This window comes from Coturnix japonica, chromosome Z (genome assembly GCF_054131305.1).
Source record: "Coturnix japonica strain WE chromosome Z, WE-NBRP24, whole genome shotgun sequence".
NCBI classification, from domain to species: domain Eukaryota; kingdom Metazoa; phylum Chordata; class Aves; order Galliformes; family Phasianidae; genus Coturnix; species Coturnix japonica.
Window position 1 is genome coordinate 36,758,038 of NC_140702.1, and position 144,179 is coordinate 36,902,216.

At 39.4% G+C, this 144,179-nt stretch overlaps 1 protein-coding gene across 11 annotated transcripts; it reads left to right on the top strand.

The window, feature by feature from the left end:
* Positions 1-3,280: 3,280 nt before the first annotated feature.
* On the top strand, positions 3,281-73,585 carry TLE1 (TLE family member 1, transcriptional corepressor). 11 transcript variants are annotated; one of them, XM_085530404.1, is made up of 21 exons: positions 3,281-3,912; positions 4,137-4,237; positions 5,500-5,563; positions 5,656-5,700; positions 17,769-17,875; positions 25,260-25,322; positions 26,257-26,331; positions 43,234-43,438; positions 44,183-44,199; positions 52,021-52,137; positions 54,593-54,646; positions 56,194-56,346; positions 57,108-57,252; positions 57,962-58,152; positions 59,504-59,580; positions 66,913-67,162; positions 69,077-69,324; positions 71,253-71,400; positions 71,835-71,985; positions 72,416-72,492; positions 72,659-73,585. In XM_085530404.1, the coding sequence occupies exons 7-21, from the start codon at positions 26,305-26,307 to the stop codon at positions 72,764-72,766; spliced, it is 1,968 nt and encodes a 655-aa protein (XP_085386530.1). In that variant the 5' UTR covers positions 3,281-3,912; positions 4,137-4,237; positions 5,500-5,563; positions 5,656-5,700; positions 17,769-17,875; positions 25,260-25,322; positions 26,257-26,304; the 3' UTR covers positions 72,767-73,585. The 11 variants fall into 11 exon arrangements, with proteins under 11 accessions (XP_085386530.1, XP_085386531.1, XP_015704682.2 ...); XM_085530405.1 differs by having other exon boundaries at positions 43,237-43,438; XM_015849196.3 differs by lacking the exon at positions 17,769-17,875 and having other exon boundaries at positions 26,257-26,361.
* Positions 73,586-144,179: the final 70,594 nt, after the last annotated feature.

Sequence of the window (144,179 nt, forward strand, 5' to 3'; positions counted from 1 at the left end):
TAATCAATGCAGAAAAACCAACAGAATGCCTATTAAACATCTGGATGTAATTTTCTAGTTAGACTTAGAACAAAATGAAAACATATGCAGGTTTCTTTGATCTATGCTTCAACAAAGAAATTGTCAATAAAAAAAACACACTGGCCAGTCAATGTGTCATTTTCATAAAGCCTGGTCATTTCTCTTCAAATGTTCCCAGTTTAATTTTGTTGGTTTCCTGCAATCTCTAATTTTACCATACTGTGCGAAACCACAAGAGATTCTTTGGATTGGATTTTATTTGAGGTTTTACTGCTGCATGATCTGCTACTTTTTTTTTTTTTTTTTTAAGTTCAGCTCAGGAAATTTTCAAGGGTGAAAGAATGGGAGGAGGGAGGGAATACAGACACAATGGTAAAATGACCTTCTGCAACTTTTTGAACATTCTTGCCTACAAGGAAAACTACTAATTAAAAAGAAATCAAATTACAAAGAGAGTATGTAATGGCTATTAGCCAAAAGATAGTGAATAATTAGAAACACAATTGCTTTACCCTGCTTATATCATTTGCACTCCATAAATAAAGAAATATTTTAGAAGTGATACTGTTTTGCATGCCCTCATAACAATAATTATTCTTCCAGCTGTACAGGTTGCTCATTACTCTATCCTGTACACTGTGTGACTCAGATGCTATTTTATTCCACCTGTGCTGTTCTGACACTGAAAAGGGCAAAAATAGTACAGCCCTCTCCCCACTGTGCACATATATATCATTTTAAAAGGCATTCTCTGGTTTTCTTTTGGTTGAAAGCCCAATGCTCTCTCAATATCAAACCTGCAAACATAAAATCTGTGGAATTTTGTAATTGCTTCTTACATTGATATGCTCTGACTACATATGTAGAACAATAAGATAAATCACAAATTTACTAAATTGTTCCCCAGCCCTATGCTACAAACTCTTGATGATTAAGACCATCAACATTTTTATTACGTGTGCCAGTTTGGGGGATTTTGAAAAATATTGCTTGTAAATGGTATTATTAACAGTGAAGAAAAACAAACAAACAAACAAAACACAACAGTATGATGAATTGAAAGTCAGACAATAAATCATTTCCCTCAGGAGCAGATGCTACATCTCAACCTTTTCCAGTATACTCAACTAGATTTTGGATCTGATATTGCTCTTTTTTAGCCAAACCTCCAACTGCTTTCAGTGTGAATTTTGAGTACATGGTCAATTCAGGATTCAGTGCCTTCTGATACAGGAAGTAAGAACATGATCAAATCCCCACAGTGAAAAAGAATAGGTTCAAAGAGCAGAGCAGAACTGATGGTTAATCAGAAGAGTTGGGAGGGGATGATCTTTCTGCTGTACATTAAAACAACAACAACAACAACAAAACCCACAACAAAATTTAAGAACAATTGTGTAATTCTGTTTGAAAACTGCATAGGGTAATTACAGTACCATGGCAAAATACTGCCTTGAATCAAACACAGCTCTTTAGAACATGCTTGGTCTAATTTTGGCCTATCTTTCTCTGGCATTGTGTACTGCCATGAGTAAGGATGTTAGGTTTTCTGGAAATATTCCAGATTTACACTTATCTAACAAAAATTATTATTTTTTGTGCTTCCATCAGCTAATGATGCCAAAGTACAAATTAGTTAATTATCAGATAGTGTTGATTATTGTTGACAGTTGCCCACACTTGGAAGAAAAGGAAATAGTACCATTGGTACCAAACTCTTGCAGCTTTTTTGTCTTGTTTATGATGGAGAAGATTCAAAATGCTCCTAAATGACTGATTCTAGGATCGAAGGTGGTAAAACGCACTTGTTAAAAGAAATCAGGAAAATTGAGCTTTTCTTCTCTGTTATAACATGCCTTGGACATTTTAATGATGACAAATAAAGACTACAAGACATTTCAACTTCCATGGAGGTGGGCAATTATAAAGCAAAACAAAACAAAAACCCTTTTGTTTATGTTCCAAAGCACAGTGTTGTTTTAATATCATATCTGTTAATATCTCATTAACAACTTGTGCCAGCAAGTGAAGCACAGTACAACCAAAGTTAGGCAAGTGCTATGTTATTACAGACTCCAAAGCTGCTAGATACGCAAAGTATATAATAATGGCCTGCATATTTATGGTAGCTTTCATCTTAGGATCTGAGTACTTCATAAGTATTAATTAATTAAGCTTTCCAATGCCATGAGCAGAGTGGTGAACTGGCTTGTCCAAGGCAACAGGGGAAGAGCTGAGAAAAGAACTCAGGAGGAGGAGCTCCAATTATGCACGCGGAGCACCAAACAGGTTTATATTCCCACCTTCGGAAATACCACCTCACAGTAAAGGCATTTTCATTCTTTTCTGAAAAACAGTGAAGAACAGTCCTCGTGTACCTGTACGTATTTATGTATTCACAAATGTGCGTGCTTATGCACATAATCTAAACACACCCATGCACACACACTGGTGTCCACAGGCCCACGAGGCCAGCAGAACACGGGCAGGTGATGCAGAGCCCTGCTCCCAGAGCCCAGCAGCTTCAGTGGGTGTGCGGGTATTCAGTCTGAGGGCTCTGAGCAGTTCCACGTCCTTTTCCTTTGGCCATTCTGATACAGAACTGTGCACAGCGCAGCACTGCACGAGTTCCTACCCCGGTACCGCCTCAAGTCAGGTTTCCTAACTCCAAACTTCGTGTTCCTTACACAGCCCTAAGTACCAATGAGGGGCAACGCCACAGCGCGTACCCCAGCCACCCCGTATAGCGCTGGGAGACACCCTCCAGCCGCGCGACGCCTCACCAAACCCCTACTCCAGACCTCCGCACCGCCCCCTGCCCCTGGCGGACAGCAGGCCCGCTACGCCCTGCCTTCCTGCCCCCCGGCACCACCGACCCCATGCGCGCAGGCGCCGCGTGCTGGGCGAGAAGCAACCCCACCTCCCCGCCCGACCGGCCGGTAGCACCACGTTACTTTGAATGACAGCTCAGCCTCCCCGCTCCCCTTCCCACAGACCTTACTCTCCTCCCTGCACTCCACGCCCTCCCATTGGCTGGCAAGAAGGGCTCCCGCCGCTCCGCCAGAAACGCTTTCCAGCGAAAGGCTGACAGGCAGACGGAGCCGCGCTCGTTCCATTGGCCCTCGGCGCCGGACGCGTCACGCACCCACGTTGTTGCGGAGGCAGGCGACTGGCTACTACCGCCATCTCTCCCCCCTCGCTGAGGGCTGTGGGAGGGGTTGGGTGGCTGGTTAGCTGGAGGAGTGTGAAACCGCGTGTTAATGCATACGGTGCGGCGAGCACGGCGCGTCCCGCCCGGCCCGGCTGTTCCCGTCCCGCCGAGCGCATCCCGCGGGTCTGCAGCGCTCCGTTCCCCCGCGCGGAGCAGGGCACGGCACGGCCGCGCTCCTCGACAGGTCGGAACTTCACCTCGGTGGGGCAGCGCCAGGCAGTGGAGAGTGACGGCGAGGAGAAGGACGAGAATGGGGAGGAGATCGCGATGCACCGCGTGCTGCTGAGGCGCGGAGCCGCTCGGTGCCGGAGGCTGTCGCCCGCCTGACCCCGCGCGGAACGGGCGCTCTCCGCCCTTTGTTGTGGTGTCTCCGTCGCCGCGGGGCCGCCTCGCGCCCGCCCCCCGCGGAGCTCCGCTCCGGCTGCCCCATGCGCCGCCGGCGGTCGGGAGCAGCGAGGCCGCCCCCGGAGGCTTCCCGCCCGCCCCCCTCGCTGTGACGGCCGCGCCCGGAGCCCCCTAGAGAGCCGCTCGCCCTCACGACTTGCGTCGCCTGTCCCGTGTCACGGAGTTGCAGCGACAGAGCGGCCACAGCCGGAGGATGTCCCCGCGGCGGAAGCACTGAGCGCCGCGGGGCGGTGTGAGGCACGTTCGGAGCCATGTTCCCGCAGAGCCGGCACCCCGTGAGTACGGCGACGGGCAGAACCAGCCCTGCGTGCGGCGGTCACTTTCCGCCTCGATGCGCGGGGAGCGGCGGGGAAGAGCGTGGCCGCCCCGCGACGGGAGGAAAAGCGCTGGGGCCGGGATCGCGGCAGGGACGGGGAGGGCGGCGGGATGGACCCTCGCTGCGTCCCGCCCCGTCCGCGCGGTCTGACCGTGCTTCTCTTTCCCGGTCCGTTCGTCGCAGGCGCCTCACCAGGCTGCGGGGCAGCCCTTCAAATTCACCATCCCGGAGTCGCTGGACCGCATCAAGGAGGAGTTCCAGTTCCTCCAGGCTCAGTACCACAGGTGAGCGGCGGTGGGGTCGCACCGGGGGCGCTCGGATCCGCTCTTCCCGCCTGGGGCTGCAGCGAGAGGCCGCGTCCAGGCGGTGGCGTGCGGGGCCAGGGCAGTGTGGGGCCCTCGGGCGGGAGCGCGGCTGGAGGCGGCCGGGCCGGGGTGTGGGGTGTGGGTGTTGCGGGAGGAGAATGTCGTGGCACGGAAGGCTGAGGAAGAGCCCTCCTCCGTTACGTGAGGTGTTCGTGCTAAGGTGAATCCGACGCCGGTGCGCAGTGCTAAAAGAGTCGAGAGGATGGCAGCTTTGTAGCGTAATGTTAGCGTCCATCTGCTGAAGCCGTGAAGGGCGCTCCGTTGCGCTGCGCTGCGTGGTGCTTTGGTGCTGGGAGTCCCGTACGGAACGGATTCCTGCGTGCAGAGGATGTTCGGCAATAAGAGGCACTTGTCTCTCGATTCTGTACTCCCTTGCACCTGAGCTGTCAGGATAGGAATAAAAGCTCTGTTAATTTCTGTACAGAAATTCATCCGACTGTGGCTGAGGCTCCTTTTTCTCACCACACCACTGTCTGATTCTCACTTGAGATTGCTGACTTGCCCGAGCCATTGGTTACTTAGAAATGCAGTATAAGCTGTGATCATTCAGTATTGCAGCTGTAAGTGAAAAAGGCTGCTTTCCACAGCATCTGTTCCATCGGATGCTTTCTGGTGGCCCTAAAGAAAACAAAGGGAATGTTGCTGCTTTTCTTTGCTCAGTCAGAGTCGTTAAAGTGATGCTGCTGCTTGTGATGAGACAGACAACTTTTCTGAAAACAGACTTGCTAGCAAATGGCGGTCAGAGTTACCGCTGTCCAGCTGCAGGCAAGATAACCCAAGCTGGAGGCGCCTTGAGGTTAGTAGGTAGGCCCAAGATGTAATTCTAACCACAAATGATGCTGTTTGGCTGTGACTCGGAATGTCACATGTGAAGAAATACTTCTGGCTGCTCAGAGGAACTCTGGGGGATGTCTGATCCTGTTGCAGCCCAACAGCCAATGTCCTTTGCCCTGTTTGTGTGGCTCTGGTGGCAGCTGCAGCTCTCAGTCAGCACCACAAAATACCTTCTGAATTTCCTTCTCAACTCTTGTGTTTGAAGTATGAATTAGACCTTTTTCTCTCTGTTTGCGTGTGAGTTATGAGGTTTTATAATTACTTGTTTTTGTCAAAATACAAATAAAGTGGGTAGATGTCAAAACAAATGACATAGTAGTTACACTGAAGTGTGATCTATTTTGTAGCCTTAAATTGGAATGTGAGAAACTGGCAAGTGAGAAGACAGAAATGCAGAGGCACTATGTGATGGTAAGTTTGCTTCTTTTTCTTTATTTCAGTTAGTAGTTTATAATACAATGCAAGCCAATATAAAAAAAAATAATGTGTTCCTTTATTTGCAGTATTATGAAATGTCATATGGATTAAACATTGAAATGCACAAGCAGGTAAGGCATTTTGTTTTCTAAATCACAGAAGTCTGCAGTCAGTCTGCGTTTAAATGTAGCTGATGTGTTTGTACTCAGATGACTGCACTGCATGTCTGAATAAACTGATTGTAGCTGTGATTAGCAGACCAATGCCAAAGCTGTGATTAGCAGACCAATGAATGACATGGCTGTCTTGCTGTTGGTCCTGAAAGGTGGTGTCAGAGGTAGGAAAGGCCTTGTCTCTGTTTTTAAAAGTATAATTCAGTGCTTTATATGGTTCTGTTTTGTTGCTGGTAGGAAGGAGCCTTTGATGATGACTTTGTAGCATATGTAGTGACAGTTGCTCCAATACTTACCATTTAAAGGTATGAAAAGGTTAGTGACTTGGAAAGCTCAAGTTATGACTGTGAATTTTCAAGTTCCCATAAAATTCATACTTACAGCCACTATAATGGTGAATAAAAAGAGTGCTGAAATAGAACAAGACACTAAAGACCTCATAAGAGAAGAAAAGCTAAATGATTGCTCAGCCCAGAGGACCCTCAACTAAGTAGCCATTGTCTGCCAAATAAAGCATTAATGGCAGGGTGTAAGTATTCTGTAGATATGCTGACATTCACTTTTTCATCAAGATGCTGGTACAATAAGTCTTTCAGAAATCGATGGCCTCTTAAAAAAAATTATCATTAGATGAAGTTGCACAGTTGGACACATTTCAAAGTGCAACAATACAACTCTTTCTTGAAGTGTATGTGCTATTTCATCTAAAATTCTTGTTTCATTAAATTAAAGAGCATGGATGACCGCTTAGGGCATAGTGAGTAAATTGATTAGTTCAGGCTTCGGATCTTCTGTATATTCAAAGACTTTCATTAAGTAAGTGAACTGCAGAGTAGAATTCTTCTTTTGTAACACTGAACTCTTTGATTTTTATTTTGTTTTCACTTAGAAATATTGTATTTGGTGAGGTGGTATGGTGGTTCCCTGATAACTTTGTTTACAAAGAGAAGCTAGTGTTCCACAGTGTTTTTTGGAGTTACACCTGTTTGAATCCAAAATGCTGGTAAAAGTGGGGATGTTAGACAGCCTAGTTGTTTTGAAGTGGTTGATACACTAAATAGGCAGGTAGAACAGTAGGAATGGTGGCTAACTTGGTAATGTGCTGTGGTGTATTTTGTCCAGTATGTGTTAGAAGAATGATACTTTCTCAGTGAGTTAACTTTTTATCCTCTTTATCCTTTTGATCCTGATTTTTGGGTTTCTATTTATCCTGCTGTAAAGCTCAGAATAAATAACTTCTGAGGAAGCCAGTATCTATACAGTGGGTTGATTTGGTGCAAAATGGATGTTAGCTTCATAAGATCTTGACAAAGGCAGGTTACTTCAGTAAATGTACAAGGAATTAACTTTAAGTAAAATCAATTAAGCCCATGAACTTAAAGAGCCTCAGAACTGAGGTTTCCACTTTGACCTTAACACCTGTGCATTGCAAAGGTTTAATGCTCTGTATGTATGGCAACTATAATCATCTGCCCAGTATGCAGTGATATTTGGGAAGCTTTTAAGATTTATGGCAGAGCATTATATCTGCATTGATTCCAGTGGAGGAGAACAGGGCATGCTTACTACCTGCATACTGTTAAGAAAAAACATTTGAAGGGATAAATACTTTTCCTTGGCTGTGAGTTTTAGATACTATGCTTTTACATGATAAGCAATTCTGAAAAAAGTAGCATCTTCATATTAAAGATTTAGATGTCTGCAGTGGGAATGCATAGTGCTGTTAGAATTCAGCATGTAGGTGGCCTCAGAGGAAGGAGACAAATAAGCAAAGAAAAAAAAAATGCCACCGATGATATTCTTCTAAATTTCTACTGCTAACGATAAGTTCTGAGGAGGCTTTTGTCAGATAGTAATCATAATTCTTATTAAAACTGGTGACGTGTAGCCAGGCTCAAATTGATGCTTTTTGCTGGCTGATCACCAGCATGGCCTAAGTGCTCATTATGTTGTAGAGAGGGCCTTTGGAGCTCTCATTACGTTTGACAGGAATTCTCTCTAGGGGGAAACTGGGCATTAGCTAGTCTTCTGACAGGCTGAAATTATTCCTGCTTTATGACTTATAACCAAATGCTAGCAAGGCATCATCAGGGGACATGAAAAATTGTCATTCCTGACAACATCTTTGTTGCTAAAAAATGCAGTGATGGGGAAACTTTCCACTGAACAAGCTTTAATGTTCTTAAGGCCTACCTTCTATGTGGGATGCCTTACTCACCCTGTGTGCAGCCCTTTAGAGTGACTAGGCTGCTGATTTGAAAATAAAAAATCATACTGCAGTGGTGTCAGCTTGTGTAGTGTACTGTCCGCATCACTGTGAAAGATGGGGTCACATCTGCCTGTTGATAAAAAGGTTCATTGCTTGTGCTGATGCAGTTGCATCAGTCACTAAACTCTTCATTTAATTCTGTAATCTATTACGATTATAATGTGGTGAAAACAGAGTTAGGACATGGATGTTGCTATATGCAGATTCAGCTGAGGCAAACTCACCAAACAAAAGCAGCTGTACTGCCGAATTTTCATCTTGAACACTCTGCATTTGTGTCAATGAATGCTGTAGGAGGGCTTTCTTCACAGCTTTAGCTTTGGCTCTTTGTAGTGTTTAACTCTGTGACAATTTGCTTAAACCCAGGTACTGCGACTGCATTTCAGCTTGCTGGCTGAACACATATCAGGAAGTAATTGTTGGCATACTTGTGGCTGGTTTGTGTTTTTTTGGTTTGTTTCTGTTCTTATAAGAATCTCAAAGGTTAATTCTTAAGAGGATGTTGTGCCTGGGTTTTTTGTACTGTTTTCAAAGATGATAATTATCTTAAGGCATATATAGTTACTGATAAACACTATTGTCTCTGAGACAGAAACAAGTTTGAGGGTTTACTGAGGATAGGTGGGATTGATTCAGGTATCGTTTTCATGTGTGTCATGGACTGAATTAACAGAGGAGGGAAACTGAGGACCATAAAAGTCAGATTTTCCCACTGTGACATCCATGGGTGGCAAAGCAGATATGTCAACTGCTAGTGCCAAGAGTCTTTTGGGTGTTAAAAATCCCACTGTACTTGAAGGGTTGCTGCCCTTGGCTATTAGAGAGAGGTGCTGAAAATAAAGAGGTGCTGCCCTGTCATCTTCTGTCATAAGTTGAGAGATAAGACTTCCTGTGTGTTTAATGCCTAGATTGTTCAGGTGCAAGATTAGCTCTTGTTCAGTGGCAGGCAGCCAAAGAAAGAAAAAATCATCACTGCTGAACTAACTGACAGACTGTATAAACTACTACAGTATTTGGGTGTCTGCAATCCTAGAAGTGACAACTGGTTTTCCTTCTCTTTGGGCCGGCTATTGTGATCTTTGTGACCTGCCTTGAGGCAGGCATGTCATTCCGTACTTTGCCTCTTGTAGACAAGTACACAAACTCCTAAACTGCATTATTCTAACTAGTTGTGCAGTAATTAAATGTCTGCTCTAGTCCAGAATGTTTTTTCTAATTTTCTAATTAGAAATTTCTAACACTCTTTCTAATGCTCTTTGTTCAAGGACTGATTCTTCTGATATCTCATTAGAACATCAGACTTCAGGAGTGGGTTAAATAGAAGGGAATTAAGAAGCTTAGTTAGCTCTCTACAGCTCCTGAGTAGGATGTCTGTGCTGTTGAAAGGGATTTAAAGATAAATTAATTTTTTTTTTTTCCCCCTACTTGCATTTTAATTACTGTAATGAAAAACGTCATGAATCCTGAAGGTTTTGGTGATGTGCCATGAGTGTTTCAAGAGGATTTTACAGTTGGATCTGCAACATAAGACATGCGGAACCTGCATTTATTTTAAAGGAGAAAATAAGATTGATTTTTCTCTCAACAGTAGTATTTATTCTACAAATACTGGATTCTTAAATGTTTACAGTTGCACCACCAGTACAGCCATTTAGGCCACAACTACAGTTTCTCAATAAGGAAAGCCTAGAGTAACAGTCTCAACTTTCTTAACTTTGAAACCACATTTGAGCTGAAGACTGACATTAAGGAGTTATCTGACAGGTTCAGGACACTGTGTGAAATATGTCTCTGTGGCTTTTAGATAACCGTATTGTTAGATACTATCTATTATATCAACTTATTATACAACTTCATCAGACAGTATGTCACAGTATAAACACTCTACATATGTTAAATACTGTCAGATCATCTTGCATTTTGGAATGTATCTGCCAGATTTCAGGTTCATCACAGGATCATTCAGGGAAAGGAGAAGCTCTTTCTATTGGTGATGCTGTCAAACTTCCTTTGTATTTCTGTAACTTAATTACTTGCTGAATTTCTGTTATTGTACTTATGGATTGGCCGAAGCAGGTTTGTTTTTTATTTTTTTGAAAGCTGGTATTTTTGGGAGCAGGGAGTGAAAAAGGAAGGAAGGGTTCTTCTTTCACAGCTTGTTCTGGGGTGAAAGGTAAATGCCTTTTTCTGGTATTTGCAATGCAAACCAAACAGACAGGCTGAGTATTTGAATTGTCTTTCAGCAGTTTTAGTTTTGTAGCAAAGGTATAAAGTTGCATTTCATTTTCAGTGCAAAATGGAAGATAGTGTCTTCTGGATTTGTGGTTAGGTCACTACTGGTGTACTCTGAAAGCATCTAAAAACAACTTTATGTTAAGTTGCACTTGTCAGAAGACTGCACAATATTTGTTAATTTAAAAATGATAACAGCATAGAGTAGAGCTAATGATGTCGTCATTCCACTGAATATAAGGGTTGAGAATATATAGTGACAGGTCTGATTACACTGTAACTCTATACTCAGCTCCCTCTTCTCACTGGCGTCAGTTACTTGCTCCTTGCTCCAGCTAGTCATCTTTATTAACAAACACTGGGAAGGAACAATAAGGGGAAGAATTGATTTTTCTTGATCAGCAGATTTTATATTAACCATTTCATTATTGTCATCAACAAGGGTGTGAGTCTGTTGCGAGTTCAACTTGTCTTCTAATGTAAAACTTCTTTGTAGTGTTTTTTTTGCCAGTGTGTGGGGAGGAAGCTGTTGTGGGTGCAAGATAAGCAAGGCAATTGTGTTTATTTTTTGGGGGAGGAGTTTAGGGACTGGGGATAAAGAAACTTCATTTGTGATGTTATCTTTGTTTGACCCTTAGTTCTCAGCAGATGCACGTAATTGATGTCTAGTTGCCTTTTCCATGCCATCAGAATTTTAGACCTTCGTGTGTATTGTTTGTGGCTCACTTTCACACTGGGTAGTCCCAGCCTACTCAGTTTATAGAAGTACAAGTTGTTCCATAGCTGTGATCATCTGATTTGCCTTTGCTTTATTTATTTATTTATTTAAATTTATTTTTTTTCCCCATTTTCAGTCTACTGAAATGAAGGCACAAGAACTAAATGCTATTGTCAGGATACAAGCAAACCAGAGATTTATATAAATGGCATAATTGGTTATATATTAAAAAAAAAAAAATAAATATATATATATATATATATTTTTCCTTTGGAAAAGTTCTCAATATTTGATTTCTCTCCTTGGCTACCAAGAAATTATGAACTGTTGTTATCGCCTCTCAGATTTGCTCACATCTGAGTTCTTGCTCAGGAACAATGATGGCTCCATCAATTTATACTGAGGCTAGGGGTGGCTGCTCCTGATGTGCCCATGAGTGTGTTTAAGTTGTGTAAGTGCACTGTTTAACTGCCCTCTTTGGCTTGTAAGGCTGCTTTCCAGTTCTTCTGTCTGTCATTGTTTCTACTTTGAATTCTCTTGTGGAACTAATGTTCTTAGTCGCTGTGTACTGTCTTCTTCAGACTGTTGTTGAGCACACTCCATAAAGTAGATTGCAGTAGAAGTCCCTGAGATACTATTGCTGGCATTCCTCTTTTTCGAGATCTGATGGCTCTCCCTTGCCCTGTTTCCTATTTTTTGACAATTATTTATCTGTTTCTGGCATGGTGCCAGAGGCAATTGAAGGGTAGGTTAAAACTTTCTAAAACATTGCCTGTTTGATCTCTGCTTCAAATCTGACTAAGTTTTAAAAAGTAGTTATTTCCTGAAGTGACTTATTATAAAGGAGGGCATAGTGATGAAACTTCCAACTTTTCTCTTTCCTCTGTATTTGGTACAGCAATTAATGTTTGGTTTATTTATTTATTTATTTATTTTTTAAAATGAACAAATGGAAATGGCATTGAATTCTCTTAGAAACGTATTTACAGTATGCTTAAATATAAATGGAATGGAAAAAGGATTATGGATTTATTTCATAAAGTTCTGGAGAGGATTATTTTAGTTGCTAGCAAGCCTAATGTTACCTACTGTACTTCCAGTGTGTGGAGAAAACTGTTCGAGAAATTAATCAGTTTGGTAGGTTTCTTTGAAGTTTTTATAATGATAATAGTGTTTTGTGGCTAGTGATAAATTGAACAGCATTTAAGAAGCCTGTAATCTCTAATTGGGGATTGACTGAGTCGCTTTCACCTTTTCTTTATGTTCTTCAGAAGCGTGAACAAATTAGCACAGATGATTAAATTACAAATTAAAGTTCTTTGAGAGGTATCTGGTGGGTTATCTGTCAGAGTTGTTTATCTGGAAATATCATGTACTGCTTAAGTGATCAGAAGACCTAGCTAGCCTTTCAGGCTGTGTGGTCGTGTAACAGAAAACAGATTTATTTGTATTTGGTGCTGCTCTTTTGTTGCTGGTGTCGTGATGGTGCCTCCACCTTCTCTCACACAGTATGGATTTTTCTTCCTTTTTGTGTTTTTTTTGTTTTTTTTTTTTCTTAATCTTGAAGATTTTTTGATGTTTTTGTAAACAGCCAGTCACAGTAACTTACTTGTAAGGTGACCAGTCAGTGTATTGACAAGAGCAGACACAATAGAAAAGTGCATTAGGAGTCAAGCCATTGGGATTTGCAGTAAATATATTACAGAACACGAGTGAATTGCTGATACTGCTTGTTTAGCAGTTTGCAAGGGCAATGGTAGTATAGATTTTTGAATTAGAAGGGAAGGACTGTTCTTTCTCTGTGCTGGAACATCTAGTTGATGGCTGAGGAAAAAATTGATTTAGAGAACAAAATGCTGCCACCTCTTTTTTTATCTATATATCTATTTATTTATTTATTTTTCCATTTTGGAGGCTTCTTTGTGGATTAGTAATCAAAAACAAAAAGATAGCTTTCAGTTTTGGAAAAAGGAGCAGCAAAAATGTGTATGCTTGTTTGACTGCACCTTGATTAGTTACTAATTCTAAGAAAATATGCTTTTGTCAGGTCAAGAAAACCAAAGGACTTCATAAAAAACTACCTGCTTTCAGATTTTTGGCAATCTGCTTAGTTATGAAGTTATTTTTTAAATATGCCCAAACCCCTGAGTTGCCATGGTCTTTGTGTCATTATATAATGATCTCAACCTCACTCTTTAAATGCAGAAGTTTGAATTAAATCTCAGGGAGGACAGGGAGTAAACCCAGATTTTCTTGGGAAAAATAACAAGCATGTCATTCTTTTGTGGCTTTGCCATAACTGATTATAAGGTTGCCAGCCATTACTTTGCAGATATCTTGCTGTCTCAAATAAGGGACATAAATTGCAAGCTAAGTAAAGAAAAAGAAAAAAAAACTTTTTTAAGAAGACCTAGGGGGGAAGCCTTTAAACTTTTTTCATTACACTGAAATAGATGCTGTCAGGTGGCAGTTCTAGAGAGAACTTGGTCCCTCCCTCTGGCCTAGTAGAATCAGTTGTGGCAGTGCCATTTCTGACAGGGTACCTGTCTGATCTGGTGCTGCTGAAGATAAGAAATAGCAACCACTCTCAGGCTGTCTGGGTAACAGTACCTTTCTGTAACAATAGTGTGTTTTAAGTTACAGTAACATTTTTTCATTTTCTTTTTTTTTTTTTTTTTTTTTTTCCCCTGTGCATTCTTGTCACTGCGGAAAGGAAAAGATGATTATTCCTTTTTTCTTCCAGAAGCATTTTGTGGACTACTGCTGCCTAATGCTCATTCTTTGAGTGGTTTTGCCCAGATGAAGGGTAGTGCCCAAAATAAGCACATACTCCAGGGGAGGGAACACAGTGCTGAGTAGCACAGAAGATTTGCTTAGCTTACTATTGACTGTGGTGGCAGCCTTTTACCAGCAGCATACTGCAAAATAATTTCAACTTCTGATCTACTGTGACAGAGAGGTTGATTGCTTTTCGGGCCTCTTTTGTCCTTATTTATTTATTTATTCACTTCTGTTTATGTATGCTGTGGTTCTTTATGCTATTTCAGACCCAATCCTTTTTGTTTTTCCTAGTTGTTTTTTTCTTTCACTGCAAAGTCAATTCTGAAGCTCTCCCCTAGCATGTTACGCATTTCTTTGCAACCCTCTGTAAAATAAGGATTAGGGTAGGTAAGGAGAGTTTCATGTTCATTAGTTCCAAAGTTGAAAAATACTAGTCCAGTCATCCACACAGAACTTCTTAAGTTTTGATGCACATTCTTGTGAAGTTCTAGCAGAACTTTTCTGTTTGCATTGTTCTTAAGAATGCTACACTGTTAGTGTAAAATTCTTAGCGGAGGCAGAGCAGTGTCACTAAGCCATAGAGGACTGACCTTTTTGGAATTTATTTGGTTTAGATACTACTTACTGTTGTAAAATCTCTACAAGTTGTAGTATGTCTTCCTGCTTCACCAAGATACTTCTAGTTGAAAGGCATTTTAGTGCCTCAGACTTGAACAGTTGAATGGAGCTGGACTATCTTTGCTCTTTCACTAGGTGTTTTCTCTCTATCAGGCACTGTTCTTTTATATGTAGTTTCCTTTCTGCCTGACACTTGCAGGCTCTGCAAGGTGTTCAATAGCGCAGGCTTTGCTAGTACACTTAGTGCTTCTTACTACACTAGTACTTCTTAGTACACTTCAGTTGCCTTGGTTAACTTGATCAAAGCATTCGAGTTCTTTTCCTTTACTGTTTGAGCTGCAGTGTTGACCTTAGGTAGCTAGTAGTTAATATAAATTATGTTCTTGAAGACTTCTGTTTTATAGCTAAGATGGGTGAAAAAAGTTTAAGAAAAAATGTTTCTGGCAGCCTCAGTGTCTTTTGACCATCTCTTTCCTCCTGTAAATGAAGGAATCGAACCTTCTTTGTTTTCTTCTTAGTATGCCATATGGCTAAGCACCAGCTTTGCTTTTGCATAACTTAGTAGTGGCACACAATTCTGTAACTATGTGCTTATGCTGTATATAATTACACTGCGTCACCTGGCATAGTTTTCACTTCTTGCATGCTTCCTTGTTTGTACAACCTCATCTAGAAACTTGTGATATAGGTTCTTGGCACAGTTCCTCCTTACTATTCTTCCTCTGTCCATTCTTGTTCCATTCTCAGATGTGTTAATTTTTGTGCATATCCTGAATACTATTTCATAAAGAGTTCATCTGCTTTCCATAATGCATTTTATCTTTCAATAACAGATCCTATAAAGATGAACTTAACTAGTTCACATCTGATTTCCAGAAGTCTTGATAGCCTTATTATTCTGCCTTGTACCAGTGACTATAAACTGCATAGTGATTGTCAACTTCAAATTACTTTCTGTCTGGTCAGTTTAAATCAGTTCTTGTCTACAAGATGTAATCTAGATGGCACCTTCACTTTCTGAATCCTGTGAGCAGAATATAAACAGAACATAATCAAAAAGGAAAGAAATTTATTGGCATATCTCCAAGATTTTGCTGAAAGACTTCAAAATCTCACTTTCCCCACATAATGAAAGTCACTGTTATACCTTCCAAATTCTGTGTGGCAGCTAGTTCTGATAACAGCTAACAAAATTTGTCAGTCCTCTTAACTTGTTATTGATTAGCAAATCACCTGATAGCATCTGAACCATTGATATGAGCACACCACTAAGGCTTGGAATTCTTTCAGTGACTTGAGGTGTTTGAATCTCATGTGTGAATATAGCAAATATTGTAAAACTGTGAAATTGCATCTGAAATGCATAAGTGCGTGTGACATGTTTGATTAAATTCAGCTTAGTTTGATAGTTGTTCCTGAAGTCTTAGTTAATGTAGTGTATTGTATTGAGTTTTGTTGTTTTTTTTCTCTCTGTATTTCTATCCTTTGTCTTGATATAGATGTGACCCGTCTAATAGATGAAGGAAAGGCTGTTGATGTGGTCTACTTAGACCTCAGCAAAGCCTTTGACACTGTCTCCCATGCTGTTCTCCTACAAAAGCTGGCAGCCCGTGGGTTGGATGAGTACACTCTCAGCTGGGTAAGGAGCTGGCTGGAGGGCCGGGCCCAGAGAGTGGTGGTAAATGGAGTTAAATCCAGTTGGAGACCAGTCATGAGTGGTGTTCCCCAGGGGACGGTGCTGGGACCTGTCCTCTTCAACATCTTTATTGATGACTTGGATGAGGGCATTGAGTGCACCCTCAGTAAGTTCGCGGATGACACCAAATTGGCAGGGAGTGTCGATCTGCCTGAGGGTAGAGAGGCCCAGCAGAGGGATCTGGGTAGGCTGGAGGGCTGGGCCAAAGCCAACGGGATGATGTTCAACAAGACCAAATGCCGGGTTCTGCACTTTGGCCACAACAACCCTGGGCAGCGCTACAGGCTTGGGGCAGAGTGGCTAGAGGATTGTGTTGAGGAAACAGACCTGGGGGTACTGATTGATGCTCGGCTGAACATGAGCCGACAGTGTGCCCGGGTGGCTAAGAAGGCCAACGGCATCCTGGCTTGCATCAAAAACAGTGTTACTGGCAGGAACAGGGAGGTAATTGTCCCCCTGTACTCGGCATTGGTGCGGCCGCACCTTGAGTACTGTGTTCAGTTTTGGGCCCCTCACTACAAGAAAGACATTGCGGCCCTGGAACGTGTTCAGAGGAGGGCTACAAAGCTGGTGAGGGGTCTGGAGCACAGGCCTTACGAGGAGCGGCTGAGGGAGCTAGGATTGTTCAGCCTGGAGAAGGGGAGGCTCAGGGGAGACCTTATAGCTCTCTATAACTTCCTGACAGGGGGTTGTAGTGAGCTGGGGGTTGGCCTCTTCTCTCGTGTAATCAGTGATAGAACTAGAGGGAATGGTTTTAAGCTGCGTCAGGGGAGATTCAGGCTGGACATTAGGAAGCATTACTTTTCGGAAAGAGTAGTCAGGCATTGGAATGCACTGCCCAGGGAGGTGGTGGAGTCACCGACCACGGGAGTGTTCAAGAAACGCTTGGATGTGGCACTGAGGAATATGATTTAGCCAGGAAGTATTGGTAATGGTTGGACTAGATGATCTTCTAGGTCTTTTCCAACCTTGATAATTCTGTGATTCTGTGATATGTGGTACTGCTTATTTTGCCAGTTGGCATGCTCTTTGTTCTACTCAAGAGCAGATTCCAATGCTGTTGTAGTTTTACTTGATTGTTGATAAGGACTAAATCCCAACAGAGAGTTTTGTTCATATCTTGAGTACTTTAATTGTATGTGCTTGATTTGAGGTACATTATGCTTTTACATTTTCAAAGCCTACATAGATTTAGGCACTTCCACAGTTATATAATACCTCTGACATTCTTTGGCCATCCCAATAAAGTGGCTGTCTGTGTTTAGTGCTTTAAGAGTGTGTGCAAAAACTTGGTTGTAGCTTGTGGGATTGAGAGCAAAATAGGAAAGATTTTTGAAGTGTATCCTAAATCAGATGAAGAGCCAGGGGAATGGGCTTCCTTTCTGTAAGGTGTAGCAGTTGTAGCTATGCTGTTTTTATGACACCTTTCTTTTATTCTTTTTGTTACTTCCTTTTTCTTATATAGTGCTGTGTTGCTCAGCTATTCTTGTATTAGTTTAGTTCTTAATACCCCAATAGCAATAACGTGAAACATGTTTGATAATTAAGAAGAATGTGTGGGATGGGAGGAGCTCATCTGGCTTAGCGTTTCCCCCTGCTTTCAGTTAGGTTCTTCGTGTGCTTCCCTGAATAGCTGTTACTTGGTGGATGCTTCTTGTTAGCCTCCTTAACTTGCTGATCTGCTAAGCTGGTCCTTTTCCTTTTTCCTGTAGAAATGTTTTCTGCTCAACTAGTGAGCTGAGATGTTGGACGATTCTGAACATCTCCAGGAGTGCTTTTGGAATAAGGTGATCAGTGCGTGCCTCTGGAAGTGAAGGCGGTGAGACTTTCTCTTTTGGATCAGTCAGACTCTGACTTGCTCTGCCATCTCATGAAATCTGAGTAAATGTGTGTGCTCCGAAACAACTGGGAAGTAAATTAAAAGTTCTCTGCTGGCTTCAGAGATTTAAACAGTTCTTTGTATTGAAGGTTAGCATAGGCATGGAAACAAAGCTGCAGAATTAAGATTTGAATGAATGCAAGATGAACTGAAGTTGGATTAAAGGAGAAATGTTATAATGGCTCGTTTTAGACAATTTTAGCCAAGAAAAGTCTTAATATAGTGAAGATGTCAGGATGTTCAAGTGATCCTTTCACACAACGGCTTTGCTGTTGCCAGTTGACTTAGGTTCCAACTGCATTTACAGCTGCAGATGGGATGGGCAGTTGTTTACAGTGGTTCAATGAAGGCTGCACAGAATCTGTATTTTAATAGAAAGGACTGAAATTTAACATCTGAAATATATCCAGTTACTTTACAGTTGAACAAAGTTCAAATCTATAGTAGATGTTCATTAAATGTAGCTGTTGGCTTGTATGTGCATCAGATCCAGCTTATGTTTAAATTAACATGACCTTTCTGTAACATAAACTAACATCAAAAGAGGCTTCAGATAAATGTAGTTTAGGTAAGAAGTGTACATTTAGAGATTATCTGTCATTCTGCAACTTTGTCATTTTGAGGATTTTGTTCTGTTAATATTTCTGTTGCTTATTCCTTTCTGCACTCCCACTTGCAATATGGTAATGTTTTGTTTTTTTTTAATAGCTAAAGATTTTTCATGTCAGTCTTCTGGGGTTTTAATATCATCATCTCGTGGGTGGCCGACCTCATGATTAAAATGAGCAGTACAAACATGGGGCAGAAGGAAAACTCTATTTGTTAATGATGTGTCATGTTAAACTGACAGCTTATCCCCAAAATACAGAGATTGTTCTTGTCGCTGAAGTGAATGCTACCCACTGCTGCTTGTCAGATTGAATTTCAGCTGCCTGTTGAGAATAAACCTTCCCTCCTCCTCCTATTGGTTCGAATGTTAGTAATGACAGTGTTTATAATTTAAAATACAGTTTGAAGGCCAACTTCCACAGTTTGTCGCATGGTGGTGAATATGGCTGTAAAGGGGAGATGAATGTGGCTACTTCTCCCGGTCTGTTACTCAGGAGACCAGTAAATTTGATTGGCTGCTTCAGTTCTAGCAAAATCATTTGATTTGTGAGCAATTGAAAGATAAGATATCCAATTACCCAAATGATTTGCAGGGTTAGCCAATGTTGTCATGGAGACGTGAGTTGGAACAAATTAAATTTTAAGCAATAAAATAATTTTAGAGCACGTCTGGGAACAAGAAAATTTGGCAGTGGCACTTACCTGAATTGAATTTTAGCTTGACACACTGTTGTTTGACACTGATATACTATGGGGGCCTAAACTTCTAAATGGCATATTGCCTTTTTGCCTTTTTCTTTTTCTTTCTTTCTTTTTTTTTTTTTTTTTAAGCCTTACCATGGCAAAATTAGAAGTTATACTCTGCAAAATGTTGGCTGCGTGTGTGTGTGGTTTTTTTTTTGTTTTTTTTCCCCCCCTTTTTTTTTTAATGTGCTCTATGAATAGGTGTGATTTTTGTTGTCTCTGAAGGTCTGAATCACATTAAGAACAAAGGCTGCAGCACTTCAGTGCTGGTTGTTCTAGTGTTTCTGCAGGAAAATAATGAGTACTAACAGTTAAAGACTAAATTGTACACTTGCAGTTTCTTACCCAAGGACTTCATAGACATAGTTTTCAGCTGGTTCTGGTTTGTTGCTGGCATTAAAAATGGTCAAGCATGTTCCATAAAGAGGACTTTTATCCACATGCTGTTAGACATATGCGGATGAAAATTGGTCTGAGGTCAAGTGAGTAGTAACATTCTCATAGCCTTTGATTTTCCTCCTCATTCCTACTCCAGATCATCTCAAATAATTCCGTAATGAACAAAAATACAATATTAACTTTTACTCCCTACTGGGTTGCTGTGTTACATGCTATAAATGTCAATAAGTCCATTTTCTTCTTCCAGAAGGAGTTCAGTGTTGTTTGGCTACCTATGTGTTGAAAGTCTAAATGGAGGCATAGTACTTCAGAATTAACTTGTAAAGCTTTTGTGAATATGATTTGAGAGTATATTCTTTTCTGTGCATTAAAGGCAGGTTGATTTTATTGAATGGATTAGGACTTGCTTTTTCATTATCATAATAACTTTCAATTTTCATATGTTACTTTTCTTGAGTTTCCTTTTCTGATGTTTCTGAACATTTCTGCTAAGCTGTTTACCTCCAAATTTAGTAACAGATGTTTATTTATTTATTTATTTTTTATTTTTTGAAAATTGGTTTGAAATCATTGAAGTAAGGAAGAGTTTAATGAAGGTGCAGATAGCTGACCTTAAGAAATGTTGATAGAGATCAAATTTTTGGCTTTTAAAAAATGCAATCTGGAAAAAAAAAAAAAAAGCCTCAATGGCCTATTTTGGCTTGGTTATTTAATATTAATATCAATATTGAATATTAATAACATTAATAATTGTTAAAATATTGTTAAGATTGTTAAATATTATAAAAATATTAATAAATATTTGTTTGGTAATGGTAGGCCTGGATAGGACAGCTTTACGCAGTCTCAAAACAAGTGAAGCAACTATTGTCATAGTACAGCTGATTGTCACAATAAAGTCTTCTAAGACTTAATTTTTGCTTTAGATTACTGTAGTTGCTGTAGCTAGTTCTTGCTGTAACAAATATGGGAGGAGCCAACTAGAGCAAAACCATAGCTGTTGTTGAAAACTCTGGAAACTGATGATTGATAAACTAATGTTCCTCACGTGAAAGTTGCATTTTTCAGTCAGAATGGAGGGTGCTGACTCTTACAGGCTAGGGCTTCTTTTATGAGTGATGAAATATGTGCTATGTGTAGTAAGAAATCTGGGTAGAAATGTGGTTCTTGCTTCTTTCCAGTGCGAAAATTCTGTATTTTCTTAAGAAATTGTGTTGATTTAAGTATGAGATCTTACACAGTACTTTGTAATGCACGGGGTGTCAAAACATTAAATGATCTGAAGTATAGACTACTGTACAGGAAAACACTTTGATACTTAAATGAATATTATATTTAGTAACTAACCTGGCTGCTTGGTTCTATGTCATTATGTTAAGAATTTACTTTAGCAAGAGAAAAATCTAAGTAGGAACACTTGAGTTTGGCAATGTTAGGTCAAAACATTGAAGTCCTTAATTATGTGGAATGATAGAAAAAAAAAAATAGGATTAGTAAAGCCAAAAATAAAGCTCAACTTAATTTTACAAAATGGAGCTGAATTCCTTCAGGTTAATTTTTAATGATACTTCAGAAAGGAGGGTGACACTTCAGTAAGAGGTCTGACAAGCTTGTCATTTGCAAATAAATCAAAAGACAATCATTGCAACAGCAAGAACCAGTGAATGATGTAGTTTTGTCATTCTTTGATTGGCCCCACACTCGAGCCCTCTATTAAAAATGAATGCATTCAAGAGGTTGTGCATTAAGAACACAAACAATTAAGGGCTCTTCAGTTGACTTGCTAAGAGCCGCTGTAGAGTGAGGAGAGCTTTCATGAGAGATGCAGGCTTCTACTGTCTGCTTTACCAAAGGGCTGAAGAACATACGCAATTAGACGTTTGTCTCTGCTCCGTGCAGCTTTCTGCAGAATTTTCTTTGTTTACTCCTCCTTCTGACTGTTCTTCATGGCTCAAGATCAGCAATTAGATAATAGGTATGTTATACTGTGAAGCCTCTGAAAGTAACTGATAAGTACTTTTAAACTATTAAGTGTATGAGCCCTAACTTAGAAAAATATAGCTTGCTTTAATGTCACCAACTATATATGTTCTATCTTGATTGACATATATGCATACACATTTTCCCAAAAAACTTCTTTGAATGAGTCTAGGACAACTTGGCTGATCAAGACAGAACATAAATAATTATGTATGTATATACACCTATTCAAATTTATTCCATCTTGATTTGTATTTAAATGTATGGAGCTTTCTTTTTTCTCAACGCTGAAAAAAAATACCTCTTGATGGTGAAGATTAAGTGAATTTTGCTTTAGTACCTAGTTTAACCAACTCATTAGAGAACAAAGATATTTTAAAAACATATTTATAAGTAAGAGTACTTTTTAGTAGTTATTTGGGGGGGGGGGGGGGGGGGGGGGGGGGAGGGAGAGAGAGGGAGGGGGAAAGAAAAAAGAAAAGTTGTAGAGATCTGCTAGTAGATAAATAATTCTAAGTACCTTATCTAATTGTGTCTGGGAAAGAGTGCCATGATGCAGACTGCCTTTTAAAAATGAGCAGATTTCTGTTATGAGGTGTGGAATAGAAAATTTTAGTTTTCTTCCAGAGTGAATGCCTATTACCTGACTCTTATAGCAGCAGCAGCACATCTTTAAACAAGCACTTGTTTATGACTTCTACACTTAAATTTACCCACAACTGTGGGTAAACAGGAGATGTTGTTTATATATGATGGATGCCTTGCTTCAGAAGTTGTTAGGAAGAAATTCTTTCCTTCAAATTGTGGTGAGGCACTGGAGCAGGTTGCCCAGAGAAGCTGTGGATGCCTCGTCCCTGGCAGCATTCAAGGCTGGTCTTGTTGAGTTTCTGGGCAGTCTCATATAGCAGTTAGCAGCTTTGCCCAAGGCAGGGGCTTAGAACTAAATGTGTCTGAGGTTCCTTCCAGCCCAAGCCGTTCTGTAATTCAGAAGGATACTTTATTTCGGTTCCCCTCTTAAGTTAGTTGTTTCTAGTACTGACACAAGCACAAAAAGATTAACAGAGGGTGCACCTCTTTCAGGGTTCAAATCTAGTTTTTCAATATTTACACAGTCTCTGATGAATGTTACAATGCAGAGCAGAGGCAAGTGTAGCTCTTTCTTTCTGTGCCTTGTTTGTAATTCAGAGGAATTATGTGCCTTTCTTCCAGGCTTGTCTGATCCTTTATTTATTTATTTATTTTTATGGTTTTATTATAGAAAAGAAGTAATTTTAAAAGTGTAATTGTTGTGCCTCACAACTGGTAACTAGCACATGATGTTATGTGCTGTTGTATTAGTGTGCAGTTCTGTATTTATTTAATCACAGATGCTTGGGACCTTGTAAGTAAGCTCAGTAATGTATATGACTTTGTCATGGGTTACCTAGATTTACCTATGTCCATGACAGGGCGGAGCCACCCCATAGGGCCCCCGGTCCCGGAAAGGAAGGGAAAAAAAGGGAATGGGATAAAAACAGCGGCAATCTAAGGAGGAAAACTTATTTTACTAAATATGATATCAGAATACAAGATAACACAATATAATATAATTGAGGCTAATAAATTGAACGAAACAGAGAGAGAGAGTCCCCAAAAACCGAGAGGCCTACTGTGAACTCTAGGTGACATGGCTGGAACGCATCCCATTCCCCGAGAAGTTCGAGAGAGAGAGCTCCAGACTGGGAACGAGATTATATAGTGTCCTGGTCCCGTGACTTATCCTTGACCGTGATGTTCTCTGGGATATGTAGTCTTCTTCTGTGAACTGCACATTTGGCAAAATCATCCATGCTTTACATGATGCTACGATGTGGAATACTGATAGCAACATTACAAAATAACAAAACCATGACAGACTTGCATGCTTTCTAGACTGCACTGAAAACAGACTTTTCACAACTACAATAAGGATACTTTTCAAAACTCTGGAATAGACTCTTGTGTGGCTCATACAGTCTGAAACAACTTTTTAGGGTAAACCAAATTACTTCTGTCCTGTTTTGCTTATTTTCCCACTTAAAACCTGCTACAGTTCATCTTAGCTTCTGAAAACAAAGTTAAATCTGTTGGCCTAAGACTGGGTTATTGGAAATTAACCACCTCATCTCAAACAGTAAGACTGCTGTGTAACGGTCTTTTCATAGCTTAATGTTTGTATCCTTTAAGCAAGGCATGTGGAAAAATGCCTTTCAATATACAAATTTTCGCAACCATTAAACACGTCTTTTTTCCCTTGAATTAAGGGAGACTTAAAGTACTTACAGATCTGCCAGTAATTTGGTAATGCTGATAACTCATTTATGCTGTTTTTGGTGATAGTTTATCTACTACCAGTGAACGGAATGATTTATTTTTTTATGCTCATAGACCAAATAAAACAGAAATGGAGCAAAGTCACTTGCTGGTTGGAGTTGTGTAAGAGGGTAGATATTTCTATTGAGAACAGAGACTCATCCACGTTGTTGCCGGGAGAGAGGTTTGCTGGAAAGCAGCTGTTTCCTCATTGACCATTCATGAAGGAGCTACTTTGCATAGAAAGAAATGATCTCTGAAGTGTTCAGGAGATCCACCAGGTCAAGTCACATGTCTCTGGACATACAGAAACACTGTGAGGCTTTTGTTTTCTAATTACTGATTGTCTGATATGTAAGCATCAGCACATCTCAGTGTCTTTGTAAGAAATCTGGAGTGATTGGAAGGCTTCAAACAAAGGCTCAGCAGATAAGTTACCAGTGTTTTCATCCAAATTTCTTGAGTTTCTCTTTGTTCAGGTTTTGGCGTGACATTTGGCCGACAATTGACATCAGCGATTTTCCCCATTTATATCCTAAAACAAAACTGAAAAATAGGGACAGTTGTTTAAGGCTTAGTGATAGATAGAGTGATTCTGAGCTGCTCTTAGCACAGGACTGTTACTACACAGGTTTATTGTTCTCCTGCTACTCATGGTTTCACTAATTTGTTGTTAATGACTACCTTTGTCTTTTCCACCCTGGATGTCCTTACTTTAATTCTGTCTTAGTAAGAATGTTTTAGAAGCTTGTATCTTTCTTACCCATTCTTCATTGCTTCTCTTGTAGTATTTTGTATTCCTGTAGTTTTCTTTCTGTTAAGAAAACCAAGATTGCCTTTTAATTGGCAGAAAAAATTGATCATGAAAGAAACATTCTTCTTGCATGCCTGTCAGCTCCATGTTAGGCTGCTTAGTAATTCAAGTAACAATAAATCTTAGTTTTAAAAGACTTTATTGTGGACTTAATGTTTTTCAAAAATGCTTTTCTTGTTCATTAGGCACAAATCTGGCCCTTGTACGTAGCTAAATTTGTATACAGATTAGGTGCTTTAGACATAGCAGATGTCCCAGAGTAGCTAACTAAATCTCTGTTCTCATTTAGACTTAAATATTAACTATTTGTATTTGTAGTGGTATTAAGACATGGATTTCTGTTATTTACTCCACAGTGTTAACCTAATACGATCCCGTACAGTGGCTGATATGTGAGAACTAGCAGAAAACATGATTTTAATCAAAATACTTACTTTTCCTCCGTAGACAGAAATCGCCAAGAGATTGAATACAATTTGTGCACAAGTCATCCCATTTTTGTCTCAGGAAGTAAGTAAAACTGTTCAGCTGTGAAAGTGCAATTATGTTGCTTTTCTGTTTGCAAATTAGCTAGTTTTAAGATGTTAATTTTATCACAATGAACAAGTGCAGGGAACATCTGTTATAGCTGAAGTGTGCAAATCCCCTGCTAATTTGGTTTGGCAAATCTGAGTTAAACTACTGACAATGGCTCATCCTTTTTCATTCCCAGAGGAGGGGGGAAGTATTTTTACTTTTTTCTTTACTTTAATAAATAATAATAATAATAATAATAAAAAATCAATGCAACAAAATGCTTTTGTTTCTGATTGTGGTGTTTATGTATTTGATATTCAGTTGTTGAATGTGCTTCCAGTGAAAATAAGTATGCTCATTTATATCAAAATTTAGTGTAAAAGCTGAGTAGTTATCTCAAATGCAAAATGCTCTTTAAGGTTACAGGTTTTGAATGACTGTGATTGTAGCATATTATAGTCAGCTGCTGCTATGTGTTCAAGGGTGTTATTTTGGGCATGCCTTTTCAAACTCTACAGTTTACAAAAAGTATTTGTAGTTCAAGTTAGAATTTAGTGAAGCATTTACTCTTCCCATTTAAGATTTCTGTAGATTTTGCTCTGTGGACGCAGTTTATAAATGTTGAAATTACTTCTAGTATGAAGCTGATGTTATTGTACTGCCAACTCTATTAGAAAATCATTATTCATTTTTTCAGAAAATTAATTTTGAAGTGGAACTGGGGGAGAGATGAATTGCCTACTTTCAGGGCTGTTGTTTGCTTTTGATGGAAAGGATGAGAAATAGAGTACTGTTCCCTTTTTACCTGCATGAAGTGTATCTTGCAAGCAGCTTGAGCTTCTCCAGAGAAACTGCTTGTTCAGATATTTTTGTTCCTAGTTTTATTTGTTTCACAAATTCCTCCTCATGTCCTTTCTTCTTTTAATAGCATCAGCAGCAAGTGGCTCAAGCTGTAGAACGTGCCAAACAAGTGACCATGGCTGAACTGAATGCCATCATCGGGGTACGTGGCCTTCCAGGTCTACCTCCTACAGTGTGTATAACTTGCTTTCATATATTATCGCTTTACTGTTCTTAAAATAAGCCTAATGTTTTGACATCTAACATTGTTTTGGTGCTCAGTGTAGCTCAAGTATGTTTGATTTCCTTGCATAGATTTTATCAGGGATAAAGTTAATAGTTTGCTTAGAATGCTGTGTGGAACAACTTTCACTGCAAGAAATGCAGTGTTAGGACTGTTGTTTGTTTATCTGTAAGTATTGTATGTCAGTTGAGGTAGTTACCTTTTCCTCATTCTTTTAGTCCTTGCAGCCTGTACAACTATTCATTCTTCTTTCTTTTGCCTTCTTGTGATTTTTTCATAATTTTTAAATTAGCAAGCTACTGAAAAGAAACTTCACTTGCTTTTGAAGTAGTATTAATTGACTGACACAGGGCACTAATAGCCGTTCACCAAGTTTGTGCTTTTAAATAAGCTGAAATTAGTTAATTCTACTTGCTTGTGACTGTTTGTCAATCACAAATCATTTGTTTTGTGTTAATGAACTTTCTGAACCATACATTCCTTCCACTTCATGAGTTCATTTTCCCCCCCACTAAGTCTAGAATATTTCTCATGTTTTCTGCCCTTCCAGACTAAGTGAAAGAAGTAGCTGAAACAAGAAGCCGTCCTTTCTGATTTTATTCATATGTGAGCGCCTTGAGCAGATTCAAATTACTCATTTATCAATTTATGTTAATTGCTTGTGAGAAGATGCCCTGCTGGTCTTTATGGTTCCCTCAGACACTTTGTAATGATAATTAGACATGCTGCTGTATGGATTAACAGTGCCATAGTCCAGTGACGTCTGCAGACAATGGAACCAGTTAATCCATCTGTGCTTAAAATTACATCCCAACTGGAGATGGAAAAAAAAAAAAAAGAAAAAAAAAAAAAAAAAAGTAAGAGCAAGGGAGGATTAAAAGAATGAGCCTCAGCTTGAAAACTCTCCTTTCATCAGTTTCTCAATTGCAGATCTGCAGTCGGTTTGTCTGTGGTAAGCTATTGGCAGTCAATTAGGTGAAATAAACTGGGAGGGTGACCTTCATTTCCTCTTAATAGCTTTTCCTCCCTGAAATGGGGAGCTTCAGTGGACTTTCAGCTTAAATTTTATTCAAGCTGCTTTATTACACTTGACAGATTAGCTTTGCATAAACATACCCCTACCTTTCAAATCTGAGCTGTTTTTTCCCCTGCATATCAAATTTGGCTGTTACTTAGTTGATTTGCTAATCACATTCTAAAAACCACACAATTACATCTGTATTTGTCACAATCTCCTCTGTTCTTTGTTTGTGTAATGAATTGCTTTATTTCAAAGATCAAATCAGGTATTCATACAGCACATGTACATCTGTGATACTCGATTAGCAAAGATTAGAGAACTGTACTTTCTTCCTTTTTTTTTTTTTTTTAAAATGAGTCCTTTACAATGAAAATTGAAAGCCCTTTTTAATGAGCTACCTTTAAAGATTATATGCAGTAAATGGAAGTATGCATTAAAAGTGTATTTAAAAACAATTCTACCGAACTTGAGGTAGTGCTGCCAAGCCAAACCAAGTCTTATATCCTGATGATGTCATTCACTTCTTTTAAGCCTGCGTGAAAGCCTTTTTAAAACAATAGTGATCTACAAATACCATACGCAATGAACAGGAGTAGTAGCCTCAGCTTTTTCACTTTTAAATAGACTAAGATTCATCAGAGTAAACACTTCACTGTGTCTTCTGAAAGACTTCTGGGTGATGCCGCATCAGCCCAAAACTGATTAAGGAAATCATCACATTGGGTATGATTTGTTTGGCCATGTCTATGTATGTCTGTGCATTTTACTAAAATTAGATGTGTGTCACAATGATCTTTTACAGGCTTATGTGGTTCAGTAATTATCTTGTGCTGCACAATAAGTTTCATGCTCTTGACATATGCTTGATTTTGTTTGAAAGGGGCTGTGTGCATCCTGAAAAATCTGAATAGCATGAAATTGGGTTGACAATTCAGTAGACCTTTGCTCTCCCTCACTGAGCATGCAGTGTGTCAAGCCCTCTCCCCAGAGGGGAGGAGACATCAGAAGCCTATCTGTTCTTACACAAGGCAGCTGCACTGAAGTAAAGCATGGCCTGGTCTGATAGCAGCTGTCAGTATTGTTTAGAGACCTGACTTAGAGTAAAGAACAATGGAAGGGCCATGCTGTTAAAGTGCAATGTCTTTCAAGATGAGAAAAGAAATAGTAATTTAACGGTTTAGACGTCTATTATGAGCATGAAAGATCACGGAACTTCTTTCAGAATGCAAATAGGCTGCAGCATTCTGTAACAGAAGAAGATTGAGTACCCTCTGGGGTCATACTACTGAGGATAGTTGTGTATAGTCAATTTTGAGAATAGAAAGAATCCTGAACTTCGGTAGCATGTGTCCACTTGATTAATTTCTCCTGACTAGATAAAACTGGCATTTTTGTTGGTATTTAACTTTTTTTTCTTCTTCATTTCTGTCTTAAAATACCATTGTTTTCTGGTACTAAGTGATTCATGAGTTTCCCTGCTAGCTTGCCTAAATTAGAGCAAAACACAGTTCTTCTTGCTGCTGGGCTCTGTTTGAATTCTAGAAGATAAAAAAGCCTTTAATTAGTGGCGATGTTTGTTTGTTTGTTTTTCAATTTTATTTTTTTTTCCAGCCATCTTTATTTTATAACTGTCTTTCCACTTGAAAAAATAGAATCCTGTTAGAAGACAGCCTGAGGTTAGACATGTTTTCCTTGTGGAGCAGTCAGATTCTTTTTGGAGTATTTGCAGAGATAGAAGTCAAATTTTTGAGTCAGTGTATATTAAGGATATATATACGTATTTAAAAAGAAACAAACAACAAACTGACACATTAGAAAAAAATGTAAGTAATACAGTTCGTCTTGATTAGCTTATGAGTGCTAAACCTCTGAGCTGATTAGAACATTTGGGAATGATATTTTGGTCTAAATGGTTATGTCTTTGGCTTTATGCTTTTCCCACATGTTCTTGAAGGCTTTACTTTCCAGCTAGCTGTGTAGCAGTGAAACTTAAAGACAAACAAATAAAAAACAATAGAAAACATAAAATAAACAAAAAACAAAAAAAAAAAACTTGTATACTTGGGGGGGTGGAAGAAAGGCAATGCTACAACAACGCAGCACAAAACCACTTTGGCCTAAAGGGCGCGCCTGTAACTGCTGTAGGTGCAAGAAGTGGTTTAACTTGAAGGGATTCTTTTCTGGAAAGTGTCATGCTGGGAAGAGTAAAGGATGGTTGTAATTGATCTGTCTACCTAGATGTAAACAATGTAAATGTGTTAGATCTTTCTACTTTAAAATTAACTACAACAATTTCAAAGTAGAATATTATGCAAATATCTGAAATGAGAAATATAGGCAAAAAGCTGAAATATTTTTTAGCACTGCATTTTTAGATGCACTGTTTCAGTATATCATCAGGCATGTCTTTGAGTTTTGAGGTAGGTTGCTAATAGTTCTGTGAAACACATACCTTCTGGACTGACAGTACTCCTGAGACTGATTGAGTTATAGGTCTCTTTGAGGTCCCTTCACTGTTGCATTTGGTGACTGGCTAAAGGATTAGCAAGATGCAGGATTATTTTTTTCCTCTCTTGGCTGTGGTTGCCAACTATCTCTGGGATTGTAGTGTGTGAAGCTTAAGAGGATGAGGTTAACCTCTTGAGGGTTTATTCTTATGAGTATGTAGTTAATCCTTAGAAAGCCTATAAATAACTAGACTGTATGTTTCATTATAAAATAGAAATACAGATGAGAGCAAAAATGAATGCATAACTTAATGCAAGGGAAGAGCTAAGCAGCTGTACCATTACTTCAGATCTTCCTCAGCCATGATCTGCATTATGCCTTAGGGAGAGGGGAAACTGTCTAGTCGCTTTAAATTAAATAAAATGAGATCTTGAGGTTACATACTGAATGGCATAGGGCTATAAGTAGGACTGTTTTGGAGCTGGAGAGAGAAGCAATGGGTGAATGAAGCATAGAGATATAAAGAGAACTAAGGATGTAGTTTGGAGAAGCAAATGTGTAATAAGGTGAAGTCAAAGGGGAAAAATTCTGTTCTGGGGGGACTTAGCATGCAAAATAAAACTGAGTTACTGACAAAGGCAGAACCAGTATGAGCAGAAAACTGTATGTATGTACCTCATCACTTAAGTGCACTAGAAGTGCATGGGAAAACACCCAACTCACTATACTTTTCTTGGAAGAGAGTAGAGACAGGGATCTCTAGGAGGACTGTCTGGAGAAGAAGAGAAGGCCTGATTTTGTTCTTGGGTGAGGAGACTAGCATGGATGGTTAGGATAACTAGGAATTACTGAAAACGTGGCAAAGTTATGGCTCATTACATCAGTATGCTGTATGTTATCATGATGCTATAGAGTTTTCAGGATTCCTTTTATCTGGTAATTCCATTTATTACTAAATTTTCAGTTGTCCAATCTGCTGTCTTCTGTAATGTTCAATTTCATGAGAATGTCTAGTACTGTTTTTAAAGGTGCTAGTTAACTGCAAAATAAAAAAATAGAAAAACAAACAAAAAAACCCAGTAACACTAGGACAGCAAAAGCAAGGATTTGCAGAAGTAGTGCTTGAATATGTTTTCTGGGGTGACTGGCAGGAGGGAGTTACTTAGGGATGTATAGGGAATTTCCAAGAAGGTTGTCCATGGATTGGAAAACTGACATGAAAATGAATGTGGTGCCATTTCTTATGACTAAGAAACTTTTCATTCTTTGTCTCTGAAATGTGTTTATAGTTGCTGGCAGCTGGGACAAACAGGTGATGTGTCATTCTGAAAACTATGCTGAACTTTGGATTTTAATTTACCAGAGATAAATTTTTGCTTAGGTTACTATCTTTGTTTTCAGCAAGGTTAAAATTTCTGAAGAATAAAAGACTCAGTAAGAAAAATAAATGCTTTATTGTACTTATGTATCATTAGTAAAAAAAATAAAAAAAAATAAAAAATCACACTGAGTAATATTTAAGTCCTTTTCAAATTGGTGTCTGCTTGAATCGGTTGGTTCTGGCCATTGTAGCAGTGGGAACATGCTTTTTGAAGTGTGTTTGGATGGTAGTGAAATACTGCTGGTAACTAAAAGTGCAAATACATAGATTTGTGGTTGCAAAGTGAGTAATAGTGGAAACTCACAGTTTCTCCCAGAGGAAAGAGAAAAAAAAAATGTTGGCAGTTTCTTCAGACCAGAAGCAATGTGTGTTGACAGCTTCATTCTAGAGACTTAAGGTTTGCATGTGAGTCTTCATAACAATAAATATGTACTTGTCTAATTGTTAAAAAAATACAAAACAAAACAAAAAAACCCCTGTCTTCTCTCACTTAACGCTGACAGCAATGAGAAAAAAATAACTTCTTTCAGGAAAACAGCCATTTTTACCCAAGTCAAAAAGTGGAGATTTTATCTTCTATGTTTTTTTGACTGCAATTTAGAATTAGTTGCTTACAGGTCATTTGAAGACATCTTCCTGCACAAAGACTTTTTTTTTTTTTTTTTTTTTTTAAAAATAGTCTCCCCTGTCCTTCTGGCCCATGCTGTGTGGCATTGGCCCTGCAGTAGATATCTCTGAAAATAATACCTCCTATTTGTTGCCTTGGAAACTACAACAGATGTAAAGAGCACAGTAACAGTATTTGACAGAGCAAATTCTTAGCAATAAATGTTTTTCAACGTAGCCATCACCATTAGCTATGCTGTTTTTTTGCCAGTGATGAGTAAAAGCCTGCGCGCTGTGCTTGTAAAAGTGTGCATGGCGATGTGGAACATGATTTGTCTTTCATGTCACTGTCACCACTGCTGAAATTTACCACTCATCACCTGACTACGCTCACATCCACTGCTTAGTCTCTGTAAGTGTTCAGTAACTATTGCTGAATGTATGTGGGTACCATTTTTTCTCCAGGGAGGAATTCAGTGACACACCTTTGCTTTGTACACGCTTTGTTATCAGATGCCAATTTGTCAGATTTCCCCTCTGCTGCCATCTGTTGTATAACAATAAAATGTAATGGAGTATTGAGGGGAAACTTCAGCTTCTACTGCCATGCTACCCACATCCAACTCTTACATCACGGACCAACAAAATAAAGTGAGAGGCATTATTTTCAGAACAGTCCTTATAAAAGCTTCTGATTTATCCATTGTTGTGTTGTCTTTTTTCTTCAGTACTAACTACAGTTTTGCTGTTTGACTTAAGGGAGAAAAGAGGCAGTACTAGTTCAGGGGTCTACAGAACTTGATCTTCTGTGACTTATTTCTAGTTTTTGTTATAAGCTGATTGAGACAGGGTTTGTTATTAATCCAGACTCTTCATAAACATTTTCAGAAGAATTGCTATCACTAGAAAAGTTTACATATAATGAATGTGCACAGGAACTTCTATATATTTTGTAATAACATAATTGCTACACAAATATTTAACATAATGTGTGTGTATACCTATATGTATAAGGTTATGCTAGGCAGCAGAACAGCTTCATTTTTATAATCTTGCTATTTTGCTGGTATAGCTACTGATAGAAGTGTTAACAGTGCTTCTATGCGTCTGTACTTGTTATGAGAGGAATTTGGGACTTGCTTGCTTCCCTCCTCCATGAAAGCATGAAAAGGAGAAGGGAAGGTAAATCCTCTCTTCTGTTCTTAAAAGCCCTTGTGTGGATGCAGCTTTACCAATGGAGTGCTAATGCTACTTGGGGAGAAGATGCTGTTGAACTGGAAGGATTCCATTTGCTGGCAGGATCCTGTGTCTTCTCTGCAGAGCCCTGCCAGCCTGGAACAAGCTACAGCAGCTCCCCTGAATAGCTAGGCTGCTAGTGCAGGTTTGCACTTGTGAAAGTCCCATTCTGGCAGGGCTGTATAATTATTCTCTCTGCATCAACATAAGGTTAAAAAATATGCAATTTATAATTATCACAGACTTTTTCTTAAATAGCTAATTGATGGTGATTTTAGAAGAAAAACAGCTGACTGTTCACTGGGTGAGGTAATTAATCCATTTGGGTGGGTCCACCCACATCTGTCATTCCAAAAGTGATCTTTCTGAAGAGCCCTGAAGTGTAATATCTCTTTATCTTTTTAATTCTGGTGCATGGACTTGTCCTCTAAAATGCTAGAAGGAAGGGCCGAGAAGCCTAGCTGTTAAAAGTGAGACTGAAAAGCACAGAAAATATTGAAGCTGTTACTCAGCATAGAGCTAAGGAAAAGGTAAAGTACTTCTGTCTTCTCTGCAGTCTGTGTGTCTGATCTATAACAGTGATGTTGGAATAAGTTAATAGTTAACAAGCTGGCCTTTTAAATTATTTTTGTATTTTCTATTTACATTATATTGTAGAGCACTGGAAAGCTGTTCTTATGGAGCTATCTACTCTATTAAAAATGGGATCATGTGATTTCACAGGAATACCCTGTATGTACATGTAGATAGGCTGGTAATGACTACAATACTTGATAGTAAGCCGAGCCTTTCTTGTGATGAGATGTCACTTTCTTTATTAAAAAAAACCTCAATTGTTCATGAAGTGCAGATTGTATTATAAAATATTTACCAGAGTTTATATTTGATATCTGTTAATGGTTTTAAGAAGCTCTCAGAAACTCTTTCAGTTATTTTTGTGGATGACTGAATTTAGAGTGTTGCTACCTAAGTTTGGGTTTCAATACAATTACTTTCACCCCTATTGAGAACTGCTGTCTCAGTTCCTTTCTGCCAGTTCTTTGCAGGTTAGCTATGTACATAAACGGTTTGTTTGCCCCAAGAGAAGGTATGGCAGCATTATGACTGCAAGTAATTTCTTTTTTTTCCCCCCTTTTCATAAAGAATAACTTTTAATCTTATATAGGAAGTGTATGAGGAGTTATGCTTGTTAGCTTCCTTTACTTATGGAGATTAAAGGATGTATTTTGATCTCTGTACAAGGGGAAGAAGGAACAGGCTCTAGAGTTGACAGTGTTCAGTATTTCATGGCAAAGCTGTATAGTACAGATTTGTAGAAGAAGTACATTTTACAGTGGAGCAGGTATTCATCAGTGTAAAATTGTAGTTAGAGCACCAGTGCATGAAGCGTGGTTGGTTGTTTTTTTGTTGTTGCTGTTTGTTTTTTTGTTTTTTCAGTCTTCCTGATTCATTTGAATTCAGTCTTGCTTTTCCTACTTAAAATTTCTTGAGAACAAAGAGGAGAAAAGATACGATTTTTTCAAGGAGAATCCCATAGCAGAGAAATGAAAATGAATTCTGAAAATGAGGGATATAACACTGAAGGAAAAGGGAGTCAGGTCACAGGGTGCAGGAGTATTTAAGAAAGGAAAACAGAAATAACACAAAACCGTATACTTAACATTCCTTTCCAGTACTTGAGTGCATCTTACATGCTAAATATTTTGTATCTTCTGTGACTTTTATATATAGACAACGGTGGTAGAAAGTCTGATTGTGCTTGAAGTTGCTCTATCAGCAAAACAGTGAAATACAGCTTCTCAGCCTTACTTCAGTTATCTTATGTGAAGTTGTGAGGGGAAAAGAAGACTGCTTGGGGATTTTGTGTGGGGAAGCAACCTTTATGCCAGTATATCTTGTGTTTTCTGTTTTGTATGAGGCAATTTATACCGCTCTATACTGTTTCAAGAAACTTGGTAACATGTGTAATTGAGATTTATTAGTATACGTAGAGATACTTGAAAAAGTAGAACTAAGATCTGTGAAAATTTTCTGAGTATTCTGTTCAGAAGTTTGACAGTTTAAAAGAAATTCCTGTAATAAAAAATATAGCAACAAAGGAAGGAACTTGAGTTATTTGTATTCTTTTGTACTTTGATATTTGCTTTCTGATGTCTGTTATATACTCAGTAGAATTGAAGATAAGTGACAGACATTATCTAGGCACTTTCTGTAGTAAGCATGAAAAAGAAAAATGATATATATATATTTTTTTTCCCCGTGAAGCAGCCTGGTCTTAAAATAGTTATGCCACTGTCACACAATTTTTTTCTGAAATATGTTTTTGGATAGATTTTGATAGTCGGTTCTTCTGTGGACTTAAATCTCTGTAACAAAATGACATTTCATGTTCTGTGTAGGTGGAAGAGGCTTGCTGAAGATGCTTTTTTTGTTGTGAGGGGACCTTTTCTTCCCTTACTGTAGTCACCATGGCTTGTTTACATAACAGATTTGAAAACAGACAACAGTTTTCAAATAATTGTGCAAACCCTACGAAGAATCCATTCTTGGCTCACAGGCTAGAGATGCTGTAGTGGGCACTTTCAAGTTTATATATTATAGCTTCCTATGTGTCAAATTTAAATCTGAACCTCTAGAAGAAAAGGAAGTAAAGAAATCTAATGAACTAAAATAAACACAGATATTTCAAAAGAAAGAAAATAAAACAATAATGGTAGGAGCTGGCTATTTATTTATTAAAAACAAACAAACAAACAAAAAACCCAACACTTCAACTCAAACTCTGAAATTGTTGAGGGGCTGAGGTTAGTGGGGACCTCTGAGTCCTTCTGGTACAACTTCTCTGCTCAAGCAGAGGCACCCTGAGCACGGTGTCCAGGCCAGTGTCCAGGTGGATTTTGGAAATCTCCAGGAAGGAGACTCTCCAGCCTCTGGGCAACTTGTGCCAGTGTTCCATCCCCATACTTATGTTCTGGTTTGTTTCCATTGCATCTTGTATTGATAACATGCATCACTGAAAGGACGCTATCCATTTGGATATTTGGACATCTTGGTGAGATCCTCCTGAGCCCTTTTCTCTGGGCTAGTCATCACTGTCATCTTCATGACCTTTCATTGGAGTTTTTGCAGTAGATCCAGATTCCTCTTGCTTGCATTATGAAGGGAGCCCAGAACTGGATACAGCACTGCAATTTTATCATCACCAGTGCTGAGAAGCCTTGAAGGCAAGTGTTATCTCCCTGGTCCTTCTGACTGTACTTTGCCTAGTGCAGCCAGGGTTATCATTAACTTTCTCCATGTCAAGAGCACACTGCTGGATATGTTCAATGTGATGTCGTCCAGAAGCCCTGAGACTTTTTTTCCTGAACTGCTTTTGAGCTGTGTGACTTCCAGAATGTATGTGTGCCTGAGGCTGTTCCTCAGTCCTGCCAGATACAGGACTTTTTATTTCCTTTCTTGAGTTTCCTGTCTGCCCATTTCTCCAGCCTGTCATATTCTGCCTGGATGGCAGCATGGCCCTCTGTTTTGACAGCCTTTCCTTCCAGTTTTGTGTTACATGAGAAAGGAGGAAAACTTGGAATTGAGTTTTGCAGATTACAGCAACAGTACATAAGATTAGGATTCACAGGGGTCAGAAGGAAATAGTGGGGGATGTTCAGGTTATATATTAGGTAAAAATTCTTCTCAGAGTGGTAAGGCTTTGAAACTGGCAACCCTGGGGAAGTGGTGGGGTCCGCTGTCCCTGAAGGTTTTCAAGAGAAGTATAGATGTTCCACTGAGGGGCATGGATTTTAGAGGGCATGGTGGTATTGGGTCAACAGCTGATCTAGATAGTCCTAGTGGTCTTTTCAACCTTAATGACTCTAAGATTTTAAAGGAACTGGTAACACATCTTGTGATTAGTTTTCTTTAATAACAAATCTAAGTGCAAGTGATGAATATGTGCTATCAAATGAGTACTCTTGTAAATTAGGCTGCTGTGAATGATGTGTTCTATTTTCTGTTTTTTGTGGTTTTTTTTTTTTTCTTTTTCAAAGTGATATAGAAAAGTGGACCTGGCGGGAGCATAATCTTAGGTTGTTTCCATTTTTGGAAGCTTATAATTATAGTGCTGTATCTAATTTTTTTTTAATTATTATTATTATTTTATTTTTAACAGCTAGGGAAAAGTTTGTTGCTTGGTTGGCTGGCTGTAGCTGGCTATTTGTGCTTTAGTATTGGCAGTCATGTTCTTCGACCATAAACATCTGGTACTGGTTCTCACTTTCCTCAACCTGAGCAGGCAAATAAAAAACCTGAAAGTATTTCTTTCAGAAGGAAGTGAATATAGAAATGAAAATGAATGCAGTAGAGTTGTGGTTGTTATGAAATAGTCCTCCCTTACATTTTAGATCTCTGAATCACTATTACACTGAGTAGGTATTTTTTCAGAACGCCCCTATGGATCTGGGGGATCTATTGATAATATTTGCAGAACTGGTTCTGGTAAGGATTTCTAGAACTCTGCTCTCAGACTGATAGTTCAGAAAGACACTGGGAAAGTCATCTCTTATACTTCAGGACCATATATAGCCTTTTTCCACTGTTGGTTTGCATTTACATCTGAATTTTTAATTTGGTGCTATTGAACAGATACAGAACATCACATATCAGTGTAAGAATAAAAGACATTTCTGTTTTAAGAGCAGGGGAATGCTCTAACTTTTCAGAACTGGGAATTCAAAACTAGCTTTTTAACTAGGCCACCAGAGTTTCTGGCATCAGTGGAACTACTTCAAGGTAAGAAGAGGGACTGCAGGGCATCATGGTCAGAGCTAATAGACATGGAGCCAAAAAGAGGTGTGTTGCTGTGATGTAGATTTCCTATGCATAAACAAAGAGTTAGTAGCTTGCAGTAGAGATTAAAAATTATTTGTGGATAAAAAACTCGTTATAGCTGGAACTAGAATGTTGGACGTGAAGCAGTTTTAGGATTGTTAGTAGGTGCTTGCTTGGAGAAGCAAAGACTGTGTTTTTCACATGTTAATTTTGGGGTCTTCACAATCTTGTTGGGGGATACTAGGGAAAAAGAAAAGATATAATACTATCTAATTCTGACAGCTGAATGCACTATTTCTTTCCTCCCTCTGAAAATACAAAGAACTTCAACTTTTGCAACAAAATGTTGAGTAAGCTATTGATGCTTTTAAAATCAATGCTCTGGTTAATTATCTCAGTGCAGCCACTTAGGTATGCATCATTGCCCTCCTCTCTGCTTCCCATATCCCTCTGAAACTGGACACAGCCCTTGCTCAGCAAGTAATGATAATAATTGGTAGTAAGACAGACCTGTTACTCATCCTTCTTTGAGCACATTTCTTATGGCAGTTGTCTAGTTTTTAATTAAGTGCTAATGAACATGCCTAGTGGACCATGGTACTGCTGCCAAGTTCTTCGGTTTTATATCTCACTGCTACTGAGCTCTTAAAAGGTGACAGAGCAGATATTAGCGTCTTTGAAATGACAGGAAAGTCATTATATGCATAACATAATTGTTTCTAGGATCTACAGTGGCAAATGTCTAGATACTAAATACATCTGGTGATCACTGCTGTTATTCATCTCCCCAGTCTTTAGCTTTTCTCTTTATTTGCAGCAGATTTTCCTTTTTCCCCTCTTGAAAGAATGCAATATACTTTTAACAATTCAAGATATATAAATAAGAAAACAACAGGGCAAGAGCCCCTGGGAAGGGTAAATTCAACTGTGTGTTAGGAAGAACTTTGAAGCCTACGACAAATAGACAGGATATAAAACATAAATCTATACATCAGTTTTAAACTTCATTGTCTCTCAGTTAATAAACATTAAACCCAAACTATGCCATTGATATTAAAGACCATGAGCAAGTTTTCAGTCTGTTCAGTGTCGTGCATTTCAGCATCTTTGCTGACCATTTTTCACTGCTGCCCTTGGTGACCATTTTGGAAAGCACTAAGGTGTTGTGTAGCACAGAGATGCATTTTCCCTTGGAGCTCTCATATTCTGCTCTACACATCATGTAGAGAATTTCTTCCTGGTTAACATACGCAGTCCTATCAGAGAAAGCAGTTGTTGCCATTTTGTTACATATTTTCAGCTTCAAGGGACTTCATTAGAATAAATTAATCTGTTACTCATTTCTAGGGTTTTCAAAATACATTGGGTGTATGTAGGCTACAAAGCAGAGCTGGAGTGATTGCAGATAACGTGTCCCTAGCAGTTTGGTTTCTAAAGACATCAAGCAATGCTTCCTGTAATCATGTGGACTTACTTTTTGCTAATTAAACTAGGCAGGAGAGGTAAGAAAAGAGGGAATCTTCTTGATGCCATAGGGACAAGAATGGAAATAATTTAACTTCATTTCTCTGTTCTGATTTTTTTTTTTTTTTTTTTTTTTTCCATGCCCACAATGTGAAAGATGTTAATTTGAGCTCACTGTTTGGTAAAAGAGTTGATTTCTCTCCACAAAACTGTTTAGAAGGAGAGAAATCACCTTCTGTTCAAAGCCAGTTTCACACACAGCTAGGTAAACTAGTATAATAGTGCACCTGAGGACAAGGACAAGGCTATGAATGTATTACATGTGTGTTGCTGCATGCCTCAAAGGGCAGATGTCCATGTGATTTGGTTGGTTGGTCATAGATGAAAATGAATTAAGTACCATAGTATCATAGTCTTGTGCGGGTTTGGAAGGGACCTTAGAGATCATTGAGTCCAACCCTCGGGATTTGAGCCTCCTGTGTAGCAAAGCGGCACTTCTACCACTTGCACCACAGGGGATTTGAACACAGGCCCCGGTGTTGCAAAACGGCATTCCTACCACTGTGTTAAAGAATCATAAAATCATCAAGTTTGGAAAAGACCTCTAAGACCATCTAGTCCAGCTGTCCACCAATATTTCTCAGTAAACCATATCCCTCAATACAATGTCTAAACTTTTCTTGAGTACCTCTGGAGTGATTAACTGCATCACCTCCCTGCTCAGTCCATTCCGGTGCTGGACTGCACTCTTGGAGAAGAAGTATTTCCTTATTGTCCAACCTGAATCTCCCCTAGTGTAACGTTTCCTCTAGTCCTGTCCCTAGTTACTTGGGAGAGGAGACTGACTCCCAGCTCACCACAGCCTCTCTTGGTAGTTGTAGAGAGGGATATGGCCACCCCTGAGGTTCCTCTTCTGCAGATTGAATAATACCGGTTCCCGTGGCTGTTCCTCGTAAAGCCTGTGCTCCAGACCCCTCGCCAGCTTTGTTGCCCTTCTCTGGACATGCTTCAGGGCCTCAGTGTCTATTTTGTAGTTAGGCGGCTGAAACTGAACACAGTGCTCAAGGAGCATCCTTGCCAGGGCTGAGTACAGAGAGTTGATCACTTCCCTGCTCCTTCTGGCAACACTGTTTCTGGTGCAGGCCAGGATGCCACTGGCCTTCTTGGCCACCCGGACACACTGCTGCCTCATGTTCAGCTGTATGTCAATAGGTAAGCCCAGGTCTGTTTCCTCTATACAGACTTCCAGCCACTCTGCCCCAAGCCTATGCTTTGCTTAGGGTTGTTGTGGCCATAGTGTAGTACCTGGAACTTGGTCTTGTTGAACATCACACTGACCTCAGCCCTGTGACCCGCAGAAAGATCAGTGCTTCCTCCCTGCTTAGTCTTGTCTACAGACTTACTGAGGGTACACTCAAAGTCCTCATCCAGGTCATCAGTAAAGAACAGGACAGGCCCCACTACTGACCCCTAGGGAACACCACTGGTTGCCAGCTGGATGTGATTCCCTTCACCACCACTTGCTGGTTTTTCACTCAGCAAAGATTGTACCTGTTCAAGCCAGATGCTGCCAGTTTCTCCAGGAGAATATTGTGGGAGGCAGTGTCCTTGGCTTTGCTAAATTCTAGGTAGACTACGTCAACAGCTTTTCCATCATCGACCAGGCAGGGCACTCAATCACATAAGGAGATCAGGTTGGTCAAGCAGGACCTGTCTTTCGTGAAACCATGGTGTCTAGGCCTGATCCCCCTGTTGTTCTGCATGTACCATGTGATTTCCTTCAAGGTGATCTGCTTCGGAATCTTGCATATGGTCAAGTTCTCCCCTGATTTGATGAACTGTGCTGTAAATTACTGATATAGTCTGTGAGGATAAGTTCTCTTTTTCCTCAAAACCTGGTTGAAAAACATTTCTGTCAGGCTTTTTGTGCTCTTTATGGATACTTCTGAAGAAGAAGCAATTAAGTTTTGCTACCACTAACTACTTGATTTTGTAGGAGGTAGTAAATGGTTCAAATAAAATAAATACTCTAAACACTTACTTCAAAATATTGTCTTTTAAGTTCTTAAAAACATCAAAGTAAATAAGTAAGTCCTATCTCTTGCCTTGAAAAATTATCTAAGGGTTGGAAAGAGATGAGAATGTATACGTTCCCATGAAGATTAATTAAGACTTTTATACTGTGTTTGAAGAGGAATTTGTGAAATTCTTGCATGACAAGCCAAAACATTCGTAAAATCATGGCTTTGTTGAATAGCCTGAGGGGATTGTGGTATTTTTCTGGGGTTTATACCATGTATCAAAAACAGGTGAATGATGGCTGCTTTGCAGATGGGGACAGCAGAAAAGTCAAAGCATTTCAGGTTCAGTCAGAGTTCTACAGTATCAGCCATTTATGTCTACAGACATCCTTAAACAGCGCAAGGCATGTCTTCGGAGGGTGATGTGAGAAATCAAAGCACATAGTACTCTCATCTGAATGGTAATTACATTCCTATACTGGCAGATGTTTTCATAGAGTCTTGGAACCAATGGAAGAACATATTTTAGATTATTTTGGGCTGGGTATTTTGGAGTAAATTGTGAAGTACTGTGAGTTTTATTCTACCTTTATTCTGGGTGACATTTCAGTACCTCACTTCAGTACTGTAACAATGTTAGCTGCTCTTAAAATGATATATGACATTCATTAGATCAGGCTCTCCTTCCTAGTTGAGAGCATCTTGTTCAGATTATTTACTTGTCTGACATCTGTTTTGTCACGTAAGTGGGGTGATATTCCTTGGCTTTTTTTCACACAGTTTGTTTTCAGCAGAGGAATGGTGGAGTATGGTTAAGGGAGAAAGATTTGTTGTCTTCTGTTCATGTGCACAGGTTTGAGAAAGCAACAAAGAAGAAGAATTTCTCTTTTCCTGTAGCAAATTGAAGGGGAGTTATGACTAAGCTATAGGTGGTTTTGAAACCTAATTTTTTTTAGTGAATCTGTGCTGAGTAATTTGGACAAAGTTAAACAGTTTGCTAATCTTGGAAAATGTTAGTAGTACCCTAGCAACTTCAATTAGAAAATAACTTTCCCACATTGAGTAAATACTAAGATATTACATTTTAGGGAATTTCTGAATTTGGAATTTAGTTCCTAAAATTGCTTAAAGTTCATTTTGCAAGCTTAGTTACTGGCTTTTATGTCCAGTCTTTTGTACTGATGTTGCCAACTGATTTTGTAATAGGTTTTCATTTTACCATGTTTGCTTTTGGAAGTTCCATTATCTTATTAATGATATTTGGACTACCTGGATTTTAAGCTCAAAATTTGTTACAAAGCATAGCATTTGTTAACATTTTTCTTCAAAAGCTTAGCTGGAAAAACATATAGATTTAGGTACAAGAAGTATAAAGTTGTACCCACTTGCACATTTGGGTAGCATGGATTTTGCCAGTGATTTTTTTTTTCCTCATAAAGCAGTTCTATCCCTTCCTATAGAAAGGGAAAAGTAGTGAAGAAGACTTAGGAATTCTGCAAATTGTGCTGCTGCTCTTTGTCACTGGTGATACTATGACAAAAAAGTGACTGTCCAAAAAAATAGTTGTTTCATGTTTTTCTCAGGCTCTAGGACAGATATTCAGCTAGCCTTCTTTGCTCTGTGGAGTGTGATCGGAATTGTTCACAGACAGGGTGATGTAGTGCAGTGTCTAGTGTGCTGGGACAAATAGGAGAACTTAGATTAAATAATATCAGAAATCTACTTTTGCTTCTCAATAACTAACCAAACCTATTCTCCCTTCTCCTTCCCAAATTATATGCTATGTGATATTCTTCTGGGGATGATGATGATGCCACTGGGAACAGCAGCAGCAGTTGCAGGCTCAACATCTCTCCCATGGCCATGGACCTCCAGTGCCTCTAACACCACATCCATCAGGACTTCAGCCTTCAGGAATCCCTCCACTTGGGAGCAGTGCTGGCCTCCTTGCCCTTTCTAGTGCTTTGGGTGGTCAGTCTCACTTGGCAATAAAAGATGACAAGAAGCATCACGATGCAGAGCACCACAGAGGTGAGAGGCATGGCAGACCTGATTAGGACACTGTCAGATTTGAGCATTGCTGCAAATTATGTGCATCTCTAAAGAAACTGAGTTTTATAGAATGACAACAAACTGCTGGCAAACTTAAAAATGTCTGCATATATACTAGTGAAGCAAAATTCAGCTTGGAAATTTTCAGTATTTTAAATGGGGATAACTGGGTGTCATGTGCTCTGTAGTTTGCAGGGCATTCTGACATCCTGGTAAATGTTTAGTGTAACACCAGTGGCCTGCACCATATTGTGGAAAACTGTTAACTGCATAAATGGGTAATTTTTCAAAGCAAGTAATGTTGTTAAGTGGGTGGGTGGGATGGTAGGGGGGAATGAAATTTAAATTTTGAAGTGAATGTGTTCAAACAAAAGATTTAGGTAATTGCATCTGTTACTTTAGTTTGATAGGCTTAAATTCTAGTACACAATTAAATATTGGGCAAAATTGCACTTGAATAATTTTTGAAAAGAAAATAATTTATTCTGTCATGAAATAAAACTAGGCTTTGTGTATGATTAAACTGTAAATCATGTTTACAAAATACTGTAATTTTCAGGAAATCACTGTATTAGGAATGTGCAATGACTTATATAAATAAAAGCCATTTTAAAACTGTTCATGGCTTGTGTTCTAATTTGTTTTCCCCCCTTTTTTATTTCTGTTCTTGCCTCTGTGTCTGAACGGGCATGTCTGTGCGTTTCTTGGTTACGGCGGGAACAGACAGAGAGCCAGGCACAGTAAGTACCAACACTCCTGATCATGTTTCCACTTCTACATTAAGTAATAATAAGAATTTGTGTTGTTCATCTGTTTTGTCTTCCTTTTTGTCCTTTCCATGATACTGGGCTTATTTGTTTATGCTAGGATATCTCTTGGCTTATGCAGAATGTTGTGTTGAATGTTTTGGTAAGACGAATGTAGGAATCAGGTTTTTGAGCAGAATCATTTTGAGGATGCTTGATCTTTATTTTGTTTATTAAAAAAGAAAAAGATATGCTTACAAATCAACAGACCTTTTACTGTTACTTAGTTTGTAACGTTGATTCAGAGTTAGGATATTTACTCTAGTATTTTCAGGAATATTGTTGCAGAATGGGGAAATCTAGAACTCATTTGTTATGACCATGTTTGGCCTTAGTAGTTTATTTAATTGAATCTGTACAGACTCCTTTACTGCTTAATTTGTGCTTTCCTGCTGGTACTTTTTTACAGTAGTACACTTTGCCTAAGACAATCCTTTTGAATAAAATTAAAAAATCAGCCAAACATCATCATTGCTACAGCTTTTCAAATGGCTATCTCTTGAATGATTATTTTTTATACTAATCTGTTAATCTGCTGGAGATGGCCACATGCAGCTGGCACGTCAAATAATAAACTGGCTCTACTTGATATAGGTGAATTTGTGTTCTCTTTGCTTTTTCTTCTCAATTAGAAGAGACAAGAAACAGTTATAAATTAACAGATGTTAATGCTAATAAGCTTGGTTTGATTTTGGTTTGTGGGTTAGTTGGTTTTCTTTTTGCTTGTTTGTGTTTTAAAAGAAAGATATGATGATTGCTTTACCAAAAGCTCCCTGCGTATCTTTTGAGGCAGTTGTTTTCAGCTTCTATATTTATATACTGTTTCCAGTTACTAAGTTAAAAGTCTTTCCAAGTTTAACTGCAGAGCTAATTTCAAGCTGTGTTTTTCTGAAACCTTGGATTTATGAGGGTGTATTTCTTTGAGTGATACCAGCCAAAAGTGGGATTCTCAAAGTCTTTTTTAGGAAATGAGGAAGGTGTGTCAGTGAGTATATGCATATGCAGTTATGAGACACAGTGGCTTTGACATTCGATTTGGTGATTATGCTGTGTTTCCTTTTCTTGCTCTCCCCAGCCATGTGCATGTACATGATCATATGTAGAATGCTATAAGATTTCATCCTTTAAAAGGATAGCACAGGCTGCTCTAACGCCCCTTCTCTCCCTTTTTCTCTTCAATAGCAAAATATGCCGATTTTCTTTCGTGTTGTGGGAGGCTTGCCATATAATTTCCTTAGTTTAGTCTATGTGTGACTTTTATTTACAGAACATAAAATTCTTACTACAGTTACTTCTTGTGCATTTGTATAGCTTATACTTGGTTATTGTCCATATCAAATATGGTAATATGATAATTGTTTTGTTTGTTTGTTTTTGTTTATTTGTTTTTAATTCTGGTGAATTAAAAGTGACCAGTACTAAGTGACCAGTAAACAACCTGAAGCTTTTTTTCATAAAATCTTTCATTACAGATATATTGATTTCAAGTTACTGTGTTACCATGCCTTTCCTTCCTTTTTGGTCCCAAATTAATTAATTGAGATAGTTGACTATAGGTCAACTTAAACCTGAGTCTAAAATTGTTTATATGCTGTGTTGCCTTAGGATCTAGATGTAACAGAAAATGAAAGATGAAGTAACAGTGGCATTCAAACTTGTGGTTTCTCTAATTGTCTTTTATCTTCATAGGATTTGTTTATTATTTATAATATATCTTAAGGATAATATACAATCAGTCACAAGACTCTCTAGTATGTCTGCCTAATTATTATGTCTGATTCCATCTGAGCAGTGGGCACTTATTTTTCTGATTACTGTGTAAAATCTGGATTACCTTAAGATTAGATGAATTTGATTTTTTTGGAAATTGCATGTTAAGTGCTCATGCTGCTGTCAAAAGTAATGAGGACAGCTATTTATAGCTATTTATAGTTTGATTGGTACCTTAAAAAACAAAACAGCAGTTTAAAACAACTTTGAGTTACATCATGTTATGACATCTTATTTGTTATTATTTATTTTTTTTTAAAGTCTCCTCAGGCAAATACACAGTTAGTAATTTGTACATATTATACGTTTAGCAATGCTTCATAATAGAGAGATGTTCATAAATGGATATAAATTAAGATGTAAAGGTGTAGCAACAGCATTGCTGTTGTCCTTGATCTGTGTTCATTTTGCATAGAATCATAGAATGGTTTTGGATGGAAGGGACCATTAAGTTCATCTAGTTCCAATCCCCTGTCATACGTAGGGACACCTCCCTCTAGACTAGGTTGCTCAAAGTCCCACCCATCCTGGAATTGAATGCTTCCAGGGAGGGGGCATCCACAACCTCATGGTAAATAATTTCTTCCTAATATCTAGTCAGAATCTACCTGGACCCATACTTTTGCTATGTTTTTTAAAATAAGTTATACTTCCACTTCAGAGATAATATGCAAATTTGATCAAAATGAAAATATAAAACTACATTGATAACAGCTAGGGGATTTTTGCTGATGCATCTCTATCTGTCCAATCTTGGGTTGTTAGTACAGAAATGCAGACTGTCCTACAGTTCTAACACTGTCTGAATTCAGTTAATGAAACCAAGAAAAGTGAGCGAGATTTGCAGCTGGTGTTTAATAAAAGTTTTGATACAGCAAAACATCTACATCTACATGCAGAGGAACTTTTTGTCTGGTTAATATAGTGGCAACATCTGTCAAAGTCATTACAGATGTTCATTTCACTTTTCTTTCCATCATTCTCATACTTTCCAAGCAGGACATAGAAGTACAAATCTTGTCAAGTGCACTATTGTATCAGTAACTTGTAGACAGTGAAGTCTCACTTCATTATGTGCTTTGGATTTACACTAAGGTTAGTGTTTACCTTTTATTGTCATTAAAAAAAAATAAAAAACTAAGCTTGTTTCTTTTTTAAAACTTCAGAAGTACTCTTAAAAATTTACAATAATTTTTCCTACCACTGTTAGTAGACCTAGATGCTACTGTTATATTCTAAACAAATGTTCTATTCTTGAAGAAGAAAAATATTCTGGCCTCGGGTTTCTGTCCCATTCTTCACCTCTCAGTCATGGCGACAGAGTGATGGATAACTGAATAACTCTCTTAAATGAAAAACAACAACAAATTATCCCATCTCAGAAGTAGTTCTGTAAGCCTAGAGTAGATTTTGGTGTAATAAGTTTGTATCTTTGCCTTTGTCAAGGAAGTTGTGTTTCTTGATAATGACTTGTAATTTAGGAACTTGAATTTCTTTAATAAATCATATATTTCATTTTTATTGGCTTTGTTAAGTCAAGTGTTACAGTTTTTATGGATGAAAACCACAAGTTAGTTTCAGCAGGAGTCAGTCACATAGAAGAGCTTATGATGCTTTGTTTCAGTTCAGTTTGCAGTTGATGTAAAGTACCATGGAGCTGGTGACAGGAATCACAAAACAGGCTGAGAGGGTTGGGGGTGGTCTGGTAAAAGTTCTTAAGTGTACCTTAGTTTTGATAAATATTTGATAGAAAATACTGAAATCATTAGAAGTCGTAGTCTCTCAGTAGTCTATCTTAATTACTGGATCAGTGTGGAGAGTGATGCAAATCTATTCAGACTTCCAGATTTCAATATTCCTAACATGAAGATAATAGCTTAAAAGTAAGTTGAAATATTTGATGGGAGAAAAGAGCTGGCAGTTACATGTTGCCAGTACTTTAAACCAAAACCAGTTCACTTTACAAGTGAATTCTTGATGGCTTTGTGTTTGCAAAAAGCATATTCTGCAAAAGGAATTAAGTGGTTCTTAAGCACAGTCATTTTGTGCTTTGGGTTAGGTGCTAACCTCTTCGTGGTTTGCACTGTATTCCTGTCACTAGGTCTTGGCATAGAGTAGTGGCACTGCTGGGTGACTGATGCTTTAACTGTAGATGCTAGACCTAGTGCCATCTTGCCTATTTAGCAGAGGGTTGCTTTTTTTTTTTAATTTTTATTTTTTAATCTTTGTGTATATGTATGAGGGGTGCTCCAAAAGTAATGCCTCCTAGTCTTTTGTGTTGACCCACAACATCAGAGATGGGTGTTGGTGGCATGGTAGTAGAGGTTGAACCTTCCCACCAATATTCCATGACCTTTTATTGCTATGGACAGATGGCAGCAGAGGGGCAGTTTGACAAAATGGTGTCTGGTGTGATAATGTGTATGAAGTAAAGGCACATCATTGAATTCCTCCATGCAGAATAAAAATGGCACTCATCAGTATTCATCAACATGCTGAATGTTTGTGGAGACCAAACCATAGATGTAAGCACAGTAAGGAGGTGAGTGGTGGATTTCAGCAGTGGCTGCAGTGACCATCAGTCAGCTCTGCTGGTGCAAATTTTTAATGTGTGCAGCATGCAGGCTCTTAAGTCATTGCTGGCAAAAACGTATAGTTTATCTTGGTGACTGCTGTAAAATAGCATTTAGTAGTGTTTCGTAAATTTGCTATCAAATAGTATTTATGTGCTCTTTGTATCTGTTGTAGTTGCTCTGGAAATAAATGAGAGACATTACTTTCAGAGCAAACTACATGCATCTGCAGATAGCATTTCTGCATTGTGCAGCAGGGCAAAGAGACCAGGTGTAAAGAAAATGTTGAACCAGGAGCACAGGTGTTATGCCTGTGTTGATGTTTATATGCTGTTTCTTATCATGTCCATATGGTCTATGAATATGCTATGTGGTAGTAACATAGTGAAATGCTGTATTGAGATCCTGTGGGCTTAGTCTGTAACCTCTGACATGCATACTTCTCATTTGAAAGTATTTCCTAAGGGGAGTTGCTTGCCACCTAAATAAGTGTTTTTGAATACTGCACATTATATTCTTTTTAAGAAAACTGAGGCAATCTTGTCACTGTATATCTTAAATATGTTTTTCCTTGTTTGTGTGTTTGTTTTTGCTGCTGATGGTTTCAGTGTTTTAAGTTTTGCAGACATGAAAAGTTGCTTTGAAATCCTGAGTTTCCTGTAATGCAGCCTTTGTGCAGGCTAGTAGCACTAAAAGGAAGAGGAATTAGCTATATGTAACTATATTTTCTTTTGAGGCTTTTTTTGTAGAACAGGATCCATGTAAACAAGCTTTGAATCATTGAGGGAAAACTAAAGTATTGGTATTAAATAGATTTTTATCATTTTTTTCTAAACAAAGATTCATCATCTACAGATGATTCATGATAATTCTTAAAAGTGGAATTTATCCTCAATTATTAGTCTAGCATGTTGAAATTAAGACAAAAGTGTCATATAGTTCCTCTTTAGGAAATCCAAGTATGTATGTATATATGTACACTTTTTTTTTTTTTTTTTACTTCTGACAATTTGATTATTATTGAACAACAGTTCCAACTGATAGCTTATTTAGTTTTTAATTAAATATTACAGCTAAAAATAAAATTAAGCCCTACTTTTGACAAGTCAGATGTTAGCAGACCTAGTAGAAGAATTAAGTGGGTGATTCTTCCTAAACAAAACTACCTACATTGTGAAGTTGCTGATGTCTTCTAGCTGGCCCTGTGCTTGGTGATGAACATTCAACAAATATAAGCCTTACCTGAGCTGATGTGGAAAGGTGGCTTTTTGTAGGCCTTATATCTGATGTATATCTATCTGTAAGAGGTATGAGAAGTTCACGGCTTGTAAGAGTCTCATTTTCCCAGTTATTGTTTGTATTTCTGTTTCTAACTATTGTTACTTTAGTTATCTGTATGTACTAAGCACAGCTTTAAAAGATGAGTTTCTGAACAAAATCTTTTGCAGCTGTTAGTTTTAATAATTGTAGTGGCTGACAGTAGCAAGCTGTTTTTTTAATCTAAAGGTACCCTTTATCTGATTTTGGTCCCAGTTGTTAACACTTTCTTATACTCATGCCAGGTTTTTCTGCACACTTGACACTTTCCTACTTGGTTATACTTAATTTTGACAATTTCAAATGAAAAAGTATATACATTTAGTACCCGGAATTTCATTGTTTTATTCCAATAAATATGTTAGATTTTATTATTTTTTAAATGAAAGTGTCTCTTCAGAAGAATGCTTCCTAAGAAAATGCGTTTTCGGTACTCAGACCTGTGTTCAAGTCTGGCTGTACAGTCTGCTTCTTAAGATGTTTCTACTGCTACAATCACAATGGATTCTATGTTAATAATTTAAAGAGGGATTTTAATGTTTTCAAACTACCGAGTCCTTGACTTTCTATGCATCTAGGAAGATGAGGGGTTAAATTCAGATTGTTTGTCCAGGCAATTAGTTCAGTGATCCAACAACCCCGTCTTTTAGCTAATGAACGTTGCAGTAAAGACATTATTTTGAGCTTCTTTATATTCAATTTCATTAGACCCTCCTATATACTTTATGTAAGCCCCTTGGCATTTGTTTAGCTTGAATAGTCAGCAATAAAAGAGCTTAGAGTTGGCTTTAAAGTGCAGCTTCTGAAGTAGGAAAAAGAGGATTCAAACTGCCTTATGTACTCAGTTTTGTTTTGTTCTCCTTGAGATTGAATACTGATGTCAGAGCAAAACTACCCTGTTGTCCCTAGGTCTTAAAGGGGAATACATTCAGTGTGCAGTTCACTGGCTACTATTAAATGTTAATGATATATTAAGAGTAAATATCTCTGTCTCACAGGAAAACAGGTATTTTCATGGAGTACTTACACTTATGGCATATGTGTTGGTATTGGGCTTCTTCTTTGTGAGATACACGTGTTTATGTGTAAATACCCATTTGTATATTAATATGAGCATGTGTTTATGAGAGCATGTATTTTGCTTTTAGGAATTAGGCTTACCACTCCTTTGTGAAGAGAATCTTTTTTTTTCCCAATTCATTCAGTATTGTTAACAGCAGTAACACATCAGTGAACAAATTGCCCTCTTGCATATGCTAATTCTACACTTAAAAGAACTCATTTAACGTTTAATGCTTTAGCTGGAATGGAGGTGTAGATGAGAATCGCAGGCATGTCAAATAATCATGTGACTGGAAAATGTCTAAAATGCTTTTCTCTTTGGGTCAACAGTTTGTACTTACCGTATCTGAATGAATGAAGTCTTTGTAGTTTGAGGAAAAGATTAGTCTGTACTTTGGTCTATTGTGTATGTGTGTCTTGGCCTCAGTTTTTCCACACCAAGTCTGATTTCAGCCATAATTTCACACTAGTAGTAAATGTTATATTAGAAGAAACAAAAATTGATATTTATTTGCAGTGTATCTGTTGAGAATGCTCAATTGTATTTTGACACAGCTAACAAATGAGTATTGTGTAACCTGATTTGGTAGATACCAATTAAAGAGTAAAAGGCAAGTTGCCATATATGAGTTGCAGAAAGCAAGAGTAAACGTATCAAAGTCTAATCTGCTTATGATGGTTGAAAAGTGGGAGAGTCTTTTATTTGTAGTTAATAAAAAAAATGTTTACCAGCTGATAAATAAACAGCAAGACTGATTCTCCTAATACGTAAATAAATTCAATTGAATTGACTAATTAAATAGATGGTGGCTGACTACTGAACTAAACTTTTGATAGATGAAAACCCAGGCTTCTTATAATGCATGAAGCTGTGTGTGTTTGCCTGGAGGACTTTGAGTTGAATTAAATGGAATGAAAGACTATGTATTTATCACATTTCTAAAGCTTCTATCACATCCTGTTTGAATTTTTGGGCATATGTGAAGGAATCTTGAAAGGAATTTTTGATTGACCCTGTTTTTTGTCTTTACAGAGTAATTCTCTGTTGGTCCCAGACAGTCTGCGAAGCACAGATAGACGCAGGAATGGCCCTGAATATTCCAATGACATCAAAAAGAGAAAGGTGGATGATAAGGATTCCAGCCACTATGTAAGCAAATCTGTGTCAAAGAAATGATTAATTTATTTGAAGATGCTCTGTTTGTAAGAGAGGTAAAAGGGCTGTGAAGAACAAGGCTCTATATTTCCTATACCTGATATAGTATGTGAATATATTTGCTGGTGGGACAATTATTCATACTGTCGAAAAATAGTTACACAATAGTTCAAGCTGTTATTTGGTAATACTCCTTTACAGCGGATAAGGAGCCATGAGTATCCATTAGGGATTTATGAGTGTTCTAGGACATTTCTTCCAGCAAGACAGAATTTCTGGACTGACCAAAAGCAGTCTGTGTTTAGGTTTATTTGTTTATACAAATATAATGTGGTTTATACTGTGCTTAGGTTTATTTGAAGTGGTAGGACTTGTTCTTTTGGGGAATCTAGAATTATTTTCTGATACTAGCTATCATCATGCTGAAAAACAGTCACCACCCAAAACTGCATACCTTGTAAGGCCATACCAACTGCCTAATGCTAGCTTTTGATTGATATGGCACTTCCAGCAGAAAGCAACAGAATGCAAAAGTATACAGATTATACTCTGCATTTTTGACCACACTTGGGTACTACTTGGTTTGAAAGAAGCACGTCAGTGTAACAGTGTGGTGCATATGAATCTGGAAAGGTTTGTGGGCTTTCAATTTCAAGGCTAAAAAGCTCAACCAAATCACAGATGATTCTTGAACAAGTCATGAATAAGGATGTTTTGAGAAAGAACTGGATAGCAGATCTTTCACCTAACAGAAGATGTTATGTGTGGTGTACTGTTGAGATTTTTCAAGTCCTATTCTCAACATTTTCTAATAATATAGTTTTGATTACAGGAAGGTCTGGCAAACTTCCTCATGTTACTCCCTCATCTTTGAGAGTTCAATATTCTGGAAGCATCTTTTCTTTTAAATTTTTCCTTTTCTAACTTGTCTAATATTCATGATAAAACTTAGATAGTTTAGATCTGTGCGTTTGTTAGGGAGGAGACTCTTCTGATATGAACATTTCCTCTGGGAGATGCCTTTGACACAGTAAATTTCTGTTTCTGAAAATGACCAAGACAAATGAGTACATTCAAGTATACTACTTTTGAGCATCTCACAGGTGGTTAATTCTGGTGAATGCATCTGCTGTGCTTCTGCATTCTATAACCCATTCTTGCTTGCTGTATACTTAGTACATTTCAAGTGATAGCGGGTAATTGGAGCTTCTGTTCCTTCTTCTGTTGCAGCCTTTAGTTGGCCAGCTTCCTGAATGATGAGCAGAGTCACAATTCCATCTTTAGTGGTGCTCCTGTTTACCTATGTGTATAGTATTTCTTAAAGCAATATTTCATACCAAAACAAGGAAAAGCTTGACACCACCTGTGGAAGTGGGTTTCTTGGGTTTCTTTCTTTTTTTTCTTTTTTTTTTTTAATATATTTATGCTCTGGAATCAGAGGAAGGAAATTGTGTTTTACTTTGTGAAGTAAATGTCAAAAATAGAGTTTTAGTGTTTTTTCTAGTAATAATTCCAATAACATGAGGGCTGAACTCTAAGTAATGCCTCCTATTTTATGATGTTGGCCCACTACACCAGGGGTGGATGTTGGTCATATGGCAGTAGATTTTGAACCTTCCCACCAATATTCCATTATGTTTCATTGCTCTGTAACAGATAGTAGTGGAGGGATAGACTGACCAAATGCTGTCTGATATGATAATGTGTATGAACCATAGGTGTGGAACTGAAGGTGGAACAAATGGCACCCACTGGCATTTATCGATGCATGTTGAATCTTTATGGAGACAGAACAGTGTATGTGAGCACAGTGTGGTGATGGATGGTGTTTCAGCATTGGCAGCAACAGCAGCATGAAAAAGAAGCCTATATTAGACAACCATGCACAGTTGTCATATCACAAAATGTGTATTTTCAACAGCTCATCTGAGGAAATTGGCAGATGGTGGTGACTGTGTTGAAAAATAGTGTTACGTAGCTGAGAATGTTATCATACATATCATATAGAGTTATCAAACAGTGTTGTACTCTTTGTATCTGTTGTAATTGTTTCTGTTTCCACGGAAATAAATAGGAGGCATTGCTTTTGGAGCAACATACATATTGAAAGATAGGATTAGCACGTGAATGAGTTTCTTCTTTTATTTATCTATTTATTTATTTATTTTGGAGTAATTATAGTAGTAGAGGAGAGTTTTGGATCCTCTTGCACTTACAATGAGACCACCACCATTCAAATAGTTCTACTTTATTTAGATTTTATTACTGAAGCAAAAGTGTTACATTCCTATTTTCGGTATTTGCTGTAATGCCAATAAGTAATGAAAGTCTGTTTGTTTTTCTCTATTAAAAGCAAAAAATACTGGAGTAGATAACACCTCTTTCTTGTTCTCTCTTCCCCTTCTTAACTCTTAATGTACTAATTGAATTATTTATTTCGTTTTGATAGGACAGTGATGGGGACAAGAGTGATGATAACTTGGTTGTTGATGTATCCAATGAGGTAACTTTTTAAAAAATTATTATTGTTTTAATATTGACACAAATGCTGAAGAAAAAATGCTTTTAGATTAAAAAATGAACAGCCAAAAAACAGTGGAATATAGTAAAAATATGGAACAGTCGTCCTTTCTGTTAGTTTCGTTATTCACTATGTCTTCCTCCTAGCTTTACCTGTCTGTGCTCCTAGCTCTTCCTTCCCCTGCTTTATCTAGGTCTCTTCTCTCTGCAGTTATTTTCTAACATTTCACAGCTGTTCTGTAGGGGAGAAAATTGTGGTGAAATGCAGGTGGCTGAAGTTTGCAAACTGCTGTCTTCAAGGGAAAATGGAAAAGAATAAGTATTCTAATATTTAATAGTAGGAATGGCATTGAAACCCCCCCAAAATCACTGGTATTTTGACTGCTTACTCTGAAAGCAGTGTTTTCCATACAGGCATATTAGGATAAATTCAGTGAAAATCAGAATGAAATCAGTCTGCAGCATTTCCTAGTGGCAGTAGCCACTTTGGTTTTTGTTTGTTTGTTTTTTTCCTCCAAGACTGAGATTTGGCTGTGCAGTCAGGAACTGTCTTTTTCCATTCCTTTGTCTTTTATTTCACACAACAAAAATATGTATTCCTGACCATGCTGGAAAAATTTCTACACTGTGAAAAGCACAGGAAAAAATACTGGAGGGAATGTCTAGAGTAGCTCCAAAAGTTCAAATGATTTCATCCAGGTAGAAAAATGTGTATCCTGTTAATAATTTCAGCAGTCATTTCAGAAGTCCTGGTTAAAATGAAACTGCTCAGTGATCAGCCAGTGGACTGATTGCCTTCTAGTGTGGACTGCTTAATTCCTGCTGCTATGCTGATGAACCAGAGGACCTTGAAGAACCTACAGAGCTGATGGTAGCTTGCTGGGCAGCCTGTTTTTGAATAGACTAAATGCAGAAAGTGCCTCTGTAAGACAGAGGGAAAATCACTTGAGAGATCATTGCAGTTTTTATGTAGATTTAAGTAGTGAAGTAATGCAATTTAGGATAAACTCTATAGATATAATTTATATACTTTTATGTAAAATCTGCATCTCTCTTGTTTTCTGAAGAAAGAGATGAGCAAGGTGTGTATTCCCTAAAAAATGAAATTAAATGAATGTATTCCTATTGAAATGATCATTTTCACTAGCAGCACATAAAGAACACATGCAGAAGGAGTACCAGCTCATTGCAATTATTGTAGGTCTTTTCATATCAGTTGTAATGTATGCCTGTGATCTGTGTAAACCTAAGTACAAACTAAGGCAAGTTCTGCACTTGGAATCAATTTATGATATGTGTTTATGGTTTATGTAGTGTAGAATGAGTCCAGATTGCACTTACTTATGTCTATAATTGATGAAAGGAATTAAGGGCTTTTTTTGTTTGTTTCTGTAGATATGGAAAGCAAACTACTGCTTCATTCTGATATACTGTTTGAGTTCTTGGGTTTTTTTTTCCCAGACTGATTTAGTTTGTGTTGAGTACCAGCTCTTAACGGTTCTTTGCTGCTTGTCCTTTCCATTCTTTTAGGATCCTTCATCTCCACGGGCAAGTCCTACTCATTCACCACGTGAAAATGGTATAGATAAAAGCCGCTTGCTGAAGAAAGATGCTTCTAGCAGTCCAGCATCTACAGCCTCTTCAGGAAGTTCCACTTCTCTCAAATCCAAAGAAATGAGTTTGGTGAGTATTATAAGCAGCCTGTTCTCTAGGAAATGTTCTTTTTCCTTCAAGGTCTAACTCTCCATTCTTCAGCAACTGCTTTTTTACAGAAAGTGTACGGGTTGAAGAATCTGAAGTACTGTTCTTCTACACCACTCCAGTACCATTGAGCTTTTTTCCTCAGGAATAATTTCTTCTTCAGGATGATTTCCTGTATCTCCCGCATTTCTATCAAATAAGCTGTGAATTTATTAGAAAACATAAGATTAACTTAAAAACATTATTGTTTTTTAATAGATCTGAATGTAGTCACCAAGATGTTCGCCAGGCTTTTATTAAATTCTTCTAAATGAACTGCTGCTGATAAATTTTTCAAGGAATAACTAACTTGATAAGATTTTATGTCACTGTATTTTGATTCTTTGATTCACGGTGTCCAGTAATCATGATTTCTCACTAAAATAAAGTGGTGATGCATACTGTGCTGTCCTGAAAAAAAATAAAATCTCTCTCTTTTTTTTTTTTTTTTTTTGTCAGTGGAAGAAAGAAATAACGTGTCTTAGCTTTCTTTTTTTTTTTCGTTCATCCCTATTTCTGGCAGAAATCAAAAGGTCAGCATTTTTTTTCTTCGCAAGTTAATGTTGTCAGCATTGCATGGATTTATGAAAATTGGCTGAGGGACTAGGTAGTAGGTGCCCAGCATCCCAGCTGCTGTTGTGATAAATTGCGTAATATGGCTTGGATTAAAAATAATACTAATTTATTTTGTTTTATGATACTAGCATGAAAAAGCCAGCACGCCTGTTCTGAAATCTAGCACACCGACTCCTCGAAGTGATGTGCCAACTCCAGGCACTAGTGCAACTCCAGGACTTCGTCCAGGCCTTGGCAAGCCTCCAACAATGGACCCTCTGGTTAACCAGGCTGGTAATGCATTACCTCTCAAGTTTTTATGATTCTAAGATTAGTATCTTATTTAAATATGCATTTCCATGCAAATGTTAACCAAGAGCTTTTTTCTTGATGCGAAGAGAGGACCTGATGAAATGCAGATGTCTGGATTATCAAGAGTTTGAATGTCTTTCTATCTTTCGTTATTCTTTGTTTACTTTGTTCTTTATCTTTTTGGAAATAGTCTGGAGACTGCATGTAGTGAAAGATTTCTGAGAAGCTTCTAGTACTTAGTCTGAATGCAATTGCTTTTCCAGCTCTTTGTTTGAATCTACTAATATTTGCTGCAGTGTAAATCTTGACAAATGCAGAGGGAAGTTTACTTTTGCTATTCAGGCTGGTACAGCAGAGTTCCTTCAGACATGAGCTATGTAAACCATGTCTGTCAGCTTTAGTGCTTAATTTGGCAAAGGAGAGATTAATGTAAACAGGGAAATATTACAGAAATGGAAATGGGCAATGCTAGAAGAGGTTGTTAGAAGTAATCACTGAATTCAGATCTCAGTAAAGCTTATTTACAGTGATTGAAAAGAGGTGGTACTAGTGATAAATTATGGGAATGTTTCTTAGCTCTGTGTGTGCATGTTTGTAAGGGGAAGGTTATGTACTATAAGCTGAAATAAAAGGTCTTTTACCCTGTGTGCAGGGAGATCCAATAAAACTACTTGCTTTCATTGTTCCACAGCTGCAGGTTTGCGCACACCTTTGGCTGTACAAGGGCCATACCCTGCTCCATTTGGAATGGTGCCTCATGCTGGCATGAATGGAGAACTAACCAGTCCAGGGGCAGCATACGCCAGCCTGCACAACATGTCACCCCAGATGAGTGCGGCTGCCGCAGCAGCTGCCGTGGTTGCCTATGGAAGATCTCCTATGGTAGGCCACATATTGCATGCAATCTCAGTTGTGTGAGTTGCAGGTCACTAAAGAAAGCTACATGCTTCATTTAGCACAGTTGAATTCCCAAGTTATAACAGCGCCAGAGGCTTGGCTGCTTCACTGTGTGTTTCACTTTACTTTGTGGATGGAGAAACAAATTTCTACCTTGAGAACAAAGAATCTCAGTGTACTGGTGTATGTTTCTTTTTTTCTCATCAGTGCTTTGTCTAATTAATAAATGCCAAACTGTTTTCTTATTCTTTAAATGAAAAAAACAGTTTCAATAGATACAAATGTCTTCACTGGTGCTGTGAACATCTGCTTTTCTTTTGCTGTACAAGATTTGTGATCTGTACAGACACACCAAATTAATTTCAAAGTGTGTAAAAGTCTTTTTTTTAATCTACTTCTCTCTCCTTGTATTGTGTTCTTTTTGAGTAAATTATCATGAAGAATCTTAAAGCTCTGTGATAAGGTGTGTTACAAGTAGTTGCTGTTGTGGGTGTAGTCACTAAATGCAGCATAGCTGTCATTGCTGCTATTGATCAGAACAACCTGGGAGCCTGATCCCACAAATATGTGCACAGACCTATCCACTTGTGAGTTTGCAAGATTGGTCTTAAGCTTGTTATGTTCTGTAGATGGGACTACTTTCTTAAACTGGAAAAATTGTTACATGAAAATGTGGAAATCCTGAACTGCATATGCACTTCTTAAAGTAAGAATTTTCTCTTGAGTATAGCATTCAAATGGAAGAAGCGTGTTTGGTTCAGAGTTTCTCTCTGGTTTATTTGGTCTTCATATTCATTCTGGACGTAACAGTTTAGTGGAATTGCAGCATATAAAAAGAGCCTGTGAAGTAGTGTTTTTAAGCCGTAGACAAATCTGTGAGTACCCTGCAGTGTAACTCTCTCAGACATCTCCTAGCTGATGTACCCATACAGCACAAAGCCAGCAGAGCTACTGGTGGGAGCCTGAAGCTGCTTCTGAGCCATGCACTGTGACTGCATAGGTCAGTGATTGCTGCCAGCAGATACAGAGTGTGGCTGCATGCAGCTTGTGGACTCTTCAGCTCCAGGGCATGCTTCACGCTAACATGCCTGTCTGTGTATGTGATGCTTAGTGTTGTGAATATGGGTACTTCATAGGTTCATGGTTTTCTCTTGGAATATAAGTACTTCTAGCAGAAGCATGTTGGGAGAGAACGTCTTGTTTTGTCCATCCCTACTCACTTAGCTATTACTGTAGGTAAAAGGTGGGTTTTGGTTAAATGTGTATCTTGGGGAGAAGTAGTGTTCACTGAATGAGAAATTTCAAGTGTGATTTTTAACTTGTTTTCCATTGTCAGGTTGGGTTCGATCCTCCTCCTCACATGAGAGTACCTGGAATCCCACCAAATATTGCAGGGATTCCTGGGGGAAAGCCGTAAGTAACTTTTTAACGCTTTGGTAGCAACTGCAGTATTTACAGAGAATACTGATGTCTTGTGTCTGTGAAGAAAAATTCCAAGGGACACAGTGTCTGCATGTTCCAATGAGATTTTTATTTTTTATTTTTGACTTCTTCTGTTAGTAGTTACAGCATACAAATTCTGGAATGGTAGTTGTCATGCCCACAAACAGATGTGCATGTAGCTATTTCCAAGGAAAAGCTGTTGAAGGTCAGTTCTGTTTGTTTGCTTAAGTTTGTTGTTCATAAAGGAAGTTAGTGGAAACACAAACGGGAAGATAGTGGTAAAATGTGTGAGGAAAAACAGTTTGAAAGTCAAATTCTGACTGTACCAATCATGAATGTGTAGTATCAACTCACAGACTCCTTGTCTGGCACTTGTTTTAAAGGCATGAGGTATCTGAAATGGTTACTTTAGCAACTGATGTGCACCTTGTATAATGGACCAAAAGTATAAGTATGCAGCTGGACAGCAAAAAGATGGGGAATATTTTGTGCAGTAGGGAGCACATAGATGTAGATTAACTTACACAACTACTTCTTTTTACTGAAGAATTGTAATTATTAGTGAAGGGATGCCTAAATAAAATCACACTGTGATGTCCTGACATACAGAGGCAACAGAAATAAATTTATGAAAAGCTATGCATCAATGTATTTATTTATTTTCCCCAGTAATTCGGTTTTAGTAGGATGGGGAAACAGGGCTTATTTATTATTATATAAATTATTGTTTTCTTTGAGATAAAGGAACAGGGAGAATTAAAACAATTTTTTTACTATGACAGGTCCACCTAATTTTTAGGCCTACCTTCACTCTTGTTATTCAGTCCTGACTTGTTTTTAAGGACAGAACTGCAGTTGGAGTAGCACCTCACAATCTAAGTACATAAATTTGAAACCAACTTAACAATTACTGCAACCAGTGCTCAAGAGCTCTGTTACATGCTGTCTTCTATACCAATCTATTATGAGATTTTTGAGAATTAACTAGTTTAATTTTTCCTTCTGCCACTTCAGGAACAAATCAGAAACGGCTGTCCAATTTATAAGACACATAATGTTGAAAGTCACATGTATACACACACACAGTTGTTTGACTTCATATTGGACTCCTATTAATACATACTGATAAGTTGTAATGTCAGCAATTCAAACATCCTTAAAAGTGTTCACTGCTTTTCAGACAAAGAGACGCGTGCTTTCTTGTACTCTTTTTTCACAGCAGTATGAAAGCAGAAGACTTCTTATATTAGAATAGCCATCCTAGACATGTCTTTATTGTTATGCGCCATGCTTCTGAGAACCGACATAGCTAACTCTTGGCAATGTGAGAACCTGTTAGATCTTGGGCTTACTTGAAGAGAAGTTGGTGGTATGCTGACAAGGCTACTGATGTGAGGTGTCTGAGTTGGTGTTATGTATCAGATGGTAGTGTTTAAATTTAGCACAGAAAGGAACATGCTTTGTTCTTAAAATATTCTCCTGTTAAGGGTCAAACTCATTCTTGCTGACTTCTGTAGAATTTGGCATCCTTACATAAAGTATTTTTGGAGATCAGGTAATTTGATGGCTGTAAGCTTTACTTCTAACCAAGTGTATTCACAGGCTTTCAGTGGCATATTCCATTATTCCACACCTAGCCATATAAACTAGGAAAACCTAGTTTTGTTTAGTGAGGACTGTTCTCTGATTGAGTCCTAATTGTTCCGCTTCTCAAGGCACAAAAGCAGTGCTTGTATAACATTAAATTTTGGATTATGTTATTTTATAGCCAAATTATAGGCTCTTTTAGTTTTTTAATTTAATCTGTTCAGCACTTTATTCATAATGCTTTACAGAGTCTTGCACTCTGTTTTTTGATGCATTTAACTATGCCATGTGTTGTCAGTTCTTGGTATGTTCCTATGAACGTGTTTCTTGCTTTTTATAACTTTTCTATAAAAATAATAATTTAGCTTTTAGTATTCTTGTGGTTCACGTTCTGGGGAAATCCACATCTGATATTAGATGAGCAACTGCACATAGATTTTCAAGCTCATTGATGAGTTTTAAGTCCACAACATTGCTCACCTAGTATCTACAACTTTGAAGTAATGGTAGTATTGAGAACAGTTGTGTTTCTCAACATTTGTGCTTCAAATAAAATTGCATTTCAAATATTTCTCTCAGACACTGACAGAAATGAAAAAATTCTTTCCTTTTAACAGTAAAGGGGGAAGGGAAATTTCATTTGGCAAACACTGGCTCTTGCTCAAGAGAGAAAGAAAAAAAGGAATTCTTCTGTTTGCGCAATCGTTCCATTTGTTGAATGAATGTACAATGAGAAGTACTTTAAAGGAATGTTAATTTTATTATATTTTAGAATAAAACATAGGTTTTGCACTTGCTTTTTGACACTTTCTAGATGTTTCTAGAGAGCAGTTGGTGGATGTGAGCACAGTGAGGGATGGATGGTGCCTTTCAGCAGCTATGACTGTGACAGTGAGTCTCCTCCACTGGTGAAGATTTTTATGACTGTGCCAGGCAGGCTCTTGTTTGACACTAGCAAAAATGCATAGCTAACAGTAGTATCTATGCTGAAAATATAGCGTTTTGTAGCTGAGAATTTGCTCTATCAAATAGTGCTTTGTGTTCTTTGTATCTGTTGTAGTTTCCATGGAAATTAATTGGAGGATTACTTTTAGAGTAACTCATCATTCTGAAAGCATGCTCATCAACAGAAGAAACTGCCTGCTTTTGTGTTCTGCAGCTAGAGTATTTTTGTGCTAGCTAAAGAATTCTGTTTGAATTCTTGAATGGAGTGATGAAGTGGAAGTCTTCGTATCATAGTGTTTTAAGTGCATATATCATATTTATCTATAAGATAATATGTAGGTATTTTAGCTGTTCTGCCGTGATCTTGACCAATGAGTTAATGTGTAAGCCTGTTGTGTAAAAATTTTTTTGAAGAGGAGGAGGAAATAGGCAGGTCAGAGAATAGTCTTAGAATAGAACAGTTCTTTCTGTTCTAAATCTTGTTCTAGTATTTGTTCTTCACACCAATACATTTCTTCTATTGTATTAATTCTCTTTTTCCGTAATACTTAATTAAATATAAGTGTAAATGTAGATATCAATTGATATGTTCTTAGAATCTTGTAATCGTGGAATTCTTTGGACTAGATGAGACTGTTTAGATCGTCTAGTTCCAGTGCCTGTGCTGTGGGCAGGAGCACCTTCACTAGATAACTTTGCCCAAAGCTGCAACCAACTTGGCCTTGGATACTTCCAGGGGTTGGGCATCCACATCTTCTCTGAGCAAACTTTTCCAGTGCCTCATCACTCTCATAGTGAAGAACTTCTTCCTTATATCTAATCTAAACTTACCAGCTTTTAGTGTATAAAAACATAAAAAGTCACTCTCCATCTTTTTTGTAAGCCCTCTCTAAGTACTGAAAGTTTGCAATGAGGTCTCTTATCCAAGCTAAAACAGCCCAGTTCTCTCAACCTGTCTTCATTGGAGAGGTGCTCCAGCTGTTTGATTGTCTTTGTTGAGCTTCTCAGGACCCACTTTAATAGCTTCACATCTTTCTCATGCTGGAGGCCCCAGACCTGGATGTAGTACTCTGAGTGAAGCCTTACAAGGACAGTTCAGAGAGGGACGGTCACCTCCCTGTCCCTGCTGCCACTTGTCTTTTGATGCAGCTGAGGACACTGTTGGTCTTTTGGGCTTCGAGTGCCCACTGCTGGATCATGTCCATCTTTTCATCTACCAGAACCTCTAAGTTGTTCTCCACAAGGCTGCTTCCAAGGAATTCTTCAAGACTAAAGGCCCTCCAGAAGTCCTGTTAGATGATGTAGATCAGTGTTATCAGCTGATGCAGTCCTCTGTTATACAAGAGCACCATGCATGATCTGCATATTTATGAAGGCATATTGGCCATCTTAGTTCACTTCCATATCTTGCATGAGCCTTGACATAGATTCTAGGAGGTTTTGTTCCATGATCTTCCCAGGCGCAAGGGTGCCGCTCTCCAGCCTTTAGTTTCCTAGATTTTCCCTTTTCTTTTCTTAACAGTGAGAGTGATGGTTACCATTTTTCCAGGTATGGGAAGCTTTACTTGACAGACATGAATTTTTAAATATGAGAGTGACTTGGCAGCTACATCAGCCAGCTCCTTCAGGACCTTGGGATGAACATCATCAGGTCCTATAGGACATACCTGTGTTCAGTTTCATCAAATGTTCTCAAATCTCATTTTTGCTTATAATGGGAGAGAATTTGTTCCCCAAAGAAAAACTGTGTTGACTCTTCTAAGGTTGGAACAGCTGGAACACCAAAATACTCCTCAATTTCAGGGATACAGATGTATAAGTTAACTCATTAAAATTCAGTTAACTCTTAATTGTTTGGAAGTAGGACTGTGGTAGGATTCCACATTGAACTTGAGCCAGTAATATGCACTTGCTGCTAAGAATGCTAATGGTATCCTTGGTTGCCTTATTAACATCATGTCAAGAGAGGTGATTCTTCCCCTCCATTCAGCATTGGTGAGTTTGTGTCTGGAGTATGGAGCACTGTGTCCAGTCCTGGGTATAAGACAGACATGGACATACTGGAAGGAGTCTGGAATCAGTTGCCCTGAGATATTGTGTAGTCTTTTTCCTTGGAACTTTTCAAAATCTGCCTGGACATGGGTCTGGGCAGCCTGCTGCTGGTGTCCCTGCTTGAAAAGTAGTGTTGAACCAGAGATTCCTTTCCAACCAGAAGGGTTATGTGATCTGATGGAAAGGTAACCTAGGACTCTAGCACTTAAACTGCAGATAAGTCATTTGTGTTGCTGCCCCTGTTAATTTATTCTTCTGAAAGAAGCTTACTTCATCTAGGGGTGTTGGTCATGCAAATTATATGTTTCATTTGGGCTGAGTTATGAAGGGGAAAGAAAAGAAAGGCATTTGAAATGAAAACTGCTATACCATGGTATGTAGAAGACTTTACTAGACAGTGTTGATCTTAGCCTGGCATACCTCATGCCTTTGAGCAAACAGGAACATTTACTTTTTTTTGTGTGTTTGTATTGGCAGAGGAATAGGGATTTGGCAATTGTGTAGCCGTTTTTCTTAAGCAGTTAATTGCTGATAACTTGCACAGTAACAAAAGCTGCTTTGACTTCTAAGAAACTACCACTGGTCTGTTTGATGATTGCCATTCTGAGGGCTGATGAGTCTTGGAAGCAAATGCCTGACCATGATGCTAAAGATGAAGCTATTAATATATATATATTCAGACTTCAAATGTGAATATACTGGTAAGATTATAATTAATTTAAAAATAACCATTGGGATAAATTTCTGGCATTTCAGAACAGAAGAGCCATCTTATTGCTACAGTATGCATGGAATGCTTCAGTCTTTGTTCCACCCCATTTTAACAAGGAAAGTGAAAGCTGTATATATGCTCAGAATAATTTCAAAACACCAATTATTTAAGTGCTTTGAATTGAACAGAACATTTAGGTTGTAGTCATCTGTAGGATGGCTTAAAAAAATAAATAAATGTGCAAGTGGATTATTCATCTTGAATGTAATAGAACAAATTGCTCAGTGCTTGTTTAATTGTTTTTCTTATGTCCGTGATAAAAACAAGGCCAGGCTGAAACTTCAGAATTTTGCAGTTCCATGTGACAGATTGCTTGGTCAGCCTTTATCATTAATGTAAATTTTATACAAAAAAAAAAAAGAAGAAGAAGAAATAAAAAAAAAAGGGGGGGGGGGGGGGCGGCAGGGGGAGAGAAAAAGGGAAAGGATTCCATGGGAGATGTGTCTGATACACTTTGCAACTTGTATACAAATAAGGGAGTAAATTTCCTTATCTGGTTTTCCTCATCGGTTTTATTTGTCATCTTTATTGTTTCCTCATTCTCTTATTTGTGCATTCTCTGAGCATATCTTCATTTCACTTGTCCAACCACAAAACATGAATAGGGTACAGGAATTGCATGTGTATGCACTTGACTTCTTCTTTGGTTTATAGCAATTACAGTCAACTACCTATTGCCCTTCCCCTGTGGTGAAGACTGTGGTATTGCTTTGTGTGACACTACTGTTATCTTCTGTATGAAATAAAAATAGGGCCTTTTTTATTTTCTTCTGACTCCAAATATCTTCTTATCAACTCCTAGGCATACTCAGTTGCTTTAGGAAACAAGCCCAAGTACATTGTGGTACCTATTACAGGTACAGCAATCTTACTTGTTCCTTTCTTTCAAACTGTGCAATACTTGGAAACATGCAATAAAATTCTTGAAAACTACTTGCTTAGAACAAAAAATAAATTGAATTACCTACTGTTTGCTCTGTTGAAGATCGATGCAATGCTTTTAATTTGAACTATAGTAACTGAAGTTTTATGAGGAAGAAGGTATGTTTGGAAAAGAAAGTACAGTCCTGAGAACAAAAGCGTATTAGAAAAAATGATTGTATAATTGGGAGAAGGTATCCTATTAGTAAAAACATTACATGTTTTTTACCACTTTGCTCTCTTGAATAAGAATGCAGTGAGTGTAACAGCAGTATCTCACCAGTATAATAAAAACAGCTTTTGCAGTAGTATTTTCATTATTCTAAAAAACAAAAATACCACCCTAAATCTGAAACCATTATTTGTTGCTTTTTCTGCCCTGGTCTTTGTGTTGAACTGATTTTAATCATCATCTGAGGAAAGAATGTACATGCACTCTGCATGTTACTATTTTATGTACAAAACTAGTTCCCAGCTGGAAAGAGAGACATACTAGCACAGGCAGTGCTGATGTTGAAGATGAGGTGCTGAAATAGGTTGAGGACAAGCTGAACTTAAGAGTCCAGGGCAACAGGTGCAAGCTTCATGGAATACATCTGAAAGATGGTCAGGAAATGCTGCTGCAGGACTTGTGCTGAGACCAGTGTCAGAACCTCTGACTAGAAAGCAGCAGCTGAAAGCTCTTTTAATGGTCCAAATGGCAGTGTGATGGCCATGATCTTGATTCATAGAGTTAATATGAGATTTTAATGTGCTTTCCCAGTGCACAGTTTAGTTGAAACGTGAAAGCTGAAAATGGCTGTTGTAAATCCTGTTCTTTCTCTGAGGTTTCATGTACTTCATGTTATTTGGCTTGGCTCTGTAGCTCTTCTAGCCTTTTTCTCATGAAAATTAAAAAAACAAAAACCAACCAACCAAACAAAAAAAACCAAAACACACAAAGTACTGTCTTTTTCTGTCATTTTAGCACATATCTTTGCTGATATATATATTTTTTCTTCTCCAATCTTTCCTTTCCCCAAAAGAGCCTACTCCTTTCATGTTACTGCAGATGGCCAGATGCAGCCTGTTCCTTTCCCTCCTGATGCCCTCATTGGTCCGGGAATCCCTCGCCATGCCCGTCAGATCAACACTCTGAATCATGGGGAAGTTGTGTGTGCAGTTACCATCAGCAACCCCACAAGACATGTGTACACGGGTGGCAAGGGGTGTGTTAAAGTCTGGGATATCAGCCAGCCTGGGAACAAGAACCCTGTCTCTCAGCTCGACTGCCTGGTAAGTGAACAGGAACTAATGTAGAAGGGTAACTTCACCTTGGAGACTCAATAAGGAAATAGCTGTCCTTGTCTGGATTTTGTTCATATTATAAGGAAATAGCAGGCAGTTCTGTTTCCTGCTGTATGTATTTAACTGACTTTTTTTTTTTTTTTTTTTTTTTTTTTGTAACAATGAACAGGTGGTGTTTCAGAGAAGGAGACTGGTTTGTTTAGTGATAAATGTCATTACTAAGGGCCAAATAATAGATAAGACTTCTGAGAGCATACCTGATTCTTTCCCCATCCAAGTCATACTGGTGATCTTTGCACAGCATGGGTTTAAAAGGAAGCATGGCTGAGACAGGGACATTACATGGTGTTTCAATCATGCTAGAAATCATGGTGTCTTTTTCTGTAAGAGGGTAGTAGCCATATAAAGAAGTAGTGTGACAAGGTAGCAAGGTTACTTCGTATTGCTGTACTTTTGCTGGTTTCTATTCATATCCATCAGGTGCAAGCTGATTTGTTTGCAGTCAGTTGAAAAGCTAAATACAAAAAAATATTAAATAACAGATGCCTCTTAGACTAACGCAGTGTAGACAGCATAGAAAGAGGCAAATCAGAGTAGTGTTAACTGAGAAGGTATAACATCATAAAGCACAATAATATATATTACAGATGAAAGTAATTCTTACATGTTGATCATAATAAATGTGTTTTTTCAAACTTTAACTCTCATTTGCTGATATGCCCATGTCAGTTGTCCAGTAGTGGTGTATGTATGGTTAAATATGTATTCTGTTTTGTGGCAGGTTTGTCTCTCAATGCTCAGTCCTAGCTGCATTTGCTTTAGTTACAGATCTGTATAGCTGCCAATAGCTAAGCTGACATTCCCAGTGCACTACTTGCTGCTCCCTTTCTGTGATTTTAAAACAAACAAATGAGCAAAAACACAAACAAAACCACCACCACTGCAAACAACAAACAAACAAACAAAGAAAACAACCACAGCAATCCCATAGTAGTAGAAGTGTCTTTGATTTCTACTTAGTGTTGTGGGGTTTTTTGTTTGTTTTGGGTTACTGATCCTATCCCTGCATTTCATAGTTTCATAGTTTCGTGCGGGTTGGAAGGGACCTTAGAGATCATCGAACCAGCCCCCGGGATTCGAGCCTCTGTGTAGCAGAGCGGCACTTCTACCACTTGCGCCACAGGGGGGATTTGAACTCCGGGCCCCAGTGTTGCAAGGCGGCGTCTTTAACCACTGCGCCACTGGGGCACACAACAGTTCCTAGAGAACTGTTACTATGTTGGACAGCCAGTATGCTTAAGAAGTCAGCTTTGTAATATGTAAAGATTGAAATCTTTTCCATCTCTAAATCTTTTGTAGTATCTCCATCAGCAATAGTATCAAAAAATGTGAAACCAGTATGAGTATGACAGGAGTGATGCTGAGCAAGAGAACCAGCATAAGTCCAGTACTATAAGGGGAATATTATAACTCAACATTCTCACTTTAAAATGATGAATGTAAGATGTAATTTAAAAGAAAACTGTAAGATCTAAAAGACATGAGACTTCAACTGTATTTTCATAAGTGGTTGCTTAGATATCACATGTGAAGTCGCTTTGTTTTTTGCAAATATTCCAGTGATGCTGGTGATTGTAATTGGACTACACTTTCTCAAGTGCAAGCTTACTTTGGCACTGTCTTAATGTAATGAGATGGAAGACTTACAATTCATCAGGTTCATAAAAGTTAGTAATGAGATGTAGGCATTTGAAACCCTTTAGGGCATGCTGATTCCTCTTCCGTACTTTGATACTGGGAAAAATTGCTTACTGTTTAAAACTTGGATGCAGTCAGAATCGTATTAGTGGTCAATATTGGCAGGCATGTATTAACATAACGGAGGTGATTTGTGTTGTACAGAACAGAGATAACTACATCCGCTCTTGTAAATTACTGCCTGATGGATGCACCCTAATAGTTGGTGGGGAAGCCAGCACATTATCCATATGGGACTTGGCAGCACCAACTCCTCGTATAAAAGCAGAGCTTACATCCTCAGCTCCTGCCTGCTATGCTTTGGCTATCAGCCCTGACTCCAAGGTCTGCTTTTCCTGCTGCAGTGATGGGAACATTGCAGTGTGGGATCTGCACAATCAAACACTGGTCAGGTGAGTATTGTTTTCTGTAAACACTGAATCATAGAATCACCAAGGTTGGAAAAGACCTAAAAGATCATCCATTCCAACCGTTCACATATTACCCATAGCTCCCACTAAACCATGTCCCTTGATAAATTAAGTCTTTGAGCAGCTAAATACATATTTACCTCCCTGAATAATGGTTCAGGATAGCAAAGTAAATAGTCTTTTTTATCCAAAGAATTAAGATGGTGGTCAGGTTGGGCTAGAAACTAGTTCTAGTAGCTTTGGTTAGTCCTAGAAGATGTTCTTTGAAGGCCTTACAGGTTGTTCTATAATCTTTGAAGTCAGTGTAATAGTTCTTGTTTGTTTCATGTATTTGGATTTGTCTGCAGGTTTCAACAAGCTAGATTGTGATTAACATAGACTGAGCTTGCTATGTAAGGAATTCTCTGAGGTTTCTTGTTTTCATTCATCTTAGGCCTTACTAAGTAATAGGGAAAAAAATTGAGTTTGTAGTTAGTGATGATAGGTAATAAAATTAAAAGCAATTGAAAACCTTGATCATTTCAGTTCTTTAGGAAAGTGTAAAGGACTAATGTTTGATGTCTTCATAAAAGAAAGGTATTTGAGTTTTGGAGGAGGAATTCGATCTCTGAAGCTGTCAGCATGGTTTGTGGAGGCTGTAATAAATATATAGCTATGTATGCAACTTCTGAAATACTTCCTTTAAACTTCGATTATATTGTCTGGTGGGTCAATATTTAGCACCAGTGCTAAGACAGAAAAAAAAACAAAAAACAGATGTTTGAAATGACTCTTAGCAGCTGTTTTTATGATTTTACTAGAAGGTGAATTTTGGTTCGGTCTCGCAAAGGTTGTGATGGCTTGCAGTATGGAAAGAATGGAGAGCATAGACTGGAAAAGACGATGTTTTAGAGGATTTGAATGCATACACCAAAGAAGGTGCTTTGTCTTCTGTGACATAATGAATTTACTGTATATCAGTAGTAAGGCTAAATTTATGTGCAGAGATCCATGCTAATTTATTTGAAAAACTGACTTTCTGCTGAATTTCTATGACAAAGAAAAAAACCTTAGTTATATAAAGTCTTCAGTCTGCCTTGTGAATGCTTAGGCTTTGTAAAGGGCTCTTTCGCCATCTGTGACAGTCTTGAATGATTGGTACAAGTTACTTTTTCTCCCACCACTTGCTTGCTGATCATTCTGACTGCTAACATGTGGAAGCTGTGAAATGCAATGTGCTGCGTGACCTTCCTATGGCAACTCTTAGTGAATCATACCTTTCACTCCCAAGCTAGTTGCCTTTTTCTCCCTTCCCTCCACCTTTGACACTGAGGCATAGAATTTTCCTAAATTTAATTGCCAGTTAAAAACATGGATGGCTTCTGCCAAAGGATTAAGGAAAACTTGTTATGACATTTTGGTTGCTGAAAGATGGAATTTCCTAATGAGAAGATTTTGAAACAAAATGCATTGTTTTGTTATTTTTTGATGTCCTGATCTATTGCCAGAGAATGCAACTTTGCTGATTCAGCAGTGCTTGTGCATGACAATCTGGGTCCTTCTCTGGATTCCTTCACTATTTAGTTATATTTTAACTATGCTGTCCTTAATTGCTTATTAACTTTAGTTACTGCACTCTGCACTTTAATGCACTCAGAAGCATTTCTTAAAAAACAAATCAAAAAAACAAACAAAAGAAACTTCTCCAAACATGACAGAAAATATTTGTTCACAGATCTATGATGCAGTCAATTTCTGTAGCACCTGGAAAATATTTTTGTTGTATTTCATGCCAAGTCAGAGGGAGGGGTTGATATTTGCCCATCAGCAGATACAGATGACACACAGGCAGAGTCCAAAACCAACACTACAACAGTGTTTACCTTGAGCTCTGGCAGGAAATCATTATTCAATCTGGTTTGTTTTATCAGGCAATTCCAGGGTCACACAGACGGGGCCAGCTGTATTGACATTTCTAATGATGGTACCAAACTCTGGACAGGAGGTTTGGATAACACTGTCAGATCCTGGGACTTGAGAGAAGGGAGGCAGCTACAACAGCATGACTTCACATCACAGGTAACTAGATTTTCCTACAGCTGACAGGGGAGTGGAGCAGGCGAGCATTTAGGATGAAGGCTGAGAAACTATCCCAGTGCAACTGATGAATTTTAGATAGTTTGTTTTGCTTGCTTTGACTATTTACAGCACAATAATTTGGAGCTTTCATATGTTTAACTGCTTTAGAATAAAACAATAGGCATAATCTACTTTCTGTTCCTATTTTTCCTAAGTTAATAGGTAAGAACAGGGGTTATTTGGTCACTAAAATTTTGACAAGTAGTCTCACTATTGAACTTTGTCAGTTTTATTTCTGTCTTCCTTCTTCCCCTACTCATTCATTTATACTATAATGAATATATTTCCATTATAGGAAATGGAAAAATAGGAAGTGGAAAATTTACTTTTTCCACTATAGGAAAAAGTAAAAACTGTAAATGTTTGATTTTCAGATATTTTCCCTTGGTTATTGTCCTACCGGTGAATGGCTAGCTGTGGGAATGGAAAGCAGCAATGTGGAAGTGCTACATGTAAATAAACCAGACAAATATCAGCTGCACCTTCATGAGAGTTGTGTATTGTCACTCAAATTTGCTTACTGTGGTAAGTTTCCGTGAAGACAGATCTGGAGGTCTGGACTCTTAATTCATACTTCCTTCATTTGTTAATGCACAATCATAACTTCTGATAATCAAAATTTATTTAGTGTTTCTTAATTTATGTGTAAATAGCTCTGCTTTACGAATATAAATATACTTGCCTACAAAGAACTGACTTTTTAATTAATTTATTCCAAGTCTGCTGTAAAGGCTGAGCTGTGTGTAAAAGACTACTTCTACTTCATATGGGGATTGCTTTTATGTAGTATTTTACAATAGCATGAGGCATCCATGTTGATAGTAATACACTATTGCTGCTTGATTAGTGGTGAGAGCTTTGTTAAATTGGAATTAGCCATCAGATTTCAATCCGATGTTCAAACATCAGATGTTTGTTTCATGTGTTTTCACAGTTCCTCTCTTTCATATTCTAGGTAAATGGTTTGTGAGTACAGGGAAGGATAACCTTCTTAATGCATGGAGAACTCCTTATGGAGCTAGCATATTCCAGGTGAGGATGATATTGCTTTTAAAGAAATCACTGGTGCACTGGTGTTCTGCAAGTCCCAAGAGTGGACGCAAAACTCTTTACATATGTGATCTACCCAAAATGGGGTGCTGAGATGAGGATAGTAGACTTTTTTTAATAATGTAATATATTTCTATTTTTCTTCTAGTCCAAAGAATCTTCATCAGTGCTTAGCTGTGACATCTCTGTGGATGATAAATACATAGTCACTGGCTCTGGAGACAAAAAAGCTACAGTCTATGAAGTTATCTACTGAAAATATGATGGGGATATAACTTTTAGAAGTTGAGCTGGGCCAAAATTGTTCTTAATTGTAGAATTAGAAAGGTTTTGCCTTTTAAAAAGGAATTAAAGTATTGAGGTTCCAGACCTTGTGATGAAACTACTCCAGTTTTTCAAAATAGAAGGCAACATCCAGCAACTTAAGTACTGGCTGTGTGGACCAAACAGAACACAGAAGCAAGATGGACAGATGTAGTCTAGGTTTTTGACATAGTTTAAAAGCCGAGTCTGCTAAAGAATGTTGAACCCTTTTTATTTTATTTTTTTCTTTCTTTATGACCTCATGCAGATTGTTCATATTGCCTGAATATGGGGATAACCTTTCTGTTCCTTGCAATTCAATTTGCATCCTGTCCTGTGTATTGCAGTGGTGTCTCAGATGAACTCGTTTCCTGATTTTGCATCTTGTGATATGTTTTTGTATTTTTGTTGAAGGTCAAACATTTGTATAAATTGTAAATATATTTAGTTTATTACAGTAAAGGCTTTAGTATGAACAACCACTCTTCTTCTCCCCTTCCTCTTTCCACTCCTCTTCCCTCCCACTCCTCACCCTTGCTTATTTAAAAAACCTTTTGGGGATATAAGTAACTTTTTAGAAGCAAAAGTGAACACTATGTATAGTTTGAAAACTGTATCTTATTCTTTATAACTTACTAGGTCATACTTCAAAGTAATTGTTTTGACACATTAGGGTATCAAATCCAGTAGATACTGTCTTGTGCTGCAAGAGAACTAAAAGGCAATTTTGTACTAATTATAGTGTAAATATAAAAATTGAACATTTCATAAAGTTGTGCAGTTTGTTTTAAGTTTATTGTGATGTCCCATGTGTATGTTATTGGCAGATGCATTAATATGTGCCTGATCATAATTCTTTTGGCCATCTCTAGAAGAAGAGATGAGTTCCTTCTCCTTTCTCCTTCAGCTGAACAGAATTCATGAAAGACTGCATTTCAACTAAGTACATCAGAGGCTTTATTCATTTAACTGAAGATGTCTGTGATAAAACAGGGCTAAATAAGTTGTGTCCTATGTATTTTACAGAAGAAAATAATAATTCTTTTTTTTTTTTTTTTTTTTTTTTAATGGCTTGTCTGTACATAGATACTCAGGAAAGTATTGAAAAATTACCAAAGTGTGGGTTTTATGGGCGGATCACTTAAATGATGTTAAATACTTGCAGGGCAGCAAGTAAAGTGAATTAACCTAAATTAAGTTAAACTTGCTTCTTAATATCTTGTGACCACATTGGCAGGATTTTTTATTTTTTTTTTCTTTTTAACTGACCTACTATGTAAATAAATTAGAATTAATCTTCTTGTGTCCCATAGTAGACAGGCCTATATCCAGTATTCCTACTGAGCAGTCTTTGAGTCCCTTCCACTGTTGCATCAGCGTGTGACATCTCCGAAAAGCCATGCTGAGCAGCCAGTTACCAAAATTATACATATTCAAATCAAGATTTTTCAATGTACTGAAGACAAATAGGTGAGGAGAGAACGTGTACATTTTATTTTAGTAATGTTTTTTCAAATTAGTGGATTCTACTACCGTGTGCTGGACAAACCTAGTTATTGTGCCACTGAGGACTGTACATTTCCTGTGTTCTGCAATTTAATTTGAATTTATGTTGCTAATGAAGAGTACAGATAAACAGAAGGATATCATCAAGCAAGGCTTAAAATTGCACAAACTGGCAGCGTGGTAAAGACTCATCTTTGAATAGCGGCTTTTTCATTTTGCTAGCATTCAACAGTGACATATATCTCTACTATTTTGAAGACTCAATTCAGGAAGAAACAAGTTTGACTGACAGATCAATCCACCTGGATATGGAATTTCTCATTTTGGGTCAGATTTTCACTCCAGTTTCCAGTCGGAAGAGACATCAGTTTTCTTTTCAATTTACATGACCATTCTACTGAAACCATTTTATAGCATCTAGCGTTACAGTAGCATTAAAATATTAACTTAGCATTTGGAATGTGAAATTCTAGATTATCCATTCAGGATAATCTAGTTTTCTAGACATACAAAATTACTATTCTATCAATCTATGTAGTTGTCTATGCTATTTTATGAATATATATCAGTATGAAAATTATAAACCAACTTTAGTTGGTGATGATGTGCCTTTCACACACAGTGACGCAAAAGCAGAATCTTTTCTAGGCTTTTCAAAAAAATAATTGCATTTGCGATGTTGAAATACTATGAAGTATTATGCTATTTCAAAATGGAAAGGCATTAAAAAAAAAAAAAGAAAGACAGAAAGTAAGTTAGCAATAAGTTTCTTGATTTTAGGCTGGCCCTGTTTTATTTTTGAAGTTCTTCCAAACATCTGACTGTACTGTTAATAATTGACTTTGCTTAGCAGTGCTGGCTGAGGCCCTGGCAACCATTTGTTCCAGTTTGGAACATTTGATTGTCTTCCAAGTTGCCATCTAACTGGCTTACTTCATAAATATCCTTTTGTCTTTCTTAAAAGCTGATAGTAGAGGATTCAAGAATATAAATATGACATCACATTGATGTATGTTTTCAAATTAAATATGCATATGTAATGGTTCTGTTCATAACTTGCACTATAGTGCTTGTCAGTAGGACCAAATTTTGGCAATCTAAGAGATTCAAAATGACAGTGTCAAGAAAATCATGATGCATCTTGTCCCTCTTGTTAACTTGAAGAATGTACAATGAGTCAGCAGCTTTAGAACAATACATTATTTATGCATGTGCATGAATTTAATCACATTTGTACCTTTTTTTTTTTTTCATATTGCAATCAATTTTCTTTCTCCAGTCCAATCTACTTTATGCCCTGAATCTGAAAATGGGGACTCATTCTTTAGTTGTTCTCTCAATTTCTCATTTCAATTGTTTCACCTTATATTTTACAAAACATTTTATTTTCATTTGTCACTGTTGAGTTTCTTCCATATACAGCCACATTTTTTAATGCAGTGGTGCACTGGGTGGAATCTTGGCTTGAATGTCTGTTTTTGCTATTGTCTACAAGACTTAAAACTTCAGAGCTTCTGTAAATTCTTGTAGCCCTGTAGAAAGTAGTGGGTGGAAATAATTGTTTTTTAAATGAAGGAACAGACCAAATCAGACCAGCAGTAACAGAAAGAGCACTGGGAAAAGGAAATGGAAAAAAGAGGGTGCAACAATAATGATGGGGTAGGTTAGGTTTTATTTTCTGTCAGTTTAATTGCAATCCTAAAAGATTCCTTTGATTAGCCCCTTTCTGGGACAGTCTTTGTTTTCTGGGTGGCCCTCAGTATTCAGAGACAGCTGAATGCCACTCTGGCAAAAAGTAATGCTAGACAGAGCAGAAGCAGGGAGTCCTTACAAATGACATATTGAATGTCAGTGCAAACAATAACTGATGAACTGGAGATTTGCAGTAATATCTATTCAAATGAACAAAATTCTTTGCTAGTTCTAAATGCAGGGTTGTGTATGTGTACTAGACAACAAGTTTTATAAGTCAGTTGTACATAAAATCATGGTAATATTCCTTTCAAGACATTTCTCAGTGTGGCAGAGTACGTTTTTTCTTTATAATTCCAATTATTAACCCAAATCAAACCACAACCTTTTAGACCTTGAGAGAGAATTTTCATCTGCATTAATTCTTTTCAACTCATTTGGTGTTTCAAAAGATTTTCCTTTTTAAAGGAGAGAGGGAGCACTGAAAGGAACATGAAGACCATATTGTTAAAATATAAAATTTTTGTAATAGGAACATGAAAGTGGAATTTGTCATCACATGCATATTTTTGTGTATAAATAACTATCTATATGTTCTTCTGTCTCATATTTGGATTACTGATGGAGATATAATTTTCAGAAGCATCTAAGTAACTTTTAACACAAAACTAGATAGACAAATAGATGGTTTGTTTTGTTTCTTTTTACTTCCACCCCCCAAGAAAGAATTACTCACTAATTAACTAGTGGAATCATGCCATCTAGTTGCAGTCCTTCATATTTTCTGTTATATTGATGCAATTTTGAGTTGATGTGAGAAGTTCCATAGTTATATTAAATAAGAAAGGTGGGTTTTAATGTTTGCATGCTAAAGAAGAGTTGAATCCACTTTCCACACTTATGGTGTTTATTCCTTGGGCCACTTAGCTGGAGGAGCTAAACTGTTTCCTACTGTGTGATCTAAAAATGATTTTTTTTTTTTTTTTCCCCATCAAAAGTGCATAGAAATAATGTCAGATTGTAGGCATATACAGGATTTGAGTCATGGTATCCTGCCAAAGAAAGGTCAATTTATTACAGACCAGGAGATCTGTGGCAGCTCAAGTAGGACTTAGTAATCACCAGAATGGAAAAAAGAGTTGAACACAGTGAATACACAGAGAGGAGACTGGAAAAAGAGGCACTCTTCCCTCCTTCCTTTTTCAGTGGTAGTTTAACACAAAAATCACCTAGAACAAGATTTCAGTATACAATTACACCAACTACCATTTGTCCATGATGTTGTTTAGATGTTTCTGTGGGGTAATTCATGGACACACCTAAGGCGAAGTGGGCATTTCTATGACATTTATAAGCAATCATAAGAGGAAAGAGTTTTAAATCACACCCAGTTCTCAACATTTCCCATTACCTAGTATTTTTGTAGCATAAACTCAACTTTCCAGCAATTGATAATCCCATTTTCAGCAACATGCTCCCAGATGTCCCATTTCAGCTTAAGTGCTTAGTGCAGCATTGTAAATCTTGCTAGGGAAACCAGACATACAGGAACTGGATGCTTTAAAAATCTGCATTGTGGATCTAACTTAATGACATTTCTGAGAATACTATTCAGTTTCTCTTGAAATATATAGGAGTACTCAACCACTCATTTAAAATGAAACAAAGCATTTGCTATGGCAGCCAAAATAGTGCTTTGAATATACTTTATGAACATGGTTGTGGGGATTTTTTATTTCTATTTTTTTGAGTTATTTAGGTTTTATTCTTCATATTTTAAAAAATATACATAAGTTTAATATAACAAGAAAAGATGAGGGGAAATAAGAGCAATGAGTGAGGAGTATTTTGTTTTCAAAATGTAAAATGTTCTTAAAGATGCCATGCCTTGAAACAAAGGAACCTATTGCATCTACACTATGTTAATTCTTGAGAGAGCTTTTTTTGTATCATTGGAGTGCTATTCTGAGAAAACTGAACACCAAAAACCAGGTGATATTGAGACTCACATTAGATATCATTTTCAAATCTGACCTTTTTTTTTTTTTTTTTTTTTTTTTTAATTCTTTTCCCCTCCATATTCTTTATTGCCATGACACACAGTTGGCTCATAGAAACTGAAGATTAAGCTCTGCCATTTCTGGCTCATATACCAGGAATAATTATGTCTAACAAGTCAGTTGGTGGTGCATAGACCACAGGGAAGTCTATCTGAATCTTCCTGTAGCTAGGCATTTCTTAAGGTTGATGGATAAGCCATACATTGGTGTCAAATATTTAAATGAACCTTATGTCACTTTGGTATTGGCTTAAGCATGCTGTTTGTATGCCACAGGACTTTGAGGTTTAGCGATGCAACTTGTGTTGGCACATGAGGTTTACTTCCTGAAATACTTGCTTTTTGTACAGGGACCAGTTTACTGCTGTGCTCCCCAGTACCACCTCTTGAATATGTATTAGTCCTCTACAGATGTTTTAATGTCTTTTGCATGAATGATGCTCCTGCTTTTCTGTTCTTGATTGCTAATTATGGGAGGTATGTATTTCCAACAACAATTGAGTGAATATTCACTAATTTAGGATATAGCTGAGTTTTTGAACATGAACCTCATGAAGTTTATAAAACCATATAGAGAAATCATTAATTTTAGTTTGCTAAACTCAAGCCTCTCAAGTCCTGGGAATCTTTTGTGTTTTATAAGTGAATCTTTTCAAGGAAATACTCAAGAGTTTTTTATTGTTTTGATAGCTTTTTGTGTGTGTGTCTGTGGTTTATGCAGATAATCTTCTTTGTTGAGAGCAAATTACTGATCTGGTTCTCTATGTATAATTTTTCCCTGGTTCTGAAGTAGTTTTAGCTAGCTGTAACTTATTAAAAACCACAAATATTAAATGGGGATATTAATGATGAATGGTTGAAATTTGAGAGTCATAAAATGAGTTTTAGGGAACTTTAACACTTCATTCAATGTAGTTTTATATTTATCTGTCATTTAAATAATTTAAAAAATCTTTAGTGTTGAATTATAGGAAATTTTTTTACAACTCTGTACTCTACACAGACAATTTTATCTCCCAGTAGGCAGCAATAATTTAGATGGATTTTTTTTTTTTTAATTCTACCTAATTTCCTTTGCATTGAGGGGGGAAAAATTGCTAATTATTATAATTTCATGAATATTGTTGCTAGTTTTTAACTATCTCCATGCCTTCATAAACTTGTTCTTCTATATTTTGAAGTAAAACATACAGATATGCAGGGTACTGTAATAAACATGTTTACAGTATTTTTTCCTCCTGGTTTTTCTGTAACAAAAAGGGGGAAATTGTAGTGACAGATATAACTTGCAATAGTTGCCAGTATTATGTGCCTTTGAGTCATTGTCTTTTTTTCTTTATGTATCTTAAGTGAAGGTTTGGGTTAGTAGATTGGAATCAGTTTCATTTTTATTAAAATAGGTATGGTGATACATTCTTTAAGCCTTGCTAGTTTCACTAATTCTAGAGCGTTTTAAATCTGAAAGGTAAATGGCTATATGGCTGGTTTTTAGTTGCCTGTCAGCTGTTGAATTTCACTTTTTATGTTTCAATCCCTGTTAGAGTAGAGGGAGAACTTACTGATATTTACCTACTTTATACTTTCATTTTATACTGCATGTGATCAGTGGAGATTTATTTATTTGTTTTTTTAACCACCATAGGTGGTTAAAACCACTGTAGTGGTTTATGGGTTGTTGTTGTTTTGGGTTTTTTTGTATTGTTTTGTTCCCATAATTTGCACTGCATAATACATTTGAATTGAGCTTACAAGTCAGTCTCTTTCCTTGACAAGTATGAAAATACTCAAAAATATCACAGAGCATAAAAGTCAGATTGTGTATTTCTGTTTCTGAGTGTGAATTATGTTTAGCAAAACTTGTCTAGTTAAAAGGCAGTTAAACTAGTAATCACACACTATCCATTTTTAGCTGTCATTAGTAGAAAAAATGCTGCAGAGTGATATCTGGTGATAACAAATTCAGAAGGAAAGGAATATGAAATTCAGATAGCAGCTTGTGTGTTTTGCTGTTAGCATGCGGCCCAATAACACTACAAAGCTATAAACTCTGTCTTTCTAGATTGCCCAGTTAGGTGGCAGAGATGCAATTTGTCTTTTCTGAAGCCTCCTGCTGCTTGCTAGCTCCATCTCCTGTCACAGCCTATTAGCTCCCTGTGAAAATTGGTGGGAAATCGCCTGCAGATTGTAGGAAATTGCATCTCCAGGCCCTGGAAAAAATGTAGGATAGCACAACACTGACCCTCCCAGAGCAGCTATTAATACAGCAAAAGCTAACCTTTGGCATGGTGTGAAACGACTTTGCTATTTGCTGAATAAAGACTGTATTATGTATGGCTGAAGGAGGGTACAAATTATTATCCTGGCTATGCCTGTAACCAGCCTGCTCCGGGAAGTTTAAGCATCAGGGACAGGTTTTGCTTTCCTCACTCTTTCTTCATGGAAGATGGGAGGTGAGATGTTAGAGGCCCATCCAGAAATTCCATTGTAAAGATGAGCAAAAGCTACCATGTATTTAAATTATGCTAGTGCAGCTGGTACGTAAAGGCATACTGGCAGAACTAAAAGGTGGCTTGGAAAGCTAGTCTTTAATAAATTAATTATTGCCTCCACTTGCCCCAGCCTTGGTCAGAATAGGAGGAACAGCTTTTTGGCCATTTTCATTCTGTGTGTGTATCCATAATGGGCATTTGATCTGGGAGCAGTTTAAATGAGAAGGAGCTAATCTGTACTGTAACTGCTGACAATAAAAGTCATGGGAGGTAATTTAGTTCTTACAGATTTTTGCATGCAATTCCTTGCCACTAGGAAACTCATCTTTGTCTTGTTTAAACAAACCCATGTGTCCTTTATGGTGTGATAGTCTCATCCTCTGTCATTCTCCTGGAGCTACCTTCTAATCTTGTACTTGACCTGTTTTGTAGGGCCTTCTAATAAAAGAGTTGACTTTTCTGAGGGGGGATATGTAGATGTAGTTTGCAAAATTGAAAAAAAATAAATAAAGGCTGACATTCTCTTTGAGCTTGTGATTTTACTTAGCTGGTGCAAAGCCTCATGAAGAAGGTGTATGGGCAAGCTGGAGTGACATATTGATCAGGAGAAGTAAGTGTGTGAAGGGCTTTAAGAGGGAAAAAGTCATTTTGCAATCAAGAGCATTACTGTTTTCGAACTCAGCTGAAATCTGCTGGTAACTCATGGCTGCCCAGGGATCTGAGTGAAATCAATATTCTCATTTCCTATTGTGTTAGTGCCCACTGATGTAAATAAGCTGACATGGCTTGATAGCACTCACACAACTGATTAGGGAAAATGATCTGCCTCACTGAGGGATTCAAGGCAGAGGAGCAGAGACCAAACAGGCACTGCCATGTGACTTAAAAACACACTTGAAAGGGATCAAGAGCACTTCACATTACAGAGCTCTCTGGGCCCCTATTTTGAATTCTGATAGTCATGCATGCACATGTATATATGTCAGCCTGATATGCCAACCTGTTGGGGCATTATCTTTCTAATTAGTTATAGCACATTTTCTGTAAATTATGCAGCTCAGTACCACATCTTTTCTCGTGAAACAAAAATGCAAGAACTAAAAAGCCAAGATGCTTCAGCCTTTATTCTATATTGATGATAGCTGTTCATCTTCCAAAGTGTTACAAACTCCTGCATTCTCAAAATAAACCTTGCCATTGCAGAACAAACTTGAGTTTTCTGTACAGTTCAATGCCCGCAATGAGCAAAGAACATTAAGAAGAGACAGAATGTGCCCTGGCTAATCGCTGAGTTTGCCTTTTCAAATAAACAAACTAAACTGGGTGATACAGTATCCAGAAATGACTACTTCTGGCTCATGGGATTGTGAACACCCTCACCTGAATGTCTACTCTAGCATTAATGAGGCCAAGTCCATTATACCACACAGCATGAGGAGGTAAGGAATTAATCCCATGTGAAAAGCAGAATCTTCTCATTATAAATTCAGAGCTGCAAGCTCTTGTTATGGAAAGAACAAAAATTCAGACTGGTTTGTGAGGCATCTGGAGGACACCAAATGTTGCTCTGGGTAGTTGGATGTTATGAGGGAAGATTGGTGGGGAAAAAACAACTCAGAGAAATCAGCTCTCAGTCAGCACTTAATGGCTGGAAAAGATGTGCAGACTATAAGTAGCACCCTTCATCCTGGAACATTCTATGAGCTCCAGCAAAAGACAAGGCACCTGGCCATGCTTGCTTTCTTTTTGTATAATTAGTTCAAAGACTTCATTGTATACCTAAGCTCTGGTCAGCCTGAGTCAGGTCACATTTTTCATATCACAGAAACACAGCCAGTAACAACAGCAGAAAAACAAAATCCAAGTTCTTTAACCATTCTGGATCTTTTATATATTTTTTTTCTTTTCCTACCTTCCTTTGCAGTACTTCTCACCATGTAAGGAAAATACAGAATTGTTTTATTTTTTTCCAGTTTTTGATCAAAGTTCCAGTATTCCAGTTGTCATAAAATAGTTCTAATTTACTGCAGTATCCTGCTGAATATCAATGGGTGGTGAATTTTGTGGGTGTCATTTTTCCGAGTCTCAGCAATTATTTTATTTAACCCTGAGTCATGTTCTCTGTCATTCACTGAAACAGTTCAGGATTTTTTTCTGTATTTTCCATTAATTGTTTCCATTGAATGTTGAATTTCATGAGGCAGCTAATCTGAGCATTCCTAGATTCTGCCAAAATATCCTGTATCCTGCACTCTACCTTCCCAATACTTCATGTGAGAGCAAAGCAGCCTATTCCCCACCATTTGCTCTCAAAAACCACCTGCTATGAGGCAAAATATCATATTGCTTGGTCCAGTTATCCAGAAAGCTTTTATTCTCTGAAATATCTTACAGCTACTCTTGAGAGTAGCTTTATTTATAAGCTTTTTGCTAATTTTAATACTCTTTTTAGGCTCTATGCAGGGCTACAGCAAAAGCATGGCCCTTCTTATGGCTTTTGATGCTGGAACAAGTTGGAAGGGGGACAAACTGAAATAAGGGACCTTGGGGTGAGATGCAAAGCTCTTCCTTTGGACAGGTTTGTTTCACTATAACCGTGAGATTGGAGGGAGGTAGCCAGGGTCCCTCTGGCTGCAGGAGTGACCTTGATGAGTCTGGACCTTGTGCTTTGTCCCATTGGGTTCCTGGCAGTGTTGGTAGAGTCAACAAGACATGCCCATTGGGTGGTGAGGTAGGGCTTGGTACCTGCATGCAGCCAGCCCTGGGGAGAGCTGGGGTGCTTGATTCAGTACTGAGGGAGGAGGATGACCTTTGTGTCCCATTAAGAAAGGAGTCACCAAGGGGATTTCAGGGAGGAGGATGTGAATAGTGGGAATCATGGTTGAAGGTGTGGTATAAATAATCTCTCCCAGAGGTGGATGAGAAGATGAATGGATATTTTACATCCCTATCTGGAAGTAACGTTTGGAGACTGGAACTGTCCAAGAAGCTGCAGAGGTGAGCGAAGAAAGAAAGGCCTGGAAGAAAATGGTTTGTAGTGTGGCATCAGGTGTTGGATTGATATTGCTACTTCTGCTCATGAAGTGTCAGCTAATTTAATATCAATCTTGTCATCTCCCTCACCTACCTGCAGCAAGCTGCTCTGCCATTGATTTCAAGAACATCAGGGGAAGAAATGAAGCACCCCAGTTCTACCGCCTCCCTCCAGTCAGGGCAAAGAACTGTTTTATATGTGGTTTATTTGTTGAAGATGAAGGTGACTGGATTGGACTGGAGAGAAATGTTATATTTCTGCCTGCTGGGAAGACTTTTCCATTTACAAAGGAAATGGAGATATGTTAGAAATAGCACACTCAAGCAGCAATGAAGATCTAAAACCGGAAAGGTAAGCCAAGACTTTATATTTGATTGAAGAGAACTGGGTGGAATATTACATTTGTATTATACAACCACATACAGCGAAGCCAGGACACGCTGTTGGTTGTTCTGAATTTTTCTTTGTACCCCCAGGAAAGCAGGTAATGAAAGAGCAAATATCCAAGAAAATGTTTATCTGCACGCTTGATAGGTTCCTGAGAAATGGTCTTATCCAGCCAGGAGATGGCTAACCACTGTGGTTAAAGTGTAATGGGTTTTTGGCAGAGATCTAGATGGTCTGGTTCTCAGCCAGCTTGCTTGGATTGTTCTAATGAAAGTAGGCTAAAAGTAGGTACAATGAGAGTCCTCCCTGCTCTTAGGAAAGCAGCTTTACTTATAAGGAATTTTGCCTTTCTCTTCAATAATGCAATATCTAGAAAAAAAAAAAAGAAAACTTCCAGAGCAGATATGTTGATTATTAACTCTTTGTAAATCATGCTAGAGACTTTGAAACCCGGATATAGGTAATGGATGAGGTTTTTGCCCAGGTGAGGCCGCTATTTTTGCAGCATGGAAACTGTAATGCCAAATGAGAAGGTCTGAATTTTCAAGCCTGCTTTGCCTTGCATAAGAACAGTGTAAATTTTTTGGTCTTTTCTTGCTCTGGGCAAAGTTGAATATGAATGTCAGGCTGTGACTTCAGAAGGCCCTTTTTTGGAGCTAATACAAGCCAGTGTCACAAACTGCTGAGTACTGTATGGCATTCGCTTTCAAAAATACCTTTAGCAGTCCTGCTGAAAATACTTTCCCCCTTATTCTTTGCAAACTGGAAAATAATACAGAAAATTCCAGGTATCACTCAAAAGCTCTGTTGCTTTTCTAGGGTTGGTACTATAGACATTCTTAAAAGTGGTTTTCATGTTGTCTAGGTTCTGTTAATCTCATGTATAGTGACAGAATCTTTTTCTGTCAGGAACAGTATAGTGTTCTGCTGTGTTACTTTGAAATGTTCCACAATATGTGCTATCGTGTCTTTCCCACTACACTGTTACTTTAAAGTCTTGAGGCTTTATCATAGCAATTTCCCAGGCTTTCATCCAAAGCCTGAAAATATGCCTCAAGCAAGACATTCAATCAAAAGTAAAACACTGCCAGTTATTTGACTGTCTCTTCATCTCCTTGGGAGGTAGCTTGCTGCTGTGCCAGTGTGAAGAAACTCATGTTACAAAAGCCAAATGAAAGAAAACAGAAATTAAACAATAAGAACAGCTTCAGCTCTGAGCAGCTGTCTGAGTATCCCACAGAAATCAAGTTTCCCTTTTTTGATAAGGAGCTTTAATTTGATCTTTTACTCATTTGTTTTCTGCTGCAGTTTCGAGCTTTTTAACTGAAGAATTTCCTTTTCAGATGCCTCTAATCACAGGTGAGGAGGATTTTTTTATTATTATTTTTTTCCTCACCAGCTTCTGTTTGTTAGGGATTGCACACAAGCACAATATCCACTCCTCTCTTATCCAATTCTGAGGGATCAGGGTGATAAGTAGGTTGGGCTGATGGACAACTCTGCAAGAATTCATAAATCAGGACTTGACCTCCTTAGATGAAACTAGTTAGAGATGGTATGAAATCCCACTCTACTGTGCTTTGGCAGCTCAGGAAGCTACAGTTTTTGGTATCTTGTGCTGAAAGAAGGAGGTACTTTGTTATTTCTGTTAGCTTTGCAGTGAATGTCATGTTGTGCAATCAATATGTACTTGATTTCCTGCTGTGGATAGAGAGCTGCTGCCTCAAAACTACCCATTCAGGCATCCAGTAGGAAATCTGTTCAGGAAAAAATAAAAATAATTTTTAAAAAAATGAACGAACTGGCATAGTCTTTCTTGTTAGCACTCTTATTTGCTTTGCCATGGGGAGACTGACATATGCACATCCACCAATGGTATTCTCCTTTATGCATCTTTGCCAGCTGTTGCTGATGTCTATTTTCTCTTTGGCCTCTTCACAGAATCACAGAATCACCAAGGTTGGAAAAGACCTAAAAGATCATCCAGTCCAACTGTTCACCTATTACCAATAGCTCCCATGAAACCATGCCCCTCAACACAACATCCAGTCGTTCCTTGAACACCCCTCTCCACCACCTCCCTGGGCAGTCCATTCAAGTGCCTGACCACCCTTTCAGAAAAGTAATATTTCCTAATGTCCAGTCTGAATCTCCCCTTCCGCAGCTTGAAGCCTCTTCTCCTGTGTCAGTCTCATAAAACCACCTCGCTATTTCTGTAGCATCAGATTCTTTTTCTTTCGTTTCTTTTTCTTTCTTTCTTTCTTCCTTCCTTTCTTCCTTTCTTTCTTTCTTTCTTTCTTTCTTTCTTTCTTTCTTTCTTTCTTTCTTTCTTTCTTTCTTTCTTTCTTTCTTTCTTTCTTTCTTTCTTTCTTTCTTCCTTTCTTCCTTTCTTCCTTTCTTCCTTTCTTCCTTTCTTCCTTTCTTCCTTTCTTCCTTTCTTCCTTTCTTCCTTTCTTCCTTTCTTCCTTTCTTCCTTTCTTCCTTTCTTCCTTTCTTCCTTTCTTCCTTTCTTCCTTTCTTCCTTTCTTCCTTTCTTCCTTTCTTCCTTTCTTCCTTTCTTCCTTTCTTCCTTTCTTCCTTTCTTCCTTTCTTCCTTTCTTCCTTTCTTCCTTTCTTCCTTTCTTCCTTTCTTCCTTTCTTCCTTTCTTCCTTTCTTCCTTTCTTCCTTTCTTCCTTTCTTCCTTTCTTCCTTTCTTCCTTTCTTCCTTTCTTCCTTTCTTCCTTTCTTCCTTTCTTCCTTTCTTCCTTTCTTCCTTTCTTCCTTTCTTTCTTTCTTTCTTTCTTTCTTTCTTTCTTTCTTTCTTTCTTTCTTTCTTTCTTTCTTTCTTTCTTTCTTTCTTTCTTTCTTTCTTTCTTTCTTTCTTTCTTTTTTCTTTTCCTTCCTAGGCTCTGTTCATGACCACTTCATTAAAACTAAGGAAAAAGCATTATCCTATTAAGCTTTATGATGAAGGCTTTTGGCATCCCATTAGCTCCTTTTGTCACATAACAATTTCTGTACAAAATTACTAATTGAGACTGAGAGGGCTCAGGTAATCTGACATTTTAGATCAAAGGGGATCTCTTTGATGATGTTTCTTGCATCCTCTGCTCAGTCAGGGTCTAGTTCTAAAATTTGCTTGATTGCTTATTACCTATCCAGATGAGTTCTGACTAACTCCAAGAATGGATACCACTGTTTATCTATATCTGTATACATATATGTCATCAGTTGGTTATATAACAATATATAACCAGTTCATACAAGAATGGTTGCTTTTTCTCCCTTGGCTGTGTAGGTAGAAGTATTTTGATAGGAGAGAATGATTTGTGGGTGGCTCTTTCTCCTGAGGATTACCTTCTTGTGACAAGAGTCTGCCCTTCTTTTTGCTTCACTGTTCCTCTTGTAGTCCTTGTTCAGTTTCTATTATGTACACTTCATCTGCTGTAGTGGGACAAGCAATAACCTGCGTTAACTTATGATAGCTAGGTGTGTATCATCTGCCATCAAGAGTATTAGTATAGAAATAAACTGAATTAGAAGGAGACGAGATTAGACAGGAAAGGGGAAACAGCAGTGAAGGTGCCAAACAGCTGGTGAGAGGAGCTGGAAAAGACAACTTTGGGAAAAAAGAAATGGTAATTTTAACTTTTCTGTGATTATGACTCATCTTGAGTGGGCTGTAAATTCCTTTCATGTTTTTCTCCCGCTTTGTGTGAAGAAGGAATTTATACCTTAAAAATACCACTGTGGTTCCTAACCTCAAGAACACTTACAGCTCTGCTGTTTAAATCACTTTTCACAAATGCAGAAGCTAGGATGCCTTTTCCCTAACTGCAAGCACAGCACTTCCACACAGGACTGACTTTATGGAAGACTTATTCCTGGGTGAACTGTGAAAGCACTAGTTAACCATTTTTATACTCTTATTATGTCTGCATTGTTCTAAATGCTCTTTGTCTAACCTGAGCAATCAAGAAATATTGAATGCATATGAATGAGCCTGCTTAGTGGCAATTCTTGGAAACACAGAATCATAGATTTGTTCAGGTTGGAAAAGACCTTAAAGATTATCAAGTCTAACCACAACCTAACCATACTACCCCAACTCTAACAACCGTCTTGCTCCTGAGCACCACATCCAAACAGTTTTTAAACACATCCAGGGATGGTGACTCAACCACCTCCCTGGTGAGCCTATTAACAGCCCTTTCTGTAAATAAGTTTTTCGTGATATCCAACCTTAACCTCCCCAGGTGCAACTTGAGGCCATACAGAAAGCACAGGCTTGCTGTGAATGTTAAATTACAGTTCACAATTACAGAAACAAAATATGCTAATGCTGATCTTAATGTTTTTACTCTGTTTTTCCCTAAAATTAAATGTAAATTTTTAGAAGCTTCCATAGGAAAAGTGCTTACAGTTATTTACTTTTCTTTCTAATTTATCAAAGTGGAATTCTATAGTCAATTAAAAATGACACTTTTCTGAAGGTAGATAAAATAAGGATTATTTTTTTTTCCCTTAGGCTTGAAGATGAGTTAATAGGGACATTTCTGGTCTAAAATGCCATTCCAATAGAAGCATAGAATAGTTTGGGTTGGAGGGGACCTCTAAGATCATCTAGTTCCAAACTCTGCGATAGGCAGGGACACCTCCTTCTAGACCTGGTTGCTCATAAAAGCCATCCTTGCAGGACAGCTTTCCCCAGAACAGACAGTGGGGAAGACCTATGAGGACTCTAGCCCTGCTGTTTGTGGTGTGTTTGTATCAAGATGGAGTAGGTTGGACTAGAGGAGATCTTATGCCTTATTCAACCACTTGTAACTACAGCTGTCATAACAGTCTCACTGTTTCTTGTCTAAATAGACCACATACATTCTACTATAACATTGAGATACATAGAATAAATTTGTTAGTTATCAATTATAAGTCAAAGTTTCTCTGAGGCAGAAACCCTCTTTTTCCAGATCAATGACTGTAGGCCAAAAACTATGCGTGGATACTGTCAGTTAGATAAAGCGTGGCCTAGTAGTTGAAATGTGGTGCTTAATGCAGCTTGTAGACACAGCTGAACAAATTACTCCACAAGCTTCAGGGGTCACTGCAGTGTAAACAGAAAATAGGGGTGACCTATGCTGCGTTCTCAAGACATAATAAATATATTCCTTGTGCTGCTGCTCACCTTCTGCTGAGTCAGGTATTTTAAAACACTGTGGGATTCCTTCTCTGGGCAAAGCTTTTATACTCTAATTTCAAGCGGGATTTTTTTTTTTTTGTTATCATTTAGAGGTTGCATTTAAGTGTGCTTAGAGCCACAAAGTCTTCATGTGGCACAATAAGGGACTGTTTATTAAATTCCTGCTTTCTGCAGCTGGCAAACCCAGCTTCTAGTTCCAGGAAGAAAAATGAAAGATTTTTTAGTGATATGAGCCTTATGTGGCCGTAAAATATATGTAATCTCACTGTGTTTGGTAAAGAGCAAGCAGCTTATGGTGATTGAAGATCTGGGTTACTTCATTAGCCATTGATCTTTTTCATGTCTTATGTTCTTTCTGGGTATATTTATTTGTTGGTTTCATAATTGTTTATTAATTTTAATATAAAACCTGTAGTTTGTTCCTCCTTTCAGTGAAGAAGAAAGGAAAAAAAAATGGAACATGCATCTGTTTTGAGGAGAGTAGAGAAAGTGTGATGAATTCAAATAAGCTCCCCTGAATTATGCATATTTTGCACTCCTAGAAGCTCATGAATAATTGTAGTCTTATGGGCAGGTACTTTTTCTTTGTGTAAAGTGCTCATATTAGACACTAACTGGCCTAATATACAGACTTGACTGTCTGTGGAGACTACTTGCTAAACATATGTTGCAGCATCAAGTAAAGAAGGAACAGTAGTAGTGGCTATCTTAAACAGAATAAAGTAGATAATGAAACTTTCTTTGACTGTCATTTATCGTTATGATTACTGTTTGACTTCTCAGGTTTGGAGCAGGTACCAGCAGGCTTTCAAAAGAGCCACAGAGCCTATTACAGGTTACTGCTGTGCCAAATATGATGTTGCTAGACATATACGTGGGACTGAAGGAAGGGAAATACTAGCAATCTGCTATAGCTTAAACCAGATGGTCAAGTTTATGTTTTCTTCAAAATGCAAACTGTCTCCAGTGAATTCATTAGAACCATATTGTAGCTTTCTTTTTCTAGTATAATTTTAGTGGCTAGGTTAAAAAGAAAAGCCTAGGACTGCCAAACTAATCTCAAGTGCCTGATTATTTTCTCTCTGAAGAGTTTAAACTGTTCAGTAATTCTCTCCTCCCCCACTCTCCTGTTTTTATTATTATTAAGCCAGTGTGTAATCCAGTGAAATATTGGCCTAGAGCATCTAGAAATAGATAATGTTCTGGTTTTGCATGGGAATAATCAAGATGTTTGAAAAGCATGGATCTGTAGTTGTGATGCATTCAGTATTATCATGGGTGGCTCATTTACTGAAGAAGAAACATTTGTCCTAAACATGCTAAACATGTTTTAACATGTCTTCTTCTACATGTGTTTCCAGGCAGCTTTTTCCTGTACCTCTTCTGATATTTTATTAATTTCTTTGCATTAAATATTTGCCAATATTTACACAATTCCTGAAAAGAATGGGTATTCTTTGATCATTTTTTCCCCTTTTTCCTTTTTTTCTTTTCATTTTTTTTTTTTTTAACAAAACAGGACAAAACTGAAGGAATTCTGAGGAACATATTAAATACTGTAAATTAAATTAAATTAATTCTGTTAGAATTATTTCCTAAAGGAAACTCTTAATACCCAACAACATTGATTGTTTTTCACTCAGATGGAAATTTCAGTGAGCAAACATGGAACCATCTGACTATCAACACCCCGATATCTCATGCAAGAGCACCAGATGTTATTTTCTGATCTTTCTGATAGTGACCTTACTTAAAGAAACCAGGAAATCAAATTTTTAATGAAACAGAACAAGCATACACTGGATAATAGGATACTGAAGTCTAATCTGCAAAGGGGCAATGTTAATTTTTATACTTAAGAAAGAACAGGGTAGAAAAAATATCTTTGTAGGATTTTTATCTCTTATCCAATAAAATGAGCTTTTGTCACTTTACCAGGTGAAAGATGAAGGAGCTGAAATCCTGCCATTTACAATGAGAAGAGATTCTCCTGGGGGCTTTTCTCAATATGTGGCAACACACCACTTCCTTAATTTCTTTTAGGAACTCAGGTAGTAAATTGCTTGCAATAAACAGTATGGCTGTTCCCTGGATAAGGAAATATACAGGAGAAAGCTTGATGTGAAGTTAACTGTTGTCAAATGCAGCATAACAACAAGAAATTGAAGTAAATGCATCGCTCATTTTTTCCTGATCTTTTTTTATAAGAAAGTGGTTCTGGAGAATGGAATTTAAATTGATTGTGTCCTCTGAATTAACCAATATGAATTTTGATTCACTGACAAAACATGAAATAAATATATAAAAATTGAAAGTCATATGATAAAGTTTCTATCTGTTTATTTAAATAGATCAGGTACTAATGAAAGCTGTTGAGTGCTAGGAACAGAGTTGCTTTCACCCCCCTTGAGACAAGTACAGCAGCTTTACAAAATATCCTGAAGGTGTCTGTCAGTCTAGTTTAGAATTGGCTACTGTCTGCTATTTTTTTTCCTTACTTGAAAGCCCTTGAATATACAAGGTGCCAAGTTTTGATGTTCCATCTGGATCTTGCAACACAGCATCATCTCTAGACTACTCACAACTGTGTAACAGGCCAAAAATCTGATCTGTATGTTCTGGTAGCAACACATCTGGAAAATACAGCATGGTAGTACCCAGGTCCACATAAACTCTGTCATGTATGTGGGTACCACAATAGCAAGTCAAAGATCAAGGGAGGAACAAGTCATGAGTAAAGTAGAAGAAATGTTGTAACGTAAAATGTATTATATTGAGCATGGCTGATTTTGTTATTATATTATTTACATTATTATTTACAGATGAAACAGTGTTTCCTGAAATGCTTATCTTTTTACAATGGATTTGTACTGTGTGCATATGTGATACTGAGATACAGTTATCCACAGTAGTGTTAAAACAGTGCTTGCTATAGCTGGTACAATGAGTTCATGTTTATAAGAAGTTGTTTTCAGTTGTTTTGGTTAATCAAGAAAGTCCTATGGGCACAAGATAGAAGCATGAGGTAGACAGCACTTTGAAATAAGGGGCATTCCCAGAAGCATATGGGTTTCAAACATGGGGAAGCTGAAAGAGAGATTTTTATTTATTTATTTATTCATTTAAGTCTGTGAGAACATGCATACCTTAAACCTTATAGAAATATTCCCATTAACTTCAGTAAACCTGGAAATCTACCACATTTTCCATTCCATTTAAAAGTCAAAATCAACAGTACTTACTGTATCTTCAGTGCACCCTTAGGACTGTATTGTAGACATGCCTGAAATATTCAGATGTTTTCAAATTGACACAAGAATATTTTTCCTTCTGTTGGAATGTTTTGGTTTGTAAAAGAAAGAAATGCTCCATGATGATGATATACCTTAGATGGTCTAAATTCACTGGAGCACTTATCAACTGATCCAGTTAAACTTTTAGCAGACCTCTATGCTGAAAATGACATTGTGAGCCAGGTCTCATGTTAGAATCTTAAAACAAGCTCTTTTCCAACTGGGTGCTATTTTGAAGCCCAACGAATTATGTTTTAATCAAAACATTGTTGGACTCAGTTCCAAAAAGCAGTACCTCTTCTGGTGTAAGATGTTCACCTGGACACTCTTTGTAGGGAGCCTGTTGCTTTCTCTAGACAGAAGTGTCAGCAAGTATAAGCCAAGCAAAGGCTAGGTTTGCTGTATACCAGGAGATAGCCCCAGGCAACACAAATGCTTTTTCCCACTTAATGATCTTCAGTTTTCACTCTGGCTCTGTAGCCTGCAACTCTTATGTGAAACAGCAGTATAACAAAGACTCTGAAGGCACAGCTAGTGCTTTTCATTTACAACTGTACCCTATGCAACTTCATCCTTCTGCCTTTTTTCTTTCCTGCCAAGAAAAAAAGCGTGAATAGCTAGAATTAGTGCTCCTTGAGTACCAGTTCATTTGCCTAGCAATTTTATTCAGAAAACAGATGGTTCAGTATGTGAAGAGGGCCGGTAAAGACCTCTGTGTGAGGTCCTTGGCAGAGTAATCTCATTCCAAAGATCTAGGTGGCTGGCATTCCCTCCCCCTCTCCTTTAATACAAATTCTTAAGTGTTAAGTCAGGCAGAAAATGAGTCTAGTCTACATTTATCTTACTGAATGGCAGTCAACTACTGCCTAATCTTTCAACACATATTTGTTCAATGGATCAACAAATTGTGTAAGCAGCATGACAGACGGGTTTAGAAATATGTCTGCTTATGTTTGGTTTGTGCTGAACCATTGACCATTTTGTTTGTGAATCCATCATAAATTACATCTCCAGGTTACTCAGTATGAGTGAGGAGGGAAAATACTTGTTCACACTGTGGTGAAAGGCATCTTACACAGCTGTCAGACTCTGGAAGGGAAGCAGAATTGCATCAGTAGTAGTTTGAGCTTTGTTTTACAAAATCTTGTTGGATATGGTTCTCTTTTCACAAGCCTTTTGCTGACTGCAGCATTACTTCTTGTTGGAGATAAATAAGGCAAGAAGCAAGAATAGCTGTTGAGGGTAAACATGTAATAACTTGGGAACAAATGTATGATAGAAATTGTGGGTGTCATTTTAGCTGCATTTGACTAAACAGAGACCAAGCAACAGCAGAAACATATGATGATAAATGACAATATTCAAAGACACCAAATAACATGAAGTGATTTTGTGGAAGGGAATCTGAATATCTGGAATTGGCAATATCTTAGAAAACATATATGTCAGCTATAAATGGAAATGTCCTTCATTATCTTATTGATCATCAGCTTCCTGCATTTCACTTTTATATTTGTTACACAAAAGCACACTTCTAGTAATTTTCAGTCTTTTTTTCAAAAACAGGCTATATAATGGGTGTGCAAGTCATAACATCTGGGGCATGCATTTCTGAAGAGGCTGCAGAATCTTCTCCTGAATGCTGGGACTACACGGGAAGCAGAACTCAGTCCCTATCACTAATACCATACCTTGATACTTTTTCATAGAATCACATAATTGCAGGAGTTGGAAGGAACCTCAAAGGATTGAGTCCAGCATTTCTGATAAAGCAGGAGCCTTGCACAGGTAGGTGTCCAGACAGGTCTTGAATATCTCCGTAGAAGGAGACTCCACGTGGGCCACCTGTTCCAGTTCTCTGTTACTCCTTACCATAAAGAAGTTCTTCCACGTTAGTGCGGAACTTCCTATTTTCAAGTTTTAGTTCATTACTCTTTGACCTATTGTTACACACCACTAAAAAGAGCCTGGCCTCATCTGTTTACCTCTCACCTTCCTTTAGATAGTTGTAAACATTAATCAGATTCTCTCTCAGTCCTTTCTTCCCAAGGCTGAAGAGACCCAAGACACTCAACATTTCCTCATATGGTAGATATTCCAGGCCCTTAATCATCTTTGTGGTCCTCCTCTGGACTCATTCTACAAGATCCCTTTCTTTTTTGAACCAGAGAATCCAGAACTGGACACTGTAGTCTAAAAGTGGCCTCACCAGTGCAGAGTAGAGGGGGAAGACCTGCTGGCCATGCTCTTTTTAATGCACACCAGGATACCATTGGCCTTCTTGGCCGCCAGGTCACACTGCTGGCTCATGGCCAACCTGTTGTCCACCAGCATCTCCAGATCCTTCACCACAGAGTTCTCCAGCAGGAGAGGAACACTGACCTCCCTGACCTCCTGATGCAAGCACTTATTTCTCCTCATGTGCAAGATTTCTACAATTGCTCTTGTCAAACCTCATCAGGTTCCTTCCTGTCCAACTCTCCAGTCTATCTAGGACTTGTTGAACAGTAGGACGGCCTTCAGGTATGTCAGCCAATCCTACTATCTTTGTATCATTAGCCAACCTGCTAAAGGTGAACTCTGTCCCTTCATACAGGTCACTGATGAAGATGTTGAACAGAACCAGACCCAGAACCAACACTGCTAGCTACAGGCCTTTAACAAGACTCTGCCACTGATGATAACCCTCTAAGCTCTGCTCTCAGTCCACCTCATGTCCACTCATTATCCCACACTTTCTAAGTTTCATAGTAAGGACATTGTGAGAAATTGTATCAAATACCTTGCTGAAGTCAAGGTACACAACATCCTCTGCTCTCCTGCCATCTACCCAGCCAGATCTGACACCACAGAAGTCTATCAAATTGATCAAGCATGATTTCCCCTGGGTGAATCCATGGTGACTTCTCTTGATCAACTTTTTCTTTTCTGATTGCTTGAAAATGGCATCTAGAATAAGCCATTCCATCACCTTTCCAGTGACTGAGGTGGGGCTGACTGGCCTGTAGTTTCCTGGATCCTCCTTCTTGCCCTTTCTGAAGACAGGAGTGACATTGGCTGTACTCCAGTCTTCTGACACCTCTCCTGTTTGTCAAGACCCTTCAGAGAGGACAGGGTGCAGTTCAGCAATCACCTCTGCCAGTTCTCTCAGCACATGTGGGTGTATCCCACATGTGGGTGTATCCCACTGGGGCCAATGTATTTGTGTGTGCTGATTTTGGCTAGACACTCTCTGACCAGATCCACCTTGCCCAATGGAAAGTCTTTCATTCTCCAGACTCTCTCTCTTAACTTGAGTGTCTGGTATTCCTGAGGGCTAGTCTTAACATTAAAGACTGAAGAAAAGAAGAGATTCAGAATCTTTGCCTTTTCAGTATCCCTTGCTATCAAGGCACCGGACTCATTTAGTAGGGGACCCATATTTTCCCTGATCTTTCTTTTACTTTTGACATACCTAAAAAAACCTTCCTTGTTATACTTTTCTTCCTTTGCGAGGTTTAATTCCAAGAGGACCTTAGCCTTCCTAGTTGCATCCTTACAGGCCCTGATAAAATTCTAAATTCTTCCAAGGCGGACAGGCTCATTTTTCACATTTCGCGGACCTTCTTTTTCCTTTTAGTTTATCCACAAGTTTGTTGCTCATCCTGGCAGGCTTCTTGCCATCATTTCTTGATTTCTCATTCTTAGAGATGCAGCAATCTTGAGCTTGGAAGAAATGGTGTTTAAGTACAAATCAGCTCTCATGGTCCCTCTTACCTTCTAATAGTCTAGCCCATGGGATACCTCCAAGTAGATCTTTGAAGAAGTCAAAGTTGTCTCTCCCTGAAGTCCAGGATAGTAATTCCACTTACTGCTTTGCTTCTTTCACACAAGATCTTGAACTCCGCCATCTTGTGTAGTTGCATCCCAAGCTTCCTCCAGCCACCACATTCCTTACCAGCCCTTCCTTGTTAGTAAGAACAAGGTTAAGTAACACACTCCTCCTCATTAGCTCCTCCACCACCTACATCAGAAAATTATCAACACATTGCAGGAACTGCCTGAACTGTGTGTGCCTCCCCATGTTTCTTATCCAGCTGATATCAGGATGGTTGCAGTACCACATAAGAACCAGTGCCAGTGATCACAAGGCTACTTCCAACTGTTTGTAAAGGCCTCACCCACTTCCTCCTCCCAATCATGTGGCCTGTAGTATGCACCCACAACACTGCCACCTACGTTAGCCCTTTAATTCTTATCCACATTACTAACTTAAATTCAACTTGCTGCTTACCAGGACTCCTGGTGTACTTTATGCAAAATCTACTTTATTTTTGATGTTATAATGAGCTTATCTCTGTGAATCACTAGTGATTAGCCAGGCTAAACGGTCAACATGAAAGACTACCTAATGGTGATGCTGTTCACTATAAAACTGTTTAGCTGAACATGCTGTCATATATAAATAAAATGCAATAATAAATGCTTTAAGAAGAAAGTTCAGTCAGTATAGTTTACATATTTTTAAAGCAAAAAGAATGGACACGTTCAGAAGCCAATGTTTTTCTCTCATGCAGCTATAATTAAAAGTGTTGTGAATATTTAATATTTTTCTGAAATAATATTTGTACTGAAAGAAAAGGCTATTTGGCCCTTAAAAATACGGGCAATAATGCAAGGAACAACAACAAAAAATATGAGAAACATCTCAGAAACATACAGCATGAGGGAAAGGCTTGAGAAGCTGCACTTACTCAAACTTAGTTTGAAACTGTTTGGTTCTAAATCAGATATAACTTTTCAATTCATAAGACTTCTAATTGTAAATAGAAACAAGAAGAAGAGGAGTTACTTTCCTTGGATATGTTACAACAGCAGGAATCTTCAAATTCAATCCTCTGTATCTGGAAAATGATTCTTCTCACAACTTTCTAATGCATTTCTCTGTAGAAACTAGATTTTCATGATTCTGGCTCTGTTTGGGTGCTTAAGAGATAAAAGGCATGCTGTGAATTGGCCTCTTGTTCTTCTGAATTTGGAGATGCCCTACAGAAAGATGTGCGTTGTCAAGGGCAGGAGTGAGGGGTGGGAGAATTTGAGGCAACTGCAATTGAGTAAAAGGCCTCAGTCTCTTCTTGAATTCCTTCTCAGAACTAATTCTAAAGCCAGAGAAGTATGGAAATTCCTCTAAGAGCATGTCTCCAGGCTGATCAAAATCTCTTAGTAAGATTTGGGATAAATACCTTTAAGTAAATCTTTCACTAGTTCTCTGGTTGTAGCTCTAGTTGCTAAGTATTCTTGCTTAAAGCTATTTTCCTTTCAGCTTAATGTATACAATGCAGTACTTGTTTGTATAATCCCTGAAGTTTTCTTGTGCAATTAGTCCACAGCTTTTTCTTAAGCTTAAAAGCAAACTTGTTCTATAATATTTTCCTCCCCTTATTCTGCTATTTACAAATCTTGGATACAGTCTTTAAGATCAGATAGAAGCAGTGTAATACAGACATCACTGGAAAATACCATGTAATATCAGAGTTATCAAGGGGACAGACAATGAACAACTCTGTTTTTCAAGGGAGTTCAGATTTTACGACTTCAGCTGTGGTCTCTGCTGCTGACTTTGAACATATCACTTAATCACACCGTGTCTCTGTAAAATAATGGTAATAATTCCTTGTTCCATCATTGTTGAGATAAAAGACAGGAGTGTTTCCAGTTGGTCAGGTAGCATGGCAGTGAGGTGGGATACTTGAAATGGATTGAAATTGCATCCTGATTAGCAGACAAAAATTTAGAGTAGCATAATATGAGTCCTTGAAGAACATGCCACTACATACAGTGTTTCCAGCTGTGCACGTAGGAGGTAACATAGGTCTGAAGATGTGGCTTGCCTTGGCCTGTGAGTGAACAAGAGAAAGGCTGGATGTGAGGGAGTGAAGCACTGGGGCAATTTTCTGGTCTACACTGAGGGGAGAGCTGTTATGAGTCACGTCTAGGCAAAGATGAAATGTGTGTATCTTCTTTCCCAAACTTAGATTTATATTTTATTGTTCTGGGCTTTGCTATAATCTTGATCCTTTTCCTTTTGGCATTACTTGTTTCTGTGAGTAATTCTCATCACAGACGTATGGTCATAAACACCAAAATTATCTATGACTAAATCCAGCTAGCTATGGATCTCCTCATCTCTCCTGATAGCCACCTCTGGCCAAAAGTCATCTTAGTGCCAGCTGGCAACTCTCTTCTCTGGTAAATGCAATGGACAAGCAACAGCAGAGCAACCTAAAGATCTTTTGCAGTCTGTAGACCAGGAGAATATGTAGCCAAATATCCACGCCCATGTGCAGCATGATGAGGTGACTCTATATGTGAGGGGACTGCTGCCCATAATGCCTTCTTGGAACGTGAGCATACTGGTTGCATCAACATGCTGTGGGCAGATGTGGGAAACCTGAAAAATAGACGCCACCTTTCCTCTAAAGGAGCTGGGCCAATCAGTAACACAGCTAGAGTAGATCTATTTTTCCAAAGACATCTGAGAGTTGAACTGTGCAAGCAACCTGAGTGGTCTTCTTTGTTCTGATGGTGCTAGTAGAATGTTGCCCTGAGGTGCGGCTAGTGCTGCTGTTAGCCTGCCTCAAGCCAGCTCATCAGGGCAAAATCTGCCTCTTCCCTTGCATTCTGACAGAACAGCAGATGAGTGGGTTCCAGTTCCCCTATTCATTAAATGACAGCTCAGATCTTCAGTTGCCATTACCAGTCTGTCATGGTTTAATAATTTTGTAATTTTTGCTATCAGTATTCCACATCATAACATCATATTAAGCATGAATAATTTTACTGAATCTGCAACTTACAGAAGAAGACTACATCTCCCAGGGAACAACACGATAGGTCACGGGACCTGGACTCTATATTAACTCTGTCGCAGAACAGACTGACGTCTTTCGAGTTCTGGCATTCAGGGGAGTGTGTGGGAGCCTTCAGCCGTTCGCCTAGATTTACAGTAGGCCTCTCGGTTACGGGACTCATTCTCTCTCCTATTTTGCTTGATTCGTTAGCTCAATTTTCAATTTTCAATTATATTGTATTATATTGTGTTATCCTGTATTTCGATATAGTATTTAGTAAATAAGTGTGCCTCCTTAGATCGTTGCCGCTGTTTTCTTTTCCTAATTAACTTTTTCCTTTCGGCCTAGGGCCCCTCCGGGGCCCACGGCCCCTGTCACGGGTGCAGGTGGATTTTTAGTTCAAACCGTGACAGATTTTGGTGGAGGATGCGGGCAAATTGAGTTGCTGTTTTTTTCTGTGTTTTCTCCTGTTGCTCTTTTAGCTTTTAACAGAGCTACGAGTTTTTTTTCCCTGTTAAGGAGCTATCTCGTGTTTGCGATTCTGCACCTGCGAGCTTGACCTTGAAAGTCCAGGCGGACTGCCAATACTCCGGTATATTTTATAAACACTGCTGAGTTTTGTTTTCTTTTACTTTTTTCTCTCTATTGGAGGAAAAAAAATGTTTTCTTTACTAAATTTGTTTTACCAGGGACTGTGTGCCATTGGTTCCTTTTTTGAGACACTCCGATCATATTGGGCCATGTTTAAGCTAGCCACTTTTTCTTATGGAGCTATACAATTGTATAATGGATTGAAAGCATGGTTAGCAATGCTCACTTCGTATCCGCATACAGCTCCAGAGGGAGCAACTAATGCAACTAATTATACAGAAATGGTGATTTTTAAGCGTGCTCCTCTTTCTTTCTATGAATCCTTTATGCAGTTTTTGAATGATCAGTGGGCCACACTCTTAATCTCCCTGATCTTACTGTTGATTATTGTAATAATCTCACTCAGTATCTGGATTTATAACATCCGGAGGAAGTCTTCTCTAGAACCAGAGAATACTGAGTGGCAGGGAGTGTGGAGAGGCTTTGAAGAGATTCTCAAAGGACAGACATCTTCAGTGTTATGGAGCTTCACTCCTGAACACTTGAAGAATCCTGAGAGTTTGATTGCATATTTGAGGCAGGAATGTTGTGGCTCAGGCAGATCTCAGGAGGCACAAATGATTTTGGGCCTAGCTAATGCTTATCGGGCCTTATTCAATACCATTCCTGAGAGGGAAGTTTTTGAAGCTGAGAGAGAGAGTCTCAGGGCCGAGAAGGAGAGTCTTAGAGCTGAGGCAGAAAAACTTTGGACTGAGAAGGTAGAGAGAGAAAAAGCTTTTGAAGCTGAGAGAAAAGATCTTCTGTACCAACGAGACTCAATCTGGTACGAGAAAGAGAGTCTTAGAGCTGACGCGGAAAAACTTTGGGATGAGAAAAGCTCCCTGCAATCCCAACTCAACACTCTCCAGTCCGAGCACAGCGCCCTCCGGTCCGAGCACGACACTCTCCAGTCTGAGCACAGCGCCCTCCGGTCCGAGCACGACACTCTCCAGTCCGAGCATGGCGCCCTCCGGTCCGAGCACGACACTCTCCAGTCCGAGCACGGCGCCCTCCGGTCCGAGCATGACACTCTCCAGACTGAGCGCGATGCCCTCCGGTCCGAGCACGACACTCTCCAGTCCGAGCACGGCGCCCTCCGGTCCGAGCACGACACTCTCCAGTCCGAGCACAGCGCCCTCCGGTCCGAGTACAACACGCTCCAGACTGAGCGCGATGCCCTCCGGACCGAGCACAATGCCCTCCAGACCGAGCACAACATTCTCCAGTCCAAGTATGACGCCGTCCAGTCTGAGTGCGGCACCCTCCACGCCAAGCATGATGCCTTCCAATCCAACTGCGACACCCTCCAGTCCAAGCACAACACTCTTCAGTCTGTGCATAATGCCCTCCGGTCCGAGCATAACGCTCTTCAGACTGAGCACAATGCCCTCCGGACCAAGCACAACACTCTTCAGTCCGAGCATAATGCCCTCCAGTCCGAGCATAACGCTCTTCAGACCGAGCACAATGCCCTCCAGACCAAGCTCAACACTCTCCTGACTGAGCACACTGCCCTCCAGGCCGAGCATAACGTCCTCCGGTTCGGGTACAACACTCTCCAGTCCAACTACAACAGCCTCCAGACTGAGCTTGGTGCTGTCCAGTTTGAGCGGAACGCTCTCCGAGACCAGCTATGTGCCCTCCAGGGTGAGTTGAATGTATTTAACCAACTACCAGGGGCACATGTAGTCCAATTTGGCCAGCCATTGGGGGCACATGTAGTCCAATCTGACCAGCCACCGGGGGCACAGGTAGTCCAATTGGACCAACCATCTGGGACACCAGATACAATGTTGGTTGCCCCTGTAAGAGGGCGAAAGACAAAACAAGTTTCAACTCAGTTAGAGAAAATGCAGAAGGAGTTAGAAGAGCGGAGGGTGTTAGGAGAGCAGGACTCAGGAGACTCAGGGGAGCAGGGGGAGTCAGAAGACCAGAAGAAGTTGGAGGAGCAGAGGATGTTAGAGGGGTATAAGAAGATGATAGAGGAGCAGAAGATGATAGAGGAGCAGAAGATGATAGAGGAGCAGAAGAAGTTAGAGGAGCAGAGAAAGTTAGGAGAGAGGAAAAAGAAGGAGGGTTACCTGGAGGAAATAACACAAGCATCAGGGTCAGGGTCAGAGTCAGAAGAGGAGCCAAAAGCTACTTTTTCTTTACGAGAATTTCTCAAGTCCAAACTTGTAGATGGGGCAGCCTCATCAACACAGTTGCCACCATCAACACCTGGGACTCTTGATAGAGCAAAAGGTGAGCAAAGTATTACGACCATTATTGATCGATCTTTTAAACTGAGTGAAATTCGAGATCTAAGAAAGGATTACACACGTCAGCCAAAAGAAAATATGGTCACTTGGTTACTTCGCTGCTGGGACAATGGTGCCAACAGTGCATGGCTCGATGGCAGTGAAGCTCGCCAACTGGGTAGCATTTCCAGGGACCCACGTGTGGACAGAGGTATTGGCACATGCCAAAATCGGTCCTACACCCTCTGGAAGCGGATGTTGATAGCGGTAAGAGATAGATTCCCCTTTAAAAGGGACTTGGAGCCTGAGAGAAAGAAATGGACTGATATTGAGAAAGGTATCCAATTTTTGAGAGAAAATGCTCTAGTGGAAATGCTATACAGCCGCGAGTTCAATCGTAATGATCCAGACCAATTACATGATCCCGAAGCAGTCCGCGTTCCACGACAGATGTGGCGTGACTTTACAAAAGCAGCTCCAGAAAAGCATGCCAGTGCACTTGCATTAGTATATGGCAAAGGGGACAGGAAACCCTTTGTGAATGAACTAATTGGCAGACTTCAGGAACTTGAATTATTTATAAGCGCCACAGAAGTTAATCTGTATACTTCAGCCATTGTCAAAATTGTGGAAAGGTTAAACGAAGTGGAGGGAACACAAAATGATATTATTGACAAATTGGCTAATGTGCCTGATGTAGATGAATCCACGGTGGTACAAGATGATGGAAACCAGGATTTCCACAATCGCCTATTGAGGAAGCTAAACAACATGAGTTCCTCTCGACCTGTATCATCGAAAATCTCAACCATTAAAAAGAGACGTCCTCGTATTCAAGCAAATGACGATGATAAGTCACCTCGAATCAACAATGAGACTACACGTCTTGCCTTGTTGCTTTTCCTCTGTAGTCATGGGGAGGACATGAAGAAGTGGTGTAATTCATCCACTTCTGCACTTCAGGCACGAGTGAAAGAATTACAAGGTGAAACAACTACCAAGGTGAACTCTTCCAAGAAGGGGAGAGTTCCAGTTGCTGCAAGTCAACGAGGTAAACAATAGAGGGGCCCTGCCCCCAGCCAGGGGGGGGAAAGGGACAACAGAGTATACTGGACTGTGTGGATTAAGTGGCCTGGCACATCTCAACCACAGAAATATAAAGCCTTGGTGGACACTGGTGCACAATGCACCCTAATGCCCTCAAGTCACCAAGGGACACAACCAATATATATCCATGGAGTGACTGGGGGTTCCCAAGAATTGACTATGTTGGAGGCCGAAATAAGCCTCACTGGTAAAAACTGGCGAAGGCACCCTATTGTGACTGGTCCAGAGGCTCCATGTATACTGGGAATCGATTACCTTAGGATGGGATATTTCAAGGATCCCAAGGGGTATCGATGGGCCTTTGGGATAGCTGCTGTTAACGCAAACGGCGTTAAGCAGTTGTCAGCTTTACCTGGTCTGTCAGATGATCCTTCTGCTGTGGGGTTGCTCCAGGTAAAAGACCAAGAGGTACCAATTGCCACCAAAGTGGTTCACAGACGGCAGTACCGCACCAATAGGGACTCATTGCTCCCCATTCACAAGCTAATTCGCCAATTAGAAAATCAGGGAGTGATGAGCAAAACGCACTCGCCTTTTAACAGCCCCATATGGCCAGTGCGTAAAACCAGTGGGGAATGGAGGCTGACGGTAGATTACCGTGGCCTGAATGAAGTCACACCTCCATTAAGTGCTGCTGTACCAGACATGCTAGAACTCCAGTATGAATTGGAGTCAAAAGAAGCTAGGTGGTATGCCACCATTGATATTGCCAATGCCTTCTTTTCCATCCCATTGGCTGCAAAATGTAGGCCACAGTTTGCTTTTACCTGGAGAGGTATTCAGTATACCTGGAACCGTTTACCCCAGGGGTGGAAGCACAGCCCAACAATTTGCCATGGATTGATCCAAGCTGTTTTGGAACAGGGTAATGCTCCTGAACACTTGCAGTATATTGATGACATTGTAGTGTGGGGCCATACAGCAGCAGAGGTTTCCAAGAAAGGGAAACAGATAATCCAAATTCTTTTGAAAGCTGGTTTTGCCATTAAGCGCAGCAAGGTGAAGGGGCCTGCCCAGGAAATCCAGTTCTTAGGCATAAAATGGCAAGATGGACGTCGTCACATCCCAGCAGATGTGATTGACAAAATCACTGCTATGTCTCCGCCCACAAATAAAACAGAGACCCAATCTTTTCTGGGAGTAGTGGGCTTTTGGAGAATGCATGTCCCAAACTACAGCCACATAGTGAGCCCTCTCTATCAGGTAACACGGAAGAAGAATAATTTCTCATGGGGTCCTGAGCAGCAGCAGGCTTTTGAGCAGATAAAACAAGAAATAGCCCGTGCTGTGGCCTTGGGGCCAGTACGGACGGGACAGGATGTGAAGAACATCCTCTACACTGCTGCTGGAGAGAAAGGTCCCACCTGGAGTTTGTGGCAAAGAGCCTCAGGAGAGACCCGAGGCCGACCCCTAGGATTTTGGAGTCGAGCATATAAAGGGTCTGAGGAGCGCTACACTCCGACTGAGAAGGAGATCTTAGCCATGTATGAGGGGGTTCGGGCTGCTTCTGAAGTAGTTGGGACAGAGGTTCAGCTTCTTCTAGCACCTCGCTTGCCAGTAATTAACTGGATGTTTAAAGGACAGGTTCCCTCCACCCATCATGCTACTGATGCCACTTGGAGTAAGTGGATTTCATTAATTACTCAACGAGCTCGAATGGGAAAACTCAGCCGTCCTGGAATTCTAGAAGTGATCATGGACTGGCCTGAGAGTAAAAAAATTGAAATACCACCTACAGAAGAGGTATCACGTGCTAAAGAGGCACCACCATACAATGAGCTACCAGAAAACGAAAAGAAATTTGCCCTATTCACAGACGGATCATGTCGTATTGTAGGGAAGCATCGCAGATGGAAAGCTGCTGTATGGAGCCCCACACGACAAGTTGCAGAGGCCACTGAAGGTAAAGGAGAATCAAGTCAATTTGCAGAGGTAAAGGCTGTTCAGCTGGCTTTAGATGTGGCTGAACGGGAGAGGTGGCCAATGCTTCATCTTTATACTGATTCATGGATGGTGGCAAATGCCTTATGGGGGTGGTTGCAACAGTGGGAAGATGATAATTGGCAACGAAAGGGTAAACCTGTTTGGGCTGCTGAACTGTGGAAAGACATTGCTGCCCGAATAAGGAACATTGTTGTAAAGGTGCGCCATGTAGATGCTCATGTGCCTAAATGTAAGGCTACTGAAGAACATAAAAATAACCATCAGGTTGATCGAGCTGCCAAAACTGAGGTGGCTCAAATAGACTTGGACTGGCAGAACAAGGGTGAATTATTCCTAGCTCGGTGGGCCCATGAGACTTCAGGTCATCAAGGAAGGGATGCAACATATAAGTGGGCCAGAGACCGAGGGGTGGACTTAACCATGGACGCTATTGCTCAGGTTATTCATGATTGTGAAACATGCGCCATAATTAAACAAGCCAAGAGGATGAAACCTCTTTGGGGGGAAGGGCGATGGCAAAAGTATAAATATGGAGAGGCATGGCAGGTTGATTATATCACCTTGCCACAATCTCGCAATGGTAAGCGTTATGTACTCACCATGGTGGAGGCGACCACTGGGTGGCTCGAAACATACGCAGTACCCCATGCTACCGCCCGAAACACCATATTAGGGTTGGAAAAGCAAATCCTGTGGCGGCATGGCACTCCAGAAAGAATTGAATCAGATAATGGGACCCATTTTAAAAATTCCCTTGTAACCACTTGGGCCAAAAATCATGGCATCGAGTGGATTTACCATATTCCCTATCATGCACCAGCTTCTGGTAAGATTGAACGATTCAATGGGTTGTTGAAAACTATGTTGAAAGCAATGGGTGGTGGAACGTATAAAAATTGGGAGAACCATTTAGCAGAAGCCACCTGGTTGGTCAACACTCGAGGATCTAGTAATCGTAATGGTCCTAACCAATCCAGCTCCCTACGTACTGTGGAGGGAGATAAGGTTCCTGTAGTACACATAAAGAGCGTGTTGGGAAAGACGGTTTGGGTCCTTCCAGCATCTGGAAAGGGCAAACCTCTCCGGGGTACTGTCTTTGCCCAGGGACCTGGGTGCACGTGGTGGGTGATGGACAAAAATGGGAATGTCCAATGTGTACCACAAGGGAATTTGATGTTGGGGGAGTGCAGCCAATGATTTTCCTGTAGATATATAGGTAGAGTCTCAGAAAATATTTCAATTAGGTACAGAATAGTTCAATTAGGTATAGGACTTAAGATAGAGTGGATTAATGTTAAGGAAACACTTTTTCTCTATATACCTTAATTAGGCATTCTGTAAGCAAGTTTCCATCTGGACTCTATATCCTGCACTGGCCATGCATGTGTAGAGCACACGTGGAAAGAAGTATAAGTCAAAAGGAAAGCTTCTGTGGTGGCTGGGAAAGGATGAGTGCACCTTGATGTGGGGGACGCCCTACTAGCGCTGCCTTTCCCCTCTACCGCTGACATGTTTTCTTTTTCCTGGCAGTTTTGCCATTTTCTCAAAATTAATAAATAGTAGGTTAGGTTATAGAGTTTTGTTCTCAACTTAGGGATTTGTATGGAATAAATATAAATTGTTGAGAAAAAATAAGGTTGCTGATTATTCACAATTATACATATGAGTGTGTATGTATGTATAAACATAATGTAATGATGTAGAATAAGGGGTGGAATGTCATGGTTTAATAATTTTGTAATTTTTGCTATCAGTATTCCACATCATAACATCATATTAAGCATGAATAATTTTACTGAATCTGCAACTTACAGAAGAAGACTACATCTCCCAGGGAACAACACGATAGGTCACGGGACCTGGACTCTATATTAACTCTGTCGCAGAACAGACTGACGTCTTTCGAGTTCTGGCATTCAGGGGAGTGTGTGGGAGCCTTCAGCCGTTCGCCTAGATTTACAGTAGGCCTCTCGGTTACGGGACTCATTCTCTCTCCTATTTTGCTTGATTCGTTAGCTCAATTTTCAATTTTCAATTATATTGTATTATATTGTGTTATCCTGTATTTCGATATAGTATTTAGTAAATAAGTGTGCCTCCTTAGATCGTTGCCGCTGTTTTCTTTTCCTAATTAACTTTTTCCTTTCGGCCTAGGGCCCCTCCGGGGCCCACGGCCCCTGTCACGGGTGCAGGTGGATTTTTAGTTCAAACCGTGACACAGTCTTATAGCTTTTGGGGGGAAGTAAATAAGCTCATGAAGTGTGGTCTGGCCCCTCTGTTAAACATCTGAAGCACCAAGAACAAATTATACAACTAATGTGTTATGTAGGCATTTCTAAGGATAAGAAAGAATTTCTATCTTATCTTATATCTTATCTTATATCTTATCTTATATCTTATATCTTATCTTATCATCTTCTGAGTATAAAAAAAGAATTTCTAAATAAATTTTCTATCTCAAAAATTTGAGATAGAAAAAGTAATAAAATCTTGTGTAGTCCACTCTCCTGTTGGCTTAAAATAGCTTTCTTTCTCCGGTAGATGTAGCAGACTAATTGCACTATTTTTTTTTTTGAAGGCAACTAAGTGCTGTATTCAGCTAGCAAGTGAGGGGAGGAGAGCAAAATAAACAATAGAAAGATAAAAGTTACATTTGCCTGCACACCATAATCATTGTATTGTGCGTTTCTAGAATTGTATGTTTGCATGGTGATCTGTAGGTTATTGCAGCTGTGCTCCGAGACAACAATGAAATGAAACTGATAAGTATGTAAACTGGAAGAAAGTATAATGAACCAAGATCTTTTTCAGCACAGTAGATATTTCTGCTTTCTGCTTTTCCACTTCTGATTTTATGCTTTCTGTCCACTTGCTTTCTTTGCAAGCAGAAAGGAATTGCTTATGCAAGACAACTGAGTTCCTGTCAGCAAGGAGCTGCCAGACACCATTGCTTTCTGCATGGCAAGGGCCCTGACATGGAGGGGCTTGGGCCAGAAGCAGTGGTGTTACACCCTGCAATTATAAAGGTGAACTCTGGGAAGCTCAGCTCCCAGGAGTGCTGTGAACAGAGCAGGCAAATCTGCTGGAGTGTAGCACTACAGTTTGCACAGCAGGACAAGCAGGGAGGGTATTCCTCCCCAATTGAGAGATCAGCTCACCTATCTGCTGCCTCCCAGAGAACAAACCTGGACAAAATCTGCATTAGGTAGAAAACTCTTGAAAAAAAATAATAAAAATGTGGCTACCCAGGCTGAGCAACTGCCCAGAAACATGGCTGTTCAGGTCTCCAGCTGCAGGGAGCACCTGAGCCTGTTGCTGCCATTTGAGGGTGGCAGAGATACCACCTCACAAGGTATGAGCAGGTGGAAGATCTGCTCAGAGTAGTGGCAGAGCTCAAGGAGGAGATTTAGGGGCATTGGGGAATATGAACAGGATATAGGCTGATGGAGCAACTCTCCATCATACCTATGAGAAAGGCACTGGAGTGATGCACAGCATGTAGTGGTGGATCCCCTGCCCAGTCACCAGTGGGCAAATCCCGTCCCTCCCTACCTTGCCTTCCCAGGTGCCCTTACACAACAGATTTGAAGCTCTGGAACCTGAGGAGCAGAAAAGGAACAATGTGGTGGAAGATCCACCCAGGAGGTTGTCTAGGGCAAGGAATTCAACTCCATCTCTCAAGACTACCTCTGCCAAGAATAAAAGAAGGGTAATTGTCAGAGGCAGCTCCCTTTTGAGGAGGCTATTTGTTGGCCTTACCATACCTGTACGGAAGTATACTGCCTTCCTTAGGCCTGGGTCAGGGACATTATGGGGAGACTCCTTAGCCTGATTTGTTTTTCTGATTATTTTCCCTTGCTGATAGTTCAGTTTGGCAGTGATGAATTTGCAGAGAGAAGCCTGAGATAGCAAAATTACAAAATTATTAAACCATGACAGGGCTATCCAAAGAGACTTCGCAGTCTGGGGTAGTTAGTGGAAGGAGTGGGAGTACAGGTGGTGGTGTTTTCCCCCATCCCTTCAGTTGCAGTGAGGGATACTGAGAGGACCAGGAAAAGCCCATCCAATAAATACTTTACTAAGAGGTAGGTGGCACCACAAAAATTTTGTCTTTTTCAACCACAGGGAAGTTTACTCAGAACCTGATCTGATCATTGCTGATGGTGTCCACCTGGGTCAGAGAGAGAAAAGAAATCTGTCTCAGGAGTTGTCTGGTCCCATTGACAGGGCTTTAAACTGTGTTTGAAGAGGGAAGAGGGTAATAGCAAGCCTACTGGTGACAAGCATGGGACAGCAGAACTATGATGGTAAAAGCAACAAGGATACAAAAGGTAAACACTTCGAAGGAATTAAGGAGTTATCCTCCAAGAAGGTGACAAGACCAGCTGCTTGGCTGAAGTGCTTCTACAACAGTGCACACAGCTTGGGAAACTATCAGGAGGAGCTGGAAGCCACTTAAAAACCATGATGTAGTTGCCTTCACTGAAACCTGGTGGGATGATTCCCATGACTGAAATGTGGCTATTGATGGTTACAAGCTGATCAGAAAGGATGCATAAGGAAGGAGGGGAGGAGGTGTTGCCCTTCATATCAAGGAAGGAATAGAGTGTGATAAGCTGTCCCTGAAGAATGGCCATGAGCAAATCAGAAGCCTAAGGGTGAGAGTTAGAGATCAAGGTAACAAAGACAGTCTTATGGTTGAGTTTTAGTAAAGGCTACCTGATGAAAAGCCCATTGATGGAGCTTTTTTTTTTTTTTTTTTTTTTTTTTTTTTCCCAGCTAGAGGAGGCATGACAATTGCAGATTCTCATCCTGCTGAGTTACATCAGCCACCATAACATATACTGGAAAAGTAGCATGGAGAGCTGTAGGCAATCCAAGAGGCACCTGGAATGTATCTTGGATAATTTCTTGAGCTAAGTAATAGATAGCCCCAGCCAGGGGCATACAGTGCTGGACTTATTGCTCAACGACTGTAGTGAACTGATTGGTGACATCAGGATTGGAGGCTGCCTGGGCTGTAGTTACCATGTAATAGTGGGGTTCATACACTTGAGGAATATTGAACAGCCAAAGGGTAAAATCAGGAAGCTTAATTTTAGGAAAGCCAGCTTGAAGACCTCTTCAGTGAGTCATGTCAAGTTCAATTCTTCAGTCAAGAAAATTCCCTGGGAATTTGTCCTGAATGACAAAGGAGAAGAGCAAGGCTGGCAAAACCTTTCCTTAGGCCACAAGAGTTCTCCATCCCCAGGTGGAGGAAGGCAGGAAAGGAAGGCAAGAGACCAACATGGCTGAACCACAGGACTTGCTTGTCAAACTAGAAAGCCAGAAGAAAATGCACTGGCAGTAGAAGCAGGGACATGTAACCTGGAAGGAGTGTAGGGTTGCTACTAGTCCCTGTAGTGTTGGAGTCAGGAAAATCAATTGGAACTGAACTTGGCAAGGGGCATAAAGAAGAATAAGAAAGATATATCAACTCAAATATAAGATGTAAGACAGGTATATCAACTGCAAAAGGAAAGTGCAGAAGGGCATACTCCACCTAGGGAGTAGGCTAGTAATAACAGACAAGAAGGCTGATGTACTCATCAACTTGTTTGCCTCAGTCTTCACTGTCAGCTTCTCTACACAAAGCTCTTGAGTGGACGGTTCAGAAGGCAGGAAACAGCAGAGCAGTATCCCACCTGCTGTGAGCAAAGATCAGGTTTGTGACCACCTGAAGAACCTGAACATCCACAACTATACTGGTTGCAATGAGATGCATCCTAGAGTCCTGGGGGGTGTAGCTGCCAAGCCACTCTTAATGTCATGGCAGTCCAGTGAATTGCCTGGTGACTGGAAAAAATGCAGTGACACATGCATTTTTAAGAAGGGACCCAGGGGACTACTGTATCTCAGTGCCAGGGGTGGTCATGGATCCTCATGCAAGCTATGCTAAGGCATATGGAAAAGTGGAACATGATTTGGGATAACCATCATCACTCCACCAAGGGAGCGTTCTGTCTGATCAGCATTGTTGCTTTTTAGGATGACATAGTTGTGTCAGTGAACAAGGGAAGAGACACTAGTGTCATCTATTTGGACTTGAGTAAGGCCTTTGACATAATCTCCCATAATATCCTTCTCTCCAAGCTGGAAAGACATGGATTTGATGGGTGGACTGTTTGATGGATGAAGAACTGGTAATGAGATCATACGCAGAGTGTCACTGACTGTAAGTCTGGATGGAGATTGGTGACAAGTGGTGGCCGTCAGGGGCCAATGCTCTTTACCATCCTCATAAATGACATCAACAGTGGAATCGAGTGCACCCTTAGCAAGTTCTCAGTTGATGACAAGCTGTGTGGTGTGGTTGCATACTATTTAGAGATATCTAGCAGACATGAGTAGAGGACTCAGGTGAAATTCATGAGGTTCAACAAAGCCATGTGCAAGATCTTGTACCTGGTTTGTGGCAAACCCCACTACACGTAAGGATAGATCACAGCCCTGCTGAAAAGGATTTAAGAGTACTGGCGGATGGCAAGCTGGATATGGGTCAGCAGTGTGCCATCACAAATCAGCGAGCTAACCATTCTGGGGGCTGCATCAAAAGAAGCATGGCTAACAGAGGCTCTGATCCTGGGCCTCTACTTTGCACTGGTGAGCACTCACCTGGAATACTGCATCCAGATGTGGAGATCTCAGGACAGGAGAGATGTTGATCTTTTAGAGCCTGTCCAGAGGAGGGCCTCAAATATAAACCAAGGGATGGAACATTTTCCCTCTGATGACAGGCTGGGAGACCTGGGGCTTTTCAGCCTGGAGAAGTGAAGGCTCTGAGATGACATGATAGTGGTCTTCCAGAATCTAAAGGTGTGGGAATACAAGAAAAGCGGTTCAGAGCAGCAGCTGTGGAGCAAGATAAACAGCATGGGAACCAAGGACGCCCAACGTGGGGCAAATCAACCCGCGGCTGAGCGAGCCCGGTCCGGCAGCGTCGCCCGACTGAACTTCGGAGAGACTGTTTCGCGCGCACCCGCACCGTTCTGCAGGACAGAAGGTGAGCAGTCGGGAACTATGGGGAGCTCACTAACGAAGGAGCAGAAAGTAAATCTCGAAGCATTGCGGTCAGTGTTACCGTATCAGGATAAGACTGTGTCTACTAAAGCATTAGCTACTCTTCTTAAATGGATAAGCAAAAATGTCCCTGAATTTCCAAAAACTGAGTTCTCTCTCGATGGAGAACTTTGGGACAAAATCGGCTCAAAACTCTACGAGGCTTCTCTCGCTAAAGACAGAAAGGCTGCTAAGCTGTTGCCCGTTTGGAGCCGGATAATGGAAGGGATTAAGCAATCACGACGGGAAAGAATTTATTCCGACCATTCCCTGCCGCCCTCCGTCCCAACCCCGCCGCTGCCTCTCGCTGCGGGAAGCGGCCCGTGCCCGGATCCGACTGGCGGCTCCGACCCCCCCCCGATTCGGGGAGACGAGGGGCCGCGGCCGCCCCCCTTCGCGCTCCCGCCGTTCGCTCCTCCCCCGACTTTCGCCGCATTGCCGCCCTCTACGGCGCCCTCGCCCTTCGCTCCGCCTACGACGTTCGTCGCGCCGCTTCTGCCCTCCTCCCCCCCCACGTCATGCGCTGCTGCGTCTGTGCAGTCGGCGTGTAACGTGGTTAAAGACACGGGCGGATCGAAACCAGGGGATCGTTGTGACCCCGGTCCAGAAGATCCAGAAAGAGAATCGGACGCATTTCCTCCTGATGATACTTTGAAGGAAGCAGGAATGACAAATTTCCCTACAGCGTACTGTGATGTCTTAGAGCAATGCAAAAAAGAAACAATATTAAGAAGTGATGCTGACACGTTGCAGACCTTTCCTAATCAGGTCCCCCGTTTGGAATCTCTGCCTTATGAGGCAGTGAAGGAGCTAAGGGAGTCAGTGAGAACATTCGGAGTTCAGTCAGCCTTTCCATACAATCTTTTGGTTACAAACAGTGACAGTTACGCTATGACCCCTCACGATTGGAAAACTGTGTTAAGAATGATCCTCTCTCATAGTTTCATAGTTTGGTGCGGGTTGGAAGGGACCTTAGAGATCATCGAGTCCAGCCCCCGGGATTCGAGCCTCTGTGTAGCAGAGCGGCACTTCTACCACTTGCGCCACAGGGGGGATTCGAACCCCGGGCCCCAGTGTTGCAAGGCAGCGTCTTTAACCACTGCGCCACCGGGGCACACTCTCCTATGCAATACACCGTGTTTATGACTGAATATCAGCTACATAATTTGACTGATAGCTCTTTGCCTCAGACTCGGACAAATCCATGTGGCACAGCACCTCTTCAACTGTGTCAGACAGATGTCACTCACGTTCCTGAATTTGGCCGTCTAAAATATGCACATGTAACAATAGATACTCATTCTTCTTACGTATTTTCCACAGCACATACAGGTGAATGCAGTCTCAAGATTTAGAGTTTAAGGCATTAGCTAGGATGTTGTGTGCTTCTTCTATTTTAGTAATAGATCAGATGTGTATTAAACAGGATTTGATCTAATCAATGCTAGAATCTACAGGAATAGCTCTTTTAATGTTTTAGTACTGTTTGGTTATGATGTTATTAGCCTATTAATTAGCTTTTCTTAATTTGCAAAGACAAAACCTGGAAAGGAATCCCAGGCAAAGAGATGACCCTGTATCATAGAACGGATACCTCTTTTACATCCAATTAATTGGGATCTGAAAATATAACCATGCATCATTTTAGACAAAAGTGCACGCTAATAGAACTAAATTTGATGGTTTATTCTGTTTTCCGAGCAGGTGTTCCACTTGGGCTCTATATCACGCACTGGCCATGCGGATGTGGTGTACAACTGGAAGAAATCCTTCAGACCCTGAATGCAGGAGAGAATCTGTGATGGGTGAGAGAGGAAAGGTGCACCTTGAAGCAGGGGACGCCCTGCTGGCACTACCTGTCACATCCACCACCAACATGGCTTGCTGTTTCTCAAGGGCCAATAAGTAATAATGCCCTTAGTGATACTCTAGTACATTTTTCCTCTAAAATTGGTTCTATTTGACATGCTATTCCATTAAATTGTGCGATCATTAATCAGTTATTAGCCCAGATAACTCAGTTGGTAGAGCATGGTTATGAACATCTTAGAAGCATTTACTGCACAAATTTTAGTGGTCATTAAAATTCAATATATCAGAGTATATAAAAATTGAAGCCTTTTCCTGATCAGTTATGGATTAACACAATGGGACCCTCATGGATTTATTTTCAGGTTGCAGAAACTTAGGTTGCAGTACAAACATGTTTGTTCTTTTTAGTGGGTTTAACAGTAATGTTGTTATGTTGTATTTGACTTGTCTCTTTTTTCACTTTTAGAGTATTGTCAATCGAGGCCTTGATTGAGTTATAATGATTATGTTATTAATATAAATAGTGTTATTATTTTATAGTATGGTAGTAGCTTGTCAATAAACAAAAAAGGGGGAATTGTGGGAATACAAGAAAAGCGGTTCAGAGCAGCAGCTGTGGAGCAAGATAAACAGCATGGGAACCAAGGACACCTCTGCAAGGAGAAGAAGAGTCTCACAGCTCTGATTGGTTATGTGCCTGCATGGACAGTTGAAAAGTGTTTTGTAGAATGCTTTGTTGACATGTAAGGTGTTTGGGAAAGTTGTAAGGGCAGATGGGAAAGTTAGAAAATAACAACTTGTGAAGGTATATAAGGGATGTGAGAACTTGTAATAAACGATTTGGATCGTTCACATCTGAGTCCGTGCCGAGTCGCTGCATAAAGGTGATGATAAAGAAGAATGGGATGGACTCATTAGCAGGGTCTCTCATGACAGAACGAAGGGAAATGGTTTCAAACTAAAAGTGGGGGATTTAGATTGGATATAACAAAGTTTTTACAATAAGAGTAATGAAGAGGCTGCCTTGATAGGGGATGGAAGCCCAGCCCTTGATGCAATCTGGTCAGGCTGGATCTTCTGACCGCTGTTCACTGCCTAGAAGTTGGATTAGATGACCCTTAACAGTCTCTTGCAACTCAAAAGATTCTGCTATTCTATGATACTTGTATTTCCAAATTTTTTGCAAGCTCAACTGTCAGCAACAGTGTTGCTAGTTTACATAAGATAATTTAGAGAAATGCTTTTGGGCTGAGGTTGCACATATGAATATATGAAATGAGGTGTTTCTTATTTACCTATCATAAAAACAGATTATAGTTGTTTCTGCATTGTATGATTCTGTAATTCCGTGATATCACAGAATCATAGAATCACAGAATTGTAGGGGTTGGAAGGGACCTCTAGAGATCATCGAGTCCAACCCCCCTGCCAAAGCAGGCTCCCTACACCATGCCACACAGGTAGGCGTCCAGGCGGGTCTTAAATATATCCAGAGAAGGAGACTCCACCACCTCCCTGGGTAGCCTGTTCCAGTGCTCTGTCACCCTCACTGTAAAGAAGTTCTTCCGCACATTTGTGTGGAACTTCCTATGCTGTACTTTCATCCCATTACCCCTAGTCCTATCCCCACGCACTACTGAAAAGAGACCAACCTCACCACTAAGGCTCCCACACCTCAGGTATTTATAAACCTGGATCAAGTTCCCTCTCAGCCTTCTTTTCTCAAGGCTAAACAGACCCAGTTCCCTAAGTCTCTCCTCATAGGGGAGATGCTCCAGGCCCTTCACCATCTTAGTGGCCCTCCGCTGGACTCTTTCCAAGAGATCCCTGTCTTTTTTGTACTGGGGAGCCCAGAACTGGACACAGTATTCCAGATGAGGCCTCACCAGGGCAGAGTAGAGGGGGAGGATCACCTCCTTCGACCTGCTGGACACGCTCTTTTTAATACACCCCAGTATGCCATTGGCTTTTTTGGCTACAAGGGCACACTGCTGGCTCATGGTCAATCTGTCGTCCACCAGGACGCCCAGGTCCCTCTCAGCAGAGTTCCTCTCCAGCAGGTCTTCATGCAATTATTTCTACCCAGGTGCAAGACTCTACACTTGCTTTTGTTAAACCTCATCCGGTTTCTTACTGCCCTGCTCTCCAGCCTGACCAAGTCTCGCTGAATGGCAGCACAGCCTTCAGGCGTGTCAGCCAATCCTCCCAGCTTCGTGTCATCAGCAAACTTGCTGAGGGTGGTCACTATCCCCTCATCAAGGTCGTTAATGAAGATGTTGAACAAGACCGGACCCAGTACAGACCCCTGGGGGACGCCGCTAGTTACAGGGTAATGTATAATGGTTTAATTGTTAGTGGTCTTTAGATTTATAATCTGGTAGATTTTTTAATGACAGGCTTTTGCTATCTGAGATGACAGCTTTCTTTAGCAGTGCACTAGTATTTGAGAGATAACTGCATTTCATACCAGTTTAATCTGAGGAAACAACCAAGTAGGCTGAGGTACAGTATACACAGAATCACAGAATCACAGAATGACCCGCGTTGGAAGGGATCTCAAGGATCATGTAGTTCCAACCCCCCTGCCTAGCAGGGCCACCAAACATACACATTTACTAGATCAGGTTGCCCAGGGCTCCATCCAACCTGGCCTTGAACACCGCCAAGGACGGAGCATCCACAACCTCTCTGGGCAGCCTGTTCCAGGGCCTAACCATTCTCCTAGTGGAGAACTTCCCCCTAACATCCAACCTAAACCTTCCCTCCTTATAGACATTAAAAACAAACAAACAAAATCAAGAATCTGATGGATGCTGATATCAGTATTTTTCAGGGTGGAAAGGCAAACTGAAGAATGATAGAGGAGAAGGAAAAAAACAAAACAAAACAAAACAGAAGAACACGGGCATGTAATTAGTTAATTCATGTTTGCAGATATTTGTTGCTAAGTCCTCCAAAGGACACCAAGTGTCATCTTGCTGGAGGCAAGCAATATCTGAGTATATTCTAATTTCAGTAATCAGATTTTTAATTTGTTGGGGTTTTTTAGTGACTAAAGTATGAAGTATTTTGAACCTGAGATTATCATTTTGAATAAGCAAGAACAATTGCATACATTTTGATGATACTGTTAAGAATAGCTACTCCTCAAAATGATATATATTTTATATTATACATTCTTTATATATTAAATCTATATATATATTATTTAAACATATAATTACTTAATGTGACAAAGAAAATAGTAGTAAACAAAAAGCCATACTTAAGTGTTCAGTGTAGAAAAAAACAAAATAAGAACTCCCCAGCCTTCCAAACAGTGCATCTATAATACATGTTCTGGAAAGATACTTAACAGTGCAAAAGTGTATTTGTATTTCTGATGTGGAAAATGTTTTACCAGTTTACCTCTCTAGTCACCACCAATGCACTCTCAGCTTGGACAATTTGAAGACAAAAGATCTCTTAATACAAAGGTTAACACCTAAAATGCAGTTTTGACCAGGCCCTCTGACATACTGTTCTGTTTGATTGCTGTCTACCTTTCTGTCATTCTGAGGCAGGTCTTAGCTGTGCCAATGCCTTATTCCTACTAATCTGAGAAGTTTCTGCAGTTTACAGTGATGGCATTTGCACTTAATGGGTTAAAATGCTAGTGCCTGCTTATCTCTTGTAAATTTTAAGGTTGAAGATCTGTAAGGTCACCATGCACAAAAAGAAGCCAAGGGACGGAGTGGTGAAAAGGTGGCTTTATTTTGGCTAAAGTTTGTGGGAATAAGCAGATAACAATTTCAGAGCATTATCTTGAAGGCTGCAGTGCCTGGAGTGAGGACTTTTGCTTTGCTAACCATTAAATTAATATTAAAGTTAACACCGTTCAGTACTCTAATTATCTCTAAGTACATGCTAAACACATATGACTGTAGTACTCAACTCTCCACCTAAACCACGTTAAATGTCACCCCAGGGAAGAAAGCAGCTAAGGTTAGAATAAAAGGGAAAGTACATTGGAGAAAAGGGGAGGAAGAGAGAAGAGAAAGGGAGACTAAAGGAGTGGAGAGAGAGAAAGACAGTAGTTGGTTTTTTTTTGCAAAAAGAATGTGCTTCCTATAACTACTCTCCTAGCAAATTTCATTATCTGTCCCACAGAATTCTAGAAGAGAGCTGTAGCATATTCAGTTTGAAGATGTGGAAGTTTAAGCCACTTCTTATCCCTTGCATACTTGAGCTGAGAATAATGTACTCTGAATGCACATGGGCACAAAGTCTTTGTTCACTGAAGACTATTAATAAGGTGTCAGAACAACTTACAGCTGATTCTGTCATTTCTTTTTACATCTTCCTTCCCACTATCAGAAATAGAAACCAGTTCTATTTTAACTGACTTCTGAATCTAGATTGCTTTCTGATGTTATGTAGCATTTTACATTTGGAATAATGTTCTGGGATATGATGGCTAGTGGGTAAAGAAAAAGAAAAATCAAGTATCCTCCAAAGGAACTCTCCAGTGCAGATCTTATAACAACTTCTTAGCTCCCTTGTGTGTATTACTTCTCTACCTAGTTCCAGTGCTGGAAAATTGTATATATTGGATAATGCCTTGTAATATGGCATTAGGAGAAAATGATTTATTTAAAACTTTAACATATTGTATGCATCTTCTCTCCTGTGTAATCTTCTGTGCTTGCTGCATGTAGTAAATGTGCATCAGTCCTCTCTGACCTGAATAACAGTGCAGATGTTTATTAGAAAAGTATGTGCTACTCACTGTGCACACAGGATTTTCTTGAACAGAAGAAAATGTGTCTTGTATCTCTCTAGGGAGAGACTCTTTATCAGGGAGTGAGTGCAGCAACGGGACAAGGGGACAAGTTCAAGATGAAATAAGGTAGATTTAGAAAAGGAAATAAAATTATTCTATGATAAACTATCGAGTCAAGACCATTTATTTATGTATTTATTTCCTGAATATGCCATTAAGTTCCAGATCCGATATTTAGATGTTTTGAATCATTATGCATTTCAGTTGTTTTTGTTTTTTGGTTTTTTTTAGTCCAGTTTGGAGATGTGCCCTGTTTCATCATTTTTCCTGTTGATTTCCTCTTTCAGCACTCTGGAGCTGAATTTTGAATAGTCTTGCTTACTGCTGGTACAGCTTACCAGTTTAATATAAGACTATTTTTATGGGTAAATCTATGCAACTGAAAACAAAAACAAACAAACAAAAACCACACAAGCTCTTTAATGGGAAGAGCTGATCTGAGAATGGGTTCTTAGTTTCTCCAGCACAGTTCCAGAAGACTGGTTACACAAATTTGTGGGTGTGTGCTTAATACTGCTCTGATTTAAGGCAGATGGAAGCATCATCACTTTTACATCCCTGCAACGGCATGTAAATTTCCTCTGGCAATGACTCAAGTGGATGTCTTTGAAAGAACAGACATTTTTTTCACTTAGGATGCTTTGTGAAGGTCTACCAACATGAAGTATCATCAGGCATGTGTTCACATCCATTCCATGAAAACTTGGCTTCCTCAGGAAATATTTCTTGAGAAATATGTCAGAAACCTCTTGAAAAAAAAAAAATAATAATCATATGTTATAAATGTTTTCTGGTTAATTTGTTTCAGTTTTACTTCACCAGATCAACCAGAGAGTTTGGCTCGTGAGAGTTGCTCTGTTTTGTACAAGGCTACTTTTTGCCGTAACTCACTACAAGATTTGTTAGTGGGGAAGTGAGAAGGACTATTCTTTCCTGCTTCCAATGTGATGAACATTCTACATTTTACACGACCAGATTTGCATAGGACAGCGTTGACGTGTGTTATTGCTTTACAGTTGTTGCGGTTTGAAAGTAAGGTGACTCACCAAATTAAATTATTGATTTTTAGAAGATTCAGGTGACTATACAAAACTGCTGCTTCTAATCCCTTTCCAGATACCAGGCAACATACTTGAAGGGTCAGTGATATGGTATAAAAAGATACAAAGATATAAAAAGCTGTATCTTAACCAGTAATGTTAACACTTGTGTATAGACATGTTACTGGCTATATAAGCACCACATAATTTCCTTCTAGTCTCAAAACTGAACTTCTTACCAAATTCTGTAATGTAAAAGTAATGAATTTTTAAGGAAAGAAAGGACAGCTAGATCATCTGTTTCAATCTCATGCAATGAAATACTGTCTTTCTCATTTATTTTTTTTTTCTGAGATGTTTCTTTCATTCATAAATATCCTAGGTGTTCAGAAAGGGCGAAAAACTAAATGTTCATACCAGTAGACAGTTTCTATAAAAGTAGAATGACAATCTTTTTCTTGAAGAAACACTGCTAATATTTAAACCTGTTGTTAGTACTAAATGTAGGAGAATTTAAGTCGACTGCAAATAAATGTTAGCACCATTGTGACCTACAGAGGCAGCTTGATTTTTGTCCTGTAGATCATTGTACATATAAGTTGATATGACAGTTAGAGCAGATTTTCTACTTGAAATCATACACTTAGCAGTTTTTTAAAGGATGAATATATTTAAATAACTTAAACTGTTTTGTTGGTTTTATTTCTTAGCTACTTGAACATGTTTATGGTGATTACAATTGTTATAATTGTATGTAAACGTAGTAAGTTTCAAATGGTGCTGTGAGGTAGCACAGGAGCTAAATATTCCCCACAGTGGTTTAAAGGGGTGGTGGTGGAATTTGTCTCTACCTACAGGCAATCAACACATTACATCCTGTGGTGAAAAATGGTGCTTGCTGCAGAATATCTTCTGTGCTGAGAGTACTTCATGAAAGTTCTGTTCTGCTGACTTAAGGTACATCTAGTTTTATTGCCATTATTAGGTACTATGTTATAAGTTCAGATAGTCCCAGTCCTCTTCTATGCACCCTGCTGTTTTAAAATCATAGTTAGTTTTATGCAAACATATACAGTGCTTTATGCAAACATATGTTGTGTTTGTGTTTTTCCAAGAGTATTTCATTAAAAACAAACAAACAAAAAACCCAAACAAAACAAAACAAAAAACAAACAAAAAAGCCAAACCAAACAAAACGAAAAGCAAACAAAAAAAACCTACCTCTCACTTTAATTTTTGCAGTTGATCTGATTCTGACCTTACTAGTGTGGTTGGTAACTTCACTGGTGTTAATATGCCTGCTGTATGGTAGGTAGATCAGAATGTAACCATTTCTTTTGATAAATTTCTCTTGTGAAAGTGAAATGTCTGATAAATGCCTTACAGCATTCTGTCTCAGAAATGTTATAGCATTCATGGACATCCTAGACAATGCAAAGCAAGCCCTGCAGTTTAGGAACAGCTCTATAATGTTAGGAGACAAGACACTCTGCTCCTCCTCTAGCTCTAGCAAAGCTAGGAAAAATACAATCCTTTTCCTCCACACCATAAACTAAAAACACATCTGCATAATAGACATAGTCAAATGCCAAGGACCTAATAAGATTTTGCTTTCCAGAAATATAAATAATTTAATCAGATTAATGACATTGTTCTACCTGAGGGATTCTATAATTAGCAGATTATTGGAGCAGCACACAAATTATCTACCATTAGCACCTGGAGGAATTCCTGTTGTTTTAAACAGGAATCAAATGATATGAGTATTTCTGTCATGCAATCTGTAAAGATAACAAGCCTCTGGCATTTTGTAAGCTATATAAATCCATGGATTTCACATTAAATATTTAAAGCACAGGAGGTGTTATTTAGAATACTGATAAAGAGAGTTCAGACATTACAGCTGCCTTGTCCATTTGGTAAATATGTCTTTGTTTGGGTTGTTTTAAAACCTTTATAATTTGTTTTCTTTTTTAGGTATTTTTTCAGTTCCTTTATAGATATTTTTTGGTCTTACATGATAAACATTCAAAATATTTTTACAGAAGTTTTATCCTTTTTATATAGAGAGGATATTCAGACCAAGCATATAAACATATATGAAGCAAACAGATACTTATGGAAGATCAAGGAAATTTTGCTTGAAATACTTGGAAAAGGTTGACTTTTTTTTGAGTATATTTGCAAAGGAGAAGGTTCTTCCCAAATAATCCCCCAAACTCATACTAAGAGTTTGCTTGGGATAATACTGGAGACAGAACTCAGCAAGGTCACAATGTACATTAATGTATAATAATGAGGAAATTGTATAATACTGGAAAAAAATATAGGCCCTGGGGAAGGTGACTGATGTCTTAATAGATGCAGAGTTGAACAGAAGCTTTTAAAGATAATAAAAAAATGATCACTATTTGTCCAGAAATGAGCACTTAAAAAGTTCTAGTCATCTGGTACTTTAAAGTGAAACATTTTGTTGGGAAAAGTGCTGTGTCTCTGTTTTTAATGGATTACCATGTCAGGCTGGAGATGCAGCCAGGATAACTGATGACCTTTGAAATCCTTATAATAAATTATGGTTTGTGTGTAAGAGATGATAATGCATTTTAAAAAGATTTATGCAATAGTTCTTCAAAAAGCTTGAGACATTAACAAAGAGTCATAAATTAGTAGGATTTACACGTAAGAAATTACCTTACTGGAAGAGTCCTTTTATCCCATATGGTTTTGTCACCAGACACTTGCTGATGTTTAAGTCAAGAGTTACCTGACAAGCCCTCCAGGCAGCTACAAAATTACAGGGACACCTGTGTTCTTAACAACTCAACCAGCTTTAATAGCAGCCAGGTACTTCCCCCTGTAGACAAGTTAACTCCTATTTACAGGACATATGTCAAAACCTTGTCAGAAGGTGTTTTTAGACCTCAGGCTAAGTAACAGTCTGAAAGTTTATTTTCACTCTGCTTGGCTATAGGGGTGGTCTAAGTAAATGGTTTTTGGATGTTCTGAAGTAACGACTCTAGGTGACTTTCTTAGTGTCAGTGTATAGATATTTCCTTAGTCTGTGAAAGAATCCCATGTAAGACTGTAACATTCTCATCTAGGTGATGTTCAACACCTATGCAATAAATAGAGGACCAATTATTGTATTACCATGAATGATATCAGCTATTTTCTCCGTACTCCAGTACAGTGAGTAGTGTCTCCAAGGAGGAGACTAGACCTCCTTGGAAAGAAGGGGCTTCAATAATCGTATCAGAGCAGTGATAAGAAATATTACATCCGTCTGCTCAGCATAGTTCCCGTAAAAATTGGAAAAAGTATTACTCTCTTTTCAGACTTCTATCTGGGAGCCTCTATTATCATTTCATAGTCTCTTTCAGTGAGTATAGCTTGGCTTAGAGGCTGTATCACTTTTCTGGTGGGGACAGCAACATAAAAAAAGCTTCAGCTGTTCTTGGCCTTTTTGACACACTGGCAACAATAACTATTTGGGAGATATGAATTGACATTTCTGGCATTTACTCTTGTTAGTAGACATCAAAATATTTAGAAAACATGTATCATACATTTTTTTTCCTTATGTTACCTCCTTAACAACAATATTGTGGTACACTTAAAATATTTAGTATGACTTAGCAATCTCTAAGCTCATTTAATTCTTTCTTTTTCTTAATCTCAGTGTAGGTATTGGTGTTATCTTAGATCAGTCTATATAACTACATTATTATTATTATTATTATTGTTGTTGTTATTATTATTATTATTGTTGTTGTTATTATTATTATTATTATTATTATTATTATTATTTATTTTAACTTGTAACTTCAATATGTGATTCACAGGTATCATGTTCAAATCTTTGAGGGTGTGGATCCTGTAATTCCTTGTGAATGTTGATGCTTTCAAAAATAGCTTCTTATTTAGAGAAAACAATGTTAATTCTTTGGAGTTTAACAAGAAGGATGTATACTACAGAGATTCTGGCAAGATAAGTTATTAATACCACAATCCATCCTTTCATCTAGAAAGAAAAATTATCTATGTTTCAACAGTGTCATTCCTTACAAACAAAGATGAAGAAATATTTTTAAGCTTCACGTTTGTTCTCCCCTTTTCCATTCCTCCCCCAGAGCCTCTTGTACCCAATCCTAAAATGATTTTTGCAGTTTGACATCATGTGACAACATAGGAAGATCATATGCATTGTTTGGAACAAAAGAAGGCCATGCGAAATAACAAGTAATGTCTGCTGGACTCACCTTTTTTGTATATAGCAAGCAGGTTTAAAACCTGTTTATAATTTGTGAAAAGATTAGATGCCAATACAAACTCTAAGCCAATCTTAACACAGCTTTTCGTGCATTTAATAAACTTTCTTCAAAGACAGTAGAGTGAAAACAACTCAGTTTTTCTTCTTAAATGGACATTCACTGACACCTGAATCAGTGAGGTGTATAAGGTGTACACAGAAAAGAATGAAGGCCATGATTCTTGATTATTCTGGATATTGATACTGTAAAATTTGTTTCTTATTTAGCCAGTAATTTGACAACTGCAGAAAGAAAAGAATTGGTTTTATTAGCTCGCTGGTTAGACAAGCCTCCTTGTAACATCTTCAGTTTGGATGCAATTAGTGTTTTTCCTTTCCCTTGGCTAGCCAAAGATTGTGATACTTTGTGCTATTCTTCTGACCTGATTTCTGAAGCTTTTATTGTTCAGCGCATAGACTATAGGAGAGAGTAAATTATGCCTCTATAGTTATTTGCCTGTGGTTTGTACAAAGGTGTATACATTGGCTTTTCTCCTGAATTTAGTTTAAGCAACTATGGCAGCCTGCTTATTGACAAAGGGGCCGGCTTTCCGACCTGCTAATTGAAATACATCCTTCCAAGCCATAAGTTATTTGATCAAACTTACTTTAAATGTAGTCTTACATTTGTACCAATTACATTTTCATTTCTGTTTTGGTCATCTAGCCATCCTATTTCCTAAACTACAGTAGCAATACTTTATGCTGTAACGCCCCTACTAAATATACAAGGAGGCAGCATCACAGTATTCTAAGTGCAATGAATCATGTTATTGGGCTGATTCAGACTTCAAGAAGCAAGAAAACTGTGATGTTTCTCTCAGACTTTAGCTTGTGTTCCAGAACTAATACTTAGCTGTGTTGCACTGCGCTGTAGCTTGAATCTACACTGCTGTGTTTGGCCTAATTTTTCAGCTAGCAGGGGACTGTTAGAAATAGCTGGGTGAAGGAAGACTATTACGTTACAGCATCATGGTCACATGTGTGGCCATCCCATGTAGTTAGTTGTCGGGTGTTAAAGCAGTGCTTGCATTTGCTCTTCAGCTGTTGAACTGTTGAAGATTATTGTTGATCCAGGCCCCTGGCAGCTGCACCTGACCTTTGGCTTGCATCCTTGCTGTGGCTTCCAAACCTTGGATCATATCTTGGCTCAGCTTCCTGACTTTTGGCAGCTTACTTGGTTCCCATTTTTTGACTCAGCCTCAGCTTGTACAGTGATCCTGGCTCCAGACTTTTGGCCATTAGTTGGGTTCTGGATTTTCAGTGTTTATCCCAGTTCCAGGCTTCAGTCTGAATTGGCTGTGCCCTCATCCCCTGCAGTGAATAGTCTGCAAACATTTAATAACATTTGAATTGCATACAATTGTGTAATCGTTGAGGAAATGTGTCTCTGGGAGGTCAAACAGCATCATGTCTCCCTGAGACCTATAAATGCAAGACCTTACACAACAGCACTGGAAGTGCTGTTTTTCAGACAGTAAAGATTAAAAATGCCAGATATTTTTCACATTATTGGTGGTATGTCAGTATGCCTAGTCCAAACATATGTGTACAACCTATTGCCCATGGGCCACATGCATCCTGGGCAGCTAGTAATGTGGTCCCACAGAATTTTAAACTTCTACCATTGTTACATGATTTTTAGTGACATTTTTCATGAGTTGACTTTGAATAGCTCAAGTGCAGACTGCGTAGATGATGATGGAGGAGAAGGCTCAAGTGAAGTGCAAACTCTACTTCTTGCACCTACCACACACTCAGTCAGCCTGAAAACCACATGTGTTGCATATTACATGCACTTGTGCCACTTGGTGAGTAAAATGCAGTGGTTGACCATGGTAATATTTCAATCTGCCTACATTTGTTATTAAGGAAATATCTACATTTTCTTATTTAGTTATTAAACTTGGGCTCATGTTATCTTATAAAATGATGTAATAAGTTAACATGTTAATGAGTTAATTAGTTTCACAAAAATTATGACAAGTGTTCCACTATTATTATATCTTTGTTACCATCTTTATGTTTTACTTAAAACTACATTTTTGTTACTTATTTACATTAACTACATTATATATTTTATGTGCAGCCCATGGCAATTTCTCTTCATTCAGTGTGGCTGTGGCAGGCCAAAATGTTGAACAACCGTGGTCTAAACACTGGACAGAAAGCAATTTTCTGCATGGTCAAGAATGAAGAGAGGAGAGAGAGATGTGTTCTCATAAGATGTGTTCACAGAATCACAGAATCGTGGGGGTTGGAAGGGACCTCTAGAGATCATCGAGTCCAACACCCCTACCAAAGCAGGCTCCCTAAACCATGTCACACAGGCAGGTGTCCAGGCGGGTCTTAAATATCTCCAGAGAAGGAGACTCCACCACCTCCCTGGGCAGCCTGTTCCAGTGCTCCGTCATCCTCACTGCAAATTCGTGCGGAACTTCCTATGCTGAAGTTTCATCCCATTACCCTAGTCCTGTCCTCACGCGCTACTGAAAAGAGACCAGCCTCACCACTAAGGCTCCCACACCTCAGGTATTTATAAACCTGGATCAAGTTCCCTCTCAGCCTTCTTTTCTCAAGGCTAAACAGACCCAGTTCCCTAAGTCTCTCCTCATAGGGGAGATGCTCCAGGCCCTTCACCATCTTAGTGGCCCTCCGCTGGACTCTTTCCAAGAGATCTCTGTCTTTTTTGTACTGGGGAGCCCAGAACTGGACACAGTATTCCAGATGAGGCCTCACCAGGGCAGAGTAGAGGGGGAGGATCACCTCCTTCGACCTGCTGGACACGCTCTTTTTAATACAACCCAGTATACCATTGGCTTTTTTGGCTACAAGGGCACACTGCTGGCTCATGGTTAATCTGTCGTCCACCAGGACGCCCAGGTCCCTCTCAGCAGAGCTCCTCTCCAGCAGGTCTTCCTCCAACCTGTACTGGTGCATATAATTATTTCTACCCAGGTGCGAGACTCTACACTTGCTTTTGTTAAACCTCATCTGGTTTCTTACTGCCCAGCTCTCCAGCCTGTCCAAGTCTTGCTGAATGGCAGCACAGCCTTCAGGCATGTCAGCCAATCCTCCCAACTTCGTGTCATCAGCAAACTTCCTGAGGGTGGTCACTATCCCCTCATCAAGGTCGTTGATGAAGATGTTGAACAAGACCGGACCCAGTACAGACCCCTGGGGGATGCTGCTAGTTACAGGCCTCCAGCCAGACACCGCACCACCAACGACAACCCTCTGCACTCTGCCAGTCAGCCAATTCTCAACCCACTTCACCGTCCACTCATCTATCCCATACTTCCTCAGCTTTGTTATAAGGATGTCATGGAGGACAGTATCAAAAGCCTTACTGAAATCAAGGTAGACTACATCTACCGCCCTCCCCCTGTCCACCCAGCTAGTGGCATCTTCATAAAAGGCCACCAGGTTGGTCGAGCACGACCTCCCCTTGGTGAACCCATGCTGGGTACTCCTGATAACCTCCTTATCTCCCAGTTGTCTGGAGATGGCATCCAGCACAAGCTTTTCCATCACCTTCCCTGGGACAGAGGTGAGACTGACTGGCCTATAATTACCTGGGTCTTCCTTCTTGCCCTTTTTGAAGACTGGAGTGACATTGGCCGTCCTCCAGTCTTCAGGCACCTCCCCAGTTCTCCAAGACCTCTGAAAGATTACAGAGAGAGGCTCAGCAACGACCTCCACCAGCTCTCTCAGCACCCGCGGATGCACCCCATCAGGCCCCATGGATTTATGGACCTTAATGTTTCCTGGGCACTCACGGACCACCTCTTCTCTGACTAAAGGGAAATCTCCCATTCCCCAGACTCTCTCATCAACCTCCAGGGTCTGGGATTCCTGAGGTAGAGCCCTTTCACTAAAGACAGAAGCGAAGAAGGCGTTCAGTATTTCTGCCTTCTCAGCATCCCCCGTTACCAGAGCACCTGTAAGAGGCCATGCTTTTTACATTACTGTCTCAAAGTTTGCTGAAATGGACAAGTTCAGGCAAGTCCTGGCCAAGGTTCCAGGACTCCCTTTGTCTGAGACACACAGGAACCAAGGCTCGAGAAATCCCTTTGTTCAACAGATGGACAAGTCTGGGAGCTACGAAAGAGAGTTAAGATGCTGACTAATGGCCCTAAAGTCGTCTTTTTGTGTGGGCCTATCTCAAGGAAGATGGCCATCTCCAAGGAATTCACATGACTCTGACCCAAGCCACGAAAGCTGGGAAGAAGAAGGATAAAAAGGGCATGTACAAACCCCGAATTTAGGTTTTCTGACACCAGATGCCTCACTACGGAAACAAGGATATTTTCTGTCATCTGATGCCTCTCACGTGAACGTCTGCATGCTGAAGAAAATGCCTGCATGCTGAAGAACCTTTTAGGTTTCTAGGTATCTGACCTCAGATTCCTCCACCGTTGTCCTACTGCTGCCTACTGTCTCTTCCAGGATCGCTGCTCGAGACTCTGCTCCGTGGGACCTCGCTGCCCGAGACTCCACTTCCGTGAGACCTCGCTGCCTGAGATTCCGCTTCCTGAGACCACGGTACTCTGACCATCTTTTCTGCAATTCACTGATCTGCTGCTTGCAGCCGGCTACTCCGCTGCTGCTTTCCCCTATGCTTATTTTGCCCCGGACCAACGTTAACAACGTGCTACGGGACGCTGCTGCATCCAGGAGGTGACTATTCCCCGCTTTAACGTAATTCTTGCTCTTTTCTACCTTTTCCTATTGCCTACTTTCCCTTCCCCATCCCCCTAATTTTGATATTTCGTCGCTCTCCCTTCCCCATCCCCTCAGTTGTCTATCATTTCTAATAAACTGGTCGGATCAACATTTGAATGCTCTTCTTCTTAATCTCACGCCGGGCATAACATATCAAAGGAACCTATGCCTCACTCCTAAATTGGAGCGAGACAGCGCCCCCCTCACTTAGTATGGGGCGCACATTCTCCCTAGCCTTCCTTTTGTTTTTAACGTATTTTAAAAAGCCTTTTATATTATTCTTTATCTCCTTAGCTAGATTCAACTCCAGGTGGGCTTTGGCCTTCCTGGTCGCATCTCTGCAGTCCCTGACTACATTCTTGTATTGTTCCCAAGTGGTCAGACCCTTTTTCCACATATCATGTACTTTCTTCTTTCTGTGGAGCTTGCACATAAGCTCCTTACTCATCCATGCAGGTCTCCTTGCACCTTTTCCTGATTTCTTAGTCACAGGGACGCACCGATCCTGAGCTTGGAAGAAGAGCCGTTTAAACGCTAACCAGCTCTCACAGGCCCCCTTGCCTTCTAGCACCCTAGCCCACGGGATAGCCCCAAGTAGGTCTCAAAGAAGATAAAAGTTGGCTCTCCTAAAGTCCAGGGTAGCAATCCTACTTTTTGCTTTGCTTCCTCCACTCAGGATCTCAAACTCCACCATCTCATGGTCACTACATCCCAAGCTGCCCCCAACTTTAACTTCCTTAACAAGTCCTTCCTTATTGGTGAGAATAAGGTCCAGCAACGCCCCACCCCGCATCGGTAGTTGGTGTTTGCAAAGTGTCTTTTTTCTTATCTTTTTGATCCAGAAGAGAAAGAGAAACAACATTGGAAGGAGTAAAGCTTTGAAAAAGAAAATCCTTCTTTATATGTATCACCATTTTTAGTGTTGTTTCTTGTTGTTGTTATTGTTTCTATCAAGCATCATGTGATATTTAATCTTAAAACACTTAAGAGATTAAACTATATAGGCCTTTGTGTTAATCTGATTTGAATCCAAGGATCTGTGATTCAGTGCTGTTGTTCAGGGAATAAACAAGCACTGTAATACATTCATAGTTAGGACCCAAGGGCATGCAATACCAAAAGTGATGCTCAGTGAAAACTAACAGGATTGAGGAATCTCAATGGAGATGGTGCAGTGCTTGTTTTCCAAGCAAGGTCTGATTCTGATTTACACCTAGATATCAGTGTGACATCAATCATGGTTTGAAATCATTTAAATCAGGAATAGTTCAATCACTCAAACTGTCCAGTTCCAGACTCTTCTAGATTTTTTCATCTGTATAACATATAACAAAACAAAACAAAAACTTTTGACAAGATTGAGGATGGACAGTTAGAAGAAAGAGAGGAAAGGAAGAGTCTGAACAGTGGATGAAGGTGCATATTTCCAAGAGTGTCACAAACTTGGGAAATCTTTTGGAGTGTAGGGTATAAGGCAACAGACCAAGGGCAAATTAGATGGGAGACAGCATGAAAACAGAGCTAAGAAGCAGGGGAGAAATTCAACTTGTAATAATGGTTTAGAAAGACAATAGTTTCCCTAGAAGGAAGAAACTATTGTATAGAATTATTAACAGTCCTGGAAAGCACTGATAGTTTGAGTTAAAAGCATCACTGTTGGAAAAAGTGAATGATTTGTAAGATGAATCTTTCCTTACCCCAATCCATTATACTCAGATCTCTTCAGAAGATGGAAATCTTCTTTTCTATTTCTTTTCCCAGTTTGAGACTTTTCTTTTTTTTTATATACATATGTTTTTTAAGCATAGCATATTATTAAACACTTAAATAGAGAACAGATTATTTCTCAATTTTAAAAATTTTTTTTAAAATTTTTTATTTTTTTTATCATTTCCATTGTAAATATTGACTTTGCCATTGGGCAAACAACTTTCAAGTCTGACTGTTGTAAGAGATAGAGACTAGCTCTTAATTTAACTGTTTTCCAGCCAGGAAAAAAGTACACTACCTTTACTTTTTGATCTCTTCTTGTATCTTGCATCTTATCTTCTTTAAGGTTAAGAATTGGGACCATACGAACTGAATGAGATTAAGCAAGGCCAAGTGCAACATACTGAAGCTGGATCAGGTCAATCCCAGTTATGTCTGTGTACTGGGAGAACTCATTGAGAGCAGCCTTGTGGAAAGTAGTTGGAGATTCTGATAGATGAAAGCTGAATGTGAGCCAGCAGTGTGCACTTACTGCCTAGAAGGCCAACCATCTCCTGGGATGCATCAAAAGAGGGATGGCCAGCAAGGAGGGGAAGGTATTTGACCCCATCTACAGTGCCCTCATGAGGGTCCATCTGCAGTACTGCATCCAAGCATGGGGCCCCTAGTACAGGAAAGATGCAGAGCTATTGATGTGGGTCCAGAGGAAAGCCATGAAGATGACAAGAGGGCTGGAGAACCTCTCCAGTTAAGTAAGGCTGAGGAAGCTAGGTTTGCTTTGCTTTGCTTGGAGAAGAGAAAGCTCCAGGGAGACCTCATTGAGGCCTTACAGTAATTGAAGAGAGCTTACAAGCTGGAAGTGAGAGACTTTTTACGTGGTCTGATAATGATAGGACTAGGGACAACAATTTTAAACTGAAAGAGCGGAGATTTAGGTTAAATGTTAGGAAGAAACTGCTAATTCAGAGAATGGAGAGGCATTGCCCTATCCCTGGAGGTGTTCTCTAGCCCAGAATGGATGAGAACCTGGGCAGCACAATCTAGTGGGTGGCACCCCTGCCCATGGCAGGAGGGTTGGAACTGAATCAAGGTCGATTCCAGTCCAAGCCATTCTACAGTTCTATGATCTTATCTTTGTAGATCCACCATAATAAGTCATATTGTTCTCAGCAAAGTGGTAATTAAGTAATGGCTTCACAGCTGTAGACTTGTACTGTCTAATCTTGTCTGAGCTCAGTGGTTGCAGCTTATTCATGTTTAGCTGAAGATTCGGGGGAGAGAATAGCAGTTGTGGTGGGGTTTCTTTCATTCTCGTGACTCTTCAGGGGAGTTATTTAGTTTCTAGCCATAAGGCCTGGTAATCTATACATACCAACAAGTTAAGGCTACCTACATGTTTCTGATTGTTTTCATGTTGAGATGGTTTGCTTGCTATTACTGAGTATTGGTAAATGTTGATAGTCTAGGATATAGCATCTGAAGAGTTAAAAATTCAATCCTTTTGAACCATCAGTTGGTTTTGTAAAAATCAATTATTTGACCTATAAAGTCAGTCAGATGCCTGACATTTAGGCCAGGAGGCCAAGTGTAGGTCGTTGTGAGTCCCAGTAGTCTTTCATGAGGGACTGGCAAATCTGGTCAAATCACTTCAGTGTCCGTATCCACTTTTCTGATCTCAATCTGCCTCATAGATATAGTGTATTTTGTAAAATCTACAACAAACCTATCAATTGCTTCTGCTTACTTACTGTTATCTATATTTTCTCTCTTGCTCAGACACTTAGTTGGCTTCTCATCAAAATCAAAACACTTCCCTGTAATTAAACAGCCATAGGACATTTTGTTTCCATAAACAGCCTGATGCCTTAGGGGTCCACACTTTATGGAGTAATTTAAACTGGAAGAGATCTTGGAGATCATCAAGTTCAGCCTCCTGCTCAAAGCAGTAAAATCCTTTTCCTGGCTAGAGCTACTCCTGCAGATCATTCTGTTTTCCATGGTTGATAGATAACAGACTTAGAGGCCAGTAAATTTTTGTTGCCCTTTGGTTTTGTCAGATTCCTCAGATCTTACCATGTTGAGCTCTTACACAACAGTTGTTACAGCAAATTTTGCTGTCTGTGATCAGTTCTACTAATTCACTAAAATAACCTTGGGAAAATTATTATGCTTAACATTTTCTGTCAGCTTACCATGCCTGCTAGGCCTCAGGACATTATTATGCTTTCTTTTTTTTTTTTTTTTTTTTTTTTTAATTTTTATTTTATTTTTATTTAAAAAGGAACTTCAGAAGCCTAATTGTTTAAGGACAAGAGCTATGAATTTTAAAATAGTTATTACTTTACTGTTACTGCAAACTATGGTATAATGTGCAGTCCACACGAGACTAAGGTCAGTGCTTGAGAAATTTAACATGGATCCTTAAGCTGTTTTGTTGTTGTTGGTTGTTTGTTTTTGTGTGTGTGTTTCATAAAATAGCTCTTTCAGGGAGTTAAAAAACCTTTAAGATTTTGGTTTTAGAAAGTTTGCTTTAAAACAAATACAACCAACATACTATCTGATTAAGTGTATACTAGCTCTTTTAGTCTGAATTGCCTGGATGAACGAAACAGCCACATGATTAAAATCAGACTACAAAGTGGCACATAAACACTTGGTTGTTTTAAATAAGTCTGAGTTGGGAGATGGTGGGGAGAAAAGAGGAATTGTGTCAGCACTATGGCAGCTCTTTGGCAGCTACATTAACGAGCAGCTTTTCTTTCGTTGTTCAAATAAAAGCAAAACAGCCTTTGAATTCTGTACTCAGAAATTCCACTCATCTGCCTAATGTTCTTTTTTTAATTAGAAGGATACACATATGACTTAATTAATCAAGCCTGTCTTAGGGAATTATGCATTTATTAATGGTTTCTGCACTTGAACACATTATTAAGGGATTTGTGCTAAGTACCTGACATAAAACAGCCTAATTTTGCTTGCTTTGCTTAATGTATCGAGAAACAGCTTGTTGATCAGATTTCAAAACATTCATGCTATGAACTAATGTCCTATTTAGAATGTTTAAAAATGCAGCAATTTGGCAGTAGTTTCTATGTAAAATAAAGTCAGCACCAGGCAAGAAATGAGAAGACTGGAACTTCTTTGACCGCAGTGGTGATGGAATGATGGCAGCAAATAATAATAATAATAAAAAGATTGTTTTGAATCAGATTTACTTTATCTATTTATTTTAAATACTGTTTTTGTTTTTCTAGATGCCAGCTTGAAGAGGATTATGCTCACTGGGCCTACGTAGTCACATGGAGTACTACAAAATAAAATACTTTTAAAGCTTTAGTCTTTTCAGTTCTTGTAAGTATTTTAGTACTTTCTAATTCCATTTTCTTAGGATGTTGGATCCTCCCTCTTTTTCTGGCTAGTTTGTGCTCCTCCACAAGAACCTTACTTCATAGAATCATAGAATGGCTTAGGTTACACAATACCTTAAAGATCATCTGGTTCCAAAGCCCCTCCTGTGGTCTTGGCTGCCACCCACGAGATCAGGCTGTTCTGGACCCAATCCAATCAGGGTTATAACACCTCCAGGGATGGGGCATCCACAGCTTCTCTGGGCAGCCAGTACCAGTGCCTCACCACCCTCTGAAAGAAGAATTTCTTCCTAATGTGTATCTTTAATCTCCCCTCTTTTAGTTTAAAGCAATTTCTCCTTGTCCCATCACAATCAGACCATGTAAAAAGTCAGTTCCTCTCCTGCTTGTAAACTCCCTTCAGCTACAAAGTTGCAATGATGTCTCCCTGAAACCTTTTCCATGCTGAATAAGCTCTTCTCCTCCATAAGAGAAGTGCTTCAGCACTCAGATTACCTCTGTGGTCTTCCTCTGGACCTGTTCCAACAACTCCACACCTTTCCTGTTCTGGGGGCCCCACATCTGGAACTCCAGATGGGTTCTCACAAGGGCAGAGTAGAAGGAAACAACCATTTCCCTTGCTCTTCTAGCCACTATTTCTCGCCCTGCTGACCAACATTATTTTCTCGTAACTGGTCACTGCACTTTGTAAATTTGTTGTTATTTGTGTCTTGCTAGGTGACTTGCTACTGAGAAGTTCCCTTGGAACTACCAGAAAGTGACTGCTAACATATGTCCAGTGGTATCTTGGAATGTAAAGAATCTAACCCTCATTCTTTTCTAAGTTCAGTTAAATCTACAAGAAAGGACAGAATTTTAAAGGAATGTACTTGCACATAGTGTGTCAGTTTTTTCCAAATTTTAGTCAAAAGCTTGGAAAAAAACATGGATAATTTTGATAAACAGAAATTTACCTTCAGGGTGCATGGAAGGAGAAGAACAGGATAGGGAAAGAAAAAAATACTTGAATTATTTTCTAAAGGTCAAACCAGACATTTTGAATTAATGTTGAAGTCTAATTTCAACCCTTTTGAAAGTCTGACTGTCACTGAAGAGGATTACTGTTACATGGTATGTGAATTCATGTAAATGTTAATGTATTGACCTTATTCTACTTACTAAAATAAAATAAAATAAAATAATAAAAAAAGATGAAGAAAAGAAAAGAAAAAAGAAAAAAACACCTTTTTGTTGTAGAACGACTCTCTGAGTGCTTCAGAATGGATTCTTCTTCCATGACCAGATTTTTCAGAGGAAAGTCAGAATAAGCCAGTGAAACACTTTGTAAGCTGGAAGGCTTCTTAGTGAGGTTCACTTAATTTCTTTTCTTTCTGGTTCAACACTAATTATGATTTTTTACTTGCTTTCAACTAATAGTCTATAACTTTCTAATTTATTTTGTTTATTAATTTATTTTGCATTTGTGACTTTTTTTTTTTTTTTTTTTTTTTTTTTTTTTTTTTTTTTTTTTTTTTTTTTCCTCCCTCCAAGGCTGGTAAGGAACTTCGTGCAGAATTCTGGTGAAAGCTGTATTCACATATGTATGTTAATCTGAAAATAATGCCTCCTATTTATTTCCATGGAAACTGCAGCAAATATGAAGAGCATTTTGTCCATGCGGCCCATCTTTCATTGGTTCAAACAGCTGAAAATCAGAAGGCACCAAATCCAGACTATATGATATATGTGATAGTCCAGCCAAAACTGGCAGTGTACTCCACAGTCTTCAGACTGCTATGGAGCCTGGCATTACTGTGTTTTAAGAGAAAAGCTGTCATTCTCTCTGGCCTGATTCTGGAAATCTGAGCCTTCACTTTAGTCAGGATTGTAGTGTAGCAGTCAAAGATGGTGGTATGTCCAAGTTCCAGGAACTCCAGTAGGATCATCCCTTTCCTATCCCTAAAGGCATATCATTTTTCCCACGGAGGACTGACCTTGAGCTTTTACTTGGATGGAGAATTCACATCTTGCCACTCCAAGGACTGCCGTTTTGAGTTTGAATTTAAATGGTGACACCATGTATTGTTAGTGGTTATAGAGGAAACTAATGTGTTCAGACTCATATTGCTACAATACATCTTGGCAAACTTACATGTAGTGTTCTTTCTATTCCAGTGTGAGCATTTGTTAGATCAACTTGGCATGAATTTTGTGATGCTCCAATTTTGCCACCATCATTTCCAGTGCACTGAAGTAAGTATTAGGCTCTGCACACAGCTTCCTGGATGTAATCTGCAGATTCATGTAGATGAGCTAATCAAGATGCTCTTCATTTCTAAAGGGAGGTGAGTGGTTAATTGGTGAGGCCGGGCTCTTCTTAGTGGTGTGTAACAACAGGAAAAAGGGTAATGAGCTAAAACTTGAACATAGGAAGTTCCGTACTAACGTGCAGAAGAACTTCTTTACAGTAAGGGTGATGGAGAGCTGGAACAGATTGCCCAGGGAGGCTGTGGAGTTTTCTTCTATGGAGATATTCAAGACCTGTCTAGACACTGACCTGTGCAACCTGCTTTGTCAGGGAACTTGACTATGTGATCTCTTGAAGTCCCTTCCAACCCCAGCAATTCTGTGGCTCCACGATTTTGTAATATAAGATTTCACAGCTATAAAAATGTGACAAAACTATAACAGGAAAAGAAGAAACCATAATTCCTCTAATTTCATAGAACCATAGAATGGTTTGACTTGGAAGCAACCTTGAAAACCATCTTGTTCCACCCCACTGCCTGGGGCAGGGACAGCTTCTGCTAGATCAGGCTGGGCAAAGGTACTTTCAGTCTGCCCTTGAATAAACCTAGGGGCAGGGAATCAACAGCTTATCTGGGTCACCTGTTTCGATTCCTCATCACAGTCACAGTAAAGAATTTCTTCATAATGTCTAATCAAATTCTACTCTGTTTTAATGTAAAGATATTTCTGATTCCCTGGAATCCCTCTCTTGCTTTCTTATAGACCCCCTTTAGGTACTGAAAGGCTGACTGATTCATCTGATAAACCTATGCCTCTCCAATTTAGAGATAAGGATGTCACTGGGAAAATACTGAATGCTTTGCACAAGTCCAGGTAGCTGTCTATAGCTGTCTATTGCTGTTGCCTTATTCACCAATGTTGTAACCACATTGCAGAGGGCCACTAAATTTATCAGGCACAATTTGCTTTTAGTGAAGCCATGTTGGCTGTCATCAGTAGCATCGTGGGGTTTTTTTTTGTTTTGTTTTTGTTTTTAGTTAGTTAGTTAGTTTGTTTGTTTTTTCCTTCTCCTCACGTACCTTAGCATGACTTCTGAGGGGATCTGCTTCATGAGCTTGCTGAGTACCAAGGTGAGATTGACTAGGCTGTCACTTCTGTTTTTTTTTCTTTCAACCTTATTAAAAATATTTTCCTACTTTCCAAGCACTCAGAATTTCACAAGACCACCATGACATCTAAAATATGTAGATACTGGCTTAGCAACTTCATCTGCCAGTTCATTTAAGACCCTGTGGTTCATCTCATAAAGTCCCATGGAGTTGAGCACCTTGAAGTTCCTCACATAGGTCTTGATTCTAATCTTCTTCTACACTATACGTTCATTCTCTGTCTCTAACTTTGTCTTCTGCAGCTTGGGCAACATGACTAGAACACTTGCCAGTGAAGTCTTAGGCAAAATAGTAATTGAGTTCTCCATATTCTATGTAACCAAGTGTCATGTGAGCCCACATTTTCATAGTTCCTTTTGCCACTTACGTATTTACAGAAGCCATTCTTCTTGCCCCTGATGTCCCTGGCTAGGTTTAATTGTATTTATGTCTAAAGTTTAAGCTTTCCTAGCCTCAACCCCAGATGCTTGGACAATGTCTCTGTACTTCTTACAGGTTACCCCTCCTTCCTTTTACCCTCTGTAGCTTTTCTTTTTTTGTGTTTGAATTTGTTTAGGAATTCTTTCTGCATCCATCTAAGTCTTCTCACTGTTCTTGCTTCCTCTTTGTTGGGGTGTATTACTCCTGAGCTTAAATGAAATCATATTTGTGTATTAATCAGCTTCCTTGGGCCCCTCTTCCTTCAAGGACTTTATCCCATGGTACTCTACCAAGCAGATCCCAGAAGAGATCAAAATCTGCACTTTGGTCTGGATCACTAGTAATCATTTTGTTGGTGTTGCTTTGAAGTCTAGTAATATTGCCATAATGCAGAAGTGGTGTTTTATAAATGATGCTTATTTTTCCTATTACGAAAATGTCTTATGCATCTAATATAGTGTCATGATTTTGTAATTTTGTAATTTTGCTATCAGTATTCGACATCATAACATCATGTAAAGCATGGATACTTTTATTGAATGTGCAGTCCACGGAAGAAGACTACATATCCCAGAGAACAACACGGTCAGTGATAATTCACGGGACCAGGACGCTATATAATCTTGTTCCCAGGCTGGAGTGCACTCTCTCTCGGACTTCTCAGAGAGTGGGAAGCATTCCAGCCATGTCACCTAGAGTTCACGGTAGGCCTCTCAGTTTTCGGGGACTCTATATCTCTCTGTTTCAAGTTCAAGAACTATTAAAGTTCAATAAGTAGCTACTTGTATGTGTTCATTGCAATGCTCTAATTCCAAACAGCGCATTTGGATGTGCTTTTAAAGTTCTTCAGAAAAAGATTTGTATTATTATTTCCTTCCATATTAGAAATACCAGAATGTTTTTCTACTATGGCTGTAGTCTCTGAAGACAGCTCCCTTTCTTTCCTTCTATTTTCTCTTTTAACACAGCCATGACCTGTACTGGAGCCAATTAGGCTGGTTTCTGCTCCCTGCTTCCAGCTGTTTTTGCAGGCGTCCAGGCTCATCTCTATAATAAAGTTTGGACATCTGTGGCAGCAGTTGAGAGCAAGGAAGAGGGGCCAGGTCTGTAAGGCTTGCCAGCTCTCTGTGGGGAACCAGAGTGGTCTGCAGGCTGCCCACGCCATACGTGCCAGGACTGGAGGGAAGGCTACCTTCAGCTGTCAGGGTCTCCTCCATCCAGTGCTGGCCCAGGTTTGCCCAGTGATAGTGCTGTGGCTGGCTTCATGCATGGGATGGGGCTGAGGCAGTGATTTCATTAGTGTCTGGTTCAGTCTGGCCTCAAGGAAAGGCATTTTCATCCTCAGATACAGATGTACACAGGGGAAAAAAAACAAAAGAAAAAAGAAAAAAAAAAAAAGAAAAAGAAAAAAGAAAGGAGAAATAATAAGGCTCAGTAGACATGCTTCTCTGCATGTTGGTAGGACTGGACTGAGCCTGCAGAAAGTGAAGCATGGCCAGGCTTGGCACACAAATTGTCCAGATACTTTAGTAAATAGTTCCACAGGTATATGAATATGTTTCCAAATATACAAATATTGCACAATATTAATGTGCAAATTACTTTTTTCTTTTTCTTTCTTTTTTTTTTTCTTTTTTTTCCCCTGCTTAAGCAGCAGTTACATGCTCAGTCCTTTCTTCTCTGCTGCTGGAGGCTTGTCTAGTTCAGGTGAGAGTAAGAAATTTTCAGGACATAAGTAAATCAGTGTGCCTGCTTTGCTTGCCTACCTCTTCACCAATAGGGAGTGCTGTAAAAAGGTTTTAAAGGCTTCTACGGGAATTCTATATTTCAGTGCTGTGTACCCGGACACTGGCTCTTACTACCCCATGAATTTTGCCATACTGAATGCATTGTAGAGGTACAATTTTTGTTCCAATGAATTTCTACAAAGTGTTGTCATGATAGTAGGTAATGGCAATGTCCTGGGTCCCCTGATAAGCAAAGGGAATTCTCAAGACAAAGGAGTTTGAGGTGGAAGGTTGATGTCCTGCTTCTAGAACACTATATGAGGTTTGTTTGCTAGAAAATTGTAAGAAAATCGACCTTTACAGACTATGGAAAATACCATTGAGGCTATAGAATAAGTACTATATGTACTACTGTGTGCCCCGGTGGCGCAAGTGGTAGGAATGCCACCTTGCAACACCAGGGCCCGGGGTTCGAATCCCCCCCTGTGGTGCAAGTGGTAGAAGTGCTGCTCTGCTACACAGAGGCTCGAATCCCGGGAGTTGGACTCGATGATTTCTAAGGTCCCTTCCAACCCGCACGAGACTATTACTATTACCATTACCATTACCATTACCATTACCATTACCATTACCATTACCATTACCATTACCATTACTATTACTATTACTATTACTATTACTATTACTATTACTATTACTAGTTTTGAAGTCCTAGTTCCTTTTACTCTTCATATTCTAAGGCTTATATTTGGGGATGTGAGAACCCTGTTGTGTCCTTTACTAATAAAACTTTTAAATATAAGAACAGGGAAAAGGATTGTAGGATTGTAAGATGCAATGCTTTCCCAGTGCATTTGTCTTTGCCCAAGTTCAGAAAATACACAATCTGGCTGCTTCTGTTTGTGAAAATAAGATTGATAAAGGCATTTATCTGAGAAAAAAACATGGCTGAATTGAGTGCCTTTGCACTTCAAAGCTGATATTTGCGAACAAGACCATGTGAAATTCATCTAAAGCAACAGTAAAGACAGCATCTCAGGATGCTGTTAAGAGTTAGAGAGAATTAATTTCCTTACTTTATGAATAAGAGATTTCTTTTTCTCTCAGATCCACTTATAATACATATACGATCAAATTTCCCATTCTAAAATACATCAAACCAACTTTCATCCAAAGGGCCAATGTTCAAATTTTTTAGAGACATTTTTAATACACTGATGTTCTGTAAATGCTGGAAATGTTTTGCTTGGGAATTCTTTGAGAATCCTAAAGCAGCTACTAAGAATATTTTGTCCCCTCCCATAGTAAAATGTTTTTGAAATGTAACATGCAATTATATTTATTTATCTCTCACGTTCTTCACATGGAAAAATATAGTTTTAGCCAACACATCATATCTACTGGATATGTCTGACAAATGACAAAATGTCTCTATAGAGTTACGAAATTAAGTTACTCTTTACCTCTGTGTTTTTGATGTTAATATTTAAAGAAACAATTGTTTAAATTACCAAGACTTGAGAAGAAAAGAGCTGCTTTTCTGTTCACTGAAAATTTTCTCTCTTTCTGGTTTGTTTGGCTAGGCTTTTAAATTGGTGTTTAAATGAGAAAATGTCCTGACTAGCTGAAAAACTTGGGTTTCCCAAATACATTTATGAAGGAGAACCTGACTATTTTAAAAAATAAGTGCATATTGCAGTTGATTATAAGTATCATATGTTTACTTGGGGATTAAGTTTATACTTCTGAATACTAAAGACTAAACAGAAATGCTATAAGTAAAAGAAAGGATGGAGAGGGAGAGAGAACCAGGACACCAGTTTTTAAAATAATCAGATTGTCTGGAAATACATTATATATGAAGCAGTGTGGGAAAAGAGGTGTGAATCCTCCTGAGGGTGGGTGATGGCAATGATCTGGGGTACAGACTGTGAGTCTGAACTGTTCTCCTGGAAAAAGTCTTTCCAAATCACATACCTGCCAGGAACATTTCCATTTCAGAGACAAATCAATTGGTTACATTAGATTGATTTTCTTCTCAGGTCAGAGGCCAGCCAAACTTCCTGTCTTGTGGTTTCAGGTTGCCTTTGTCCTGCATCTGCTGCTGTTGTCCACTGAACCATCAGGTTGAGCTTGGCAGCTGCCCTGTGGCATTCTTGGCCATCCGTCCTGCTGAGAAGCTTTACCCTTTCTCCTCTCAGTCTACCTTCTGCTCTGTCCATATTAATTTGTGGTAATAACCAAGCAAGTGGAAGTAAGCAACAATTTCACACTTGGTTGTTATGCTGTGGCAAAGCAGTTGGGCAGATCACAGAATCACAGAATTGTAGGGGTTGGAAGGGACCTCTAGAGATCATCGAGTCCAACAACCCTGCCAAAGCACGTTCCCTACACCACATTGCCCAGGTAGGCGTCCAGGCGGGTCTTGAATATCTCCAGAGAAGGAGACTCCACCACCCCCTTGGGCAGCCTGTTCCAGTGCTCTGTCACCCTCAACATAAAGAAGATCTTCTGTACATTTGTGCGGAACTTCCTATGCTGAAGTTTCATCCCATTACCCCTAGTCCTATCCCCACGCACTACTGAAAAGAGTCCAGCCTCACCACTATGGATCTCACACCTCAGGTATTTATAAACCTGGGTCAAGTCTCCTCTCAGCCTTCTTTTTTCAAGGCTAAACAGACCCAGTTCCCTAAGTCTCTCCTCATAGGGGAGGTGCTCCAGACCCTTCACCATCTTAGTGGCCCTCTGCTGGACTCTTTCCAAGAGATCCCTGTCTTTTTTGTACTGGGGAGCCCAGAACTGGACACAGTATTCCAGATGAGGCCTCACCAGGGCAGATTAGAAGGGGAAGGATCACCTGCCTTGACCTGCTGGACACGCTCTTTTTAATGCACCTCAGTATGCCATTGGCCTATTTATTTATTTATTTATTTATTTATTACTGGCCAATTTATTGTCCACCAGGATGCCCAGGTCCCTCTCAGCAGAGTTCCTCTCCAGCAGGTCTTCCCCCAGCCTGTACTGGTGCATGCAATTATTTCTACCCAGGTGCAAGACTCTACACTTGCTTTTGTTAAACCTCATCCGGTTTCTTACTGCCGAGCTCTCCAGCCTGTCCAGGTCTCACTGAATGGCAGCACATCCTTCAGGTGTGTCAGCCAATCCTCCCAACTTCGTGTCATCAGCAAACTTGCTGAGGGTGGTCACTATCCCCTCATCAAGGTCGTTGATGAAGATGTTGATGGTGCCCGGTGGCACAAGTGGTAGGAATGCCGTGTTGCAACACTGGAGGCCCTGGGTTCGAATCCCCACCTGTGGCGCAAGTGGTAGAAGTGCCGCTCTGCTACACAGGTGGCTTGAATCCTGGGGGGTTGGACTTGATGATCTCTAAGGTCCCTTCCAACCCGCACGAGACTATGATACTATGATACTATGTTGAACAAGACCGGACCCAGCACAGACCCCTGGGGGATGCCGCTAGTTACAGGCCTCCAGCCAGACACTACACTGCCAATGAAAACCCTGTGCACTCTGCCAGTCAGCCAATTCTCAACCCACTTCACCGTCCACTCATCTATCCCATACTTCCTCAGCTTTGTTATAAGGATGTCATGGGGGACAGTATCAAAAGCCTTACTGAAATCAAGGTAGACTACATCTACCACCCTCCCCCTGTCCACCCAGCTAGTGACATCTTCATAAAAGGCCACCAGGTTGGTCGAGCACGACCTCCCCTTGGTGAACCCATGCTGGGTACTCCTGATAACCTCCTTATCTCCCAGTTGTCTGGAGATGGCATCCAGCACAAGCTGTTCCATCACCTTCCCTGGGACAGAGGTGAGGCTGACTGGCCTATAATTACCTGGGTCTTCCTTCTTGCCCTTTTTGAAGACTGGAGTGACATTGGCCGTCCTCCAGTCTTCAGGCACCTTCCCAGTTCTCCAAGGCCTCTGAAAGATTACAGAGAGTGGCTCAGCAACGACCTCCGCCAGCTCTCTCAGCACCCGTGGATGCACCCCATCAGGCCCCATGGATTTATGGACCTTAATGTTTCCTAGGCACTCACGGACCACCTCTTCCCTGACTAAAGGGAAATCTCCCATTCCCCAGACTCTCTCATCAACCTCCAGGGTCTGGGATTCCTGAGGTAGAGCCCTTTCACTAAAGACAGAAGCAAAGAAGGCGTTCAGTATTTCCGCCTTCTCAGCATCCCCTGTTTCCAGAGCACTCCCCTCACTTAGTATGGGGCCCACATTCTCCCTAGCCTTCCTTTTGCTGTTAACATATTTAAAAAAGCCTTTTTTATTATTCTTTATCTCCTTATCTAGATTCAACTCCAGGTGTTACAGGAGTTTACAAAAGGAAAGATAGAAGGCTATGAATAATCCTGGGATAGTTTTCTTGCCTCACCATTTCAAGTTTTCACTCAACTGATTTTCCAGGCTTCCTGACAGCTGAAAATTTGAAATTGAAATCCAAGCGGCTTAATTGAGAAAATGAGAGGAGCAGTCAACTGGTTCATGATCATTTACTGTTAGCGGAT

Bases quoted from the DNA above. Each gene is read 5' to 3' on its own strand.
- TLE1 (XM_015849196.3), top strand. From the start codon at position 3,889: ATGTTCCCGCAGAGCCGGCACCCC. The intron at 52,138-54,592 runs GTAAGCAAATCT...TCGTTTTGATAG, and splicing joins ATAAGGATTCCAGCCACTAT to GACAGTGATGGGGACAAGAG. The intron at 54,647-56,193 runs GTAACTTTTTAA...CCATTCTTTTAG, and splicing joins TTGTTGATGTATCCAATGAG to GATCCTTCATCTCCACGGGC.